General features: G+C 40.4%; 5 protein-coding genes across 6 annotated transcripts; 2 read left to right on the forward strand and 3 right to left on the reverse strand.

The window, feature by feature from the left end:
- Positions 1-8,733: 8,733 nt before the first annotated feature.
- On the forward strand, positions 8,734-11,718 carry inha (inhibin subunit alpha). Its single transcript, XM_053314406.1, has 3 exons — positions 8,734-8,752; positions 9,563-9,865; positions 10,941-11,718. Exons 1-3 carry the CDS (start codon positions 8,734-8,736, stop codon positions 11,687-11,689), a joined length of 1,071 nt encoding a protein of 356 aa, XP_053170381.1. The 3' UTR covers positions 11,690-11,718.
- A 2,476-nt stretch (positions 11,719-14,194) lies between these two features.
- On the reverse strand, positions 14,195-15,562 carry LOC128354148 (gap junction gamma-1 protein-like). The gene is made up of 3 exons (XM_053314407.1): positions 15,320-15,562; positions 14,974-15,199; positions 14,195-14,883 (listed from the first exon to the last, which is right to left on the reverse strand). Exons 1-3 carry the CDS (start codon positions 15,557-15,559, stop codon positions 14,195-14,197), a joined length of 1,155 nt encoding a protein of 384 aa, XP_053170382.1. The 5' UTR covers positions 15,560-15,562.
- An 8,331-nt stretch (positions 15,563-23,893) lies between these two features.
- Positions 23,894-47,421, reverse strand: stk11ip (serine/threonine kinase 11 interacting protein). Of its 2 annotated transcripts, none has more exons than XM_053314622.1 (26): positions 47,284-47,421; positions 46,903-46,970; positions 45,070-45,272; positions 44,616-44,690; positions 44,364-44,459; positions 44,152-44,259; positions 43,989-44,060; positions 43,720-43,849; positions 43,427-43,530; positions 43,224-43,313; positions 42,741-42,782; positions 42,364-42,531; positions 42,165-42,246; positions 41,522-41,974; positions 41,100-41,329; positions 40,724-40,834; positions 39,635-39,857; positions 37,892-38,049; positions 37,535-37,787; positions 35,906-36,015; positions 34,545-34,642; positions 33,445-33,623; positions 28,768-28,852; positions 27,523-27,605; positions 26,145-26,371; positions 23,894-25,227 (listed from the first exon to the last, which is right to left on the reverse strand). In XM_053314622.1, exons 2-26 carry the CDS (start codon positions 46,967-46,969, stop codon positions 25,087-25,089), a joined length of 3,588 nt encoding a protein of 1,195 aa, XP_053170597.1. In that variant the 5' UTR covers position 46,970; positions 47,284-47,421; the 3' UTR covers positions 23,894-25,086. The 2 variants fall into 2 exon arrangements, with proteins under 2 accessions (XP_053170597.1, XP_053170596.1); XM_053314621.1 differs by having other exon boundaries at positions 33,445-33,626.
- A 4,795-nt stretch (positions 47,422-52,216) lies between these two features.
- igfbp2a (insulin-like growth factor binding protein 2a) lies at positions 52,217-67,641 on the forward strand. The gene is made up of 4 exons (XM_053314610.1): positions 52,217-52,861; positions 64,064-64,245; positions 66,285-66,425; positions 66,923-67,641. The coding sequence occupies exons 1-4, from the start codon at positions 52,288-52,290 to the stop codon at positions 67,079-67,081; spliced, it is 1,056 nt and encodes a 351-aa protein (XP_053170585.1). The 5' UTR covers positions 52,217-52,287; the 3' UTR covers positions 67,082-67,641.
- A 2,632-nt stretch (positions 67,642-70,273) lies between these two features.
- Positions 70,274-76,892, reverse strand: igfbp5a (insulin-like growth factor binding protein 5a). The gene is made up of 4 exons (XM_053314448.1): positions 76,559-76,892; positions 71,037-71,245; positions 70,506-70,625; positions 70,274-70,414 (listed from the first exon to the last, which is right to left on the reverse strand). The coding sequence occupies exons 1-4, from the start codon at positions 76,890-76,892 to the stop codon at positions 70,274-70,276; spliced, it is 804 nt and encodes a 267-aa protein (XP_053170423.1).
- Positions 76,893-106,525: the final 29,633 nt, after the last annotated feature.

The raw sequence follows: 106,525 nt of genomic DNA on the forward strand, positions 1-106,525 counted from the left end.
GATTGACAGAAAAATAAAAACATTGGTCAACTGTTTGGATTTTCCTTTAAAAAAGAGAGCTCTTGCTTCCACTGATTCTACATGCCAAAGTCAATTTAGTCATTAGGGAGACACAGAGATGGGGGGAGTCCTCCTCTGCCTGTGAAAACAGTTGTATAATATCTTCCTTTGGCTCTGGGGGACATTTGTCAAGTGTTAAGAAAATAACTCAGTAACATCAGCCGGGTATATCAGCTTCAAATTGTGGACAAGTCTTTTAAAGACATGGGCAGGGACAGTCTGACCACAGACTATCAAGTTGCATTATGGAAAGTGTATGATCCAGCTTTTTGGAGGCTAGGGTATTGCTTTCATTATATCTCACACTCTTCTGGAACAACTTGGACCATTTCTTTAAAACAAAACCCCCAAATTTATGAAATGTACTAAAAGCAAAGAAAGAAGTGACCTCAGAAAGATTTGTTGGCACCTGCTGTGCTATATAGACAAAAATAGCAGTCCAGGTATGATAGGTGCTTCAGGTGTGTGGGCTTACATTGAAAACAGGTGATTTGAAGCACGTCATATGCGACCAGGGTCTGTTGTTTGTAAGAGTTATGAGCGTTATGTAAGTCTCTGGAAGGCGTTCTGACTTTGACAATGAAGGCCAGGATTTGTTCCTCATCCCCTTCCCACATTTGACATTGATAACCTCTCTTTAATATTAACTAAGTAGTTCTTGTATCCTAAATGGGAAAAAAAGGTATTGCTGGTGCGTCCTCATCCTACTGACGGAGGGTATGAGATCATAAAACTTCACATGGATTATTGTGGATTGAAATTATGAGCAATCTCATTTGTGATTAAAGTTTTAAGACTTCTTGCAGTTTGATGAATTCATCTGACGTAATAGTTAGAAACTAAACTTTCTTAGAAAATGGTAATAAATCAAATTTTCAAATTATGATTCATATCAAATCATATCAAATAATACATCAGAATTCATGTTTACTTCGCATGCTAATTTATAGTATTTCACTTATAATGCTGATCCAAAGTGATTCCTAAAATAGACTTTACTCGATAATAGAAAGAATTGCTTCTTACCTCACTTTTGCCATTAAAGCTGAAAGGAATCCCTTTGGACTTCCCCGCAAAGTCCAAGTTAAGGTAACAAGATCCATGGAGCAAAATATTTCATCTCAAATCATTTGCTAAAGCCCGTGTCTCTACGTGTCCTTTAGTGAGCACCGGCTGTAGGTGTAAGTCCCCCCTAGATCATGGAGCATTAGCAGCCACTGCCATGGTCCCTTTCAACAGCTTTAACCCCGCTGACGAGTGTTGAGACAGAGAGAGAGACCCCTTTTCTCTAAATGTCAAACCACTCAGGCCTTCTGCCCTAGTGTGTTTTAATGAGTCCTAAAAAAAATACTTTTAACCTTTTTAAAATATATACTTTTAACCTTTTTAGGCTTCTAAGTACTTAAATCAGCTCATGTTATCTGTCTCCTCTCTCTCTCCCATCTCCCCCCCCCGTCTCACTGCTTCACCCCCAGCTCCCTCAGGTTTGGAACGACAGCTGCACCACCGCAGATAGGTCACATTTCTTGGGCTGCCACGTATGACCTATATGCACGCAAACACACACAAACAGGCATACACATAAAGAGACACACATGCACACAGACACACACACACGCACACAAAAGATACACACATTTTGGTTGATAACATTATCTAAAGGGCTTGGAGTGTGGGAGCTTGTGTGTGTGTGTGTGTATATCTGTGTGTGTGTGTGTGTGTGTGTGTGCGTGTGACAGGCAGAGACAGCATGCGTGTGACAGTTGGAGTTGCTATAAAAAGAAAGTCTAAGAATACAAACAGGCCTTAGTGATTCATGCAACTGTGGGGCAGTGATATAACAATACAATACAATATAACTGGTTGGAACTATTTCAGTAGACACAATGAAATGATTGTTGTTATTCCATTTGTAGAGTTAGAACAGACCTACTATATATATATGAATGCATACATATGATCTAATATTATGAGGTTTTTAAAGTAAACTGTTAATCTGAAGCGTAGTATAGCAAAACAAAAATGACTATATAGTAAAATGATAAGGTAGCATAACAAAATTCTCCGGTTCAGCACATTTTCTCATGTATTGCAATTGCTTAGATGTTCTATACTTTTCATATTGTGGATAAATCCCACCAAAAAACCAAAATCAACAATGAATTGATCCGATTAACAGTGCAGCCAAAAGCCTGTAGCTTATTGCTCTGTGCTGCTGCTGCTGCAGAGCTCAGCTGCTGACCAAACACTATTAAAAAGAAATAAATGAGCCACATCATTGCATTAAGTCTTGATATAAAAAAAAAATGGAATTATATCTTTGTAAGCAAAATACTGATCTTTATCCTTGCAAATTTCAGGTTGTTTAAAGACAGGGAGTCAGATCGTTATCTAAACTATGCTGCAATTATCATCTGGGTTTTCCTAGAATAGTAAAAATCATATTTTTAAATCATTCAGACAGTCTCAAAACTTATTTTCTCAGCTGTGCCACTCTCTATGCACCCAGTAAATTTCCTCAAGCAATAGACACTATTTGGATTTGAATAAGGTTAAGTACAGTTAAATCTTTCTACTTCAGAATATGTGTGTGTGCATGCATATTATAACTAAATAAACCTCTGAATATATGTTCTGTTGTCTTTTATGGGATTTAATCTATTCATTTCCATTCACACACTAATACACTGATCTATTTTTAGTTCCTATGTGTCATCTTAAGCTAGCAAGCCAAAGTATTTTTCACCAGTTTTCATTTGTTTGAATGTAGGTATACACACTGCAGGTTTGCTCATAGAAATGACTTAAACCAAGCGCCTTGATCCACTGACACCTCTGGAAGGAGAAATGGCTTACCTGGAGCTGAGGTAATGGATGACTGAGCTTGAAAGGGCATGAAAGGACATGTTTCCGATCATTTGACTTCATCCTGCAGCTTTTATTTAAGAAGCTCTTGCTATGGTGACAGGCAGCCCGACCTTGAAAGAAGTCACAGAAGTTTCCGGTTAATGACTATAAACAATTAAACAATGAAATCTGACTAAAACCAATTATCCAAGTGCAAAGAAAAGGGCTGAAGAGCTGGAACCCCACTGTTTTTGAAGCTACGCCATCATATGTGGAACAGAAATTAAACTTAGTGGACAGGTTTCACATCTAAAATTGTCCAAAATGATGATAACCAGTGGTACAGTATAAGATGCATTAGCTTGTTCAAGATTGATCCAACTTTCCTCTGCCCATGTCTACAATGATATTTTGGGGGATATCTCTACTGTAGCTGATAAGTAATACAAATCCAAGCAAGCCGACTTTGGTAAAGCAGCTCCAGAGGTCTGTGCTGCTGGGTCGAGGCTGCCATATCCTGCATATCTATGAACAAGCATTCAAATTTATTCAGCTCTATAAATCATGACTTTCTTGCATAGTCGTGGTGTGACAAGCATGCAAATTCAAATTTACTCAGCCTTTCTTTTTTCTTCATTAGTATTAACATATGATAAGAAATATGCAAGATGGTGGGATGATGTGATTACCAGCAACTGATGATTTCCTTTCATTATTGATTAATCTGATATGCCCCAGCTAGGCAACATGATAACCGAGCCCCACTTTTCCCACGTCTCAAACAACACAAATCAGGTTCCAAATGGCCAAAATAACAGAAATTAATCAATATTATATATATATATATATATAACACTACTGAAACAATATAACTAATAAACTCAAGGTAAACACAAACTAATGTGGCTGGATGGGAGAAGGAGAAGGTAGGGTCTGCCCCTCTGCTGCCACTAGCTTTAATGGTCTTTTACCGAGTTGATTCGAGTCGTGTTGGAACTGTGTAGTGGAAAAGTGCCATTAGTAATAGTTTGGGGTCCTAGTGGTGAGCCAGCTAATCCACTGCCAACCTGGAAACCAATCCCCCAATCTGTGAGCAGAAGCCAATCCCGGAGTCAACCAATCACCCTTCGGCTCTGGCACACATTTGCATATTGCACATCAACACAAAATAAACAATCTTAAAGACAAATTACAACTACAGTCTTAACACAGCTTTCTTAGAGCAATTGATTGATTATTTATTCCCTAAATAAGGGACTCATTTCTAACCAGAAGGTCACTTACTTATTTTTGGATTAACTCTGGAGGTAATAAGGAGAATACCTATCTTTACCTCTCCTGTCCTCTTTCTCTCACCAGTGCTCACATCTTAACTTCTTTTTCTTATTAAACTCACCTAATTCTGCCCACATATTGCATTTACAGTATATGTGTGAATTCAATAAATCCTTTTTCAGCATTCAAATTCAAGTGTTGAGTACTAAACATGAAGAATACGCACTAAAAGCAAATGAAGGATATTTTCTTGACAGTCTTGGAGATTTTTATCAGTGCAAAAAAAATTTGGAAATAAATACTAAAAAACACATTCTTAGCCAAGTGTTTCTTTCTGTATTTATGCATAGACATTATCTTCGTAATTATTTTTCCTGCAGTTGTAGCAAACATGAAGGTCAAAGATCTTAGAGACAGAATAGTGGATTGTCAGAGAAAATAAGCTTAATGTCATCAGGAAATGAAGGTTTTATATTTGACAGATGCAACAAGTGAAACACAATGAATGACTGGTGAGATCTATTAACCAAACCACTTATTTCTATGAATTATCTAAGGCATATGAAACTGTCGGAGTCTTTGATCCAGTCCTCTGATATCACGCATTGAGAGAACAGACTGCACAGTACAAGCCAACACCCAAATGCAAACACTGTCACCTACCTGCAGGAGATGAGAAGATGTTAATTACAATTTTTTTTTTTTTTTGGGGTGGCTCTGCTGCACATTTACAGCCTTCAGGGATGAAGTTTCAGGCTGGAAATAAAAAACAGCACACTGAATTGAGTTTCATTGCTTTCAGACATTCTCACCAGTGTCAGCAACACTGAAACAGAAGCCAGACAGGTCAATTGAAGAATATTATGACTCTTGAAATTTGCTTTTAAATCAGTGAAATGCAACTCCTAAAGCAGCAAGTATCTGTTTATGTGCACATGGGCAAAGGAGCTGCTGGCTGGTTTGCACAATTCATCTTTATTGTCCAATTAAAAGAGACATTCCTAGTCAGATCCAATACTTGGGGGACAAATAGCCAGACTACTACACATAAATGATTCATGACAGGTAAAAGTCTTGCATTCAAGTGTCTTACTAAAGTAATCAGCAAAATTAAGTGTCAAAATCACTTATTTCACAGAAAGCCTACTCTCAGTGTTGCAATATTGTATATATTCCATTATTAGACAACTATTACAGATGCAGGAAATACGTATTTTAATATTTCGACTGCCTGAGTTGGAGCTTATTTTATCTACTTCATATATACTGTATTAAATTAATAAGTACTGTCTTCACTGTGCACTCGGTAGCTTATTCCTCTGTGCCACTGGGCTCAATTGTTGCCTAAAAACTATTAAAAAGACGTAAATGAGCCGCATCATTGCACTCAACCGAATTGTTGACAATAAGCAAAACACTGAATCTTATCCTCATAAATGTGCTTTCCACTGCAGGCTGTAAACCAACATCTCAGGTCATTTAGACTGGGGAGTCAGATCATTATCTAGAACAACACTGTAATCATTATCTGCTTTTTTTACTATAGAAAAGGCTTCTTCTGTTTCTAAATGAACTCAGCATGCTTTCCAAAAGACTGACAATTGCTTGTGAGTATTCAGCCTATTCTATTGTGGGCTTTAACTGTGAGAAAATGCAATAAAAATGAAGTAACATGCCCTTAATAAGCTGAATTGTATTTCAAAACGTTGTGTATCTTTTAGTCCTGGCTTGGACTAACAGTTATTTTCATAATCGATTCATTTGTCAAGTATTTTCTCTATTAATAGATTAGTTGTTTAGTCCAGGAAATGTCAGAAAATGGTGAAAATTGTCCTCAGATGACAACAGACTACAACCCAAAGATATTCTGTTTACTGTCAAAGAAGACTAAAGAAACCAGAACATATATTAACAATCGAGAAGCTTAAATCAGATAATTTGACATTGGAGAGGTGAACTAATAAACTAATCATTGCAGCTTTAGATGGAATACAAATCAATTAAATAGAAGAGACTCAAATGTATCATCTGTCAGAGCCAAACATCTCATATATGTACTGTGCTTTAGCCAAAACATGTTAACTGCCATTAAACTGACACATGCTACATGGTGATGTAGTATTTTAACGCCCTCTACTGGCAGATACAGGATATGGCTCTTTCAGATTACACCTGATTTGATACTCAGTTCGAGCATTTAAGACTATCAGCATCATTACTGCATAATTAAGTCTTCACCACTGTAACATTGTATCCATAGTTTATCTTTCTGTGACCTAAATATCCATAATATTATCACAGATAAACATTTTAGTGCAGGAAGACCAGAAGTAAAAACATTACCTCACGTGGATATATGCTTGTTGTCTTGCTTTTGATCCCTCTCTCAGCCAGGTTGTCTCATGAATTTTAACACAACTGTGTAAAGGAAATTTGGGGAAACATTTTTGACTTGTCAACAGCAGGAAATGTACAGGTGTTGCTAATAAAGTTAAAAATGGCTTTGAAATCCATACTACAATGTGACAGTATTGTGCTAGCATGCATAATACCAGGACCCTGAAACTGAGGCAGATACATTTTATTATGTAATATTACACATGTGTTTTACCCACTGTGACATGTCAAAATATCTCCTGTGGAAAAGGCCTGTGAAGGGGAAGTTCACATGTCTGTAATTGCCATTTGTTGCCACAGAGGCCGCTGTGAAATAAAACTTGTAGATCCACAGTTTTTCAAGTTTGTCTTAACCTCTTAACGCACGCTGTTCCGGCTATGGGACGGGACGGATGTTAGGAGGTAGCCACACGTTCTTCTGAATGTTTTAAACACCAACCCTTAAACATATATACTCATGCCGTACATTGTTGGAAAGCTTAGATTGTCCTGATTCATTCAAGACCACTCACGACTTATATGGTTGCTCACAGTCGTAATAGTATTAGCGATTAGCTCGGCTAGCCACTCAGCTAAGTGAGAAAAGCTATAATGCCTACATACCTTCAAAGTCTTCCCTTAATCCACAACGATCATCTTATGACTCAGGACTTTCTGCACAGCTCGCCAAATATCCATTCTTGTGAAATATGAAATCCGTTTCCATAAAACCGGAATATTTTCCTCAATATGTCCATGTATTTAGTCCAACACGTAACGTAATAACACAAATAACAAACCATATACGGTCCGTTTACGTCATTTCCTGACCTGCACGTCCATCTCAGAGTACACGTGACTAGATGTTTACGACCGTGAGCCTCTCCTGCTTCTGACGACACCACACACAAGCCAATCGGTGCTTTGGATTAGGCAGTACGTCTCCAAAGCCAATGAGGACATGTGACCGACAACAATGACGACATGGCTTTGATTGACAGCTGTTCCAGCCTATGTAAATATTCGGTGAAATGAAGTTGATAAACTTTTAGCCAATAGTCTGAGGTTTCCAACGGTGTATGACACTAAACTATTAAGTTTGGCTGTCCATAAACAAACTCCAAGTGTAACCGGCGTGCGCCCGGTGCGTAAAAGAGTTGAACCATATATCATTACGCACACGGCATTTTGGTACACAGTTGGTTCTTCTTCGACTTAACATATGACTTATAGCAAAATAAACAGATAGATAAATAGATAGATAGATAGATATGGCCAAACAAAAAAAAATATGGTTATATATATAATAATATAATATATAATAATAATAATATGGTGTCAGCTTTCATTAGACACCAAGATTTTCATTGTAGGCAAAGGGGTTGTAAAGTTATAGGTGTTTGATTGTGGTTATACAGCTTTGGTAACCAAGTGTCCATTTGGAGTCTCCAAAAAGGACCTAAGGAAAATGCATGGACATACCTGTTGAAAAAATTCATCTTTTGGTCTTTTGACTCCAAATTTGGACTGCATGAAGTCAAGACCTGTGGCTGTGGCCTCATTGTGTCTATATCCTGCTGAGAGGTCCCTGAATGTCTGTACACATGTCATTGTAAAGGCAAACCTATGGGCGAGTAAACAACCCCATTATTCTAACCTTTGCCACTCTTTGTCAGTAAGTCACAGAATCACACAGACACTTTTACAAGAATCCTGAGAGTGTTTCCTTTCCAATGATACCAGACACAGCTCTGAGTTTCAAACTATGTGGGATCTGTGCTGCTCACAACTTGGGCATGTCGTTTAGGCTAACAACATAAAAAATAGGGGCGTGTATTAAGTGGTTTTAAACAGTCGGGTATCCAAATGAACACTGAAATAGGGTTGTGGATTTTGGCCCCCATTATGAAGGGATCAGGAACAGGAGGAATAATTATGTCAAGAAAAACCTCTTTTAATGTTCATTTGGGTACCAGACTGGTGGACTCTCGTGTGTTTGGTTTAGATATTGCAGTTTTACCAAATATGTTTATCATAAATTTCATGAGCATTAAGGTTTATTCTTGACCTTGGAAATACCACAAAATACAAAAGCTTTCAACTTGATGGGACTTTGCTTCTCATGTCATTTTTCCTCCATGACAACTTGGCAAACTCCATCCTCCGATAAAGACCATGAGATCTGGAAAAAGTAGCAATCTGACTGTGATTTAAACTGTTGTGTCAAAGTGAGACATCCACTTCTAAAACAACTCAGTGGCAGCCGGTTGGTTTTCTGCTCAACTGATAAAAAATGTCCTTGTTCAGAAGATTATGAAAAAAAAAGTTTCTCTTAGAAGGATTCAAGGCCAGTCAGATGAAAAAGGCGCATACACATTTCCCTTACAGTAGACAAAAGCTTTTTGTTCTGTGGGAGAACAGGTGTGTGTTGTGTGTGAGATATGGCTGTTGTGATAAAGTCAAGGCATGGAGGGCACTAATTAACATGTATGCAAGGGCTGCAGGCCACAGCTGAATGCTTTCAGCTTCGGCTAATACAAACACAAAGATACCTGATTTCTATTCATGTCTATGATGAAACATTTCTGTATATTTGCAACATCTACAACCTCAAGACTAAGCTGAACTTGTCCATCTGTGTGTGCTTTATATTAATAATGCACATGTGCTGCACCTGACATGCCTTTAGTTGATTTCTTGAATCTTATCTTCAAACTATACATCAACTCAATGCCACAAAAGCAACTCTGCAGGGCACAAACGCAGAGAATACAACATGCAGGCACTCTCCGCTCAAAACTGGGTGAAACAATCACAGAAACAGATACTGCAACATCCCAGTCGTCAAGGCCGTTCTTTGCTATCTTGGGTTTATGTGTTGGCAACAAAATGCTTCGCCTGCAGACTTTACTCAGACCCAGATAGCTGCAGAGCCAAACAGAAGGAGAGAATCACATTTTTCGAGCTAATTGTAATTTGTTATTCATAAAAACTCTCTTTACAGCCATGGTCTCCTGTGCTTTTTTTATTCTGGGCCCCTTGTGGATCCACAGTCTGACACAAGCTTGCTGTGGAGAAGAGCTGTCCAGGGAAGCGGTGTTGTCCTGGTTTAGTGATCGGGTTCTGGACAGTTTGGGGCTGGAGGAGCCACCTGTGGACACAGTACAGGGTTCCGACAGGGTCACGGCACGAGCAGAAGAAAGGCTTGCACCCAAGAGGACCCAGAGGACCCTTAGGACAACTCAGGTCAACCATGAAACCAAAACAAAGCAGGAAACTACTCAAATTATTCTCTTCCCCAGTTCTGGTGAGCAATTGCTTTTAACCTCAATATCACCTCTAAATGTCTTTATTCTGCCTCGTCTATTTAAAGGCGTACATACAGATCTGATCTATCTCATCAATTGCTTTTGTAATTCATTTTTAAATTGTAAAGAGACTTTGTGGACACCCTGTACTGTAAATCAATTTTGGACCCTTCATTTCAAGTCAGTGATCCAAAAAGTGAAATGATTTTGTCATCTGATTGGAATGATCAGGTTTTCTGGGAATTTTTTCAAGCACATGATAAAATGACATTATACAAACTCAGTTTTACTACTATCAAAAGAAAAGAGTACATTTACATTCCAATGTAGCACAGTTTTAATATATTTTCCTTGTACCATAACTCCATAGACAAGCTCATCTTTTCATGTGAAAATAAATCTCAGCCTTTTTCCAATCACTGAACCATGTTAGCATCTGCTAAGTGACTGTTTATTCATTATTTCCTGACAATAATGCCTTATTAACCATCCTCCTCAGAGAGTTTGTGTAGACTTTAGATTGAATGCTAAAATTAGAATAAAACAATTTAGAGTGAGCGGCAGAGTTGCTCAGTGATTAGAAGAGTTTTGCCTGAAAGGGAACAATTTGACCTCGAAGTGACGCATGAGGCCTAATATTACAGTCATATCAAAAAACAGTTGTTTTCTACAAAGCACGCGACAACTGAAAGCACTTTCTCAAAGAGTTTGTTGTCATTTTGTATTTCTTCTTTGAATCTACATTGCTTGAACTTATCACAATGCGATACTTGGGGGGGAAATATCAGGACTTGTTTATAATTTAGTTTACTGTATAAGAAATTGAGTAGGAAAGTATCTTTTGCACCATTGCAGCACATGGAAATAATGGGAAATTTAAAGCCACAAAGTGAAGATTTGTTTCCATGATTATGCAGCTTTCAAATTATTCTTGTGATATAACTTTTGTTTATAGAAAAATGAGAATTCCAGTAAACATTTGAACAGTCCATTGGTTGATCTGAAGCCAGCATTCAAAGATGGTCCAATAATAACAGAATAAACTTCACTGACTGTTCTCTGATCTTTTGGCAGAATCATCCTGTGCCAGATCTGACTCAGCTTCTGAAGAAACCACCAACAGCCACTTCACATATTATTTCCAGCCGTCCATGAACAGCCAGGAGACCCAGGTCACATCTGCCCACTTTTGGTTCTACGCAGGCGAAGGAGTCACAGTCAACTCGTCTGCCCAGCTGTTCATCCTCACCTCAGCTCAGGAGCTTCTTCAGGCAGCAGAGGGTCCATCAGAGACAAGCTTAGATGGATGGACCACCTACAGCTTGGATCAGAACCTCTTGACATCTGTGCCTCAGGGCCCTTTTCTGCTCCAAGTCCGCTGTGCCACCTGCCAGTGCCATGCTGACGAACCAGACAAGATACCCTTCCTTCATCTCTATGCTCAGCCTTGTAGTCCTGTCCATTCACCACGCCATGCAGCAATAACTATACCCTGGTCTCCATCTGCCATCGACTTGTTCCAGCGCCCCTCCGCAGAGAGACCCCAGAACAGTGACTGCAACCGAGCAGAGATTGAAATCAGCTTTGAGGAGCTGGGCTGGGACTACTGGATTGTCCAACCCAAAGTTCTGACTTTCTACTACTGTCATGGGAACTGCTCAGCCTGGGATCGAACCACCGCCATGCTGGGGATCACACAGTGCTGCGCCCCGGTCCCAGGAACCATGAAGTCCCTGAGGATCACCACGACATCTGATGGCGGGTACTCATTTAAGTATGAGACCTTGCCCAACATTATACCTGAAGAGTGTACATGTATTTGAACATTAAAGCCTAAAGGGCTAGTTTGTGCATGTGAAAGTCTATAAATGTTAGGTTATATGTAATGTTTGTCTTGGTGTATTATTTTTGCAGTTAATGTAACATTTATTCTATCAAGAGATGTACAATATATGCATTTAATAGTTACTATGTTTTCTGGGTTGTTCACAAAGCTGTACTACCACCATTCACAACTTGTTTTAATTTAAGCTGTATATTATTGGTTTTAGTTTTTGACCATCACCTATAGAGGGCAGTGTAGGCCTACTTATTTACTGCTCAACATCTTCACAGTCTGACTTTTCTTGGTGTTGACAGATGATGTAAGGTATTAAAACATCTGATTCAAATTTCAATAACTATCTAAATACCACAAACAGCTCTGTTCAACATAACAGGCTGGATCTCAATTTTCTCAGATTAAATGTTTTAGTTCCTGATTCATAAATCTTTCATCCCATTTTAACATATTATGATTTGTCAGTTATCGATTTACTGAGCAACAACGACGACTTTGTATAGCAGCAACTTCACCACTGAAATAAAGTCCAAAGACCAAAACCTCCCGTTCAAATATATTTATTTACTCTGAAGACAAAATAATCTCTACAGTTACAAATACTACAAAACTTGCAATAGAAAAAAAACAAAAAAGTATAAACCATTGAAGAAGTACCATATTCAAAACAGAATGTCGTACCTAACAAGAAGTAGCAAAAATGGAAGTGAGATGATTACAAGAATACAGCATCAAACAGCTCTCGGGCAATCTAAGGTTTCAAACCAGAGACAGTAAAACCAACCAACAGGCTCTAAGAAAGTATGAACTTGGTATGAATACTGAAGCTACTGATCAAAGACTAAAGATGAAGTGAAGATTATGTCTGTTTACATGGCACCAGGTTCTGTCTTCGACGGCCAACTGTCGTCAGTTCCTCAGCTGGGTTGTTTTGGGGTTTTCTCCCCTCCTCCCCCCTTGTTCCAGGATGCATGAAAGCATCCATGTTTGAGCGCAGAGGAGGCGAAGTGCATGTCAAGGATGGAAAATATGTCTCACCGAAGAAGAATGTAAATTTAAAAAGACAAGGGTGGAATTTCATTGTTGACAGTAGCCCAGAAGACAGATGTTTCCAGCTGGTTAACAAAACCCACAAAAAAAAGAAATTATTTTTGAACTTTCTGCAATGACGGACATTGTGTATCATTTTTTATAGCACATAATTCAGGGAAGAGGAGGATGTACTAGCATCCAAGTGCCCAAATCTCACCAGTCATATGAAATAGGTGGTGATGCGAACACTTCTCTCTAGACAAAAAAGGTATAATCTAAAGCTTTGGTCAAGTCAAAGTAAACAAACTGGTAAAATAAGTGGAGTATTTTAAATTGATTGTACAAAAAATGATTCTTGGAAATTCCTTGAAGCATTTCCTGTTGATAAAGAATTCAAGCATTTCCCAGGTAAACATTTTGGCCGATTGGAGTAAGTATACAGGCTTCAAAAATCTGTCAAACATTTCTGAAATACGTGTGGCTTCTGGTTGATAAACATCAATAATCTCCAACATCAAATCTGTTTAAATTAAACATGAAAAATGACTCATTGAGCACAGGTTAAGCCGCCCTTGTTGCAAATAATGCTGCTGCTGCTTCTCCAGAAATGACATAACCCAGGGCTGTGTTGTTTCAGATTCTCTCCGAGGCCAACAAGCCTCAACAGAGTGAGTCTTTAACTTTCGGCGACATTTTATAAAAAGAGTGAGCTTCTTTTTGTGAGGAAGACAAAAACAGTATGCTCTGCAAGAAGAGTTTAAAGCTTACAATAATCCTTACAAGGTCTGAAATGGATGAGGATTACTGCATGGCCACAAAACACAGAGTGGCTGAAAGAACAGGGTGCAGACAAGGTTTTAGCCGAAGGCACAGTCGAGGTTTGGACGTAGGTCAGCAAGCAGAAACTCGAGATGTGACAGGCTTTCAAGTTTAGAGTCGTGGAGATGAACCATTTGTCTCAACAGCTTGGTCAGCATTTTTCTTTCTTTTCAGACTGACCCCTAATACTGAAAGGCACATTTCTCTCATCCACAAACAAACACCCATACACACACACACACACACACACACACACACACACACACACACATACAAACACACACACACACTTTGGTCTCCCTCAGTGGTCTGACTGCATTCCCATATGTGCTTCCCCATGTGTTTAAGGCCAGTAGGAATGGAAGGACAGACGTTTGAGGCAGGAAGCACGCTCAGGCATGTATTCCTAGGAGAGGTAGAGACAAAATAGAGAAGGTTGTTTGTTGTGCTGTCTTGAGGCATTCAACAGAGCTGAAACCATTCACTGATAATCAATTCATTTTGCTTATTAAGCATATTCTCTAGCAGTGTCTCAAATGTAAGGATTTACTGATTATCTTTAGATTTTAAACTGTTGGTTAGACAAAAACAATCAGTTTGTTACCCTTGTATGTGCTAGATGTAAGACTGCTAAACCTTAAATACCTTTTTCGCTTGCCTCTCCTTGCTTTTCCTGGGCAAAGTTGAGGCGGTTCTGCTCTGCAGCCGTCTGTGCACCCGTGTTGACCTCTGGGCTGCTGCTTCGTGAAGGGCTTCCTTCATCTCCCTGGTAAGCCAGGTCCAAGTGCTGCTGGGCCAGCTTCAGGTGCCTCCTCAACCTCTCCAGGTCCCTGGTCGAGTGCCCCTCATCCCCAAAACTTTCCCTCCCGGAGTCGCCCATCGGCAAGTCCCTCAGCTCTCCTTTCAGCTTCTCTTTCTTCATGGTGGCGTGGTACCCTGGTGGAGCTGTAGGGATGGAGCGTGCGGAGGACGGTGGCGGGGGACGTGGCCTGAGGGTGGCTCGCCTGCGAAAGGTGTCTCGAATGCCACCGATCCCCAAATGGAGGATCTCTAGGATGGTGAGGAGCAGGCACAGGAAAGACACAACGTACATGACCAGCAGGAAGATGGTCTTCTCTGTGGGTCGGGACACGAAGCAGTCCACTGTGTGTGGGCACGGCGAGCGAGTGCACACGTAGGAGGGTATCACCTCAAAGCCATAGAGTATGTACTGGCCAAAAAGGAAGGCAACCTCAAAGGCAGAGCGCCACATCAGCTGGCATGCGTAGACTTTCATCAGGCCGTCTCGCAGAATCCGCCGACGACCATCGTGCTTTTTCTCTGGAGCTTAAAAAACAGATATACACTAGTTATAATCTGATTTTAGTTAGTCTAAAAAAGGGGTCAAATCTTCAGTATTACAACATTAATACATACTTTTGTCTGCTTTGTCTGGCTTGTCTGGTTCAATCTCTTCAGCAATCATGGGGTCTTCCTCGCCATTGTCCTCTGCTTCCTCGTAGTCCCGAACAGCCCCACGGCTGACGATGGGCATCCTCTTCTTCTTGTTTCTGACTGGCCGGTACTCGTTGTCATCCATGCGAGCGATCTTGTGCATGGCAAAGCCCAGATACATAATGGTGGGGGTGGTGATCATGATTACCTGGACAACAAAACATGTGCATGTCATTCAGAGACATAATGATGCAGAAATCATCACTGTAGGGGGCGTTTTTGAAGCTTTTACATTGGACATTTATTGAAAAGCTGATATCAAACTCACCTGGAAGATCCAGAATCGGACGTGTGAGAGTGGGGCAAACGCATCATAGCACACGTTCTCACATCCAGGCTGTTGCGTGTTGCAGACAAATTTACTCTGTTCATCATAGTAGATGGTCTCACCGCCAACGGCCGTCAGCACGATGCGGAAGATGATGAGCACCGTCAGCCAGATCTTCCCCACGAAGGTGGAGTGGTTGGAGATCTCATCCAGCAGACGGGTTAGGAAGCTCCAACTCATGGTGGCAAGGTGACAGGGGAGCTAAATGAGCTCTAAGTGAGAAAGACACAACATTGTCATTATTAGCAAAAACATTTGTTTGTATCTGAGCAACCTACCTAATACAAAGTGAACAGTCATTGCAATGCAAACATTGGCAGTAGTCAATGTTTTCTTCTTGTTGATTGAGCTGACAATTAGTGAGTCATCCTGTCTGTCATTAAAACAATAATTCACCATTTCTAACCACATAAATACAAATATTTGCTCTCTTTCTTAGATATCGAACTGAGTATGTTTAAGTTCTGAATTATTAGTAAGACAAAACAAGTCATTTGACATCATCTCAGATTCTGCTATACTGAATAATTGCTTGGTGTATAAAACCTGACAATAGTGAAACAGATTTAACAATGAAAACAACCAGTTGCAGCTCTATTTGATGTTATGCAAAATCACAGGTAAAAACAAGAATCGAAAAGTAAACAGCAGTGACAAAGTGTCAGTCAATGAACTTTGAAGCCTATAAAGCATCACTAAATACTGCACAATACACAATAATTAAAGACTGCAAGTGCAGTATAATGTACACCTAAACTGCAGAGTGAAGGTATAAAAATAGCCACAAGTTTTGTTTTAAATCAGATACAGATCTCTCTGTCTCTGAGCCCGTCCTGTTGGTCAGGACATACCACTCAAGGTACCAGTTTGGTAAACCCACATTCTTACAGCTCCCTGCCATGCCAAGCTTAAGCTACTTAATCAAACATCAAAGTGCTGGCTGGCAAGTTGCAGCTAGCTGTGAGGAGGCATGGTGTGGCTTTAGACTGAAGGAATTGTAACACTAAAAAGGGGGTGAATGGAGTCAGGAATGTTTTTTCCTGTCACACTGCCAGAAATTATCCCTTTAAATTCCTTCTTTTTAAATAATAAAAATCACAATGTGGTAGGTTAAAATGTTAATGCCATAAAAAGAACAGAACAATGCTGGTACTTTTTCAGCTCAATAACCATTTGAAATGTCTGCTCCTTTAATGTGGATCATTGAGAATTTACACAGCTTTCCCAAAACTAGGAAGAAGGTTGCATTTAAATCTCCCTGAGTACTGAAATTGAGTGCTGCACATCAGTTATAGCACTCCGTATCAAAAGATATCCAATGTCCATTATCCAAAATCTCTATACATCCATCCCTCAACCAAAAACAGGGTACAAGAAGACATTTTTACTCATATTATACAATAACCTTATATCTGCACTAATTTGAATGGCAACACAAAAAAGGAACATTTAAAAACTAGAACGTCATCTCTACATACTTTTGCAAAACAGGGTGTAACAAAAGAAAATAACCAGCATTTCATGACTCATTGGAAGCAACCAATGTTTTAGAGATTACAAACATCTACAGGCATGTCTCCTCATATTAATTCATGATAATAAAAAAAAAAGGTCCTCGCCAGGTTACTCATCCAGTCCTTTTGTGAAATCCTTCAAACCCTGGCATCTTCAGGTGTTCAGATATGGTGCGGCTCACTTGTCTGAGCCTGACCTACTCACCAATAAAGTAATGTGCTTTGTGTCTTTAGTTAAGAGGCTAAACCAAAGCTGTGAAAACATGTTGGAAATTACTGTGTCTCGGCTCGATCCAGATGGAGAAAGTTATGCTTTAAGGCACTAAATCTTTTTTTTTTTTTTTTTTTTAAAGAAAAGGGGGTTTAAAAAATTGACATTCACCTTCCACAGTGAACATCATTTAATCTCCATCAAAAACACATCACCTGTGCATTCAGTGTTGATTACTGGGTGCCAGGAAATGGTAAGGTATTTTTTTTAAAACAAACAGCTCATGACCCTGAAAGAAAAAGCACAGCTGCAGGGTGTCTGACATCTGTTTTATACTTAACCACTCTACAATTAAAAAGACCCACCTATAAATGCCAAAGGTGGTGGAAAAACTCAACAATGTGTTCTTACTTGCTTTAGTATCTTGATTAAAACAAATTACTTGGTGTGTTGAACTCCTCACAGCTACAAATTTAAATGCTCTTCTCGCACTGAATGAGGCCGACTGTCCCTTTAAAAACATCTTGTGCCTCAGTTGCCGGCGGCTTTGGTTTCCTCCACCGAAACCCTTTTTGTGATCTGATATGCAGCCATCTCCGCTTCAAACTGTGTTTTAAGGACACGACCCGCTGTGCAAAATAATGCTCACTGACCAAAAGAATGATTCCACAGCAAACTGACCACTAATGGAAATCTAATATCCCTATAATCAGAAAACAATTCGAAAACATGTCCAACTGCCAAAACAAGGAGCTACAGGAATACATTTGACCTTCAAGGGGTTCGACCTTTTTAAATCAACTTTTCAAAAGAAACTTATCTATGTGCTTTGGTTTAGTCACCTGAGCAACACACGCACACCTGGAAAATATACTGACTTCACCTTGCCAAGACAGAGGTCAGAAATGCAGAATTTGACATGGTGTCAAACAGATTGATGACTGGTAGGTTGCTTGTCTCATACTGTTCACCACATATTACCAATTAACTGCAAATGTCCACACTGTCAGCACATTTTTATATTTCAAGTCTGTTTAATGCCCTTTTTTACGTTGTAAGTGCTCTCATGCTGCTTTACAAAAGTAGTCCACTATAAAAAGCTAATGTGCACATTTCTCTTCAAGATCTCAAGCATGAAATGTCACAGGTAGGCTAGGTAGTAGTCTGCCAAGAACTAGTCATGGCTGGTAAATTATTTCAAAAGTCTCTTGGGAAGGAAGCCAAGAAGTTGTTGTAATTTCAAACTCCGGCTTTGTGCCACAAACGGATCGAGATTTAGTTTGGATTTTTAGCTTTTTTAAAGTGATTTGGTGTGATTTACATCTGTACAGCAGGTGCTACTGCTCCAATGAGGAGCTCAAGCTCCTGGTTAGGGTCCATGAAAGGTTTCCAGGGGTGCACAACTAAAAAGGGAAAAAAAAGGTTTAAAGACTCCTCGCCTGGTGGCTTCTCTTTTCTTCCACAGGAGCAGAAATGTACTCAGATGAAAGCTTTACAGCACCCCTTGTTAACACGCTGTTAAATGCCGTCGCTGCCTTCCTCTTGTCTGGATAAAGATACCAAAGGAAAACAATGTATTTGCTCAAGATAAACTGGTTTCTGCCTCAAGTAAGTGCAAACATTTCTACAATGCCATCCTTCCAACAGCTGACCAAAGACAGCTTTTAAACAGTAGCATATTTGCTCATGTGGGCTAAACCCAGCTCAACTGATTTAATGGCTTTTTTGCTTCAGGAGTCACTGGGCTCCAGGAGGAGATGGAGGGGGTTGGAGAGTTTTGGGCAAAGGATCTGGACAAAGCAGAGGCGAGTTAACATTCCAGTCTAACCAAAAGCAGAAAGCTGGATTTTAGGGTTCAGGGAGCAGACGGAGGGCACATGAAATCCCCATGCAGTCTGAGCAACAAGAGAAGAACACAGTACCTCCACAAATGTCAATCACTGCTCTCACTTGTGTGGTGTCACTGTGAAAAATACAGTTTCTGACTTTGCAAAACATCCAGAGGAGGGACAAGAGTTTATCCACAAGGCAGATTTCCTGTCCTGTTTCAAATAAGAAGCAAAACGAAGTTGAAAGGAGGTTTAAAGAGATCCTCAGCAGAGCCGTTGAAGGCTATGAACACGCTTTGCTGAGTCAGACTGAATTGTTTTGGAAATTGTGGCATTCCTGGAGGAAAACAAAGTGCTGCCAAGCTTCAGTGGGGAACAAAAATCCGGTGCGTTAGAAGATGAAGCCGTCACGTTAAAGAGTCAGAGACACGATTGGTTTGGAAAGTTGAAACCACTATTAGTAAGAGAATTGCTCATTAAATAAACAAAGGAAAATCACTGTAATGCTTAGTCCGTAGTGGGAGTTTATTTGAGTCACATCGCTGAGGCAGTTTTTAAATCTCCTAGAATTACTAAGCCTTTTTTGGCACTTCTATGACCTCACAGCATTTTGAGTCGCACTAATTGTCTTATAAAAAGTGTTACAGGATTGAATTTTCCTCGTTGGGTTTTAAAGCTGACGAACTTCGTTGCGACTCACCACTCTCCGGCAGCACGCACTGATCCAAAAGTCGTTACGCGGAACCCACTAGACCAAAACCTGCTACTAAAAAAAACTTACTGGATGGCAAAGAAAAAACACTCAAGTGAGCTTTCATAAACTTGTAGATCATTACTAACTTTTCCACACAAACTTTTCTGGAGAACAAACTACCCACCTTCTGCTCTCCAATCCGCGCGTCTTCTCTCCTCGCGCTTAATTGCTCAACCAGGTTTTCCTAATTAGAGCGCGCGCTCATCTGCGTCTGCGTGCGTCCGCGTCCGAGGCAGCCTACAGTATGAACCATTGAACTATATGAATCATTCAGTCTGCGTTGACCCCATGTGTTGGGGTCCCGAACAAGAGGACAAAAGGCTCCTGCTCCCCTCCTCTTCCACGTAACTCTGCCCCATTCAAGAAGAGGAGGCCCCTCGTCTGAAACCTGAGATCCACAACGCTGACTACCGTTCTGCCCCCACCAAAAAAAAAGGGGACGATGGGAATCCTATTATGGGTTTTATAATGTGATGATGCTATGCAAGTGTCACAGCTAAACCTCAGGTGGCGTATAGGAACTTTAAAGGAATTTCATAGAGGATAAAAAATACCATGACGCACAAAAAAACGCCTTTCCACTGCAGACTCCTACTATACAGTAGTAGTTTACCTCAACTCATCATTATGGTGGTATTCAGCCAGATTAAATCAAGTCCTGATGATAAAATATTTATTTATTCAAATAAAGTCCATATAAATGAATATATTTAAGTGAAGAAAAGCCTGAATTCTTATACATTTCCCTATAAATTCTACCATGATGAAGTGTATAATGTTCCGATTTTGTTGAAACTGCTTTACAGAGTCAACTTTATGGTCATTCTGATATTAATAGGGTGGACAAGGTCTTTGTATCACATTGCAGTAGTTAGTAGTGCAGTAGTAGCTATTGGTTAACCTAAATTGCCAACTAATGCATATGTCAAGAAAAGGTGATTTAGCATTTCTACAAACTGATGAGTTACAGATTAGAAATGTAATTATCAAAATTGATTCATCAGGCTGAGATATACTGACTTTTGGTTTGGGTCAAGTTTCAAAAAAAGTATGTAACACAGGATTTCTGGTCTCCTCGCTCAAAGTGAGATAACCACAATGACAAAATCTGACATCCAAAAGCACCTCTGGAGCCACAGAAGACATAGCATAAACTGATATTGAAATATAGTGGAGTGCCCCTTTAAACACTTCCATGTCCCAAAGAACTCCACCTGAGAGGATTTATATCATTAAAAATCTGTTTACATTCATAGCTTTTTATGCTTAAAAAGTACATTGAGTGCAACAACACCATAATCGAATCATTCCCTTTTTTGAGGACCCCATGTTATCCTCTGGACCACAGTTTGGCAGCCCACTGGCCTGACAGAGCACTGCGTGACTACAGCTTTTAGACGAGGAGGCCCACCATCCAAGAAATTCGTTGACTCTCGAGCGTTCAGCAAAACAACAGATTTCTTGCTGTCATGCACAGACCCGAAAATGTTTGGAGGAGGCTGTGGGAAGTCGAATCAGGCCAGATGTCTGCGCCCAGCCAACTCACCGTGGCTGCATCCCAGCTTCCTCTCATAACTAACTATCCTCCCTGTCCTCTGCTTTCTCAAATGGGGTCCAAGTGAGGCATGAACTCATTCACCTGAGCCTTGTCACCTTTGCTTATTTAGAGAGAAAAACAATTAATCTCTCAGGCTCTTGTGGAAAGTCTTACTTTTTCATTCTTGGATTGTTCTGCGGTTATTTTTTGCTTGCGATGAGTGAAAGGTGTGATGATTCTAGGGGCGCAAAATCCCACTAGGATTATGCAATTTAAGCCAAAATCAGATCAAAGTGGAGTTAGGGGTGTGGCAAGTTTCTATGAAGGCTCGAAATTCCTTCCTACACCCCTGCAGTGAATCTATTAACTGCTTGAATAAAGGCAGGACTCATTTTTTGTCACCTGCAGAGCCCGCCATCTCTTCCTACAGAGCATACAGCAGGTAGCATGCTGTGGTTATGTTTAAATAGTAGGGTAGGGTGCTTATTCCCTCCCCTAACATAAAACTTTGTGACATAAATTAATGGCATTCAGCGGTTATGACTCATAGACTCACAGGCTTCGTTTCTGGGCTCATTAATTTCACCATGTTTTAGGCCAAAAACAAAGGGATTCAGTATTTCCCCAGCAGGAGTTTATTCCTGGCAGGACAGAGATGGCTCTAAAACAGTGTTTAGATTATCAGGTGGGGAAACTCTGAGACATACAGAAACTACAACAGAACAATAAAACAAACAAATAACAGGAATTTCATTAATGATGTACAATGCAGAGCCATTATGTACTATCTTGTGTTGCTTCCATGTAAACTGTGTTTCTTGGTAGTGTACACACTCACAGAAGAGGTACAGATGCAGGATAAAAACTGCACACAGAGGAAAAGGAGAGATTGTGTGAACGCTGAAATTTGCAAACTCCATAAAAGTGTATTAATGCAATATTTCAAGTCCTTATCAAAATGATGGCTGCACCTACAATGATGCAAAATAATGTCAAATATCCCCAAACATGCACACTCAAGAACCTGATATCCTACATGCAGCACTGTAACCCATGCAGGATACATGTCAATTTGTATCGCAAATGTTATAGTTCCAAAAAGCTGCAGAGCAGGTCCTTTTTGATCCCACTTCAAACACTGAATGTATTTATTGTTGACTTATGTGCTGTTCTCAATAAGGGTAACTGCAGCTGCAATGCATGAGTTCTTAATATGAAAGCTTTGTCAAATTTTTCCCCTAACATATCCTTTAATTCCTTTGGTTCTTTTGGATTTGTGCACCATGAAAGAGTTGCAAAGTACCAACAGATTTGTATTTTTAAAAGGAGTTTGGAGCTCATGTTTTCAGCTGTTAACACTCAAACCTCTTTAACAGCGAGCATCCAGCCCGCTTAAGTGTCTTTAAGCACGACACTGAACCCGCACCAGTCACCGAGGAGGAGGTTCTGCACCTGCAACTGACCTTTGACCTCCACCTCTACCTCTACCGAGACGAGGTAGAAAGCCACAAAAAGCGCTGTTGTTTATTGTGCGAATCGGATTTATGGGAAGAACATTAAAACCAGGCTGCATGAGGAAGTGGATGAGTAGTCGCCAGTCATTTGTGTGTAAACCCAAATGTTGCTCACTGGGTTTGGGGATCGGTAGGATGCCAGCCATGTGGGTGCAATTGGTGATCCAGGTCTCCGACAAACATGTGCACAACACATGTAGAGCACTAGTCGCTAAAGAAATATTTACACTGTGAAATTGGTTAACATACCTTTCACACAGCTGAGACTCCAACTGAACCTCACTTAGGAGGGGAGGGACTGGCAAGTTGGTGGTGAGTGGCAAAAAAATGAAGCTTTTTTTGTTTTGTTTGAGCCAACAATTAAACATCCATGACTTTTTCTGCAGATTTCCATCATTCTTTTACTTCTGCTGCTTTCAACTGGAGCCAGAAATAATGTATTGATTAAGCTGACCCAATGAAAAGAACGTTGACAAGCTATTATTTAGCACCAATGAAAGACTCAGATAATCAGTAAAAGTGAATGGTGGAAGCAGTTAAAAGAGATTTTTTCTGCCCTTTTCTTGATGAAAATAGTGTTTAAAATAATCTATCTTCAAAACCAAGCAGTGACACAATTAGCTACAAGTCTGCACGCCAGAAAATGAAGGCATAATTGTACTAATGATCTATCACAGAAGAGAAAAATAAGTCAATAAGCTGATATGTTTCCTCGGGTTATCTTTTGACATCAGTAGGTCAAATACTTCCTGTCAAGCTTCTATCTCTCCATACAAACTTTGAGTATTAGACCTACAGAGGAAGCTTGCATACCAAAATCATTTCAGTGTTAATAAGCTCTTTCCTGTTATCATCCAATCTGACAGTAGAGGAGAGACTGTTTCAACTGCTCAGACAAGTTTCTTCAAATATGTGACACCTGAAATGAGAGAAGTAGCATTAAAGGATGTATTTCACCCAGTATTTCTCTTATTTCTTACAGTTTAAGTAAATTGATCCAATATGAGACATATTTCTATTCTTTATGGGGACTTAAATTGCTGTTGTTGTGGATACAGTAGAAGATATGCGTATATTTAAGCTGAAAAGGAAAAAAAACAATGTCTGGTTGAGTTTAGGAAAAAGAAACCATTCAAAAATAAAGTTAATGCATTACTTCTGTATTCAATTATACATATCATACATCATACACAAACATTTCACTTCTTTCTTTTTTTTAAATTCATATAAAAATAAAAGATAGTTTTCTGCATCAACCCATTATGAAAAAAATACTGGCAAAGAAATAAATTAATAATGCTTTCTCTAAATTGACGTTAACAGTGCTGAATAGATGCATTCGTACATGATGATAATAAAGACATCACAGTGGCTAAAATGACATGTTTGACAGATGAATACTAACTAAAGCATTTAGTTATGATAAATGCACTGAATAATGATAATACCTAACAGAGATTTTTCTTCATAGTTAAAACAAAACAAAAATAAAGTCAAGTTACAAATAAACAAAATCTCAAATTCCCCAACTTTTACTACCACTATTCAGAATTTCTTCAAGTTTTGCACCTCTTGGATCCTTTTTAGTTCACATAACACAGTGCAGAGATGCATCACATGACCCTAATTGGGGGGAGAAAGATGTGAGGAAACCCCGATGACAGCGTCTTGAGCCTTGGCCTTTTCGGAGGCACCACCCCAGCCTCATGTTTAGCGCGTGATGTCACAATTCACTGCACCCTAAGATGGCGATGTCAGGCTTAATGAGGGGGTGGGGGATGAATTTACGCACACACACACACACACACACACACACACACACGGAGAGATCACATACATATTTTGGGCTCAGCTCCTTTCATTTCTCCCCAAAAAACCTCCAAACTTAATGAACTCTTAGTTCCAAAGCCCCAAATCTGCTCCATCTGAGCTGCATGCTACAAGGATTTAAGAACACAATAAGATGCATTAAGGTGCAATTCAATAAGAAAACGTAGCAGCTGCAAAGGGAACAAGGCACACTCCATTTTCAGCTGTAGAAAACTTGAGTGGGATGGTATCTAGATATGTGGTATCTTATGCAACCAGTGCTTTTACAGGCTTGTGTACCACATGAATGAGTGCAATCATTTCCAAGTTCTTGGCTAAAAAGACGATGAAAGCAATGAGCGTAATGGGACCAGACTGAGTGCAGATTGTGTAGAGAGAAAATAAAGACACACTCGCTCACGCTCAGTAAACATTTCCCAGGACCAACACGCAGATTCATGCTCACAAAATACACAGGAGCACGCATACACAAAGTCTGTAACTTTTTTTTTTTTTTCTTCTTTCCTGGCCTCCCCCCATTATGCCTCTTTGTCTTGCAGGCTTGTGTGCAGTTTTACTCCGAACATGGCCTCCCACTGTGCTCTGACCCAGGCCAGAAGACCCTGGAGGAGCTCGCTGCTCTCCGAGCGCACACACCAAGTTTTCTCCTGTTTCACAGTCTGTGGGGAGAAAACACAGTGTTGGAAAGCAAAGAAAATGAAAGCAGTTAATCACAAGTAAATCCAAGCTGACAATACTTCAAACTTTGGGCTGCTGCTGAAACACAAAACTGATATCACAAAAAAAAAAAAAAAAAAAAAATGCATGAAGATAAAATGTATGTAAAATGTAAAGTGTACATCTGGATTGTATTTGATTGAAGTGAAATTGTGATGTAAATGTGAAAGGTGGCAAATTAAAGAATTCAGGTAGCTGTGTGGTCAAATCAACAGAAAACATTGCTTTACATATAAATAAATTTCCCTTTTTTTTTGCCATTTTTTTGTTTATTTAGGAACTAACAGCTGAGACATGGGAGCGATAGAATAGAGAGAGGGATGATTGGATAACAAACATTTGAACCCACAACATCACAGCCAACTGAGCCAACAGAACACCACAAATACCAGAACTGATATGCAATTACTCACTTCTACTGACTGTTTTAGTGAGGTAGGACGCTTCATTACAATTTTCTGTTTTTCTCTGTTGTTTTTTTTTTTAACCTGAAACAGTGTTTGAGTGCTTACTCTTGATTGCTCCCCGACTAAACAAACTTTAATTTGTTTTTGATTCTTTATGGGTCAAACATGCTGCAAAGAATAAGGTTCATTATGGATTCAAGCACGAGATCAGGAATGAGCTAGTACTTTCCCATCGACTACCTTGCTCAGACTTGCTACTGCTCCATTCATTTTGGAGAAAAGAAGCCAGTCAGGCACAATAAGGTAGCCCATTGTTAAGGTATATTAAAAAATAAAGTATATTTCTACCTTTTTTTTTTTGCATCGACTGTTGTTGTTTTTGCCACTCTAACCAAGCACAAAAAAATCTATTTCACCTCATACTTTCACACACTTACTGTACATATACTAACCTCATCATAAAGCTTGACATCCATCCTGCACTGATCTGAAGGCCACAGGTTGATGGAGCTCACGCAGCTGATCGGCAGCGTTTCCAACACGGTGAAGCTCCCGCTGCTCGGCTCTTTTTGCTCACCAGCCTCTGTGTCGTTGGAACTCTTCCTCCACTGGTGGTCCTCTTTGAGCAGATACAGCGTTTCTCTGGTTGCCAGGACTGTCAAAGGCGTCCAAATGTCCTCTGGGAGGATATATGAAAATATGAGCGGATGCACTCAAGCTGTAATGACAATACTCTGTTGCTTTCTTTTGGTATTTGTGCTTACTTTTCCCCCACAGAAATTCACCTAATCTACATCACCCAGTGAGCTAACCAAACATCAGTGAACAACATCCTCTTGGCTTTCTTAAAAACACAAAACTGTTTTTAAGTGGAGATTTTAGCCTCTGATCTAGTACTGCAGGTAACAGACACGGGTCAGTGAATGTTAAAGTACCTTTTTATTACAAACTAAGATGAGTTTTGGTGTTGTATTTCATGTCGACGAGCTCCGGCTTCAGAGGAGCAAGCGGAGAGGGGGGAAAAAGGCAGATCTAGGCACGCTAAAATTATGGCACTTGAAATTCCATGGGAGTTCACAGCTGTGTGGCCTGAAGCTACCTTGGCTTTGTGCTGCGGCGCAGACAGAGAGGCATCCTGTAGCACCAGTACACATGTACGGACCACATGCGCAACACACAGTTGCCTGTCAGCCGGTCCAGTCAAAACAGTAGATTCTTACCCCCTTTTTATGGCAAAGTATGAAAACACTGATATTTAACAGGCGCCTCACGTCAGCCTCTCCCCACAAAAATTACATCCTCTCCCTCCTCCTGCCATAATCTAGTTTTATCTAGAAGGAAATAAAATCTCATATCGTTTTACTCCTTATTTCTTACGTTTATTTTCCTGGCACTTCTCTTTCATATAGGATCACAGGAATATTTTTAGAGCTTTTATTGGCCTCCTTACTGCTGGTTATTGCTATTTCTTATGATCTAACCACATATTCTACTTTTTCATTACAGTGTAATCTAAATCACATGAATAAAAAAAAAGAAAAAAGAAAAAAAGATGATCTAGTTGTCTGTATACACAAACCACACCAGTGTAAATCTGTAAATGTGGAAAATGGGGCGTGAAGTAATTTAGAAAGAGACATATACAGAAGTCAGTATACATGACATGATCAGACTTGACATCTGATCTTTTAAGAAGAGGCAAAAAAAGAGGAAAAACCAGGGTAGTATGTTGAAAGAACACGTGAGAGCAGATTTTTCCTACATTGATAAATGGATTTTAAACACTCGTGTGATTTCATAATGAAGTGACAGAATGAGTGCACGTGTCACCTTGCAGGACGAACGCCAGAATGTAGAAAAACTGCAGCTGGCCGTCCTCCACATCTGCCTGAATGTCTTCGCACACCAGAGGCCTAATCAATCAAAAAGAAAAACAAGTGTTAACATTGCAGAACGTGTATGTATATTTACACCAAAAGAATCTCCTATCACTCTTTAAACTGGCTGCTGTCTTGTTCAAAATCACAGACACTGTTTTTATAAAGATAACAGAGTTGTTGTGGCGGTTTTTGCGGCTGGCAGGTGCTCCACATATTCTCTCAGATGGAAACGTTTCAAACATCGCTGGGTGAATTTCACAGTAACTGTGAAGCAAAGGGCAAATTGATGTAATAATAGCTGACAGGGCTTGTCTTGGATTGCACAAACACTGGATGTGTGTTCTGTGAGTGCGGTTAGCCGCTTCGCAACACATCAAGAGGCTGCTTTGATTGGTTTTTATTTTCTGATTATTGAGCAGCGGAGACTGGTGCCAAATGACATATTGGGAGATTTGAGATATCAGTGGGTGTTGGTAAATTGATATACATTTATTCCATCTAGTCTACGTTTCATGATGAAGGCGGCTCCTTGGAATTTGTGTCTTCCTAATCTAAGGAAAATTACTATTTATTTGACTTCTCAGCTGGATAAAGTGTGTTTGTCAGATTGTCCAAACTACTCCAAAAGGCATATACAGCTTATTCACAGCATGTTTTTTTTTTTTTTTTGCACATTTCACACTTGTTTGTGAGGTTTTGAGTGTTTTTCTTGTCTGAAATAATAATGTCATGTACATAACCACCGAGAACTGAGAGAAAACCTACAATATATCAGTTTTTAGAGAGAAAAACATACAAATAAAGGTGTAGAAAAACCACGGGAGGTAACAACAAACTACACAACGGGGCGAGTTTGCTACAGGATTTGTGGCGCAACACATGCTACAAATTAAGATGTGGTTTACCAGCTAATTTAGTGGGGCAGTTTTACAAAATGAAGTCTAAGAAAAGCTGATTGTAATTATCTAAAGATGTGCCAGGACTGCGCAGCGTTAGAACTTCTACCCCTTTTCTACTTACACCTCGCCACCACATACAAAATGAACACAACAACACTGTTTAGTTTACAACTTCGAGCATCAAATGCATTAAAATTGAAGACATCTGCCATTTTCTTGCTGCGTCCCCCCCCCCTCCCCCCACCCCCCGGTTGCAGCTACCCCTGGAGGTGTAGCGAAGGCAGTGTGGAGCATACCAGAGGTGGTGCTGAGGGTTGAGTCTCGTCGTGGAGATGGATTTCAGCTTGCTGTCTGACTTGTGAGCCATCTCACGCACGATTCCTGGAGAAATAAGATCAAAAACAAGCACAAAATAAAAAAATCTGTTTTATCAATCACACTAGTGCTGAAACAATTAGTCGATTAATCCGTAATCAATTCACAGAATCATGACTTTTTAAGCTTAGAAGAATTTGACTCTTTTTAGCTTCTCAGATGTTTTCTATCATCGTAGATCACAGATGTTTGGATTTGATACCAGTTTAAAGAAAACTAGTTAGAGCATGTGACGGCACCTTGGTTTCTGGGAAGTTCTGGCTGTTTCTTCACTATCTTATAACATTTTACCTCATAAAATTTCATTGTTTAATCGTAAAAACAATCAACACATTAACTAATAATGAAAGTAATCATTAGCTACGCCTCTAAATGGCAACTACAGCCTTAATTATTTGGTTAAAAGTGTTGCTGTGAAGTCAAATGTGTTGTATTTGTGTTTCAATTGTGCACTCTCGCATTTTCAAGCATTAATAAAGACAGAAAAATGATTCTGTAACAATACGACAAAAAAGGAAAGATTATCAAAGCTTATCCGCCAAGCAAAGATGCATTATGTGACATCTTTACAAGCTAAGAATTTCGGAGATTTATTATGAAAATGATGCATCGCATTCGAGCAGAACTGTAGTTTTACAGCCCTAAGCGTGTGAAACAGCTGTGAGGATGAACAGCTGTGTGTAACTGTCCGAACAGACGATGTCAAACACATATCAAACTCAAAAAGGGAGCATCCTTCTGTCTTGACTTTGGACCTAAAATTTTGGCGTCATAAAAAAACGTATCAAGGAGGGAAGTGTGCGCAAGGGAAGGGATGGAAGCATGGGAGTGAGGTCAAGAAAAAAAAAACACCTTTAAACTTGAAAAGATACAGTAAAAGTAGCCTAAATATGTCACACCCAAACATTTGAGGAAAGAGGTCTACAACACAAAAGCCAAACTCAATACGAGAGACTTCTACTTCTGCTATTGTAGCCGTGATAAGAAAGCCAAAAAGATCTCTGGTTGCAGGTGTAAGATTGCAGCTCCATAGAATCGGTGGGTGAGAAAACGCCGGGAACACAATGCGCCTGGGTCATGCTAGCATTCATAACTTTGTAGCGTGACATTGAGAGCGACAACAATACAGGGGCGAGGGGAGGATATCTGCAGTGTGGCTTCACAGTCAAGTTTGAATAGACGGACTTCAAACAGGATTTAAAGGGACACTGAGGGAGGAGGGGGGGGGGGGATGGAGGACAATGCTGGGCTTTACAGTGCTGAAGAATGAGATTATGACATGAAGAAGGTGCTCATCAATATCATTTTTCCATAAAAAAGAGGTTAGAAAATATATGTAGATGTCTATGTTCTTATACTCTGCTATTCATGGATTTGCACTGCTGGAGAATGAATTACACTAATTCTACTTCTATATTTCAACTTGAAACAGTGCAAATGGTCTCAAGGTAATTACTGTGGTAAAAAAATAAAATAAAAAAAATGAAAAGTTAAAATGTTAAGTATTCTGGTGTCCATCAAAAACTGTTGCTCTTGGATGAAGGAGTCGGGGAGATCTTGTCCTGTTTTTTGTCATGTCTGATATTTCTAAATACTCTGCCCGACAAAGAGAACGTCAACTTTAATCAGACTCAAGTCCATTTCCAGTCTTGTAACCCTTGTTTTCTTTCTGAATGGAGTTTAATGAAAAAAAAAAAAAAAGGTTGATGAAGATTGAGTTTGCCTTAAAATATTTTGGACAAAACTTGACAGATGGCTCAAAATCACTTCCATGAAAATATGATTCGAGGAAATTTGCATTGGACTCAAGTCAGAGTCTCGCACACTGCTCGGCGCTGGCTGGACATTTTTCATGCGTTTTTGAAGCAGTGAGCGATTCAATGACATGTCTGCGCCGACAGCTTTATCGAGGTGCCATCCAAGATCGCGATCACGGGTAAGCAAAGGTGACATGCCGATCGTGTTACGAACTACGCCTGCAATGGATGGGCTGGGATAGTTGGTGCTCTGGTCTGTGTCATTTCTGCTTCCTCCTATTTCAGTCCCAGACTCCTTGGCTGCCTCTACCACAAATACCAATGCCCCTGATTATTTTCACATGTAATCAAACACCAATACTACTCTTTGATATGTCGGACAGAGGGGAGAGGAGGATGTGTGAAAGGGATAAAGATTACATTTTGAGGTCTAGTTTGTGAAAAACAGGAAAATTAAGCAGCTTAAGTTGCATTTCACCATAAACCATGTTGTGTTTTGCTAACACTGACAGCTATAACCATGTTGGAGAGATGCATCCATCACTCCAGACAAATCTGCTTTAACACAGTTTGAGTACGACAATAAAATCTGACATATTTCTCCATATGAGAGAAAACATCTTGCCTCAACACAAAAAAAAGTGGGGAAGATTACTAACACATTTTTCAACAACACTCCTTTTTTCTTCCCCCCCAAAAAAAATCCTTGTGTTATCGCTCATGTTTCAATAAAGTTGAGTCAGACTTGGTTAGGACAAGAAGGTCCGACTTCCAGAAAACTGTCCACGTCATAACCGCGTCCCTACCTCCGTCTTCCAGCCAAGCGAGGCCTTCGCCGTTCCAGTTGTGGTTTTGAACTCGGTCCACATGACAGGAGCCAGCTTGGACCATAGACGGGGTTTGTTATGGTTAAGCTTTTCCGTACGTCTTTGGACAAAATATTACAACAGCTGTTTTTGGGTTAATTTGCCATTATGAAATGAAAGTTTGGCTCTTTATCTTTAAGTATTATAAGGAATATGATCATGATATCCGTGTTGTGTATTGTATCTGGTACTAGTTTAAATCACTGATATTTACCACGAAAAACATCAGATTTCCCGTGCATCTTTTTTTAAAGGATAGACTTGACAAACAAACATGTTTTTCAGTTTGTGTTGTTGCTCTTTTTTTTTTTATTGTTTTTTGGGTTTTTTTGGACGATCTCTGCGGTGTTGCTGAAAGCAATCTGGAATCGTTTTTAGCGACGGAGAATACAACACAGTAAATGAGCTGTTTATGAATATACACAGAAAGAAAAGGCCGTAGGGAAGAGAGAGTGAGGGAGGGAGAGGGGGGGAGAGAGAGAGAGAGAGAGAGAGAGAGAGAGAGAGAGAGAGAGAGAGAGGGAGAGAGAGAGAGAGAGAGAGAAATGGAAAAAAAGAAAGGGAAAGTGTGTGTTGGTCAAAGTGAGAAATGCATCTGGTCAATCAGAGGACGGAATGTGACTCAGAGGATACGTCCATGGCCACCCACATATGTCTGAGTGGTGCATCTATATTTGCACTTTTTCCTTCATTCATTTCCTTGCTCTTTTTAGCACTTTTTCTTTGGGGAAAATAAAGTCAGAAGTAGAAAAAGTATAACAAGAACTTTAAGTGCGTTCAAGTCAAATTGAATAGTTCTGGACAATTAGCACTGTTGGACAATGCTGGTAGATACTAAATAGTTTATGAAACTCATACCTCTTTATTCATCTTATCTGAATCATGTCTAAACTCTTTTGTAGTCTGTTTCTGTATGAATTGATTACAATAATTGTGAACAATGTTTCTATGCTGACAAGATTCCAAACAAGATTTGTGACTTAGTTGAACACGATATTAAATAACATTAAGAAAGAGGAAATAAAAAACAGAATCGCTTTTAAAAAAACCCAATATTCAATATGTAAGATCATGTTTGAAATACAGTGACGACGACGACGACGACGACGACTGTTAAACGTTTCCATTCATTTCCAAAAATAATTTTACTTGATTGTGGATTTGAGTGAGAGCTGGACACAAATGTCAGACAGCAGCTGAAAGCAGAGAGTTGTGGGGGAAAAAAAGGAGGGGGGGACTGCTCCTCTAATCATCTGTTTTTGTCTGTGTTTAGTATCTCGTACCCTGAGAACGGTAATATGAAGCACTAATTATAGGACCTACATACGTCACAATATTCCCAAAATCTGGAGTTATTTTTACTAAAAGTGATCGGCAACGCTTTTTTCGACGTGCCAAGATGTTTTCCTGTTTTCTCTAAACTTTTAGGGGCTTGAAATCATCAAATTCATTTTCCATATTTTTCCAGACATTCCAGGGCTGAGTCGGAGCCCCCGTCTAATAAAAGGTTTTCCTCTCAGCCTCTGGTCCTCGCTTGCAGACAAGTTGGTCTGGGCAGGATGTACTCAGCCCAATACAGAGGGGGACGGGCCAGATATTTGCTTCACATAACACACATATGGTATAGTATTAGTTTGTGAGGGGAGTAGGCTGGATTTCTCAGTTTGTGGCACCATGCCTGCTAGAGGAACATGCTGTTCCAATACCAGCCTCAGGGATTCAACATTACTCTACAGCCTTTTTTAAAAATCAAAATTAGTCCACGGTTTATTATTTTGTGGCATCTTCCCTCAAATTGCCCTGAGGTAAGTGCTCAAACCAGTGTAACCAGTGGGTGAGGAGAGAACAGGGTCAGCGAGTTTCTTTTTCCAACCATATTCACAAAAATAAAACTTCCTTTTATGTGTTTTTCCATATATTAAAACACAAAACATTTTCCACTTTGCTCGTATTTGGCAGAGTTTCCTTTTTTTACCTGTCAAGAGGCCAAAGAAGCGTTTGCAGCGTAAACTGTCCCTCACAAGGAGGGTGTAGGCCACGCCCCCATCTCCAAACTCCATGTGGATGCTCTGAGAGCCCAGACCCACCTCCAGGTAGCTCAGTTCCATGATTGGGTGGCTGTCTTTCTTCTGCAGCCAATCAGAGAGCTGACCTCTGCTGGGAGGAAACAAAAGAAAATGTACTGTCACACTGACATGGATTAAACGGTTTACTTGATCTCTGATGTGTCAAGTTGTGACTGCCAGAACAACACTTAAATATGACTGTTAGATGACTGATGATAATGACTCACAGAATATTTAGCTTTAGGCTTTTATGAATTTGAAAACAGATATAAGGTCAAATCTAACAGTTTGGTTTCTTGCACAATTTCAGGAACCAGGAAAGTGTGTTCTTCTGCTCTAAAATCACAGTATAGTCTTTTTGTATGTGACCCAGTGACCGGAGCAAAATGGCTCTTCATTCATGTGACAGAGGAGAGGAAAATAAGAAAGAGGCTCAAACTGACAGCAGGAGTTTAAAAAAACCCCAAAAACCCACAGTCCTGAGACACTCAAGGTCAATCTGTTCTCAAGATGTGACCCAGAAACCTGGGCAGGTTATGCAATATTATCCACACGCTAACGGTAGGCGTAGGAGCTACACACCGACACCTATGGCACTGATGTTTAACTGCAGTCTTGCGCCCTCTTTTGTATTAATGTTCCCACTCGGAGAACTTAAGTTTATCTTCCCTACATGAGGACTACAACCTCTCCCTGTGGTCTCTCCCTTCTTTCATTGTAGTGGTTGTTTTCCTTATATGAATGAGGGGGTCTCACATATTATCGAGATTGTGAGAACCTCTGAGAAAATGTTATGTCGGGCCTTATTTATTAATGGACAAAATTTAGTTAAAGCTAAGGCAATATTTTTTATTTAAAATGATGCCAGTTTTCCTTTTCTTTTCTTCTTCAAAAAAATCTAATATTGCCAGAATGCAAAATGAGATGACCATAAATTTATTTGTGGTACTCTTGCAGAAAATCATACTGAGAAAGTTCTTCATGTGTCTTGGACAGTTGCTCTACTTACTGGGTTTCTGAGGTCATCTCCAGGAAATACAATCGCTGGTCTGACACCACCAACAGAGAGGGAACCTCCCACGGCTCCCCAAAGTTGACAGCTGACATCTGAAAGCACACAGAAAAAGTGATACATGACATTAACAGGAAAATGATTACCCTATAAAAATCATGCTTTTTTAAAAACAGCATTAAAATGTGAATCATACTGGAGAACAATAAATTCAAACCCTGCTTTTTTTAATCAACCATATCCTCAGCTGACAGCTAACAGTTTTTTCTCGAGCTCTTTAAAAGGTTTAAACTTGTTCTGAGGTCTTGCTTCACTTCCTTTGAAACAACACGCGAAGTAAAAGCACAAGTTAAACAGCAAGCAGCCCCTGTCACTGGATAAATAAACATAACTAAGATGAATGGAGCGGGACCTCCTGTTTCCAGCTGCGGTTTGTTTGGTCCTGCTCAGCTCTTTGCTCTTCGTCCAGGTGTCTGACAGAGACGAGCAATAGCCTGCTGATTCGAAGTGCTCCCAGGATGCACTGCATATTAAAAGAGGTCTCAGAGTCCGTTGAGTGACAGCAGGGGCGGAGGGGGGCGAAAGTAGTCAAAGGAGCTACAGTGCAGAAGAAGAAGAAGACGAGCGAAGCTGAATGAGCTCCCGGGAGAGTTACTGACTGCGTTCGTCTTGGCTGACTCTGATGAAACCACAGCTCAAGTGCTGTAGGTCTTAGTTGTCACCACCCATTAAAGAGGAATCTCTCGGTCATCGGGGACATATATAAAAGGACTTTTTAAAAACCGCAAAAAAGAAACAATAACAGCGATTTAAAAACATTACACTGCTAAATTTCAGTGATAATTCACAGGCCACTGCTTTAATGGAGGCAATAATAGCAGCTCCAGCTGATGGGGTCACCTGATCGTCTGCAAAAGTCAAATCTGATCACACTAACACAGTTGTGATGAAGCAAATGTGCTATTTGATTGTTTATCTCTTAAAAGGAATATTTATATAAGATCGATTCTGCTCTCATGAATGCTTGCATCAGTTCTCCTGAGGCTGGAGCTGATACGAGACTATAAACAACTAGCCTGGTTCTGTTCAAAGGTCTGAAAAAACCTGCCTCCCAGCACCTCTAAAGATCACATATCAACACATTATATCTTGTCTGTTTAGTTTGCACAAGAATCCAATTGTTAAAACAGCACTCCAGGAAATCACTGTGACCTGGCAGCTACAGACATGACATTATGTATTAATCTTCTTATCTCTCTCAACAACAAAGTGAACAAGGATATGAATCAGAATGCCAATCTATTCCTTTGACTAGATTTTGAGGGGCTTTAATATAAGTGAGTGTTACTGTTACAAACCTTAAGAAAAGAATGAAACTCCTCTTCCTCTTCGAAGACCTCCACGTCCAGGAAAAGCTTCAGGCGATGGTCCACCGCCTCGTAGTCCTCAGACAGCAGGTCCAAATCATCTAAAGATACATCAAGAGGTGGTCTGCCTTAAAATTATACAACCAAACTGAAATGTTTGAGAACATTTGGCAGTAAAAGCTGTAAAACTTGCATTTTTGAGCACACATGAGACCTATACTAGGGCTTAAATATGATTTATAAAAAAACAAGATGTACTAAAACCAAATAAATCTTTTTTTGGATAGTTTTTTTTATACCCTTAAATGATAATTTACATTTATAGTTAAGCCAGAGTTTCCTGGTGGCAATGCGAAGACTTACATATTTCATGGCTTTTACGAAACCTTATCCAGATTTTTACTGCGGCAGACTCTAGTATTAGCCAGCAGCCCTCACGCAGAAAGGCATTTAAGAGCAATAAATCCAGCAATGAACACAAATAGAGGTTATTTGAACGCTGATGAATGGTTACAGCTAATCAAAAATGACAGGGCATGGACCTGCAGGGGCCAAAACAAACCCCAGTATCTTTCATTTGGAGAGAGCACAAACAGATCAGATTTTTTGTTAAAAAGGTCCTTTGAACCTTCAGACAAAGTTCTTTCTTAAAGGTGAAAGGTGTACGAACACAGACACACGCTGACACATGCAGACCCACAAACACACACACAGACTCTCAGGTTGGTTGGAGACAAAGCCCTCCTTTAGAAACAAAATGAAAATTTGTGGGCTGCCCCGCAACAATGGGTGCACTGTATCACTAAAAACAGACACTATACTCAGTGTAAGTCAGTCTTTGAGGATGAGGATGAGCTGTCTCCAGTGTGAGACTGTGGTTTCAGAAGGACAGATTACATGGGGTTGGCACTGCAACTACAGTCATAGCAAAAAAAAAAAAAAAAAGGAAAAAAAAAAACACACAGAAAGCTGTTATTACGCCTCAGCCCTCTCTCTTTTTGGTCTTTTTTTTTTCCTCCCATCACTTCCAGTAATGACTCCAATCTGTCTTGTTGCACAGTCACCATGTGGTTCGTCTAAAAATGGCAGACAGATGTGGAGAAATCGGATGCTGTCACAGAGATACACCACATCCACGAAATCCAAATGCTTCCCATCTCTGCTCACTTTCAATTAAGACAGAAATCTATCTTTAGGGGGAAAAACAATGAAGCTGATGCAAACAGTTTATACCACATGTCACAGTTGATGTGTTTTACAATGACCTTGAGAAATGTAGAATTTGATTTATAAGTAATAAAACACCATTTATATTTTTACTGCTGTTTGGGCTTTCCTCCAATAAACAGTGCCTGCCACCACTGCGATGTGATTTTGGATGTTGCTACAGCTGCGATGATAAGTCTATTAATCAAATCTATTAACGTCCATTTTGGTTTTAATCGAGCTTAAATGACAAACATTTGTTGGGCCCAGCTTTGAAAATGTCAGGATTTGCTGCTTTTATGCCTTTTTTCTGAGTTTTGAACTGTTAGTGATGACTCTTTGTGATCTGAAAAGCAGTTTTGAGCATTTTTACACTGTTTTCTCACACTTCTTCACACATGTACAAATACCCACCATTCGGGGAGGCTCTTTCTGCAGGTTGGGACTGGACTTCAGGTGGTGTACCATCGAGGGCGGAGTAGTGGTAACTCCCAGCCAGATCCTCTTTACTTTGGCAGTCTGTGTTGTAAGAAAGACTGCAGGTATCGCTTTGACCCTCCTTGATGAAGAAGGAGCTTCCCTGAGCCGTAACAAAGGTGGGATCTTCTGTAGTGATGGCAGATTCCAGAATAGGACTGCTACTAATACTGGCATCTGTGTAATCCTCCTGTCGTGATACAGAGAAAACATGGAAAAAATGTAACTCTTTGAACATCTTTGAGCTAAAGGCAACACAGACAGAGGAGAAGATGTTTTACTGATCAGAGAGACCTTATTGGCACTACGAGTGCTCTGGGTTATATCAAGGCGGTCGTCCTCACTGTCTGGCCTTGATGAACAGCGGATCGGTGTGCTGCAGCAGGGAGCTGCTTGGCCAGCCAGCTGGACAACATGGTCACTACCACACTCTGGACAAATGTTGGCGTTTCCTGGAAGCAAACAACCAAATATATCAGCAGGAATTTCCAAAAAAGCAAAAAGTGATAGAGAATAAGAAGTGCTCCCCCCCATGGCAACATCAAGCTATTGCAATAAAACGTGCAGATGTGTGGCAGCCTCGACTGTTTTATATCAAGTTATATTGATCATTGAAGGTTTTGTTATCAACAGAGTGAAGATGGCAGTTTCTTAAATATGTAGAGGTAATATTTTTTATTATTATAACTCCATATCTGAAGTTGTATATTAACACCTACTCCCAAACTGGAGGACAGTTTAATGGCTCTGACAACCAAATGACCCTGTAAATTTATAGAAAACACATGAGCTGTCATTCTTAACAAGTATCATATGTCACTTTTTTTCTCCTCCTGCAGGCTGTGTATTTGTGTAACCCACAGGCAAACAAACGCCTTAGTTCAGACACGTGCGAATGAAAAAAGGTATTTGTTGCCTGATATTTCAGCACAGCAGCAGACTAAGCACACTAACAAAAGGGAGCGAGGTTCCAAGAAATCCCCAAAACATCTGTCGAACAAAGCCTGTGCGCTGCCTGTGCGTGCCGGCGCAGGTCTTAATGTCAGGTTTGGTTGAATTGTTGAAGAGTGGCTGCCAGAGTGAAGCGTATTATCTGGTTCGTGCTGATTAAAGAGGTGGGAACTCAGCGGAATGGGCTGCTTGGCAATAAAAAGAGAAGAGATAACTCCTGGGAGGCTTCACTCAGGCCCATCTGAAAGCAGAAGTCTGTTTTGAGAAAATATGCAGTCCTGTGTAGACTGCCAATGGGAGCCGGATAGTTAAGCAGCAGTCACAAAGACACATAGGTGATAGGTGCCAGGTGTCAAATTGTTTGACCTTGTCTCGTGTCTATCTCATCTTCATTTTTCAACAACTGAGTCAGCTGACAAAAAAAGTGAAAAGTGCTGATTTTGACTAAACCTCATTTTTTTTTAAAAGGATGGTTGAGCGTGTGTGTGTGTGTGTGTGTGTGTGTGTGTGTGTGTGAGGCTGAGCGTTACTCAACTCAGGCTGGGAGGGACTCAGTATGAAGGAATGAATCAGACAAAAGCTTTTCAGAGTCAGGGCTGTGACCCTTGCGTGGGATGCTTTGACGTTACAGGATGACAGATGCAGATTACGACTAAAGCCAAACACCACGTTGCCTGGACCCTGATGCTTTGCTAGAACCTGATAGTCATATTTTTTGTGTATGTTATTTGATTCAGTTTTACTCCTTTGAACTGATTTTCAAGATGCCTTTTAAAGACCTAGTTAATCATTACAGATTACTGTTAATTACACCTTTATCCTCTTTTTGCATCACCTGTTTTTTTTACACTAGGCATACCTGTATGTATCTTTCTGTATGTAGATCTTGTAAATATAACTTATACTTTTGTGGTGCTTTTCAACTGTTTTTCCTCTTGATCAACAGACATTGTCCCAGATAAATTAACCAACATGTCAAAGTTAAATTTAAAACAAATAATTGCATCATACACATATCTCATCAGCTTCTACATGTCTCTGTTTGTCCAAGTATTTCTTAAAGGTGTCTCTAAACTTCTGACTCACCTTTGCTGCTGTCATCATACTCAGTTGACTCCTCCTCACCCTCTGGCAGAATGGCAGCCCCTCTACCTCTGCCCCTCCCTCCCTGCTCCTCTTCACTTCCTTCACTCTGAGCGCTGAACTCTGACCTGCAGCGGAGGCACTGCAGGCGAACACAGCTGGGACGGAGCTCGGAGTCACGCCGCCGGTTTTCCTCCGTCACATGAGACAGTACGTCGGTCAGAGCCTGGTTGTAAAAACAGTGACGTTCACACACACACACACACAGTGATTTTAATGAGCAAAACAGAGCAATCAACAATTGTCTGTGGAGAAATCAAGCTTGTAAGCTGAGAGAAGTTTACTTTCTTAGCAGTCAACAGCTCATTGAGCTTCCACTTAACCCTAGAAGAAAAATAGTTCTGTCTGGAAAGCTGCAAACCAGAAACTGTAGGACCTACATCAAGCTCCTCAAAGAGCCAAAAACCTGAAGATTTAAAAGGATCATTTCATAGGATAATGGGATATATCATTATTAATGTTGCTTCTGTAAAAACTACAAGGTGATATCCTTTACACCTCAGGTCTGTGTGTGTTATCCATGACAGAATCTCACATATTACAAATGCTATTGAGTTTCTGTGCTGCGTTAACACTATAACTGGCACGGACTCGCTGTTGCACAATGTGAGCGGACCAGAATCATAACAAGACAGTAAACATAGTACAGAGTGTACTGCTGCGAGTTGACGTCAAATTTGAGAACAAAAGATAACAAGGTTTGTGGTAGAGGGCGGCCTGCGAGCATGACGAGACTTGTGCAGTTTGTCCAAGATGCAAGTGGGCGATTTTCAACCCCCATCCCCCCCTTTTTTTTGTGTATGCGTGTATCTGTTTAGCCTGCCACACATATCACGCATGTAGATAAAAGGATAAAAGTTTTGCGGTATTGCCTCTGAGATAAATGAAATACTTCTCTGATAACGGGATCTTGATATAACATGGATGCTTAAGGCACATTGGGGTTTGTACTGTGTGTGTGTGTGTGTGTGTGTGTGTGTGTGTGTGTGTGTGTATGTAAGTGCATTTACAGGTAATGTATGCATCATTAACCTGAAGAGCCTGCTGTGGGTCATCATCCAGCAGCACATAGCTTCTCCTCCTCTTCTCCCTGCTGATGTAATCGAACTGAAGCTCCACAGCTGGAAGCATCTCTTCAGTCTCCTGAGACAAAACCCAGAAGAAAACTCATCAGTCATCTCTTTAAAACATTTTTTTTTTCTGGTGAATTTACGGGCATAGAGCTGAATGCTGTTTACTTTATACATGAAAACATGACGAACGCAGACGAAAATAACCTGCAAAATACTCAAACTGATACTTCATGCAATAAAATTTGTTTGACTGCTCCATGTGTTTCATATTATTTTTTAGCTGAGTCCTGCAAAATCTTGTGTTTCTTCTCAATATACAGTTTATAAATCTTCACCCCTCGGGTCCAGGCGGCCTCTGTGGTCTCCACCCCAGCCAAGCTGTCCAGCTCCAGTCGGCATCTCTCCTGGCCGCTCTGCATGTCCACCTCCAGCAACAGGCCCAGTTTGACACACAGGAACACCTCCCTCCTCTTCCTTCTCTTTTTCCTCGACTCGCCCTGGCCTTCGTTGTCTTCCTCTTCTTTGTCGGATAAGACGCCGACAACAAGGGGACGACACAGGTCCACTATGAAAAGCAGACGGACAGACAGAGAAAAGAACCTCAATAACCTTTTGAGACTGATTCAGAGGCGCTGTGTCTGCAACTCAATATATTAAATACATGCTAACATCTGTCTGTTATTGTTCTTATTCTTAAGAGTCAAAGCAGAACTTTGAGATCTTTTAACAGAAGTTTCCTTTTATAAAACAACCCTACCTCCCAGATCCTCCTCTTCTTCTTCCTCCTTTAAGTCTCCACTCTGTGCTCTAGCCGACCTCTGGGAGTCTGGACTCGGCCCAGGAGAGCCGACCACTCCCTGGCTCATCAGCGTGCTTTCCTCCAAGGTGGACTGTAAAGGACACCGTAGAGTGGACTCTGTTTCTGGTTCTGCATCCACACTGTCAGCCTCCGCCCTTTGCTCGGAGGAGAGAAGAGGTCGAGGGAGATCTTCCAGGACGTCCTCTGTGATGTCTGATGGACGTGTGCTGGTGCCGAGGCCGTTGGGGAGGGTTTGGGGTTGAGGATTGGGCTGGTTGGTGCTAACAACTGTGGTGATGGTAGAGGGGGACGCTCCATCTAGATGATGCTGGAACCGCAGCCAGTCCTCACCCAGCTGCTCTCTGAAGCTGGACATGCGTTCAATCTCTGCTTGGTGGGGAAGGACGATGGCTAGAGGAGAAACAACATGAGCTTTTATGTTTTCAATCTTTATACAACTGCTGAATTAGCTTTAATCTTTGACAGCTAGTGGAAATCTTGGTTAAAACAATAAAGAATAGGGAGAAAATTAAGTAAATTTAGATGCTTGGTACAATATTACAGTAAAATCCTATTAGAAGGACATGCTTTAATAACCAACCCTGTGTGGAGGACACTGGTCTGGGCTCGTAATCTGTATCACTGGGCTCAGAGATGCTGGCTCGCCGTACTCTAACTTTACTCTGAAACACAGAAAAGAAAAAGATGTCACAGCATTAAGTTTGTTTTACAAAATTAAACTCTCCTATAAAAGATAATACAACAGATGCCTGTTTTAATACCATGAGTTGGTCTCTTACCCTGGTTTTCTTCTTGCGAATGTGTGAGACTCCCACCTCCCCAACCGACATACTGTCACTCAGCTCCCCAGCTCCACTGGACACCTCCTGGTTACTCCGTTCGGGAGGTAGGGAAACTGGGGGAGCAATCTGTGGCTGGACAATCATCTGTCCTGGCTTTGGCAAAACCTGTGGAGAAACAGAGAAAATATGATATGTCAGTATTATCACAGTAATATCTTTCTGCTACATACTGTACATGTATATATAGTTGGAAATTATACTTCACTATAATGCAAATGAATATCATTGGCTCATACAATTTACCATTATGGCTTTTTCATTATCAATATATACAATCTGGTGTGAATAATCATATGATTGACTGAGAAACTTACTGATAACTCTGATGAGGACAGCTGGATGCCATCAAGTTTGAGCTGAAAAGAAACAAAGAAAACAGCTCTGAGTTCAGTGGAGCATATTCACATTTTTGTTCATCTGTTTTCCAGCAGGTGCCACTAAGTTCTGTTCTCTGATCTAATTTCTATAAATGAAACATGCCAAACTTCCACAGACATAAGAACAGATATAGGATTCTCCCAAAACATTTTCATTATTGGCTGAAAGCAAGAACAGCAGAGCAGCAATCAGTAGTCTTCTGCTTTGCTGAGTTTGAGCACTATTGTAGGTGTAAAGAGACTGCTTTCAAATAAATCAAGACATAACGGTCCTTACTACTACACTAAATGGTGTGTTTTATGGCCTTTTTTGAAAGATGACATCCTCCGACAAACATTTTCTTTTCTCATTACACCATTTTTCAACTAAAAAGATGTCATGTACAGTGTGTAAATCTATTTTTTATTGTTATTACTCACCCTGAGGTTGACAGCCTTTGGGGAGAGATGACGGACGGTACACGTGCGGTGAGTTTTCTGGAAGTACAGTGGGTTTCCCTCCAGGTTAAGCTACGAGACAGGATGTTACATTTTAGAGTAGGTATTGCACTGATCTCACAAACTGTATGTGTATGTACTGAATGACCTGCTGGAGCCTTTGTGGGGTAAGTATGTGTCCTTACTGTATTGAGGCAGTGCAGCAGGGAGAGAGGTGCCAGCTGGGAATGCTCCAACAGAAGATTATAGGCTAGGTCTAAGTGCTGGAGTGAAGACAACTGCTCCACTCCTGCTCAACCAGAGAGCACAGCGATGAAGGAAAACATGGACAAAGTATAAAAAACATAAATACAACACATGAGCACACACACACACACGTGAAAAGAGTAAAAAAATTGATGTATATCAAGTGCAATATGGGAAACTGGAAAGAATATTCATCATGAGTAATGAACGTGTCTTTGCCAGTCTACCCTACCATTTATAGTCTCTAGTTCATTGTTCCTGAGGATGAGTGTGAGCAGTTTGGCTCTGGCACTCAGGCCCAGCGTTGGCACCCTCTGCAGGCAGTTATAGCCAAGATTTAAGTGTTCCAGTTCACTCAGGGGCTGAGAGAAGGCGATGAGTTAATAAGACAGAAAGAAAAGCAGAACAAGGGTTTGACACAAGCAAAAACAGAGGAAAATATATCTGATAAATAAATTATAATATAATTATATTTAAAAAAAACACTGGCATCGAGCTTACCTTTAGAAATTCCGCGCACTCCTGAATCTTGTTATGGCTTAAATCCAAAAACTTCAAGACGTTCAGTAAACTCTACGAAAGAGAGAGATTGGACCGCTCAATACAGTTGAAACATCACCTAATAAAGGCAGCGATGATGCATCTACGTGTGTCTATGTCTCACTAGTGACTGGTCAAGGCAGACAATGGAGTTGTAGCTGAAGTTGAGCGTGTGCAGTTCCAGCCAAGGCAGTGCAGAGCTGAGATCACCGCCGCACAGGGAGAGCAGCTCCTAAAAAATAACCAACCAGACACACACACACACACACATTACTTCTCTAGAAGCCAGACACACCATACATGTAGTCACTGATAAATGTAATGTAGTGACAGTACCTCCAGGGAGCTGAGACTCTTTGAGCAGCTGAAGACCTCCAGCTGGGAGTAAACTCCTCTAAGTCCCTCTAGACAGTGCGGGGGGACACGCTTTAGCTATTGAGGAAAAGAGGCAAACATAAACACATCATGTGAGTAAAAAGCTCTAATCCCTAAATTTGTTTTCATGACAGAAACTGTCACTGAGAGGGAGGAAGAAGGGATTAAATAGAAACAACCAAGGGCTAAATGTAGTCAAAGGTAATACTGTACCTCTAAACACTTAAGAGACTTGAAGGGGAAGATTTTCAGCACAGACTGAAGTCTCACGCCGGGCGGGTTGATGAGCTGCATTTAAACATTAAGACACACAATAAGAATTCAAGATGAAGGGTGGGAGTCAGCGATATGTTGGCAATTGTTTTCAGTGTTTACACCTGCAAGCAAACAGACGCCTGTCAAAGTCCATATAATAACCATAAAAGTTCAATCATGAGTCACGATAGGGATGATTTCTTATTGTAAAGCAACCAATCACACAGACTGCAGCAAAAAAAAAAAACACTGGCACCACACAGCCAGCAATAAAAATACAATGACATTACTGCATAGACAAATAAAGATGTTTTGATGAGGCCTTTTCCCCATAGAACTGATATAGATTTGTCATGTTTTCCTGTTAAAAGCAGGCCTCATATAGAACAGACATTTTGGGGTACTAGCTCACCTTGAGGGAGATGGTCTTCTGCAGGACATCGAACAGGAATTGTAGATGCAGCAGGGAGGTGGTGTCGGCAGGGTGGGAGGGCAGAGCCAGAAAGCCGTGCTGCTGGCTCCTGGACAGCAGGTACTGTTCAAACAGCCTGTTCAGCTGCTGCAAGCTGGCGGCCTGCAGGGTCAGTGTGCTGCTGCCATCCAGCACTAAGTCGCCTGGAGGGCAAAAAAACAACCAGGATTAGACATTTAGCGGAAAACTTTTATCCACAATGATTTGTAATGTGTAATATAAAGAGAATGCAAAATTAGCTTAAACACAGGATTATCTTTTAAAAGACAGTTTATGGATGAGAAATAATGAGACAAATAAACAAGGCACAATCAGGAAAACATGCAATCAATCAATCAGTTACATTCCCACCAAGAAAATCTGGATAGCTTGTGGCTCACATTGTCTCATTAAGATTCTGTTTGATAGAGCAGATAACTCCTTGTGAAGTGTGGGATGATGTTACAGCCCCAACTTTCTACCCAGAGCAGTCTTTTCCTGAATTCTTGAAGCACCATCTCTGAAACCATTACAGATTGTAGCCAATGCATCTACCAAGTGTGCCAAACTGAATGCACGCTCTCTGCAACACACTCCGTTTGCAATTTATTAACACCCTTCAAGCAAAATTGGAAACATTGGTCTCTGCATGTCTACAGTATTTTGCCGATCCTATTTCCACGCTGACACATGTGAAAACACTTTTAAATAATGAGATCGCTTACAAATCAGAGCTCGAGCACCATAAATAGGCCCCAGGTTAACATTTGGTTTGGACGATATTGGACAGAGAGTCATGCCAGGTCTGGATACGGCACTGCAGGCGATACTTTCCATGCTGCCGAGCTCAAGACTGCGTTGCATGTGATGTGGATGAGATCCAGACCCACAGAGAAGATTTACCGTCATTTTTTCTGCCCTTTTTTTTTGTTCCTAACACAAATGTTTTTGTTTTCTTTTACTGTTTACTGGAGTGATAAAACATTTTGAGAATAAAAACAACCCCCCCCCCCCCCCTCGCCCTCTATTCTCTATTTGTCTTGATGATGTGTTATGTTTGGAATAAACATCCATACTTTACACATTTGGCTATCTGTGTGTGTGTGTTTACTACATGTATAAGCAAACTGTTATTCCCTACGCACAAAGCAAAAAACCTCAAGTGTTTTTTCTGTTAGTAAGCAGCTCGTGCTTCATTGTGCTTATTTAAATGATGGTTTTCAAAGAATGAAGCCTTTCAGTTCCCACTCTGAATCCACATCCAACAAAACCCACGGGAACACTTGATTAACTTAAATGGTTTACTTGAAACAATAAAAAATAAATAAAGATATAAAGCAACTGTACTCCAGTAACAAATTATATTTAAAAGGAGAAATGGAGAGGTCAAACCACATCCCCTCCTCCTGCAATCCTCCCCAAAAGTGCACAGGCAACAAAAATAGTCACCTTTTAACAAATGCCACAAATATAATATCAATGAAAATTCCCACATACATCTTAACTAAATTAACTTTTTACATTAAAACAAATATGATACAAAAATACCAACTTGCAGATATTACTCTTTTAAATCAGCTGTTTTAGTTTACAGTTTGTGTGTGCTATACTGATGCAAAAACACAATATTTTAATAACAGTTTGAGGAGTTTTGTTTACTTCTGCAAAATATGGTTTGGACTAAGATTGTGTGGTTAGTGTGTGGAGTAGCCTATAGTTTTAAAGATCAGAATAAACCTAGAGCTAAACATGGGCTTTAAAGGAAAGTGTGTAGGCTATGAGGTGTAACTTTACCATCATTTCGGAGGAGTGTGGCCAAGCTGTAGACAAGGGAGGACTGGCCACTGGGAGATACATCCATCCTGTGACGATTTACACAAGACATAATGTTAATAAATAAGGACATTCGTGTCATTTAGAAGCTGCAGCCTTGTCTTTGAAAGGACAAGTTGCTGAGCTCAAAGTACTCTTCATTTATTATTACTTCAGCGTCAACGAATAACCAGCAATCACAAAATTACAACCCTACTACCTTTCCAGTTCTACTTCTGATCGTGTTATTGCATCAATTGTCAATTAACAGCATTAAAAAACAACCCTGAAGCTAACGTTACTCAGCTAATATAAAGTAAGCTAACCCATTTCCTGGTTGCTAAGCCTAGAACAACAACATACCTGCGCAGTGACAGCCCGAAATATTAACGTCTAACATGAATTTTATGCTCGGAGAAGCCAGTGATAAAACTTGTCTGCATTTGTAAGCGAACAGGAGCGATGTTTCACTGCTAATTTGTTGGTAATGTTGACATTTTTTGGCGTCACATGACAAGGAATTGCCTGAAGCATCTACGGTGGCCGCGAGAGACCAAAATAGATAGTCACAGCTGTCAAAGAAAAGGGCGAACTACAATGTAGCCGACAATTGCAGCTTCGTCCTTGCCCTCTGCTTGACAAATATATTACCTTAAAACTACTTTGGACTCCTTTTGACAGTTAAAGGAGCCATATTGTGGATAGAATAACTTTTCAGTGCATGCTTGTGTGCGTGTATTTGGGTTTCTGATGCCCCTTGAAATCTAAACCATAATGAGTTGTGTGCGCCTTTGTCATTATATAATTTGACCAGTAGGTGGGGTCCTAAAGCAAGGAACCCAGATGAGATAAAATAATGTCAAATCAAACCCTCAGCACAAGCAAGCAGCAAAAGCACTTTATGCATCAGAACTTTATTAACTTAAAAAAGTGAGTGCCTGCACCATTCAATAGAGATTTAAATAATATTATATGATAATTATTTGCAGTCTGAAGCAAACATTATGTCTACAGTATAGTTTAATCCTAAAGACACAGCATTTTAAATCTTGAATTTATGGGCTCACCAAAGGTCAATACTAGACCTTTTGTGCTTCCAACCCAGCCTTTAAGAATCCAAGCAGTAAGGCTCAGGCTTCATCGTGGCGCAGGTTTTAATAAATGCCAGCTGTCTAATTGACCAACCTGAGACTTGCACCACATCTGTCTCTTGGCAGATGTTGGTCAAACCATATCCGAGTCATGGCACCAATAAAAAAAACAGAGCTGAGTAGCTGGTTGGCTGTGGAGTGTGAGTGTTATTGATACTTACGCTAAATGGCTGCAGAAAGTGCACTAATTTCTGAATGCAGCAGATTAACCCAAGTCTGATTCTAATTTGTGCTACACTTAAACAAACTTAATTATGATGCAAAATAGCCCACAGCCAAGGTTGTAACAAAACCTTTGACTCCATGTTAATGTGATGTTGTGACAAACAGGTTAGCAACAGCACAAAGAGGACTGTTATCTATTGTTAAATGTTACTGTTATATAGTGATGATCTCAACTTTGTTACAGGAAAAACAGTAATGACAGCGTGTAGTGTAATGCTGACACCAGCATATTATAAGTTTGAGAGCCTCAACTTCTGAACTCCAAAAGTATAAACCCACGCATTAACTCCACACATAAGAGAGAACAGTTTTCAGTAGGTCTTTATTTTTGTTTCATTGGGGAACACGTAACAACTGTGGCTCCATAACAGATACTTGACAAAGATTTGCATGAGCAAATAAAGAAAGAACTTTCCTAATTTGCACATGCATCACTTGTTGCTAGGCAGCAAACAAACACACTCACACTTGGGAACACACAAAAACACACGCACACACATAAGCATTTTTCCATTCGGGACTTGTGATGCGAACATTTCCATGTAAGGATTTATGTACTGTAATTTGGTAAACATTTCCATTCAGTGAGATGTTGCACATTGCACCAGTTAAAGGGAGTCTCTTGCAAAAGCTAGTTTTCTTATTCATAGGAGCTCTTCTTCAAGTTGTATTACATTTAGATAAAAACCTTTAAAGTTATTAACAGTGTATCTATGACACTGCTGCCATTACATACTCCAATTGTTGCTTTGGAGCATGTAACCCAGTGTAGATCCCATTGTTTTCCAACTATACCACATTTTAGTTCACCCATAATCCAGCTGTTTAGTTTCTATAAATGTGACCCGTGTAACTTAATTTTATACAGGTCCACTAATCAGATGATGAATTACTCTTCCAACCCCCTTACTCATTGCATCTACTTATCCAATCAGTAGTCCAAGCACAGGGAGTATTAATTAGGTATAATGAAAGCCAAACACTAAACAGTGCACTCATTCATTATCAAAGTCTGAAAAATGAACACAAGGATGTCTTTAGGGAGCCTACTCTGAGGTCACTCTCCAATCTGTTTCAGCTGATAAGAGCCCAGTATACGGCCAAAATTAACCTTCATCCTACCAACATATTTATCATACAAGAATAAATGACCGGGGTCCCTGATAGTGTGTGATGGTTTAACTTAGTATCCATGACAAACATGGACTCAACAAAGAGTTCCATCTATTAAAACTGCATATAGGCTGAATTGGCTGGTTTTGACTGGACTCCAACGCATTGGTATTTTTAAAAAGTGCAAAAACAGACAGAAAACAATGATAGATTGTTGAGAGCAAATTGGTTGACAAAGTCATGAAAAATTGGAATCATAGAAAAAAGCACCTGTGAGATATCACAAAAAGTATACCTCTGGAGTCTGTAATCCTATACAATGTTTTGTTTGCTTTATGATTTTTGGATTCAGAGACAGCTGTGAAATTACTGACTCGCGTGTTTTAATTGTGTTTTAAGGACACTTCAGTCTTCTTTTAACATTCTGACTGTTAAAATGGTTGCTGCCATTGTTGCAGCGGTTTCCCAGTGTGCCTGCTGTGAGGATAAGCAGCTCAAAATTAGACTGGATGAAGTGTTCTTCAGCCTCACAAATTATTAAGTCTGTAGTTAGTGGTTTATGTCACCACTGGATCGATTAGGTTTCAAATATTTGGACTGTTCGGAGAGGCTATTTCGGACTGAGCCTTTCATAACAAGAACAGGGGAAATCCAGTAATGTGTTACCATTTAGATAGGTGTTTTTATAGTGATTTATAGTCATTCAATTAGTGTTAACAATGGTTTACCTCTCAGTCAACAGGCACAATAAAAAAAGGATAATCAGCATCATCAGCATGTATGAATTACATACATATTTAAATGGTAACATCTGTTAAGCTTTAACAGGCAGCATATGAACAATTAAGAGATGGTGTATAACACACTATAATGAAGTTGAAAGTTTTTTCTGTTTTTAATAAGTAGTAATGATATGCTGTCATGAGTTTTGAACACTTCTAATGGCTTCAGATCCACCTGTGATTGATTTAGAAGTGTTAGGTGTTATATAAATGCATATAAAAGGTTTTGTTCATGTGTGTCCTTTAACATGATTATGTATAATTGTTTTATCACTGTTTATATACGAGATATGGATGCTTCATAGGAGGGGCTCATGTATATATTAATGAACCATTTGATTACAGCTACATTATAGTATGTTATAACCTTTCTTTAGGTGTTCATATTCTGCTTATAAATGCCAATATTGAGGTTAGAATAAGGTGTTTCCCATAGAGGTATAAAAAAATGATGGTTTACCAATGTCAGGATTAAAAGATTGTGCTGAATTTTGGGAACTTACTGTACCGTAATTAAAGAGATGACCTCTTGCATACAAAACTCTCTCTGTATACTGAGGTATATGTACTGTATGTGTCCTCAGTCCATCAGTGATCCCATACCTTCCTCTATCAATGTAGAGTTTATCCAGAGTTTGTATTTACTTAACAATTCCATGGGGAGGAATTTAAGTAACTGACCTTGGTGGGGATTACTTTGCACACATGGGCAGATACTGCGGCCTGTTAGGCCTATTAGCTAGTGGCCATCCCAGACACAAATCCTCGCCCCCAGGCTCATATTTATAAAATGCCGGGCCTTCTCCCCTGCTGCTTTTCCATCCACGGTTTCATAAAATGACATATGAGGTTCTATGTGCAAACAGCCCTCTGGGCATCCTCCTGACTCACACCCCTGAGATACAAGACAGCTTCAAATGTGCCCTTTCTCCCTCCCTCCGCCCCCAAGGTGAGCTAGGATGCCTATCGTGAATGGGGCCAAATAGTATTAAATCAGGGGGCACCCACAAAACAAAATAATCTGCATTTATATCTACAGAGTAAGGTTACACATGCCACTTCTATTTCTGGGCCCTTGGATAAACACCGATTAGTCCACCGCACTGGACGGGGTTAATAGGAGCTTGTTCGGTGGGCAAGCACGACACCTCAAGGCTTGGCCTCACCAATCGATAGGAAACATTGCTGTGTGCATGTACAGTAGCATTACTGTACACAGGTATATAAGATGGTAGCAGCTGGCGACTTTTAATTGAGTGTCAATGGACATGTCAGCCACAGTGGGAAGGTCTTTCCATGTAAGGAATGCTCCGCACATAGTCCTTTTGTTTGTTTGTTTATTTATTTAGGCATTCTGGGAGTCGGGGCAGGCAGTTGCTGATTGAAATAAACAGGCCACAGTATGTATAGTAATGCAGTCTCTTCAAGCAAGGACATTACAATTCACTGCCCTGTTTTTGAGCAACAAGTTCAAGTTTCACATCTACTTCTCTTTTTGTAAATGTCTTAATTAATGTAAAACCGCCTTAGGAAGTTCTGTTCCCTGTGATGTTGCCACAAAGAGGTCAGGGGTCAGCTAAAGAGCAGGAGTAAGAATTACGTTATGAAAAGAGGAACCGTGGCACTTTAATCTTGCCCTTTTGCATCAAGAAATGTGTCATATCTTATGATGAATATGTTGTTGTTGTTGTTGTATGTGGTGTTTTTAAACTTTAAACAAACATCTCATAAAAGGAGCCTGGTCTGAAATCTGGACCCTTCATGTCTGCAGGTTATGATTTTTCTTTATCTCTCTCAGAATTAGTCATCATCTGACAGGATTTGGGTGAATTGTGGAGAGTAGAGCAAATGTATTCTTTTTTCCCCCTTTTTCCCCAAGACAGCTGCACAAAGTGGACCATTAACAGCCCATCACAGAGGGGCTGGTAATGTTGTCCAATCAAGCAGCAGTATTTTCAGACCTCCAAATGCATCCAGTTTTAACTAATTCAGCACAACTTTTATTCTCATTCTGGGCCATTTAAGAAGATTGAAGGATATATAATCGTCTTTTCAGTAATCTGTGCAATTTGTTGAAGCATTTTAGAAGGTAAACGATGACATTTGAGCTAAATCCTACGTCTTCTTATTTTCCCCGATTGACACCCATGTGTGGCCCCGAGAGCAAACCTGGGTTTGTAGGACCCAGCAGACCTCCCAGCCCCCGGCTTCACCTGTTCGCATGCACATTTCTTCCCCTTTTTTCACTTGGGATTGCCTTCCATCGCCCCATGATAATGACCAAAAACCTCATGCCTATAACAATGCTTTCGTACGCGGGTTGCAGCTTGCTGATCCTCTCCGCGTCTCTCGCCGGTGCCTCCCTGGCCGAGATGGTGTTCCGCTGCCCGGGCTGCACCGCGGAGCGCCAGGCACTGTGCCCAAAGCTCACCGAGACTTGCGCGGAGATAGTGCGTGAACCGGGCTGCGGGTGCTGCCCCGTGTGTGCCCGGCAAGAGGGCGAGGCGTGCGGCGTGTACACCCCGAGGTGCGCCACCGGTTTGCGTTGCTACCCGACGCCCGACTCGGAGCTTCCCCTGGAGCAACTGGTGCAGGGCCAGGGGCAATGCCGGCGCAAAGTGGACACCGAGACGACCACTTACAGCCAGGAGCACCGGGAGCAAACCAGCGGTCAGTCAGTTTACTGGAAACCTGGTTTTCTTCTATCAATTTTTAATGACACTGTCTAGACTGCAGCCAGAGGACTAGTGTAGAAATAGTGCTTTGTCATGAAGCCTGAGCCCAAATCTATGTAATATACAGGGTATGTCTTAGTAGTGAAGTTCTAGTGACCTCATTGCACTTTATTGCATGATATTCTAAGATATTTTTTAATAAAATTATATATAGTTTTGCTTTGAAGTGTGCACTGCATCCTTTAAACATGTATAGGGTTATTATAGACCCTTCTTGGAGCCTTTTCCTTCAGGTTTTACTTACAGACTTATTCTAATTCATAAGATTGTACTGACAACACTTACTAAGCTTTATCATTGGTCTGTTGCTGATGCTCTATCCTATGCATTAGAAGTGTGCATTTTCTAAACATTTTCTTTGCAGCAACTACCATTATCATGCCTGTTGCATGAGGTATGTGAAGGTATTATTGCGGTCATGTTGAAGTCTGTGTTGCATAGACCTGTTTTAAAGTGTTGTGAATCATCCTGGTGTGCATGGGGAGAAACAAAAGGAACAGTCACTCTACCCAAGTTAACCTCAGCTATGCTCCAAACAGCTGGTCCTCCAGTCCCCCCCTCCACCCCCCCACCCCCCACCCTTCAACCCCTCCCCAAGAAAAAAAAAAAATCAGCCTTTAAAACACTAAAACAGAGAACGAGGTGGTGGCTTGCAAAATTCCGAGAAATTGTACTTAGTGGGATGGACACAGAAAACATCATAGTATTGATGTTGACATTTCCACAGGGGAGTGGAGAGAAAGAAACAGAGAGAGACAGCAAGAGGAATGCAGCATTGATTGGAAAAATGGACTTTAGGCTTTGACCAGGAGTAACTATAAACTTGTGTTGACAGTGAATACGTTAACTGCGTTGCCTACCTGGAAAAATGAGCTGGACGTATATGCAAGAGGATCACAATGATTCTGAGGCTGGGTGCGGACTGAAGCCAGCCAGCTCTGCTCATGTGGTTTGCATTTAAAAGACAGGTCAGAGTGAAGAAGAAAAGTAAACAGCCTCGTTAATTGGCTGATTTTTAAAGCTGCAAACACACAGTCAATGAGTGTCCACTGGAGCCAGCCAGGGTGTGATTTCTACTCATTTCCAAATCCTTGCTTTGTCAGAGTTTACCTCCAGACTGACACGTGTTTATTTTGGCACTGAACTCCTGGAACGTAGAGAAACTACCGGAGACACCATCAGAGAAACCCTGTTCCCTATAAGGACCCTGCACCCTGACAAAAGGTTTCGACCTTTGATCAGGGAGCTTCATGACACATTTGTGATTTAATAATGAGCCACCATAAATTGCTTAATCCCACCTTTATGTAACCCCTTACACAGCAAAAGCTTATTTATTTATAGAGGCCTCTTCTAAACAATAACAGACAAGTCATAAAACCACCAGGAATAACTTGCAGGGTTACGTAAGAGGAAAACAAAAAGGGAACAAAATACATGGACACATCATGTAAAGGCTTGCTTGTAAGAAAGCAATTTTCTCAGCTTGGGGTTGGGCTGTGCTTCAGCTTGCAGGTTTAAAAAAAGTCTAGAGATGTAGCAAGATGTGTAAAGAAAAAAGCAGTGAAAGCTTAGGAATTGGCTCTAAAGGCTGAATGCAGTGTTGTTTTGGATAAAAGCCTCACCGCAGATGGAAGAGTGATTTCTGACAAAGACAGAGGCAGAGAGTGTTACAGTGGTCTAAAATGAGGTGCACAGCTTCCTCAAGGTCAACAGATGAAAAGAAAAAAAAAAGTTTTCAGCAGGAGAAAGCGAGGCTGAGCAGGCCCCTGAAGTCGCTTCTTCTTTCGGGTCAAAACTGAAATCCAATTCAAAACTACTTAAAAACCTAACCCTCCAGATTTGTACCAGCAAAACCACCAGATCAGCTTCAAGGTTAGTTGTTAAGGCCGCCTGTCCGCTTCTGTCCTCTTTCAGTTTGCATAGAAAGACGTTACAAAGCTGCCACTGGTGTTACAGATGGTTACTGTCAGTCCCCTGCTTTCATTTGGCCCAGTTTAAGACTACACAGGCTTGATTTCCTGTAATAAATTCTTCTCAGATACACATAAAAAAGAGGAAGTAATGGAATCCCAGATAGAAATCAGCTCACAAGGGCTGTTGGAAGCTGTATTTCTTTGGAATATCCTCTTTCCCAGGAGTTAATCTGTAAATGAAAGAGAGGAGGGGGGTTGATTATAATACGATAATTAAGTGGTTGTATTAAGCTGAAGAACGGGGGCAGTGACTCTTGAGTTGATTTGACACCTTTGGAAAAGAATCAAAGGGTGAAGTATTGCAGCTGCTCTATTTGGATGTTATAATAAACCTCAACATCCTGTTTTTATTCAAATTAAATGGCACGGACACAAATAACACAGCTTGTCATATCATTGTGTGAAGCAACAGAATAAGAATTAGCTCCTTGTCAGTAGAGCATGTAACCCCTCAGAGGTTTTACAGCCCCCTTATTGCATTTGAAGAATTGATCTGGCGGTGTTATCCAGAGCTACTAGCAATGACAGCAACAGTGTCTGTGTAAACTTCAGGATCAGCACTACTGGCAACCAACAGTGAAGAGGTCAAAGGTCAGAGCCAATATTCCTTTGACCCACAGATGAGCATGAAAGAGAGAAGAGAAAGGGGAAGAAACTGGAGCTACAGAGAGCTACAATAGAGAAGATCTGTGTTAAGTAATAAAAAAAAGAATACTGCATTTGCTTTATTGCTGAAATTATGTAATTTCTGTCATATTCATATAAACTGTTTTGCAGTGTTATTAGATTGAGTCATACCAGCAACACCTTAAAAAGATAAACCAAAGTGTGAGGGAAGTTTTATTAAAAAATACAGAGCAAGTAATAGTTTAGCTCTTTGTCTCTTTTTGATGAAATTCTAATTAGATGAAATGTTCTGGTTTATTCTCTTCTCCAGTCTACACCACAGGCAATTTTGTTCACTGTTTTGAATTACTGAAGCAGCTAATTAAAGCATATTATCAGCGCTGCTAATTCAGCAAGAAAATGGCAGATATTGCTCACAAATCTGAGGAATGAACTCCCCCGAGTTTCCACAACAATTCCAAAACGCCGCAATATCTTGTTACACTCAGCAGGTAGTTTCTTCCAGGCTCGGGCTGCAACTGAAAATTCACTTTTATGATGCTGTGAGAGCAGCTGATAAATGAGATGAATCAGTGCTGCAGACTCACATTCAGATTTGGCGGAGGTGCAAAGAAAGAAGGTTTTATTTTATTTTTTTTAGTGAATGATGCTTTATAAAGATCCTTGCTTTCCTTGTGTGCATCCTCTCCATATAGTGCAGTGTTTAAAATATCTTTCTAAATGTAAAGTTATGGCTTTGATTATGTGGGTTTTAGCATGTACGTAATATGATGCACAGTTACAGGAGATGAAGATGTTGCTGTGACGGTTTGAATTCAACTAATAGCCTGTGATGCTCATGCGGTTCCCAGATGAGGCTTAAATGACGCACGTCTGAGCTGAAAACACGAGAATATGAAATTGCGCTCGATTGAAGTTGAATAAGACCAAAAACAGAATCCCCTGTGCTCAGATTACCCCCCCCCCCCCCCCCCCCCCATTGTACCTTCTCGAATTTGTTTGTTTGCGTGCTGCATGAGTGATTGCCTGCATGTGTTTCACTGAAAGAGAATATTTTTATACATATATCCTAAAGGCTTCATATTTGCATTTGCAGTCCGGCTACGAAACTTGAAGTAAAGCTTTGGCTTAATTCGGAGCCAGAAGTATCTCAAATGATGTGCATATGTTAAGATACATGACTATAGATAATGTTGCAAAAACATCTGATCAAAATCTTCAAAATCTCTCAGACATTTGCACATGATAAGTCATTTTCTTTGAGCATGTGTATTTATAAAAAGGCAAATCTGCATGAAATGTGGAATATAGGGCATCATGAGATAGATTCAGTAAGATGAGGAATTTGATGGTGATAGTTGTTGTCATTGAGAACAGGGAGATTCATAAAATATCTTATATCTGAAAGGGAATTAAACCAGGACTTCTTTGTGATGTGCTGAAAACGGCAAGTTGACATGAGATTGTGTAACCATTTCAACCCTCAAGCAATCAACAGGGTGGTTAGGTAAGACCCCAAGAGCTAATTTAAAGATTTTTTTTTATAATAAATTGATGTTTTTATTACAAGTGCATTTTTTTTTATACAAATAACAAATATAGTCCATACTTCATTAATTTTCAGCTGAAATGTCTCACTTTTTTTCTTAAAACTAACACTCACAAGTTTCCCACTGCCCTCTCTGTTTATGCACACTATCACTTGATATTCTGTTCCCACAGAAACCTGGACCCAAATAAAGGTTCCTTTAATCAGATTGGATGGGCGGTTGGTTGTTTTGACTGGGTTCATACCATATATGACCTCAACAGAGAACAAGTTGATTAACAAAGCCCGAACAGAGCTCGATTTCTTGTTTAAATGTCACATGAATGCTATTGTAATCAGATATTGTTAACTGGATATTAATCTACAAGACAACCATTTGTTTCAGCGTTCATTTTGCCCAAACTTACCCAGAATTTAATAAACTTTGCTGTCAGGTCTTCGGGCTGAGTTTTGGCAGCTTTGAGCGTAAAAACTCAAAGCAAACCATGAGAAGTCTTCTGTATCAATATTGTTGTAAAGTTCGTTATGGAGAGGAAAAATGAGGTGGAAAGAAAAGGGGAACAAAACCTCCTGTGCCATCTGAAATAACATTGTTAGCTAACAAGGGGCATTCCTGTGTACCTGCGGGGGCAACCAGACGGAGCCCGCAGGACTGAAATAGCTCTGAGATAATCCCACCCACCCCAGGCTTCTCCAAAAACAGGGGTATTTGTGCCATCTCCCCCCCAGGCATCAACTTCATGTGTACCCGTGCCAAGAATCTCCTCGTGCTTGTATTGAGAACCAGAATAACTTCCCACCCTCCTTTTTGGTCAAGGGTGATTTAAGACAATACAAACACTGTCTGATATGCTACTGACACTGGAGGGGAAGGGGGCGTAGGCGCAGGTGTTGAAGGGGAGAGGGTGCCTATCATAAAAAATTGCACTTGAATTTGTTAGCAAGTCAGCCGCAGTACCTTGCAGAGTGATATAAGGGTTTGGATTCAATACTGGATATCAGTGAGCATCTCCAAAAGTGCATGTTTGTAGAGTGATTAATTCATTTTCCCCTTGTCTTGCTCCTCTTGATCTAACAATGCTGATGAGAGGGCGATGAGGGTGGAGGCACAACAGTTCCCTTGCAGTATAATACCTCATCCACATTTTCCATTTTCCATTTTACTCTGATGCGCGTCACATTAGAGAAGCTTAAGACTCTCTTATCTGCCCTTTGACTTCAATAAAAGTCCAATTTTGACAAGTTTCATCTTACTTCTGATGTTTAAGATTCCTCCTGGACTAACAATAGCATACTTTCTTTTTGTTAATATGTTAAATAGAGCAACAATAAAATCAAAATATATGATCAACAACTTCTTATTCAGTGTCTTCAAAGTCTAGTGAGGATATGACAATATTGTAGAATAACGTTATTATTTTAGAGGTATTGAAAGTTGAATACTGTTGGTTAAAGTTGAAATGCAAATCCCTTCCTTCTCAGTACCTTTTGGCTTCTTGGGAGAGGGAGGGAGCAGCGGAAAAAGTTAGTTTCTGATCTAATGCACAGGTTGTTTTGTTGTTGTCATCATCAGGTAAATATCACGGAACTTCAGTTTTAACTTTCCAGGTCTAACTTCAGTGGAAGGATAAAATAGAAAAAAAAAAGAAAAAGAAATGCAGTATCATTCTTTGGATTTGAAACATATTTTTCTTAACTCCTAAAACAAAATAAAGGCAAACATTTTGGACGTGCAAGGTTTTCACCCAGAGACTGTCACTGCTGTAATAAAACATTGGTCAATAACTCAAGAGGTTTGCTCACATCCATCATATCTCCCCCAGAGGTTATGAACGATTGCCAGCTGTAGTTGCATGTGATGCCCGACATGTTCACTGTGTTCCAGCTTGCCTCAGTTCATGTCCTAGTTTTGGTCCCGCACAATCGCAGGAGAGTTCAGCCAGCGGTGTCGGTAGTGAGCGAGATGCCTGGCCTTGGATGCCGCGGTGCGTACATACGTGCCAGAACCTGTCCAAACCTTGCTTTTAGATGACTGTTGTGGGCCAGAAAGCCTGGAAGGTAAACACATCTGCACTCTGCTGAGTTTGTGTTTCTAGGAAAACAGTCCCACTTGGTGTTGTAATGGATGATGGACTGCAGATACTCTAATGCCCCTTTTCATCAACTTCTTAAGTGGCACATGACTTGTTTCACACCTCAGAGATGTGATAACAGCTATAATGAGATAAGATCAACCTTTGGATAGTTTTTGGGGAGAGTCAGACTAGAATTAATGTCTTTGTATACAGTTTGAAGGTTTGCTGAGTGGTAATTTGCACCTCGGCTTGGCACATAAAATGATACGACTTCAAAAATCAAGTTTCTAATGCACTTCTTGATTAAATATATATTCAGTGAAAGGTTGCTTCAGTAACATAAGGCTTACCATACTGTATATTCATCATTGAGAGTTGAAACACACACAAACCACAAGTCAGCCACTGACTTCATTTGAATTTTAAACACATTGTTTTGTGCAGCGATGCATAACAAAATGATGGTAACACAAGTATCCCTTTATAGCGTAACCTGAAACTAAATAGGATGTTGTTTTTAAAATTCAAATTAAAGTTAGTGGCATATTGATTTTGTATTTTGAAGCTGCAAATGTTGCTCTTTTTATAGTGTCCCAAATCTAACTTGGCTTCCAAGTGAATCAGATAAGATGTTTTTCACATCAGATCTGGGCCACTTGAATATGATTCTGCAGCTGTCAGATCAGAATTTATGTGTTTTTTAATGTGCGTATTGTCTGTCGTCACCATTCATTGTCGGCACCTCACGATCTGTCAACATAAAGGAGACCAAGAGCAGCAATGGCGGCCACTGGAGGGATGAGGAAGTTTCAAATGTATTTTACATTTATGGAAAAAACATCTATTCAAGCCATACTGGAAGGAACTTATCATAGCTGAATGCTGCACAGATCGTGTTAATTTAACTATTTTGTGTATGTGGCTCACATTTCCATTAAATCGGCGCATGTGTGGCAGTTTAAAGCAAAGACTTGAAGCATAAACAAAACATCAAATCTTACTAATCAGAATTAAGCATTAAGGTCTTTCATAAGCCAAACTAAGACAAGCAGTCGACTTTCTTTCACACTGCAGAAACACAAGACACACTTATGAGTTTGTCCGACAATAACCCAAGGGCCTATTTGTATCTACGGAAATGTGATGGCGCGGGAATGTTGGTGTGCTCGGATCTTTCCCTTCTCCAACCTTTCCACTCCATGATCCAGCCAAGTCTGACATTTGCTCAGTTGACCAGAATCTTGACAATCAGACATGACACTTCTGACCTACGTGTCATCTGGGAATTCGACATGGATCAGATATAGAAAGGAAGCCTCTCGGGCCATTGTCTGAGGATTAATTCAAGCAGTAGACTGGACAGTAGGCCTGCTGCTCTGTTGATACTGCTGATCCTCAGCCCACTGCTGTGGAACGGCTTGTACTGCAGAGGCCTAGTGTCCCTCTAAAAGTGGGGTCCTGACCCTCTGTGTTTGTGTGTGTGTGTGCGTGTACATTCGAGAGGGAGATTGTTGCTATCTCTCCTTTTAAATCGTGTGCTTGTGTGTGTGTGTGTGTGTGTGTGTGTGTGTGTGTGTGTGTGTGTGTGTGTGTGTGTCCCAGACTGTGTATTTGCGTGAACATCTCAGGTTTCCTCAGAAGAGAGGGAGTGATGGCTTTGCACTTGGATACTGTGGGGATTATGTAAGGCAGCAAAACAAAAGGCACCCCAGCCGCCAGTATTCCTGAGTGTGTTGTGTGTTTATCCGCGCGCACACACTCCACACACACACAAGCAAGCACACACCTGATTTCAGTTGACTTTTGCCCTTTTTTGCGAAGAAACTCGGTCTTCAAAGTAAAGCCAGAGAGAGCGCAGTGGAGCGTCATAAGGGAAACTGAAGTCCAACAACACCAGTTCTATCTGATGGCAAAAGGCGCCAGCACCTTGTTTTTGCTTCGTTTGGAATTTCCTTTCTCCCGTTCTCTCTTAGGCCTTTTGTAATCATATTCTACAACCGGATGTCAAATTTACCTCTTGCAGAGCACAGAGAATGCTTCTCCAGTCCACCACCACCACCAGTAACTGCACGTTACAGCTTGGCCCTTGCATAACTATGAACTATCCACTTACTGGCCAGCTATTTCACCTTCCCCACTGTCTGTGCTTATTTCCCTTCTTTCCTGCATAGGTAAAAAATGAAAAAGTCACTGAAAAGAAACTTTTGTCTTCTTCTGGTGCCCTCAGACAGAGCAAGAGGAAAAGAGGATATCGACAAATATTCGCTTTTTTACGCATTATTTTCACCAACTGAACGGAGCTGAGCTGCGATCAAGTTGCTTCTCTGACGTCTTTGCATCATGTAACATTTTTCGCCTTAAATCAGCTGGTTTGGAATGACACTGTTCTTCCACTCCCTCCCTGTCAACCCTCAACCCCAAAGTATGCTCTGTTGTCAGAAACAACATGTTGGGTTGGACCTGATGGCCTCTCACATTGTTTGCTCCATCTGTTTGAAGAGAGGGTTTTTTTCCTTTTTTTTTCTTTTCTTTTTTTTTTTATTTTTTAGGTTGATGTTTAACGAGACTCGAAGGAGAGAGGAGACGGTCAAAGTCAATGAAAACCGCCTGGAGGAATCAGTGGATGGCCGGCAGGGACTCGGCTATTTGACATGGTTTCAGTGCAGACACAGAAGAGACGGAGGGAGTGTGTCTACTTGAGTAAATTCAAATTCATGGTGGTTAAAATGTGATTTCCATACATTGAAATTCACAGAACAGTTAGCTTTTAATGATCTAGCTTGCTTTTGTGGATAACCTTAATCTTACCAACTGGGGTACCCACAGACCCCAGAGGTAAACTTCTGATCTCACAGGCGATTCATTCGATCATCCCAATTTTTCCCAACTCTGTCAATCAGTTTGTTCCTAATGACTTCATATCATTGTGTTTGGCTGGTGAGGATCTCTGTCAGTCATCCTGAAGGCTTTGTAAAAAGATTATAGATAATCATGATCTTGCCATTAATTACATAATTAATTATGTTCTTTCTTCCAGTAGTTTATTCTTAGGGTGCTCAGGGACCCCAGTCGGTAGTACCTGTATATTAAATATATAGGTAGGATGAGGGATAAAGTCTTCCTGTTGCATCATTTGGTTTGGACCAATCATAGGTGCCCAAATGTAATCCATGGAGGAGTTTTTAAACTGAGAAAATGTGCGTTTTTGGCCATTTTATCCCAGTATTTAACATCCTTTTAATGAGTTTAAATCTACCTTGGGAGTGCTATTTAGTTGAGAACACAGACCCCCAAATTTAGAACCATTTCTTTCATTTTCCCCACACTTCACTGTTCACACTCTTCATTTTTAGATGAAGAAAACTCATGTTCACGATCAGATTCAATAACTTTAGTCCACTTATATCCACTATATGATATATTAACACACAGGTCAGTACTTCCAAATAAAAGAAAAATGGAAAACTTTGAATGTCCGATGATATCAGTGTTGTGCCCATTTATCACCACTCAGAACATCTGCTCATGAAGTTGAATCACATTAGCAGGGAAAAAAAGCAACCATGGAAATCTGACTGTGACTAAAGTTCAGCAGTGGCCAACTTTTCCCAGCCCGCAAGCTTGTTAACGGAGCTGCATGTGGTTGCTTCGCTCTATGAGAAAGGAAAGGATTCTAGTGAGTCATTGATTGTGCCGAGGCATTTCAGAGCATTTTAACAGTGGTTTGGACACTCTAAAGCTATTTATTCGCCCTCCTAACATTATCTTTAGTGAAAATGTCAGTCGTGACAACGTGGAAAAAACGTCACAAACACAAGAAATGAACGAAATGTGAACAAAATCATGATGAAGAAAAAACAATGGGGGGGGGGGGAGAATTAGCGATGTCAGCAAAGCACTGATGTGTCAGATATGTGCTGCGGAGGCCTTGAACGGTGCCAAAATGAAAAGAAAGAGACGCCAGCTGAGGAAAGAGTTGAGCTCATGGGCCAGTTTTTATATCCTGGAGGGCTCTCCAGGATATAAAAGGTGAGCCAAATCAGCTGATGACCCTTCCCAAGTTGGCCATTTTGACATCAGAACATTGTGAAAATTCAGAAAAACTATTAATTTCCCATCTCATGTCCATCTCTCCTCCCTCCCAAGCGCCCTTTTCTCCAACAAAAATAAATGAGCAAAGACATAAAACTGAAAAAATGAAATTTAAAAAGTCATGCATCAAGTTCAAGAATACTTCAAGTGAAGTTAAAACCTTTCACTAAAGACAGAAAGTTATGCTGTCAGACTCTTGCTGTACATTAATCAACACACTGTTGCATTATAGAAGGGTTAATTATGTGCTTGTTAAAGTATGAGGCATGGTGCATTTCTCTCCCCTCCATCAAAAAGGAGCATAACTTTTCATTTTATAAGACTGACTTCAGGGTCAGCGTCACCTCTGCAGCTGGTGGAAGTTCATCCATCCATTTCCAAAAAAACATTTTTAGGAGAGCAGGTCACTAACTTTGTCACTCTGAAAAACGATCGCTGCAACTCTGAGTTTATTTCACTCCACTTCCAGCTTTGAAAAAGGCCCTAATCTGTCACCAAATGGACAGCAGGAGGGCAAGAGAGAGGTGTAGAAGTCACAGTTTAAATGCTCTCAGCAGCCAGTACTGCATGTCCATCAAAGTGTCCTTGAGCAAGACTCTGATGAGGTTTCCCGCTCAGTTTATTCATTGTTGCCGCAATGCATTCTTCTCAGTTGTCCCACTGAGACAATATAAATTTGGGATTTTCCTGCAAAACAAGCCTGTTTTAAGAATACCAACTTCTTCCTTCTATTACATGAAACATAATCAGAACATGCTGTTTATAAAGAATCATAAACCTGTGAGTAATTTCATGGGTTTGATGTTATCCCTCCACAGGTGAAGCTGTGGAGCTGCTGCCTGAGCAGGGTGTGAGTGAGATCCCAGCTATCCGGAAGCCCAGTAAAGAGACCACCTGGCTGGGACCCAAAGAGAGCGCTGTGCGCCAGCACCGGCAGGAGATGAAGACTAAGATGAAGAGCAACAAGGTGGAAGAGGTGAAACCAACACGACCCAAACAGGTGAGGCTTAGGAAAGCATCTGTTGTATAGGAAACTCTGAGGTTAACATATGGCATATGTTTGAACCCCGAAAATCATGAAATCAAGGAAGAAGAAAATTTAATTATGTGTCAATTATGGCTTAATTTGGCCTTTCTTATGTATCATAATCACAAATACAGATTGAATTTATACATCAGCTGTTACATTTTCCTTCATGTGTGACTTTTCTAATTAACATGCACAAGAAAAGACAATATATTCATACTGTGTGTGGTACAAAATCACATCCTGTTGTACTACAGCAACAACTCCAATGTCATTATTGTTAACTGTAAGGAGTTATAAGAAAAATGTGAGTCAAGTGTAACCAAAGACTCTTGTCATGCACCAATCCCACCTTTTCTGTTGTTGATTATTATACTTTTGATTAGCTATGATAGAGCATAGATTATTGGTCTGATAGTGATGTTTTTCTCTTTCAATTAAAAATCTGTTTGTCTGAGATCAGTCTTCTGTGTGTGAAGTCTCTTGTGGCTGGAACATCAAGAGGAAACATTTAGCATGTTTGCATTGTTAGAAAGGGTTTACAGCACAGAACAGAGAGGAGCAGTCAGCTAAAATCATAAAGCACCAGGGCCTGTGTTAGTGACTGGTGGTATCCAAAAAAAATCTAAAGTGCATGATGCTCTGCATTACATGGTATAATAATTACAGTCAGCAACCAGTAAATTACAGAAGATAAGAATGTGTAAATAGTGTAAAAAGCAGGTCCTCTGTAAATCTTCCTTAGTCTCGGTCAGTTAGAGAAACAGCTGCTAAGACTGCAGAGGAAGGCAAAAAGGAGTGCAGTGCCGCCTCCCTCTGGTACAGCTGCTAAAAAATGTTATATTGTAATATTTGAGGATCATTCAATGTACCGCTAATACTTGAGCCTATTGGTTAATAACAGTAAAGCTGCAACAATTAGTCCATTAATTGATTAACTATTAAAATGATCAATTCATTATTTTTTTAAGAGAAAGGGACACATTATCTTATTCTGGCTTCTCAAATGTGATTTTTTTTGTCCTCTATGACAGTAAACTGAATAACTTGTGGACTAAACAACACATTTTTCATAGATTTTTTACATTTTATGGGCCAAACAACTAATTGGTTAATTGAAAAAATAAACAGATTAAGCAATGATGAATAGTTGCAGCTTTAAGTAGAGTGGTGCACTTTATAAATTATTTCATAAGTCAGGAAGGAACTCAATAAATGACCAAATAACTGTTTTAAATGGGTTACAGAGCAAAGAAAACACATTTTCTCCCCACAGTTCCACTTCATTCAAAAGATATTTACTGACTTTATATACACCTGACCTGCTCTGCATCCTGGAGCTTGGACTCATGGGTGAACTCCGGTCATTTCTAACCGGCATCGTGGTATTTTCCATCCGCCATTAAAATCATTTAAAGGTTATAGCTCTACCAGAAACTTTATAACTGTCTCAACAAGACTTTGGCTTCATTGAATTGTGAGGTAAACCTGAGGTCACTGGCAAGAGTTGTTATTCATTACTGGCAAGAAAACATGATTCATTTGCCCGTTACAGAGAGCCCTTTAAATTTATTGTGAATGTGTGTGTGTGTGTGTGTGTGTGTGTGTGTGTGTGCGTGCGTGTGGGTGGGTGTGTGTGTGTGTGTGTGTGTATTTTATGTGAGAATTTTATGTAGCGAGTCAAAAATGTGCTGATTGCCTTACAGACACATCCCAAGAATAGTTTCCTGGTTTGCAAATTCATTTCCCAACATTATTTTAATCAGATTTTTCAGAAAATATGAAAAGAAAGGTTACAGTTTTCTTGATTTTGGGCAAAACAAACTAAATAAAACACATCTTAAAACTTTTTAATATCTGTGCACAAACGTTAGAATAAATAGAACAATTTGTGCAGAACATTTTTTGCTGCAGGCCGACCACGTTTTGCACGTCTGTCACAGACACCCAGCTACTGTCATACGGGCTTGTGTATGACTGACTTGTGTTTGTTTGTTTTCGCTCTTTTCAAGACTCAGTGTCAGCAGGAGCTTGACCAGGTCCTGGAGCGGATATCCAAGATGCCCTTCAGAGATAACCGAGGTCCCCTGGAAGACCTGTACGCCCTGCACATCCCCAACTGTGACAAGAGGGGGCAGTATAACCTCAAACAGGTGACTCCAGGCATTAATGGGAAAAGGGCAATGGGTGGAGAGGCTGTAGCCACATGATAATATGCTTATAGATAATTATAATATGATGAATGCCCTAATGATTTAGAGGAGAAAAGTGGATATAGCATCACAGTGACCAATGTAAACATAATTATGTTATTATTTTAGAGAGATCCATTGGAAATGTTTTTCCACCTTAATATAACATGTTTTTATATAATAATGAATTTAGAGATATGTGAGACCATTTAAAGTGTGTTTTTCTTCCATAACTTGCCTGATAATGGTGTAAAAATCATTAATATGCGCAAAACATGTTTACTCTGTTTAAATATATTATAATTTCATATTAAACTACTGATAATATACACTAATGCTGTATATTTGTGCAGAATCACTGCATGCACAAATATGATTAAGCATCTAAAAAAACTACTTAAAGATACATCGAAACATGTAGAAATAATCAATTAATGTGATTTGTGTTTGTGTTTCAGTGCAAGATGTCTCTTCATGGTCAGAGGGGCGAGTGCTGGTGCGTCAACCCTCACACCGGCCGACCTATCCCATCAGCCCCCACCGTGAGGGGCGACCCCAACTGCAGCCAGTACCTCAGAGAGCTGGAGCTGGAGCTCCCCGACATGGCCCAGATATAGTGTGGCACAAAACAAAACAAAAGGAAAAAAACAAACTGTAAAGTACATGGGAACAAAGAACATCTGAGTAAGCTATATATTATCTTTCTGTGTGTATGTGTCTCTAGTTCACTTGATGACAGTGACATTTGAAATCTTAACCACCAAAATGGATTAAATGATAGAATCCAGCTTGCTGAGTAGGATGTAACTGCAGATTAATTTTTTTGGTAAAGATAAGACTCCTTTTTTTTGTTTCTCCCTCATAGATACCCAGTAGAGTGTCAGTGACATTGCTATACTAATTGTGACCAATTTGCTCTGTAATTAGTGTTTTGTACTGTATGTGTTGAAAAAGCCTTCAACATATTTGGTGTTTTTAGGTGTGTTTTCATGTCCTAGCTTGCAGACTACTGTTGCGCCTCATGCTATACTGTAGGCTTTGAATACACATGGCTTCTAAAACACAGTATTAAAGATGAAATGTAGTACATGTTGGCATTAAATGTTCAACACTAGGGAGGACATTATTTTAGACTGCCTAGTGATTAACGGGTAAAGCTATTAAAATGATAATAATTTCAATTTGTGACCGTGTGTTTTGTTTTGCAGTTGCTCAGCAAGTAAGCAGGATGCTTTTAAAAAATATTTGTATCTCAGGAAAATAAACAAACCTTAATAAGGATGGGAAAGTTATTGAGGATTTTGAGTTATTGAGGAAGGGCTTTTATTTCCCTTAAGTTAAAATACAGAAGCCACATTCATTAATATGACTCAGTTTTTTTGGCTCAAAAATGAACGCTTCAATTCCCGACATCACGAGTAAAACTTAATGTTTGACCCAGCTGTGACTCCCTGAATTTTACCTCAAAATATCTTAAGTCTGCTCTAATCAGTACTTTTTATTGGAACAATTGGTGCAATGACAATGTGGAAGTTGTTGCTTGTAGTGATGAATCCACGATTTCCACTGCCCCCAAGTGGCAAAAAAAGTGAGTAAACGAATAATTTAAAGTATCTAAATTTCATTTTTGTAAGGCCCTCTATGGACACTAAGCCACATGTTTGACCACACCCCTTTCAGTGATGTCACAGTGGTGTTTTGCCTTTTGACAGCAGATGGAAACAGCCTGCATGAAGGTCAGAGAAAAGTGCACGTGAGGCATTTTAGTGAGTACAGGAACTTTATTTAAATAGTGATTCGTCATTACCAAAAAAAAAAAAAGAGTACATCAATTACACGCCTGATAAATATTTCACTATAATGTTCATATTTTTTTTTTTTTTTTTTTTTTTTGCATTTTTGAGATTCTGAAAGTGTCACCGTGTTGTGTTTACATGAGTGCTAGAATCAACAGCATGAGAGAGATGTTCTTTTTTATTGGGGAAGAATAGGCTGACAGCCCCTGTCATTGCTCTCCTGTATATTGCTATAAAGTGAGCATGTTACGTGCAGGCATTAGGAATGTCTGAGTCATTTATTGAACATTTTAAAGATTACAAACCACAGAATTATATAAGCAATAGAACAAAACCATTTGTCCTCTGTCAATGACAACCACGCCGAAAACTGTTTACCTCTTTTTTTGTGTTGGATCGCCCCTCATTCGTCAACACAATGCAAATCAGGATTCAAAGTGGCGTGGGGCAGAAGGCACTTGAATTTACATACAAACTCAGCGACCTTGCTCTTTGTAGGATAAAGAACCTGATAAACCCCCGAGAGCAAGTCGCTGTCGACCAACGGATTTGCCTGTGTGGTGGCAGTTAAGACCCTACACGTGAAGACATAAACAATTCGGGGCCTTTGCATATGATTTGTGTGCGAGCTGTGAAGGGTGCCACGATTGTCGGACAGTAGCTTGGGTAGGCTGGGCTCATGAGAACTTTTTGAAGGGCATGGCACATACAGTACACGCGCACACACACACACACACACACACACAGGCACGCACACACACTGTACATACATTTACAAACAGTGGAGCAACATGGAAGCAGTTGTCTGGACTTAAAGAAGGCCTTTCGACATTTTACAGTACAATAAAATGTGTTTGTGTCTCCTAATTGCTTGTCAATTATCTGCCACTGCAACTGCTCATTGGACTACACACAGGAAGTCTGAATATCACTTTATGAACATCACTTCATCTTTTGAGGAAGGTTAGAGCTTAATTGCATCAAACACAACCGATTTTTACCACTGAATATCAGGCTTAACAAGAAAAAAAAAAAAAAAAAAAGCATCCAAGGCTCATCTGACAGCGGCAGCATAAGCAGCTACAGTGAAGTGCACTGCAAGGAGGAAGAGCTGATCAATCTCAACATCATCACATTGCTATTTTAAGAATTCTCTCTGAATAAAATCAAAGCTGGCAGTTTTGAGAATGACTTAATGTTACAATTACAAGAATCCTGAGCAAACTAGTGTTGCTTTCTCATTCATTTTCTGTAATTTGATGTTTACTTCCTATATTTTTTTGATAGATTGTGAGGCTGTGATTGACACAAATCACAACCTAAGTTAATTCCAAACATTTTTGAAAGCAGTTTCTACTTAAAGACCCTGCAGAGGTCTAAAAGAATTGGCAACACTTAAAAAAATGTTTAAGTGATGAAGCTTAGCTATAGCTCTTCTTCCAGGGCAAAATCAATGGCAGCAGTCACTATTAGGACATTGCTAAGGCCTGATTGATTTAAACAACGAGAACTTACTCATTATTGGATGATTTCTCCAAACTGTTTGATCATCACCTTGACAAAAAACAAGTATAAAGGATTGATTTTTTTTTAGCCACATTTCATATATGTCTTGTCTCATACTTTTGCGGAGTAAATTTAGCAATATATATAACTTGCCACTCAGACTCAGTACACGACATGTTTTCAATATCATACAAATATATAGAATTTTCTATTATCTATGGATATAAAGAGGCGAGGTTAACCTCAATCATAGTACACAGTCAGTGGGGAGCCAGAGTTAAGATCTACAGGTGCAGATTTTCACCTAAGCAAGCTTTTCAGTTTGGCTTCCCTTGGGAAAAAACCCCCAAAAAACAAAAAAAAAAAGACCACACAGTCCATCACACCTGACCATATATATAAGCATTTGTGCCATATTTTCCTGATTGGCAGTCATTAAGTGTGCTAGCTTGATTGGCAGGTTTTTTAAAAAAGGACAGGGCTCAACGAGTACGGCTCGGTTCGCTCTCATTCGTTGCTGTTGCTGTTGCTGCTGTCAAGATCTTTGCACTGCAGGTCTCCTCCAGCATAGTTGATGCCGGGGATTTTCACGCCAAATCGGTCCACACACCAACAGATCCCCCTCCGACGACCACGAGACGGCTTGCACTGCAAAAGAAGAGCAACCAGGAAAATGTTAAAATATTTCATTTTGGTCTGAAGTGAATGAATGGCATGATACAAGAGGATGTGTCCATACTTGTTTGCGCTTGAAGAAACCCTTCCTGTCACAGTTGGGGATGTACAAAGAGAGAGCCAAGACCCGAGAAGCGTCCTTCATGCTCTGAATTTGATTATCCAGTCTTCTTCTGCAAGGGCCCTGTATACACACAGACACAGGTATACATGATCACAAGTGTGAAATGAGGTACAAATGAACAGCTTTAGGCTCTGGCCCGACATGCCCTTGAAAGTTTGTAAAATGCCCCCCAGAAAAAAAAGGGAGGCAGACCAATAATGAGGATTTAAGCATTTCACTATGTTCACACCATGTTGACACGTGTGAAAGTGGCCCCATGGGGCATCTTGGCTTATTTGTCAGAACTGGTTTCTTTCCACTGTGCAAGAAGCCTGAAGCAGTGGGATGCACTATCTGAGACTCTTATGTTTAAAGTCAAACAAATGTTGAATAATCTACAGCTGATTCAGAAAGATTTCCTCAAAAACTTCCACCTAACTTGTGTCAGTTTTCCAACCTGGCAAGCATTTTAGTAATCTCTTCCTCACTTACAAACTCAGGCTCCAGTTTATCCAAGCTGTGAGGAGGGAGATCGAGGTTGCTGGCAGGTCCCAGCCTGGCCAGCTGCTTGATGCGGTCCTTGGCCTGTTTCATGGCGAGGACCTTTAGACTGTTGATGCGGTCTCCTCCGTGTATAGGCACCTTAGTTTGGGGCAGCATTGACTCGATGGGCAGCAGGGCACCATCGTGAGATTCTCCGCCTGATAGGGAGGCAAAGACAGAGAGGGAAGTGGGTTTGAGTCACTCATTAGCGTTTTCTTGTTAACAAAGGTGTGTATATCCTTGAGGCCTAATAAAAGAGTTAAATGCTTTTCCTTCCTCATAAAACATCTGCAAAGCTATTCTTTGAATGTTTTAAAGTGTTCTTCCACACCTTTTGTTGGTGCATTGCTGCATTTTTTGGCACTTTACTGCTAACGAGCGCAGCAGCACTTTCCGACCCAAACAGCTGATCTGGGGCATAATACGGTGCAGTGTGGAGGAATATGGACATTCTACGGTTGAGAACATGTCGTGCTGAAGGAAAGGGCTGTCTGTACACTTAAACTGATAAATCATTTTTTTAGGTGCGCCTTTTATAGGAGGCTTAAATATGTTTAATACTATATACTACATTGCTTAGCTTCTGTGCCAGCAGTCTTATCTGTTTCTTCATACTGGGAGCGTGCTGACCCAAATATACTGCAGGTGATACACTGACTATGAATAACATCCTCATGCAACCCCACTCCAAAAAATCCAAACTATCCCTTTAGGCCTCGAGGGAGTTACCAAGCACTGTTATTATTAGGAGGCCTCATTTAATAAATGAATCGCCCAAACATCAGGTCCACTATTGCTCAAACTAAACTACATTTTTATATATTATGTTAAGACAATTTACCACCTTCTGCAGAAGGAAATCAAAACTTCCAGAGTCCAATCAAAACAGTATGTTGCTTAAATTTTTATCAGCATAATGACAGAATATAAACAAAACTGCTACAAGAACAAGAATGCGTACAAAAAAAAAAAAAAGTACAGCTGCAGTTCACTGGAGCTTGATTCGCACAGGATTACTGTTATCAGAGGAGCTCTGTCTTCACCGAAGCACACTCGGTAATTTACACCGGAACTTTGCAAATTACAGATGTTGCAGGATTAAAATAACCAATGATACCAATTATTACAAACTACTTAATGTCCACAGGTGTAATGTTAGTCCTCTGCGAACAAAGCTTCAAAGCATTTTTTCTGCTGCTTTCAAGAGACTGTTTGAAGAAGGGTCAGAATCAAAAGCACTATGATGGCTCCCACCTGGAGCTGTATCTATTTGAGTGGCTAAAATTAAAAAGTAAAGCTAAACTCAGGAGAGACAGTGGACACAGTACAAGAGTGTTGAATTTGGAAACGTCACAACACGATGTGATGATTTCACTGCACTGCTAAATGCTTATTTAGCACAGTTAGTGGCTACTGGCCAGCTTCAGATTGGATGTGTTGACATACGGGACAACATAGCCTACATTTATGGCAAGTTAGGTTGCCAGTTTGGGGTATATGTAGACCAGGGGTTTTAAAACTTTTATAGCCAGTGACCTAAATGAGATATTTAGTCTCACCCTGGCACCCAGGCTCATGAAAACATGCTATTACACTTGTCATGTGGCAAGCCACCAGAAACAGCCACAGCCCATTTTGGGTCCCAACCCCCACAGAAGCCCTCATGTACATGCATCTTTCATCTGTGCAAAAATACAGCTCTCTGCTAAATTTTGAGGAGTTGCACAAACCTCAGCATTCGCCCCTGTCCCACGTCCCACCCTCTATTCATACGACCACAACGACTGTGTCGAGGCCAGAGCCAGTGGCTGCGGCTTTCTTTCCCAAAAGCACTTTATTGTGATATTTCACTTCATTTATAGCTTTAAACATGCATTAGTCTTGTATGTGTCCTAAGCCACGATTGGCCCATTTCCACTGCTGTGTCACGCACTTGTCTCCGTTTAGTTTTGGCAGATTGAAAATTCTGCATGTAAAGCCCTCTATTTCTGCACAGACGTGATTGCTAAGCTACTAAGCTAACTGGGCAGAGAGACAAGGTCAGGGCCTTGCTGCAAATGATGCTTAAAACCTCCCAAGCCCCCCCTCCCCCATCCACCCCACAATGATCATGATGATAAAGATGATGATGATGTCATCCATCCCTATAATGACAGGTTCTTGGAAACAGCAAGAGAGATTTCCTCCAAAGAAAGCTGATCAGCAGCCAGTGTAAGTCCAATCAAGTCTTCACTCACTAATCCTTGCGCTCGTCTAATCTGACCTGTGGTGACTGATCTTTCATCCCCCCACCCCCTTTCTTCCTCTCCCTTTTCCTCATGTTTGATTAGTGAGACACTGTGATCCTGGAGAGCAGGATCCCTACAGGATGTAATGTAAGAAAACTCATCCTCCTTACATCCCTCCTTCATTTTCTTCTTAACAAGACTTTTCTTTTTGCTTCATCTGGAAAATCAGGACATGTAGATTCTATCCTGAGCCATAACCACAGCTTGAGCTGAATATTACTAAATGTAATAGCAAACATAACACAAAAAGGCAACTAAATACTCCTGTTTACACCTTGTATTGATGATTTAATGACTGCTTGTTTCATCGTTGTCATTGTGTATACATGCAGAGTGGTGTATTATTGTAGTGGTGCAAAATCATACTTCAAGCATATTTAGGGATGTATCAAAAATGCATATTGAACCTCTTGGCAACTGCTACAAATGCAGATTAAGCATGCATACACCTCGTTCATTTTGTGTGTCTGTAAAATGTCTATAAAATGTGATTTTTGTGTGTATTTATCAGTGTGCATATGGGTTTTGTTTAATTTATGTGTTGAGAGAGCGCCCAGCAGGAGATGTGGAGTTAATGGAGAAGCTGGCTGACGGGCAGACAGATGGGGGATCAGTACTGTAACCCACGCTCAGCCTGCATTCTGCTGAATCACTGCACAGCCTGGGCCTGCCTGCAGCGCCGAGAGAGAGAGAGAAGGGTGGGGGGGTGGGGGTGGGGGGTGAAGAGACCAGGGTGGGACCAACAAAGAGCGGTGGGAGGGAGCAGAGGATAGTGTGGGAAAGGGAGGAAAAGGCAAGGGGAGATGAATAGCTGATTGGAGTTTTTTTGGTTATACAACCTTTTCTCAGATGCTCTGAAGGCTGAAATGACTGTAAAATTGGCTGGAATTTTAAACAAACACAAACTATTTTGAAAGAAGAAATTCTTCCTATGAAACAAGCTTATCTTGGACCACTTTGATTAGATTTTTCAAAGAGTAGACTTCAGAATATTAGTGTCTTCCTTTCTTATCTTCTGCCTTTTGTTTCTGGGCTTCAAGCTATTGTTACTTAGCCAGAAAAACTGTGGCTCTTTGGCTCAGCCCACTGAGGTTTAACACAGCCAGTGAGATTATTTATGTTTCCAGACTAGCTTTGCTCTACGCTAAAACTCCATTCTGCAGGAAAATAAAGCAAAAGACAGAATGGAAAGGATGGAAGGAGGGAGGGAGGGTGGAAAAGATGAAGAAGGACAGTGGCCAGGCAGGGAAAGAGGAGAAGAGGCAGTGTGGTGGGAGAGAATAGAGAAGAGGGAGACAAAAAAGGTGGGTTAGGTGTGGGAAAACGCACAGGTGGTGGACGAAGAAAAGTAGAGGTGTGTGTGGGGCATTTGACAAAAGAAAGGCAGAGAAAGGCTGAAGGACAAAAGTGGAAAAAAGAAACTGTAGTGAAAGGGAACAGGGTAAAATATGATTTCACACCTCAAAGTGAGTGCAAGGGCCACAAGCCAACATTTCCCACAAAACTCTCGCAAAGCTCCCCAGCAGACACAGTGACTGTCCCTGAACTGCCATTCAAAAAGGAGCCAAAGAGGAGCCTCATAGAGCACCACCTGTAATCTTCTCCCTTGTTTTATGTTGGCTGGGGGGCCCTGAGGCTATGGGCCACTCACACGAAACCTACTGATTTACGGCTCGCAGCCCCACAAGGGCCTTTCAAACTGAGATGACAGGTTGATCGGCACTCGGCACCAATTGTTAACAGAGTTCACGGGGTCAGGGCGCAGGGAGGCTTTTTGAGTCGTGTGCCTCAGTAATGACAGGTGTAAGCCATGGGCGTAGTTTTGGGTAAATAGGACGTGTCCCAAGGTGTTGCTGGATTGTCCCTAACAATATTTTTTTACCAATCTCAAACAATCTATCCTCTTTAACTACACATAATGTTAACGGTAAGATCTCTGCAGAGTTACCAGGTTGGTGTGTTTTCTGCTCTATTTCACACATCACAGAATTAAAAATGACTTTACTGGACAAAACTAAGATCATTAGATATTATTCAGGTGTTGTTAAGACACAAACCAAAGTGTCAGTAACAGTTGAGCTTAGTTAATAAGGAAGTTCTGTAATCAATCCAAACATTAATCTTTATACGTGGAGATCAAGATCAGTTATTATTCCATATGTGTCCATAAGACATCATTTTATTATATTGCTCCTATCAGCAGCAGCCTGGGCAGCACCTGAGACACACAGACAGATGAGCCACTGCTTCTCAGGTGAGCTCTGATGTCATAGTGGAAGATCTAGCCATAAATGCAGGGATTGAATGAAAAATAATACACATATAAGCTTTATGTGGTGATTTTAATATAGTTCTGAGCATCACTGCGCCTCTGTCATAAAATTCGTGAGTTGTGTCATCCAAATCATGAAACTTCATTATGATTAATTTTTGCAGTCATGCTCTTTATATGTGTGCATGTGTCTATGAAATATAAAAAAAGTACACATACACAAATATTTTGGCCATCTGACAAAAATGTCCCTACCAAGGTTAAACCAATACCTACACTCTTGGTGTTAGCCCATCTTAAAGAGGACAGTGACTTGGCACACAGCACACATCAGCCTCACACAGAAGAAGGCACCCATTAGTCAATTCACCCTTTGGTGCATCCCCTCCTTAAAAAAAACAAAAGTAAATTCATTGCATACTTGATTTGAGTTCAGTTTAATGACAAGGTGTGAATTTATGTAATCGATTTCTGGACTGGGGATTACAGTCTGGAGGTCTTTTTTCTTCTTCTTCTATTTACCACATGCATCACTGACTGACTGTGTGTGCATATGTGTCACTTATGGGCTTCATTAAAATTCCTGCATTGACAAGGGAGGAGTAACATATCTATCCAGCTGTTTTTTTCATGGTGATTTCTTTGCACCAGAAGAACCCCTTTAGATCTGTAGTGAAACGCGATTTCTGCAGAGCAAATACCATCAGAGCTGCCAGAAATATCACACAAGTACTGAAATGATTGCCTAACAACGGAGACCCCTGCACACTTAGAGCTGTAATTCAAGTCCTATAGTTGAATATTGTTGGTAACATATACACTAAAAAGGACACTTGCATCAATTAAGGACTCAATTAATTAAGATTTCAATTAAAGGCAGTCAGTCAGAACGCTTCTCTCCACAGGCCTACCTTTTGAGGGGTGCATCATTTTATACAGTTTCTCGTTCCTGCACACCCCACGGCCGTGCAGGAGCGCGTGCAGTGGCTTCTCCTCGCCGTTCTTGGGCAGGCAGCGGAGTCCGCGCGTGCACGGCCCGGTGTACACGCCGCACGGCTGACCCTCTTCGAGCGCGCACGTCAGGCAGCAGCCGCAACCGGGCTCCTTCACCAGCTGACAGCCCACCGGCACCGGCGGACACATGGACAGGGCCTTCTGATCGCACGGTTCGCACGGCACGTACGACGAGCCGCAGCCGGTTATGCTCAGCAGGGGAACCACCAGGAAGGAAACACTCAGCAGCATGGTGCGTCCCTCACGTCTAATCTGGAGTGTGTGTTTGAGGCAAAAACCCGCAACGATTATCAACTCAATCTTGTGGTGAATCCTTTCTTTGCAAAAGGTTCGAGTACAAACATCAGTGGGATGCCAGTTGCATCCACAGGTGCCTTGCGCGCTAAAGTCCACAGTGTCACCACATCCAATGCTCGCAATCCACAGCAAAGAAAGTCGAGCTGCTCCCCTCCGCTGTCCTTAAACCTCACAAAAGTCCCCAATAAATTAAACGAGGAATATAAAATTATCCAGACACCACGTATTTCTTCCTCCAGTGATGCCCGGTGCCTTTTACGCGCAAGCTGTCGTCTCCAAATGATAAAGTACGAGGCTGATTCCCCTTGTCGCTCTCTCTGTAGGGTATTTTACCCGCACGGTTTGTGAGCAGAATGTATAATCTGTGGCTTTGAGCTTGCCTTTTAAAAAAGAAACTGCCAGAGGCGAAGCCTATAACGATGGGTATGTCAAACAACGTTTGGAGTGGGAGGCGCACTTGTCAACTCTGTGCGCTGCGATGCTGATTTCACAGGGCGGGTGCTGGCATGCCTCCAGATCTGCCAGATACGAGACGATGCTCCTGAAGGCGACTGAACAAGACCTCTCTCTCTGTCTTGCTGCAAAGTGGCCACTATTCACGGTTTAAAAAAAAAAAAAAGATCAAAGAATATGAATGTTTTGTGCTTAATAAGACCAGGATCACACTTTAGCCAAAAAATATTCTGGACTCTTTATTTAAATTTCTGAAGAGGATATTTGAATGGAGACACTTCCAGGCTTTCAAAGAACAGTCATAATGTAGTTAAGAGATTGTAGTTATTACAAACAAATGCTGAAATAATGGTCAGAAACCAAAGAAAATATGATTCAATTTGCCACAACTAATGTCACTTGAGGATTTAATGGGAAACAAGAGGCATTATTTATGTATTCTTTTAATAAAAGTGTATTTTAGGACTGGACTAGACTGAATAAGTTGTTAAAACAGAGATTTATGTCAAATTCTTGCAGCAAAACTTAATTGATCCTGATTACTCCCATCTTGTGGTTTTTGGCTTCCAAATATATATGTGGTCATTTTTGCCGGTTCAATGACCAGAATCCATACAAACAAACACAGACTCACTTCACTTGGACATTTACAGTCTTTATTCCCTGATCTGGTCGTGACACTGATTTAATCTCATGTTTGAAATGTGCACATGATATAAGCAGACATGCTGATTTTCCACCTTGCCAAACAAACTACTTTAAATTCTAAATCTTGATTTCTTGACCCCCTAGTGCTAATATTTAGAAATGATTTCGATCATCCCTGCTTTAACGGCAGAAATCCCAGAACCCAATCATCACCAATATCTACGTCCAACCTCCAAAAAGGCAATTCGAATACTCAGATACTTGTGTTGACCGCAAATATGGTTCCCCTGTGGAGCTGCCAGATGGATAGAAAGACCCCCCTACACCCTAAACCTTAGTATGTGTCATTTCACTGCCTTTGTAAGAAATTATTTAGAGACATTTGGCACCACATAAGCTTATTGTACAGCATAATTTTCATGAGTGTGCAACAAGAAAGCTTTATTATTCCCCTCAGATATCTTTGGGTTTCTCTCATTTGCCAAAGTCCTGTAGCTTTAAGTATTTGCATGATGCTGTCTTAACCATAACAAATGTATTCTCCAAAGATCTGCGCAGTGACTCACTATAAAACGTTCAGATCGGGGGCAAACTGCACTCAGAATGACCTTATTTTTATGACTCAGCGAGGTCAGTGTCCAGCAAGATAAGTGGTCCGAACTCATGCAGTGTTTCTGAGTCCAACGTGGTCATAATTCACCCGATGTTTTGGCAGATACCGATACATGTCAAAGGGTTGTAGATGATCAGCATGTTTTTGTTTTTAGTAAACAATGTCCCAGCATAGTCCAAGAGGAGTTAATTTAATGCTTTTGACCCTGGTCATGTTCCTTCTCTTGGCGCAGGCTATCGTATCTGTGTGTAATTTCTTGATTATTTAGTTGTATTTTTCTCTTTGATAACATCCTGTTGTTCCTCATCTTGCAGTTTAAATGGACTTTTATTGTCCCATAATGGAATTAATCCAAATTTCAGATGTTTGTAACATCAGTCAGTCCTGAAACTGACCTTTCAGAACTCACACTGATCAAAGCTTTTATTCCTTTGCTGCGTCGAGTTTCACTTCCCCTCTGTGAAAAAAGCTTGCTTCCCCTCTTTGTGAAAGCTCTCTTCAGATCATTTGACCCGTGTTTGCCTTTGCCCTTGACCTTTGCTGCGTATCAGGTGTCATATGACGTCACATGTGGCAGAAAGGTCAGCTCAGTGTCGTCTGCTCAACCCTGCTACTTTCCCCTCGTCTACCTGTGGAGGATGGAAGGAAGAACGCCATTCAGATTGTAAACCTGTAGGAGACATCTGTCTTTCACAGTTGCCACGTGAAAAAATCTTCCTCTCAAAAGATCGTCCTGAGACTCTCCTGCACATTTATGATTCATAAATTGATGATTTATCACCCAGAGGCACATTGGCCATGCTGATGTCTACACTTGTTTTGTTTTCTCCAGATGTGGGACATGGAGGAACTGTGGTCTAACTGCTGCTAGGGTTCGTAAACCTTGTCGTTACGTTTGTTAAAGTTGGGCTTCCTGTATAGTTTGGGTCTGAGTCAGTTGGTGTATATGGGCCATATGATGCACAGATGGTGGATGTAGCTACTTTAGATAGAGGTGACTGTTTGGGATTTCCCTTGCAATCAAGCTCTGGGCTAAATATGTCTACAGATTTCAATACCAAGGCCTGTGGGAGGGTTTAACACTTCAGGTGTCTGTATCAAAAGAGAAACCACTGTGCTGAAGGTCTTATAAGCAACATACTACAGGAGCTGCTAAGGCTGTAATGGTACACAAGAGCTACAGTGTGGTATGTTCAACAGTTTACCATGTGTCACGTTTGTGCCACCACTTTATCCAGTGCTGATGTAACTTACTGGGAAAACATAATGCTTCCATACAATGAACTGTAGAGATTCCTCCAGCTCAATTTATTTATTTATTCAGTGGCTAAACTGACTAGCAGCAACAAATATTTCCAAAATCCACAATTCTACACAAAAATACATAAAATTGATAGATTGTCCTATACAAAATGTTTGGAAAACGTGACTGAGAGATACCTAAAGTCTAATTTTGTACTCGCTAGTTTAGTTGATACTAAACAGCAACCACCAGTGCAATACCACCGATCACAGCTAGATGCTGGCTCCAAAAAATCCCTGGCTCCAATAGACTCCCATTTTAAAAAAGTGCCAACTACTGAGTCAATCATCTTTTTCAGTAAGTCATTATGTTCTCAATTGCTACATTCAGACCCTCTAATAAGTGTGCTGGTGGTCATTTTGGCAGTCATTGCTCCATTAATAAGATTTGAAGACTTATAGTAGGCTTTGATAAATCAACTTTGACATAATAAATTTAGAACTTTTTGCCTGAAGTTGATGAGGAACACCCTCATCAAACACCAAAGCAAGATCCAACCTCCAAAGTTGGACAACGCTACTGAAACGGCATTGGCTCCAGTAATGCTGAAAGGAAGCCAAGGCACCCGTCTTTACTATTTAGCTCAATTTTTCAGCTCATTTCCATTAAGGAACTCCTGAGGAAACATGTCATGAGCTGAGGAGACGCTGAGTTGAATCACATCCAGGAATAGAAAGGTAGTGTAAATTAAAATACACATCCACCAGCCAAGTGATGTCATGCTGCACATGCTCCGACACTCCCCACCCTGCGGCATTGGCCTGCATCCAACTCCTATAGCAGCAGTATAAGAAGGAAAAAAAAGAGTATGTGTGTGGTAGAGAGAGAGAGAGAGAGAGAGAGAGAGAGAGAGAGAGAGAGAGAGAGAGAGAGAGAGAGAGAGAGAGAGAGAGAGAGAGAGATGTATGCATGTGTCATACTGTACCTGTTTGTCTGAAGAGGCACATGACAGAACTACCACCAACCAAATCTCAGGTCTTGGGGGGCCTCAGAAGGGCCTTCAGGCCACAGATGAACAGTACAGACAAAGTGAGCAGACACACAAATCTTAACACTCATGTCCTCCAGCAACTTTTTCTCTACATGATTTTTAACCTTTGCCTGTCTGTTCTTTTTGTGAGTGGAGCTGCAGTTGCCGAATCAGGAAACAATTACAAAACAATGCAAAACAAAAATGAAGTTTTTTGTGGCAAAACTAACAAGCTTGAAGATGATGACTTATGTTCTCGTGAGAGCTTGAAAGTGAGAGATGTTTCAATCTTGCCCTCTCTTTCTGCACAAACGTGCCTTCAGTAGATTACTTCATGTACCTGTCCTTTTTCAACCTGTGGAATTATTTGGAAAAGACTGATGCATACTTTGATAATGTAGAAGTTGGCACAAAAGCAAGAACGCTCTGATATATTTAAAAAGGTGTTATCTATTGCAAGAGCTCTGCCTGCAGATTCTCAAGAGGTTTTGAGAAGTAATTTTCTCCTAAAAAGTCATATAGAGTAGCATTCAAGATCTTTTGACCCTCTCATTTAATGATTCCCTCCTTTTCTCTATACCATTGTTCCACTGCTTCTGTCTGCAGCTTGGCTTTCATATCCTGACCTACTTTGTTATCTGTTAAAAGACACTGAAGCTACTGCTGCACTTGTTCGGGAAAAAAAAAAAAGATAATGGAGCCGGACTTGAGCGATGTCTGAAAATGGAGAAAATGATCAAAAGCACGAGAAGAGAAGCAACTTCAGCACAAAAATGGTTCAGCGCTGCAATACAATCTATGGGAAACAGCGCTAGAGTGTCGTATTTCTCTTCCAGCCCCAGGACCTCAGGCTAACGTGCTGCATTACAGGAGAGTCGGCGAAGAAAAAAAAAAAAAAGTATGCCAGACAATGAAGTAATCTTTGTGAAAGTGATACCTTGAAAGCCTGTGCTGCAGGACGTTTTCTAGGGGTTTTTTGAGATCAGTCCAACATAATGTATTTGATCAGGTTGTAAATCATACTTCAAGTCAGCCAAAACCACCTTAATATTGCGCATCAACATTAATACTTTGGATATGTCTCGTGTGATAACCATCATCCTGATTGCCATTTTCCATCACAAACACTTCTTACTTACTTCAAACATTAACTAAATGATGTAGCTTGGCTAGTCAGTTAGCGTAACAGACTTTATTACTTTGTAAAATACCCTGAAAACATATTAATCTTTTTCTTTGGTGCCTCAAAAAGAAAACCTGCAACTCTTTAAAAAAGAAAAGTTGCAAATCAACCTGAGACACTTTAGCATTCAGCGCTAAGGGCCACATGTAATCACAATGGTCAAGTTATTAAAGTATATTAGTTTAGCATCATTAGCAGTCTTGATTTTCCACTCAGTTTTTCTTCTAACTCCTTTACTGATGCTAATGACTGAAGGAATGTGGTTGTAGTTGGATTCTTTGTGTCAAACCAAGCTAGCTGAGATGGTTTCTGATGGTCTGACTTACCCGGTGACCCAAAACAGATCTTGGCTCGGCTACCTATCAGAAAATAGATTTTAATGGATTCAGTATGAATTTGAGTTGCTGCTAACTACTCATCTCACTGTAGATCATCAGATGACTAGTTTGTGTGACTGATGTGCCTTATGACACAGTCAGAGCTTACTGTAAGTGACACAGCAAACCACTAAAATGTGCTGAGGCTGCATGCGTCGCCCTCCCCCATACACACTTCCCAGAATATTGTAAGCATTTCATTTTCAGAAGGAGGTAGAAGAGTCCATGCTGGATTGAGCCTGAAGACTTCAAGTAATGCAAGTGTGTGTGTGAAAATTACTAGGAAAAAAAAGGAAAAGGAATGAATTAGATATTGGATCTTAAAGCATTCCCAATATTATTTAAGTATACAAAGCTGTCATGATCATGTGAGTAACAGCCCATTTTTTAACTCCGCTGTCGACTCTTTAAGGAGAAACATCCTATGTTGCACAGGATGTAACATATTTCATTTTTCTGGCAGCAGCAGCACATGTTTGTTTGGAATAAATCAGATGGAAAATGGACAATTATCATGAGCAGTAATCCAGCTGAGCACCACCTACACACAATCAAGTTATATCACGGGAAAATCCCAAGTTTCGCTCAAGGCCATATGGTCGGACTTCTTCCTTATCTGTTGGAAGTGAAGTCCAGCAATACTAGTTGTAGCTTCAGAGCATCAATGACATTAAAATTGGAAATCGGCTAAAAAATAACATAATCAATGTGTTGTTTACAAGATGTTGTGTTAATCAATATTTGTTTTTGCCTACATAAGTTGCCTTTTACTGTAAACTGTCTGGCTGCGGTCCCTCTGATTCACAAACTTGTTAAGATGACCTTGCACTTTTATTTCCATGACACAGCCACTGCAGTCAGCGACACCAAATTACACATCAGGAGCGCATGTTTTGGGAAATGTAAACCGCAAATCAGCAAGACGCTGTGATCTGCATACAAGAACTAGTGCAAGGTAATGGGGGGTGGGGGGGGGGGGGGGGCAACCAGGAGCAAGGCGTTTAAAGAGCTCTGCAGGCTTTGGTGAAGGAGGAGGATTATAGGAAGCAGTACGTGAGATGGCAGATTGGCTAAAACCCTGTCAGCACATCTGTGTGGCCCTGGCAACTGTAGATTGGACAAAGGCAGATCATTGGATCCAGATGTTGGAAAAGCTTTGGTGCGCCTGTGCCATGGCGCTTCTATTCAAAGAACAAGTGTTTTTTTTATGAGTTCGTGGAACCAGAATATTCAAATCTGTCGGCAAATCATTTGTCTTGTGTAAAGTGAGCTGTACAGTATATAGATGGCTTGCAGTGAAGACAAATTGTGTCAGGTGGTCTTTCTCTCAGAGGGAGGCACCTTGGATTTGATCCATAAGAATGGAGACACGCGGCCGGGGGATTTAGACAAACCTTTAACTCTCTTTAGGAATTCCTGTATTTTCAATATCCCACATGCAAAATACACTCTTAAATCTAATGTGTTTTTACTAAAAGTATAAAAATGTACACTGGCTTTCTCCAAATGATTTATCCAATACTAAACTCAGGGCAGGGCCACTAAGCATTGCGACCCGGCCATAGCACCTGCAAAGTGCAAAGTCGGAAACTAGCAAAACATTTCTTGGAAAACAGGAATTTGGCATCTTTGTTACCGTCATCACTCATTTGAAAGTGCTTTCTCAGAATTTGCGGTTTCTACTTGTCTGCAGTGTGGTATGCAGAAGATCTCCCAAGAAAATATGGATGAATTTGGCGAGAGGAAGCTCTCCGAGGAATCGTTTTGATTTACTGCTGTGAGGCTTCAGGCCTTGTTGTGGCCTACACAGTTTGAAGCTGCGGTCACGATGTCCTCCACTTTGTTGCTTTCCCACTGGCCTCAGTGCACAATGCAATGAGTGATGGTTAGGTTTTGTAAAGGGTCTTTCCCAGAATAAGTCCCGCTGTGGTTTTCGGGGTCAGTGTGACTTGGAGAGGCTAAACTAACTCCTCCTGGCTTTGCTCACGATTCTCGTGCATCATTTGTGTCAGTCTGTCTAAACGTCAAATGCCAGAGAGCTGTTTCCTCTAGTTAACATCCTCATTTTGACATGGCACGTTCAGAGAAACTGATGAAAAAGACACAAGCACTCATAAATATGTACACACACACAAACACAGCCACTGACAGTGAGAGTAGGTGACCAGCTTTCAGACGTGCCCTGGCTGACATTCGATCTCTTCTCCCCCATTAATCTTTGTGTGTGTGTGTTGGGCTGCAGCTCAAACCATGTCAATGATCAAGACATTTGTTGGCATTTTCCTGGATCTCATTAGATTTTGTGTGTTTATTTTATCATTTTTTTAAAAAACTGTTAAAGAAATAAAATGGAATTTCAATTTAAAAAATGTTCTTTGCAGCACAAAAACACCAAGAATATATCTCAGTACTGTGTGTACCAGTTTATTCATCTACTACAGTATATCATCTTTGTGGAAAAAGGGTGGTATGCTCCTCCTTTTATAGTGATTAAGTGATCAACCTCAGGTGTAAAGGGGAGGTCCTAACTTACAATGACCAACATACAAAGACATTTTTCACTAATGAGCTAACAAGATAACGAGGCTTTTAAACAATTGTTCATGTCTCTGTTCCTGTTCTTGTTGGGAAGATCTAGAGCTTCATGGATAGAAACTTTGAAGTCATTTATTACATTTGTCAAAAAAGTGAACTAAAACATTTCTCTCTTGCAACCTCTTTGTGTTGATACTTGTTCCAGCCAAATATAATGAAGATCGGACCATTTTTGATTGAAAATTGAACACCACACACAATGAGCCTTAACTATTCTTCTCCATTCATGTGTGCTTTATATCCTTCCTTGCTACGGCCTAGATCCTTGCACCAATTCCAACCGTAAATAACCAGAGGCTGTACCTTCACAATGTAGAACTTTGTGTCCTTCATCCGGCGTCATAAAGCAACTGCGTAATCAGATTAATCAGGTTGGTTCCTGTCTCAATTAGGCCTGAGTAAAATGATTCAAAATAGTTGAATCATTCATTGAAATTTGCTGACAAGGGAATACTTGCACACCTCGCTGCAACCTTCAATCAAGTAGTAAATATGTCAGGTTTGAATGCTCATAAAGCAACACCCCTAATTTAATCTTGTTAGACTGTAGTGTGGTATTATATGGGGAGTATATCCTTTGACTCAAACAAAAGAATGTGCTTTAAAAAGGAAAAGCGGGCTTTGCGTTAGATGCAAGCCAAAGCTTTTTTGCCCTAACATACCCTCCGGGAGCACACTCACCCCCTTACCTACACTTTTTTTTATACTCCAAATATGCAAATACAGACGTGAAAAAACTTCTTACTTACTTCTTACATAAGAAAACCTGACTTTCTAGCAAGCTATTTTGTGGGTAATTTAGTCCAACAACTGAAAAAGGTTAAATTTTTCCTGATGCATTTCCAGATTTAAATTAATGAAAGAGGAATTGGCAGATTTTTCATTAATAAACAAATTGACAGACAGATGTTTGTTATATCAACTATCTTGTGGGTGTGGGCTTATATAAACACTGGTACACTGTGGTTTTACACCCTCAGAGGTAAATTATCTTTGACGATTTTGCCCTGTGTATAATGATGTGTCAGTATGTGGAGAATCTGCGGTGGGAGTAGAATCCAGACTTTTTTTCCCCTCCCCCCCTTTTTTTATGATGTTGGCACAACTTGCATCAGGTAAGTCATCTCAGCAATTCAAGAAATCCCGCTTTCGTCTGTGTCCTTGGGGATCCTGCATATGATGGCAATGTGAAAGGCCAAGGAGACCAGCATGATGAGGGGACGTGAGCGAAATTAAAAAAAAAAAAAAAAAAAGGTTTCCGCGAGCGTTGCAGATTCTTATCTAGAGGTGCTGAGCTTGTCAGTTCCGCATTTCTGGACGCTGAGATACTGAGATTGTACACTGATGAGAATCGTGGTAATGTGCAGGATGAAAAAAACGTCTCCTGCGAGAGAAAAGGACAAAACTAAACAGAAAACAACCTGTCTCTTTTCCTCCCCCCCTTAAAAATGTGTCACGTATCAGATTCATGCAGCATAGCAGCCTCCAAAAGTCAGCTCGATTGAAGCTCTTGTTCTCATGTTTGGTGATCTCTGAGTCGCTGCCAGAGCCGTGTCTCTTTGCAGGACATGCAATACTGTAACAGGAGGGCATTGTCAGCCTGGAATGAGTCAGAGGGTGTTGTGTTTTGTAGACAGAAACTCAGAAACGGCGAGTGAGCGCACGTATTTGCTGGCGAATGAGAGACACACTGTAGTCTTGTGTTTCAAGAGCTTAGCTGCTGGTGTTTGAGAGATAGAGACGTGACACTTTTGAGCAGGGAGATGTTTTAAAAAGAAGGGTTGCTGGTGAAAAAAAAAAAAGTTGAGTCATGGAAACGGACAAAACAAAGCTGGAATTATAGGATACAAAGTTTAGTACCACCTTCGATTGAAAGTTGCCAGGTTGACCCAAAAAATGTCAACAGATGTTTCTTTAAGTAATATTGCCAAGAGTTATATAAGAAGACTCATACCACTCTCATACATGTCTGATAAATACATGAATACAGTGGATCATCCTCTTTGGGTTTTTGTTACATTGAATGTGTTTAATAGTGAGTTTTAGGCTGTAGCTTCATAGTCACAGTCAGTTTAAACATATTATCGATCTTCTTATCTATTTCATTGCAAGGAAACGTGTCAAACTATAAAAATGAACTGTTTGTAGCCTTGCGATTTAATCTATCGCGCTCAACTCCGAGGCCCAGTTCCTCCAGTTGCCTCGTTCTCCACCTCGATCCGTCCAGAGGTGCGCTACGACAGTTTTCACTCGCCCGAAAAGAAAAACAACGCAAAACAAACCTTTCACTAAGCTGTCACTGACACGTCTTAATACCCACTACAGCCTTGATTTAATGACATGTCATAAGTGCTGCCTGAGTCACTCTTCTTGGCGGAGACGAGGTTCTTACAATCACAGTTAGGAGTTGATGGAAATCTGTCAGAGGGATGTGTCTCTTTCCTCACCGCACATACAGAGCCGCTCTTGTTTTTGGTCTTGAGCCGGATGTGTCGTGTGCACCGTGTTGTTATGGCCATTGTGTAAAGGAATATAAGGCTTAGATAGGTTAAAGTTATACTTGCTTCATCCTACTATGAGAATGTGTTCAAGATGTACTGGTGCAGAGAAAAATCTAACTCATACAAGGATTAACATCTTCACCTGGATTCTACAAATCTGCGTCATTTAGGGATGAACTAATATCTTAACAGAGCTTTTTGTTTTAGTCTATTTGCAAAGCGAGAGTCTTAAAGCCCTCCAGGATTATGGCTTTAGACATTGGCATTTCTTCGGGATTATGCTGCATGTACTGCTTGTACTCTTCTCGATGCCAAATTCGAGCTCAAGCCAATTTAATGAACCCATTGACGTTAGATAAGGCAGAAGATATGACTTTGACACGGAATATAACCTCACATCGTTCAGGCTTTGTTACATCAAGATTGTTGAATTATTGCATGCATCAAGTGAAGTTTGATTTGCCTAGACCTTAAATATCTATGTCATTCATTTCAGGAATTTAATATTATCTTTCTTGTCTAAAAGTTTTTAGGTTTGTAGGTTGCTGCAGAAACTTAGAAACTGTTTAGTGAAGAAGAGAGCTGGTTTCTAAAGGATTTCTGAAAAAAAAAAGTTTGTAAAGTTCACTTTGCACAGGTAAGTATGCAGGGATTCAACATTTTGCTCAAGGGTGCTTTGGTGAGGCAGATCCTCGCATTCACAGGGGCCTGAACCTGAGTTTTTCGTGGTCCAGGGGCGGTCTCCATCCAGCTGATCCAACTCAACCACGGCCGGCAAGGAAGTAAAGTTTCCGTCTCTCTGTTTGCAAACCAGCTTCCTATCCCGGCCAAAAGACAGAGCAGGCTGCTATTAATTACAAAGAAATATTATCCTCTTGCGGGAGGTTCGCAACAACACCAGTATCCAAAGCAAACAGATACGGTGTGCTTGGAAGCTTGGTGCCTTGTACAGCTGTCGTGCCAAATCCAGGCACACAGATCCTCTTACAGCAGATCAGAGAGGGAGGAGGGGAAGGTTTGTTATCATGCATGCTGCAGCATCATAATTCCCCATTTCATCTTCACTTCTCCACTGCAAAACTGATGGGAAAGCAACATGCAAAAGTGATTTAATTGTATTTCCTAGTGTGTAACTTTCACAATCTGCAGTGAGGACAAAGTTATCCGAATAAACTTGTGCAGGATGAGAGGAATCTTGATTGCATGAGTGCGTGATAAATACTTTCCAACACACGGCGTGATAGCAGATGGTTGTGTGGGAGGTTGTGAGTTTTTAAACATGCATAACGCCACATCAACCCTGCAAAACAGCACGGGAGGAAAAAAGGGAAAATTGCATCCATTACACTCAAGATGTTACATTTTGTTGTAGGAGGCCTTTCCGAGGTCAAGGAAGAACTGAGATGTAATGATAAAACTCTGTTTTTCCACGAGGTGGTCCACTAAAAACATGATGCATTTATGTAACTTGAAATATACTTTTACAGCCCACCAAAGCTTTTCTGATGGTGGAACCCATCAAAACAAAATCAAGTCACCCTTATTTGGCTAAGAAAAGGATTTAGTTACACCGAAGCTCTTCAAAACTGTCAATTTACAGTTTGAACCTTTAAAGCTAGGGGCCCCTCGACAAGGTCCCGCAGTACTGTACATAAATACTTGGGTAAACAGCCATTATTCCTTTGACATTACCTGCAAACTGTGAGGAAAGGACATCCTGTGCAAGTCAAAGGGAGAACACTCAGTGTCAGGATGATGGATGAGGCTAGACCGTGTTGTTTTGATGGAAAGATGTGGAGGGAGATCTGCCTGTGGAGAGTGTGTGTGAGGGAGATGAGACCCAGTGGGCTGTTTGAGTGACAGCAGAGGTGGTACACACTGCTGCTGTTTGTGTGTGTGTGTGTGTGTGTGTGTGTGTGTGTGTGTGTGTGTGTGTGTGTGTGTGTGCGTGCGTGCGTGTGGAGTGAATTTGGGACTCAGGATCATCACCGAGGGGAGGAACTCTCACGGCTTGCTGCTACACTGAACAACACTGCTGATTTCAGTGGATATGATTACAGTTCCAGCTCACGGCCTTTAATAGTCAGAGTTTCGGTAACTGAACTTTTCAAACTCTCAAAATTACATTTAACATGTTTGGTAACTCTTCTTTTTATAGATCCTGTAGTGTCATTTATTAAAACAAAAGGTAGGAAGTTTACTGGAATGAGGCTGTAATTTAGTGCTAATTATAGGGAAAATGGTGACAGTGCTTAGTTGTTATGTGTCCAATTCACTGATTCACACTGATTTTTAACACAGACTAGTGAGCCTTTAATTGAAAATACAGCTGATGACGGTGCAATTCTGTCAAAGAAATTCCTCTGGAAATCAACAACTGCTTAAAAACGTCACCAAACTCTATTTTTTCCTCCTCTTACCACATTAATCAAGTCCTGGCTAATGAAATTAGCAGGAATATGCCAACCAATTCACCAGTAGCTACAGCGTTTCAAACTGTGTGGGCTCTAATAATGAACAATTCATCTGTGTGCTTGGAAAGAAAAAAGCGAGCTTCTTTTTCTAAGAGTTAAAGTACCATGAAAATCTTACATAATGCTAATTCCCCAAAACCTTGAAAGTACTTTGATTTTTTAAAAAGTGAACTTCTTGACTCATCTCTTTTGTTTCAAATGAGCTCATTTTACTGTGTTCCGGCCAGAGCAGAACCAACGAAGAGCAATAACGTCATCAGCATTTTTGAAGGCTGCAAGAAAATTCGATACTTTCCGACTTCAAAACGAATTTTCCCAACTTTTTGGTTAATTGTAGGTTGTGGCATGAAACTCAGCCCAAGATTTATGAAGCCTTAAACTGCTATAATGAAATATGCAAGCAGCAATGTGAGAACAGGAGCTTCACACTGCACATGAACCATCATCTATAGCATCCTCAACACAGTATCAGCATGTAGCCTTATATTTATCCATAACTGAGGGGCAAGACCCTGTAAATAAATGCAAAGCCACATGCAGCTGCCATTTTCAATGTATACACAGATTGTAAATCCAAAATAAGAACTGACAAATATCAAGACCTAAAGGCACAAAGCTCAAATTTTCTCCAGCAGCTTTTCTCACTGTGAATGATAAGATCAGTTTCTGCTATTGTTACAACAGTTTAAGTGGTTTTAAGTGGGCGGGGCTATAATTCAATGCACCAATCAGGATTTAGCAAGATTTGAATATCAAAATATGATGACAGATATTTTACTTCATCATTTGAATTCTGAGGTAAATCTGATCAAACCACTCTTGGACAGTCCTGATGAAACAGATTAGAGCATTTGACTTTCAATCTCTTCACATCACACAAGACGAACAATATTTTTCCTAACTTTAAATCTGATTGCTGCTTATTTAGCCATGACTATTGAATGTTATAGAAAAGCAAGTCTTCAGGGGTTATAAATGACTTTGCGTCCCATTCTGACAAAACAAAAGGCCTCCCAAGATGTGTGTATGTGTGTGTGTGTGTGAACTGCAACAGTGTCATCAAAGCCTCCATCAACAGCTTCTTTCTACAAGAGGCTCAAGGGAAGACAAAACAGCAGCAGTGTGCTCATGTCGTCAGGGGACTGTTGTGTCGAGGCCTGTGATTTTCTGCCTCTCTTCACCTCACACGATGCTCGCTGGACATTTTAGACAGTTTAAGACATTCCTCTGTAATTTCTAAAAAGCCTCGTTGACATGCTGTAAATATCAACACGGCTAAAAATAGTGCCACTATTCCCAGTTGTAATTGGTATTAACTGGCTTACTGATAACCATTAAGCACCGCCACCAAACCTGGAACGATAAAAACGTCCAGTAACCGAAACTTGGACCGCATTACCCGTCCCGCCCCCTGCAGGTCTTGATGATTAGCTCAGATTTCATTTTTCACCCGTGTCTGATTTTAATGACCTCCTGTTTATACCAACTATATTCATATGACCCCCTTATCTGATTCCTGCGTTTACACCGGAACTATTTTGTTGACATTGTAAACAACCTGCATGCATAGGCGACATCACGGATCTGGCGGTAAACAACAATATAACTCAAGCAAAAAAAAAAAAAGAAGCAGAACCCAAAATGCACTAACAGCTACATAAAATGCAAGCAGGGCATTATCATTATCATAAAACATTAGTCATAAAATTTAAATGGGGAAAAAGAAAAGCAATGTTGGTAGCCTGGGTTTGTGCTGCACGTAAAGTAGATTCAGTCAATGAGTTGGGACATACAATTAAACCATACAATTAAAAAGAGATGACAACTCCATGCTGCAGCTTACTGTACATGCTCCAAGCTGCCTCATAATATAAGGCATGCTACAAATTACTTTATAAATGCTGCATTGAAGATACTCTAATGTGTCCATCTAATGACTTGTAAGATTATTTCATAGCAGGAGAAAGTAATGTTTAAACAACTAGAGTTTCTGGTTTCTCTAATAAGCTTCTGGTTAATTTTACAGCCTTTAAAAATTAGGCTTTGTTTCATCAAGGTGAAATCAGCCAAAACTAAGAAGTAAGTGAACCGCTCGACCTCATCTCTGTGCGTCACACTCGTTTCATTTCCATAAGGTGTACCTCAGAAAGACGATACGCAGGTTCATGTTGACTTAAAAATATAATCTTAACTCTATTCACACTGGAGGACCAGGTTGGTGTTGAGTCAGAACTTTGCCTCAGGATACAGAGAGGGCGTTCAGACGGCTGCTGATGGACATGTTGGCTGTTGCGAGTTTTGAACCGGTGACCTTTCGGTTCACGAGCGGAGGCCAACGACGCTGTCAGCCCCCGATCTCCAGACGCTGCCACTAGGTGTTCCTTTTTTTTCTTGTCAGGTGAGGTGAGGAAAAGGATTTCACGGAGCAGTGTAAGTGAGTTCCCCCCCCCTCCAGGCGAACAGCTCAGTTCAGTGAGTTCAGCTCAGGTCCGGCATCCTGTTCAACAAAATGCGAAACAGTTGCTTTAAGATCTTCTTGTTGCAACTCAGGAGATAGTACCCAATGACTCATATGGGGTTTTTTTTGTGCTAATCTATATTTATCCAGCATAGGATTGCTGAGCATGCACACTCTCCTCGCTTCATCACGCCTCTCATAAAGTTTCACAACATCGCACCTGGGAGCCACTCAGTGAAACCACAGTTTTCTACTGTTGACCACTGAACAGCTCCACCGGCGCAGTTGTGGCTTGGGTGTTTTGCTCGAGGGCACCTCTGACTGTCACTGTTGAGAGAAGGGTGAATTATGCTTTTTTTCACTTCCTCTCCACAGAGTTTTCCAGGCAGAGTGGGGATTTGGAGTGGTCAAACCTGCTTTACCAGACACAAGTGTCTATGTGTGTGTGTGTGTGTGTGTGTGTGTGTGTTTCCAGGCTACAGTGGGAGTTTGTGTCATGTATCTTCAGGGGATTGACAGCGTTGATGACCAATGTTTGTGATTCATCAATGACTTTGCCAGGTGCTGAGATTGCTGGCTCCCAAAAACCTGCACCAGTGCTCTTATTTTTTGAAGACATACATCTGGTTTCTTCTTGAAATATTACATCCTTATGTTGGATGCAAATGAGTCAAGATTCAAAGCTATTTTGTCAAATGCACAGACAGTGAGTGCTGTGCTGTCCTCTCACCGCACAACAAGAGCCCAGTGTGAAAACGCAGCGTAATTCTTTACCAGTATGATTTTTTTATTTTCACATCTGAATCGTTAAAATGTGAGTATTATTTACGCTGATTTATATCAGAAACTTTCGGTAGCTATTACAATTCCTTGCCAAGATGAGTCAACACGCTTTTAAACACATAAGAGAGGAGAGGCAGAGGAGAGGATAAATAAAAATGTCGACTGCTTAAAATATTGCTCTATTAGAAAAGAAATCAACTGAAGGGGGGAAAAAAAAAGATATACTGTATGTGGTCAACCCTGTCTCCAGACCAGACCATCATTATTGGATGATGTTACAAATAAATTATGGTGAAGGTATGCTGAAGGTGAGGCAGTTACTGTAATACACTTGTTTCAAGGGAAGGAAGAGATTGTGGTTACGATTAATAAAAGAGTCAAAAAATTAATTGCAGGATTGTAATAGGACACAAATCTGGTCTGCCTATCCACCACCCCAACTTCTAGACCCTTTCTGTCTGCTACATATAGTATAGGACACCTGCACTAGCCCTGAATGTTAACTTTGAGGTGCTGAATCATCTAATACAGACTTAATCTTTGGGATACTTTGCAGTTATGGATCTTGACAAGCAGGGGGCTATAAATAAAGCTCCTCTTCTTGGTCTCACAATGTCATAAAAAAGCTGGGATGACCCCACAAGACGTCGGCCTGCAAACAGCCCCGAATCAAGACATGTGGAATGTACTTTGTTACACTTCACGGTGTGCTTGTTGACATTCCTGATTTCTCTGGCCCTTCATGCCCAATCACAGGCCATGAAATGTTGATCTGGGTGCAAGCTCTCATCTGGCACGTCTCTCCTCCAGGAATTAAAGAGGCCCCACGTTCATCTAATTTGACATCTCAAACAACCATCTCAAAAACACAAATTTTGTATAGTGTGATCCAGGCGTGGGGCTATAAATCTTTGATCTCAAGTCAAAACAGCAAGCAATAAAGTAGTAATGTGATCACTGTATTATGCACAGTGCTTTTTTGTTACTGCTTCTCTAGACGTAGCCTGTTCGCCCAGCGTGTTTCTCTGGTGTCAAATTTGATCTCTTTGGGGTTAGTTCCAGGCTTTTGTAGCTCAAGGCACAAAAAACAAGCACCGGAGCACGTCTGCTGAAAGGTCAAACTGTGATAATGTGTTTAACCACTTAACATACGCTGTTCCGTCTACGGGACGGTACGGATGTAGGTAGCCACACGTTATTCTGAATGTTTTAAACACCAACCCTTAAACATATATATTCATGCCGTACATCGTTGGAAATTCATTCAAGACCACCCACGACTTATATGGTTGCTCACAGCCGTAATAGTATTAGCGATTAGCTTGGCTAGCCCCTGAGCTAAGTAAGAAAAGCTATAATGCTACATACCTTCAAAGTCTTCCCTTTATCCACAACGATCATCTTATGACTCAGCACTTTCTGTACAGCTCGCCAAGTATCCATTCTTGTGAAATATGAAATCCGTTTCCATAAAACCGAAATACTTTCCTCAATATGTCCATGTATTTAGTCCAACACGTAACGTAATAACACAAATAACAAACCATATACGGTCCGTTTACGTCATTTCCTGACCTGCGCGTCCATCTCAGAGTACACGTGACTAGATGTTTACAACCGTGAGCCTCTCCTGCTTCTGACGACACCACACACAAGCCAATCGGTGCTTATGATTAGGCAGAAGCTACTATCAGTTTGGCTGTCCATAAACAAACTCCAAGTGTAACCGGCGTGCGCCCTGTGCGTAAAAGAGTTGCACCATATATCATTACGCACTCTGCATTTTGGTACACGGTTGGTTCTTCTTCGACTTGACATATGACTTATAGCAAAATAAACAGATAGATAGATAGATAGATAGATAGATATGGCCAAACAAAAAAAATATGGTTATATGTAATAATAATAATAATAATAATAATAATAATATGGTGTCAGCTTTCATTAGAGACCAAGATTTTGATTGTAGGCAAAGGGGATGTGAAGTTATAGGTGTTTGATTGTGGTTATACAGCTTTGGTAACCAAGTGTCCATTTGGAGTCTCCAAAAAGTACCTAAGGAAAACGCATGGACATACCTGTTGAAAAATAATTGTGAAAAATTCATCTTTTGGTCTTTTGACTCCAAATTTGGACTGCATGAAGCCAAGACCTGTGGCTGTGGCCTCATTGTGTCTATATCCTGCTGAGAGGTCCCTGAATGTCTGTACACATGTCATTGTAAAGGCAAACCTATGGGCGAGTAAACAACCCCATCATTGTAACCTCTGCCACTCTTTGTCAGTAAGTCACAGAATCACACAGACACTTTTACAAGAATCCTGAGAGTGTTTCCTTTCCAATGATACCAGACACATCTCTGAGTCTCAAACTATGTGGGATCTGTGATGCTCACAACTTGGGCATGTCGTTTAGGCTAACAGCATAAAAAACAGGGGCGTATGTTAAGTGGTTAAGACAGTAAATAGATAACAAATGAGGAGCTTAAATATCAGAATCATCTTTATTGGCTAAGTATGTCTTTATGCATACAAGGAATTTCGGTTTAGTGGCCCTCAATGTATTTACAGAGAACATAGCAGCTATTATAACAGTATATCACCACCGTAACCTGCCAATAATCGTTTCAGCAAGTTCATCAAGAAGTTCCACCCAAAATGTGACACTTTCTTGAATAATTTGGATCATTGCAGACCAGTTTTAAGTGATTTGATCCAAGAAAATGACAAGAGAATCTGCGCACGGGAGGGAAAAGATAGCAGAGCGAACAGAACAGAAAAAGAAATGATGTGACAAAGAAAATATTGAGAACCCACACACACACACACATAAAAACAGGCACATACCATATTGAAGATGTACATTATCACATAAAGATATGTTAATGCAGAACTCCTACTGGCTCGAAAGAATCCTTGCTATGTTGAACTCTGACAGATTTACAAGGTGGTAGACTTTAGTAGTTTACAGATCAAGGGATTTACAACGTACACAGTATGCAGGGTGTGCAAATGTGCATACTTGTCTCTCTGATTCCTCAAACAAATCGATTTGGACCAGGACCAAGTAAAATAGTTATCTGAGTTTAAGAAAAATGATGTTTTAAGACTGAAGCAGAGATAAAAAGCTTTATTAAGATAGGCATTTTTTGCAGTTTTTTGGCAGCTTCATGTCTGAATGAATGTGTCGAGGGGTGTAAGTTCCACCATGGAGGAGATCGTCTCGATTTTTATTGCCATTGGCAGAATTCATAGACTAAATAATGGTTGTGTAATGGAATCGGTACTGCCTTAAACACAGGAAATAAATGGTGGTGGTCATGTTCATTCATGCTGGTAATTATCACTCCCTCTTCACAAAAAAAGGCAAAACCCCCTCAAAGCAAAGAAATTATTAGCTTTGGAAAGACACTGACCGTGTTGCATTGATCCAAAATTTAAAACCGTTGGTGTGTGCGTGTCTGTCTGGTACACTGAACATTTTGATACTGGGCAACCATCGAAGAGAAATCTCTCCTGCGCTGGGAGCACGTGTTGGGCTCAAAAGACAGCTTCTAGCCAGGAGCCCGTCTCCATGCAAGAATCTTCAACTTAAAGGTTTCTTTTCCTCCTAGCTCTGCCTTGGAAAGATTTTAAAAAATGTGATCCCAGAAAATGATGTGAAGACAAAAAGGCGCCTTGTATATACATGTCACATGAATAATATCACTTCAGAGAAATTTTAATAAAAGCATCTGAAACAAATTATGCTGGTAACTCCATACATGGTGGACTCTGGGAGATCCTGGCTCTTCGGAGTTGGCTGAGGACAGGCCCTTCCCAAAGCCCCAAGGCTCCTCAAGGCCACGTCGTAAAGAGAAACACTTACGCCCCAACATGACTCAAGTTTGGGAGTATTCATGCTTACATTATGACAGTTTGTGTTTGCTTTTAAATATAATGCCCTCTACTTTAAAACAGGTGACACCCCCCCTCTCCTCCTCCGCCTCCCTTTTAGCCTGTTTCTGAACCATCAGGTATCATTCCTGCAATGTTTTGAATTCTTTCACTCTTCAGTGCTAACCTGCACGCCGCAATATGCTTTATTTTGTTTGTTTTATGATGCCTGCAAAATGGTCGGTGTCATCTCAGCTTTATGAGGGTTACGCTCTTAGCAGCAAATCATGCAGACTTTCTATGCCTGTAAAAATAGCCTAAATGCTGCAGAGGTATAATTTACGAGGCTAAGTTTCTATATTAAACCTGAATCACGTACCTACATGTAGAATTATGACACAACTCTGCTGTTCCTCCCCACTTTATGGAGCTTTACTTGTTTTGATTCTCTGACCTACAACTTGACTTCTCAGTGATGTTTTCAGCCACAGCAGGAAGCTCTCTTCAGCTCTATAAACACACTGTATGTGACCTGCACAGCACCAAACAACAACAGAGATAGCAACTAGCTGGTGAACACAGAACATATATTTATAGACTCTTGTAGTTCCCATACAGATGACAGCAAATATATACATCCATATGTTGCTTTCACTGCCTCTAAGTGGCCAGCATATCAGTTACTGCAGGCTTAAAGGGCACATATCATGCATATTGTACATACATTTCATCCCAGTTGCTAGAATAAAAATAAAATGTTGGCATTGTATATTTGTTTTTTGTTTTTTTGTATTCAATGTCTATGTTTAATATGTAGCATATCAAAATTTCTACAATATGTGTATTAGGAAAAGTGACATATCTCTCATGTTAGAATAAAGTGGAGAGTACTGTTCGAGACCACTGCTCCCTTCCTGTTTTAACTACCAAACCAGGTATTTTTAGCAAAACATTGGGACATTTGGAGCCATTTTCTGGCCTTGCAACCCAAATCAGGATCTTTCCCTAAACCTAACCAAGTTGTTTTTGTGCCTAAGCCTAACCAGATTTTAACCACAGCATTGTCGCCCCATGAAATATCATTATTCAACTGATAATGGCTGTTTAATGTGATGTTAAATGACACGTGAAAAGCTTAAAATGCGATCAACATTGAAACACAGAGATTTAATGTATCTGCTGGTTTGCTGAAACAGACAATGCCAATGTTTTATTCTGGTGCTTAGGTTTTATATTCACCTCAGGTTTTGAATCTTTGACCATGTTTAACATACTTTAAACGTCATAACAGTATAGCAATTACAGAAAATCACCAAAAGCATGATATATCCCCCTTTAAAGTAATAGCTTAACATTTTGGGATATAGTTCCACACAAAATCCCCTGAAGAAACCACAACGTGACGTTTTTACTTTCAGGAATTTGTACGGATTAGACTAATGATTGCATGTTTCGAGATGCTGGTAGTCAGATTTCGTTACCTTCAGACTGATCCAGGGTAGTCAGTGTTTTCCCACTGTTTCCGTCTCTTGTGTCCAGCTTTTTACAGCAATAAACCAACAGATATGAAAGTGGAAGGAAGGCAAAGTCATTGGCAAAGAAGCAAACAAGTGTATTTCCCCAAGTTTTGAACTATTACTTTAAAAGAACTTGATATTAAAGTTTATAGCACTGGGGCAAAATACAGATAAAACACAAATATATATCTAAAACAACCACAAAATAAGCAAAACTTCTGCCTATATTTTTGTGGTAGAGACAAGAGGAAACATTCACCCTTATCCTGATCCTGGCGGGAAAAAACCTGCTCATTTTCCCTCCAAATCTAAGTCTACGCTTGACTGAGATGCCTCATAGTCTCCACTCAGTCTCATAAAATTTGACCCTTTGTAAGCTGAATTGGACATGAATCCTCCCACGACTCTGCAAGTGTACGTCAGTGTGGCAGATATGCAGAAAGAGTCTGATGAGCACTCTGATGCGCGGTCGTTGGTCCGGAGAGATTTCACATGAGCGTGAAGCTAAAAGGGAGTCAGTGAGCTGTTGCGGGTGCACGACGATAGTCTTGCATGGCCCTGCTCTCCTACTTTGGCGGGCGAACAGCTGGCCCGTTTCAGAGTCGAGCGCACGCTGGCCTCTTCCTGACCAACATGTGGATGCGAGGAGAAACCCAGTGTACCGTTTCCACCCCTAATTAGCCTGAACTCAGCACTGTTATCTTAAGGAAACCCTCAGGAGCTGTGAGCCGGTCAAACTGCGGATATGACAGGAGTTAGGAGTGTTTTCCGCAGCAAATGGGCTAAATCAAGGCTTCTCTTGAGAAGATTATCACTGGCAGAGGCAGCTCATGAGCAAGCGAATATCACTGATGAGCTTTTAATAATTTCCTAAAAGATTTCTTCTCGTCATCAGCTTGCGTACTGAGAATATCATCGTGTCATGGATGATTGGAGGCGGCAAAAGGGCAATTATGCATTCAGTGTCAATTGTATTAAGCACCTGCTGCACTGCTTTGTGCGCGGCTACAGAAGATTAAACCTATCACTCCAATTATAAGTCTTGCTTGGGAAGTTAGAAAAAAAAGAACATGTTGGAGGTGGAGTGAAAACCAAAACAAGCAGGTTGATTTTTCCATTTGATAAGAGCGGAGTGGGAATTTTCCCTTGTTTGAATATTTACAGTCCAGTGGCATCTGTATGTGCAGGGGTCAGGTTTTTCCAAAACGACTGAGTCTCTGTGTGGGAAGGTCATACCTGGGTGAGATACCTCTAACAGACTGTACACATTTCCACTGCATACTTTGGTTCATGTTCATGTTTTGGTCGTCTGTTGAATTAAAAGGGAATTTAAAAAAGGAGGTGTATGAGTTGTACATTCCACATTAAGACCACAGATTTAACAATCCTCACTGAAAATGAAATGATTCATTAGCTTTTCATGGTCAAATATGCAGCCGTTTTATAACAGTCAGTTCAAAAGTTCAACCTTACAGGGTTAGTTTATGGAAATGGTTGTTTAAGGAAAATTCAGTTTTGAGCTCCTCAAAAACTGGAGAGCACAGTTAAAGGTTATGATAGTGACTCAAACCTCTGATGAAAATGTAATCCCATTTATGTTGGTTTATTTTAGGAAATATGATACATTTATCTTTGTACAATGCTTCATTTAAAGGACCACTGTGTAAGATTTAGTGGCATCTAGTGGAATAGGTTTGGAAAAAACAGTTTAATTATTGTAGAATCACCTGAAAATAAGAGTTTTCATGTTTCTATAGTAGCTGAGAACAGACAAACCAAACACTGACCCTAAAGAGGGACTTTTCTGAGTTTCACAGCCACCATAGCTTTACCTACATGATGGAAGAGGAGGGGCAGGGAGATTCGTTTGGTTGCGACTGGCTACCCTTCTATTAGATGGCACTAAATCATACGCACTGTTCCTTTAAGAAAAGCAGTGATTAATTTGAATTTCGTACTCATTCACGTTCCCCAGTGGCAGAGCCGAATTACTTTGGTGATCCCCTAACTTTTCATCTAGCGCCACCATAGCATCAACATGTCTTGATAACTACTGGATGGATTGCCATGAAGTTTGGTGCAGACATTCACGGTCCCCAGAGGATGAATCCTTTTGATTTTGGTGATCCCCTTTAATATCCCTCTGATGCCACCAGGAGTTAGTTATCTCAACAACCACTGGATGGATTGCCATTAAATTTGATACACTCATTGTCACCACAGGATGAATCCCAAGAACTTTGCTGATCCCGTTACTTTCCATCTGCTTCTACTTGTCCAGTACTTTGGTTTGTGATGAAATACCTGGTCATGTCAGTAAACTTTAACATCTGCTCTAAGATTTCACAATCATCTTACTGTTTTTCTTTATAACAGTCAGATGTTGTGTCTTGTTTATCATTATCTACACTTCCACATACTGATAGGCTCCTTGCATGCAGACAACATGATAATTATCACATAGCATCATGCTGGTGTTTTTAGATTCATCATTGTTTACTGTACACTTTGAATACAAAATGATGCAATGCCTGTCGGGACTGAAGAGCAGATGTTCCTTGTTGGTGTTGAATTATGCTTAAGAGACAAAACTATTTGGTCAAATTCAACAGCAGCATCTTACACTTCAGTCACTTAGTTAAAAGTCTTCTTACAGGACACAGACTTTTGGAAAATGTCTTTGTAAATTAAATATGTCTGTCTTTGGCAATTTGATTCCTTGAGATTGAAGGATTTATCGCTCAGATCTGTTGGAAATGAAGACAAGCTGGAGAAAAGTTCATGTTTGAGTTGACAAAGAAAGTGCGAAATATGCTTCGTCAGGAGTATATGAACCTTGGTAGCTCACAGGCCACGAGCTGAACTCCTGTTTCTTCTCTCTTTTACAGCTTTGGCGTAAAACACCTTCAATGCACCAGCCGTCAGACTAGACGTCATTCCATCCCCATCCCCTCCTTCAAAGAAGATTTCAAAGCCGAGAGGCATATGGTGCTGATTTTAAATTCAATGACTTGGCCGTCGATGGAACCCTGAGCCACGCGGTATCAGGGTGGACGCAAAACCAAAGTCTGAACTTTCTCTGTGTTTTTATTGCCTTGACAGATTCTGTGTTTTGAGTTTGTTTTGTTTTCTCTCTGTTTCATATTATTGAAATGCAAAACTTATTCTGCGCACAGGGGATCTCTTGTAAAAGAAAACTTTTCTGTCAATGGGATTTCCTTCTTCAAATAAAGGTGTCAAATCAAATCAAATCAAATCACACCGGCTGCAGACAAGATTGGGAATTGGGAGCGTGCCTTCCTTCCATTCATGGCATGTTACCTTTACATGTGTAAATGGGTGAATGCACATGTTAGTGTCTATGAACTAACCCATGATGCACTTAATGGAGTGTGTGCCTCCCTTACAGCTCATAATGTGCCGCGGTGAAGCTCGTACGTAATTTGTCGGGGGGAAGTGTGTCATGCATATTTGGGAGTTTGAACACTGTCTGAAGCTGTGAGAACCTCACAGAGTTTTGATTATGTTTCTTTATTGCCTGTCTCCGTCACTCGGGCCCTCTGACTCTCGTCCGTCTCATGCGAGGGTGGAGCTCGGGCCTTAAACTTGGAAACAAACACCGAGCAAACAAACAGACTTCGCTACTGCTTGGAGGGCTGCCTTGTTGACTCTGTAGCTCTGGATTTCCCCAAGTGGCTCAGCGGCTCGGCCACAAACACACACCTGTTATCAATTTGTTTGCCCTTGTAGTGTAGTTTAGTGCTGGGGTTTTTTTATTTACTGGTTCCAGTTTAAACTCTTTTTGTCCTTGCTACCAAATTAGTAAATTGCTCAAATTAGGAACCAAAAATAGATCACAACAAGCAATAATTATCTGGAAAGAAAAGAACCAAACGGCTAATAAATAAATATATAAATGAATAAAAACATCAGCTGGGATTGCCAGTTGTGGAGTCCAAAAGTTTGAGGTGAATGTTTTTAGACTCTACATGTGTTTCAACTTAAATAAAACTCAACTGAAATCTAAATTAAAAAGATAAATCAATAGAATACCAAACTGTAGACTGACTCAACTTGGACTCATCTACAGTGTGATTTTCCTTGAAGCTTCACAGCAAAATAGATCTTGAATGTTTGACTTCAGACCAATAAATATTGATAAAGCTGCATAGTTTTGCCTTTTAAAGAGCTGCCAAACTTATTTTTTTTTATTGATTACTGGGATCAAAATAGTGTTGCACATACCGATCCTTCCTTAACTTAAGGAACATTTGCAGGTGCAGCTGCTCACACTAGAATAAAATGGAGAAATTAGCCTAACTATAAAGTCAGACTATTTTTCGAAGTTAACTCAAAAAGACAGATCCTATAAAAAAAGAACAGGTGTTGCTAATAACATTAACGATGGCTCCATTGACACTGAGCCAGTACGCACAATACCAGAAGCCTGAATTCGAAGCAGCTAAATGGAGTTAAGCCATCATTCATTTTATGAATGAAGCTCATGCTTTTCCAACTGTGACACGTCAATATCTTGTGTGGAAATTGCTTCAAGTCATGGCCTCTCTGTGCCATAATGTGGTCATTTGCAGCTTAGTTTAACAGGCAAAATGTGTTAAAATGCAAATAATCAACAGGAATAAAGAGATACATTTAACTTCCTCATCACAGGGGGGTTACATGAGGGGAAGGTCCATAGTTTGACATTAAAATAACATGGCTGAAAGTAAAGGTGAACCAATGGTGACATGTGCTTCCAACTCTTCAGTTCTTACACAAAGTTGTTTCATATGAGAATAAGGTTTTGATATTCTGTAACTGTCAAAAAAACCTTTATTTTCCAGCACCTTCAAAAAGAGCTTCTCAAGGTGCTGCATATTAAAGTTAATGAGGGGATTTCTGCACCTGACAGAAGCTGAGACGATGAAGAATGATTGATGCTCAAACCAGCAGAAAACAAAGACTGTAAGAGATGAAGGAAATGATAGAAATTAATTTAGTATAATGTCTTTCTGAGCGCTTTAAATCAATTCATCAAGCCACAAAATAAAACAAAAGAACACCCACATAACTTACTGTAACTGATTTGTATTGCTTTAATGTTTTTTTTTCTCCTTAGGAACAGGTAAGCCATGACAATATAATGTAAATGATAAGCGCAAACAAAATCTGAGACCCTTTTGTACATCCAAAAAGTAGCACATTCATACAAGTCCCATTTGTACATAGGGGTCACAGAAATCACTTCTTTTTTACTGAAACAAGGTAACTCTTGACTCAAAGCCAATAGGTACAACGCATGATGTCTTCCTTTTTTTATATATATATATATATATATTTTTTTAACTTAAAGATTGTATTTTTTTCTCTCCAAATGACTCATAATTGCATAAAGCTCGTTAAGACGTCAATTTAAGTGCACTGTACCTCTTCACTTTCAATGAAGCGCCACCATACATTCCTCCATTCGTTAACACTGACTGTTAAAACTGCGATGTGATAATGACAATGAAACAAGAGTTTATTTGAAACGTGTCAAGGGAAGAAAAAAAAAAAAGAATAAATAAGAATAAATAAATCATTGACTTTCGAGAGGGCCAGGAAAAGACACCTTTGGCAGTCTGACAAAGCTGCAGCCGTCGAGCTTTAGCATCGCAGTGAGACAATTTTATTCACCTCCAACACTGACACCCATATGGAATTCATGTCATTCCTCCTTTTGGTATTTAAGTGCTTTGCTTACACACTTCCAATTGGGGCACAATATAGATATATATATAATTTTATTTTTTTTTGAGCCTTGAGACATGAGGAAAAACGAATCAAAGAATAAGTCCACAACAGCTTGAGTCATCTGCAGCTGAATGTCTCGGCCCCTGTGTTACATGTATGAGCTATATAACACAAATTTCTGCGTGTCATGGCTGGTCAGGCTTTTGTAAAATTTGCTGCTAAAAGCTGAGCGAGGGGTGCAGCTTGAATGAAAATGTGAAACACAAAAAAAATTTTTTTTAAAAATGGCAGGAATAACGGCTGTTGAAACATAAAAATTTAAAAAAAATTAAAAATAAAGCGACATGCAGCCAGTCAGCATAGATGTAAAGTGTTTGAATCTTTGGCAAAATTATAATTGTAACTGTCATGGGTGCATACAGCTGTTTTCATATTGCATTTTGAGGTTGGCTTCTGAACTTTTTTCGTGTTTCCCTTTTTCTAAAATCTGCATGTCTTTACCTTAAAATCTATTAGCTATTTATTTTCTATGAGTGTGTTGTCCCCCCTTCCTCCTCCTCCTCCTCCTCCTCCTCACACTCAGATGCTTCTGTCCATGCAATTCAGTCCTGTACAGACTCTTGGCTTCTATCTCATTCATGCCTTACCTCGTTCTGAGAGAACGCAAAAATGAAAAACATGACGAGCCAAAAACAAACATATACATGTACAAAGTAATGTACACCATATATTCAAACACATTTCAAAATCGTCAGACTTTGAAATCATTAGCCAAAATAAGTATATATTTTTTTCTCAACCCATTAGGTAATCTTCTTTATCTAGACTGTACAATATATGTATATATGAGTAATCATGAGGGACCAAAGCAACAAAAATAAATACTTTTTCGCTATGTCACCTTTCAAAGTAGTATATCTATGTACATTATATCAATATCAATTTTCCTTAGCTTATTGTGAATGGTTGAGCATGTGTTCAACAAGCAGGCATTTGCGCACAGTGTGGAAACTCCTTGTGTTTTTTTTTTCTCTTTTTTTTCCTCCTTTGCCCTAAAAGTATCTAAATGTAAATTTTTTGACGACACTGTGGAAACGAAAAACAAAGACCGGACTGTCCTTGATACAGTGAAAGGTAACCCTGGCTCAAATGGACCAAAAAAACAAAAAAAACAAAACAAACAAGAATAAAAGTAAAAATATAGCATCTCACCATCATTTGACTACTTCAACAATGGGTTGTCTACTTCTTTTCAGGACTCTGAGAAGAGTACAAAAATGTTGTCTATTTCATGCAGTCTTTGACAAGTCATACAACCTCAGTGTACTTGTCTAAAGGTTTTTAAGTCGTTTTTAGCACACAGCATAGAATGTTTTCAGTGATGTTGAATGTAGCTATGAGGGAGGGTGCATTTTGGGACAACAACATGCATAAAGAACAGTGCATAGGTCCAGGTCATGGGGCCAGTCCCTGGTGATTTCCAGTGTGTTTCAGTGGCAGCGTCTATCAACAGATCCACTACTGCAAGCAGTTGGTGATGGGTAAGTCTATGTGACGCTAGGGGCAAAGTACAAGCCTGACTGAGTGGCGCCATCTTGTGGATAAACAGTCTTCCTCTCTCTGTCTGCCATGCAATCAGCAGCTCGCTGATTTCAGGCGAGAATAATCCAATAAGCAGGTTTTCAGAGAGCGTTCAGGCTTGGACCAGAGGGCCGAGGTGATGCAAGTGTGGCTGCACTGACACAAAGTGCGGTGACCTTAGCGTGGTGTTTTTTTTTTGTTGTTTTTTTTTTAAAGTCTGGTCTGCTATGCGCAGTTTAGATCAGTCGTTGTTTCACTGCAGAGCCCTTTCCAACACACAACAGACCTGGAAAATGACCACTCTAAGGATTTCACAATGACTTTTGTGGAAGGTAGAAGAACCAAGCTTAAAGATCAAGCTAACATGCATAAGGTCTTCAGACACTGTTTTGCTAAAAGCCATCAAGGCCAACTTTTTTCCTGAAGACAAGTTCAAGAAGAAACCGTATTTCTCTTTTTTTTTTTTTTTTTGTTCAACACTTCATCTTTTGAAAAGAGGAAAT

Source organism: Scomber japonicus, chromosome 24 (genome assembly GCF_027409825.1).
Source record: "Scomber japonicus isolate fScoJap1 chromosome 24, fScoJap1.pri, whole genome shotgun sequence".
Classification (NCBI taxonomy): Eukaryota; Metazoa; Chordata; class Actinopteri; order Scombriformes; family Scombridae; genus Scomber; species Scomber japonicus.

Coding starts and splice junctions, on each gene's coding strand:
- igfbp2a (XM_053314610.1), top strand. CDS start 52,288: ATGACATTTGAGCTAAATCCTACGTCTTCTTATTTTCCCCGATTGACA. Junction 52,862..64,063: donor GCACCGGGAGCAAACCAGCG/GTCAGTCAGTTT, acceptor ATCCCTCCACAG/GTGAAGCTGTGGAGCTGCTG. Junction 64,246..66,284: donor AACCAACACGACCCAAACAG/GTGAGGCTTAGG, acceptor GCTCTTTTCAAG/ACTCAGTGTCAGCAGGAGCT.
- igfbp5a (XM_053314448.1), bottom strand. CDS start 76,892: ATGCTGCTGAGTGTTTCCTTCCTGGTGGTTCCCCTGCTGAGCATAACC. Junction 71,246..76,558: donor AATGATGCACCCCTCAAAAG/GTAGGCCTGTGG, acceptor CCTCCCTATCAG/GCGGAGAATCTCACGATGGT. Junction 70,626..71,036: donor ATAAACTGGAGCCTGAGTTT/GTAAGTGAGGAA, acceptor GTGTGTATACAG/GGCCCTTGCAGAAGAAGACT.
- LOC128354148 (XM_053314407.1), bottom strand. CDS start 15,559: ATGAGTTGGAGCTTCCTAACCCGTCTGCTGGATGAGATCTCCAACCAC. Junction 15,200..15,319: donor TCCGATTCTGGATCTTCCAG/GTGAGTTTGATA, acceptor TTTGTTGTCCAG/GTAATCATGATCACCACCCC. Junction 14,884..14,973: donor GCCAGACAAAGCAGACAAAA/GTATGTATTAAT, acceptor CTGTTTTTTAAG/CTCCAGAGAAAAAGCACGAT.
- inha (XM_053314406.1), top strand. Junction 9,866..10,940: donor TATTCTCTTCCCCAGTTCTG/GTGAGCAATTGC, acceptor ATCTTTTGGCAG/AATCATCCTGTGCCAGATCT.
- stk11ip (XM_053314621.1), bottom strand. CDS start 46,969: ATGGATGTATCTCCCAGTGGCCAGTCCTCCCTTGTCTACAGCTTGGCC. Junction 42,783..43,223: donor CAAAGGCTGTCAACCTCAGG/GTGAGTAATAAC, acceptor GTTTCTTTTCAG/CTCAAACTTGATGGCATCCA. Junction 42,532..42,740: donor TGTCCTCATCAGAGTTATCA/GTAAGTTTCTCA, acceptor GTTTCTCCACAG/GTTTTGCCAAAGCCAGGACA.